The 144,179-nt window shown below is 43.5% G+C and overlaps 4 protein-coding genes across 6 annotated transcripts; all 4 read left to right on the top strand.

Annotated features, from left to right (window-relative positions):
• Positions 1-14,263: 14,263 nt before the first annotated feature.
• On the top strand, positions 14,264-24,133 carry LOC111837722 (serine/threonine-protein kinase pim-3-like). 2 transcript variants are annotated; one of them, XR_011994017.1, is made up of 14 exons: positions 14,264-14,770; positions 14,923-14,994; positions 15,565-15,717; positions 16,051-16,149; positions 18,080-18,247; positions 18,559-18,653; positions 18,820-18,867; positions 18,965-19,334; positions 19,477-19,614; positions 19,703-19,818; positions 21,391-22,112; positions 22,890-23,067; positions 23,542-23,998; positions 24,076-24,133. XR_011994017.1 is itself a non-coding variant. In XM_072718570.1 (11 exons), exons 1-10 carry the CDS (start codon positions 14,728-14,730, stop codon positions 19,795-19,797), a joined length of 1,281 nt encoding a protein of 426 aa, XP_072574671.1. In that variant the 5' UTR covers positions 14,264-14,727; the 3' UTR covers positions 19,798-19,818; positions 21,391-22,529. The 2 variants fall into 2 exon arrangements, 1 of the variants encoding a protein (XP_072574671.1); XM_072718570.1 differs by lacking the exons at positions 22,890-23,067; positions 23,542-23,998; positions 24,076-24,133 and having other exon boundaries at positions 21,391-22,529.
• Positions 24,134-30,498: 6,365 nt separating this feature from the next.
• On the top strand, positions 30,499-36,953 carry LOC140593608 (serine/threonine-protein kinase pim-3-like). Its single transcript, XM_072718571.1, has 10 exons — positions 30,499-30,517; positions 31,516-31,587; positions 32,163-32,315; positions 32,632-32,730; positions 34,689-34,856; positions 35,169-35,263; positions 35,435-35,473; positions 35,555-35,933; positions 36,077-36,232; positions 36,321-36,953. Exons 1-10 carry the CDS (start codon positions 30,502-30,504, stop codon positions 36,419-36,421), a joined length of 1,278 nt encoding a protein of 425 aa, XP_072574672.1. The 5' UTR covers positions 30,499-30,501; the 3' UTR covers positions 36,422-36,953.
• A 2,812-nt stretch (positions 36,954-39,765) lies between these two features.
• On the top strand, positions 39,766-48,320 carry rnf4 (ring finger protein 4). 2 transcript variants are annotated; one of them, XM_023800031.2, is made up of 8 exons: positions 39,766-40,156; positions 42,830-42,934; positions 44,682-44,790; positions 45,880-45,956; positions 46,305-46,317; positions 46,627-46,750; positions 46,856-46,907; positions 47,510-48,320. In XM_023800031.2, the coding sequence occupies exons 2-8, from the start codon at positions 42,926-42,928 to the stop codon at positions 47,657-47,659; spliced, it is 534 nt and encodes a 177-aa protein (XP_023655799.1). In that variant the 5' UTR covers positions 39,766-40,156; positions 42,830-42,925; the 3' UTR covers positions 47,660-48,320. The 2 variants fall into 2 exon arrangements, with proteins under 2 accessions (XP_023655799.1, XP_023655798.1); XM_023800030.2 differs by having other exon boundaries at positions 46,621-46,750.
• Positions 48,321-52,003: 3,683 nt separating this feature from the next.
• fgfrl1a (fibroblast growth factor receptor like 1a) lies at positions 52,004-126,900 on the top strand. Its single transcript, XM_023800060.2, has 7 exons — positions 52,004-52,547; positions 53,696-53,790; positions 89,145-89,417; positions 121,181-121,267; positions 121,710-121,994; positions 123,978-124,331; positions 124,633-126,900. Exons 2-7 carry the CDS (start codon positions 53,727-53,729, stop codon positions 125,046-125,048), a joined length of 1,479 nt encoding a protein of 492 aa, XP_023655828.2. The 5' UTR covers positions 52,004-52,547; positions 53,696-53,726; the 3' UTR covers positions 125,049-126,900.
• The last annotated feature ends 17,279 nt before the right edge of the window (positions 126,901-144,179 follow it).

The following is a 144,179-nucleotide window of genomic DNA, read 5'->3' as shown; positions in this document are numbered from 1 at the left end:
ATGTTGCCTGGTCTGATGAGTCTCGATTTCTGTTGAGACATTCAAATGGTAGTCAGAATTTGGTGTAAACAGAATGAGAACATGGATCCATCATGCCTTGTTACCACTGTGCAGGCTGGTGGTGGTGGTGTAATGGTGTGGGGGATGTTTTCTTGGCACACTTTAGGCCCCTTAGTGCCAATTGGGCATCGTTTAAATGCCACGGCCTACCTGAGCATTGTTTCTGACCATGTCCATCCCTTTATGACCACCATGTACCCATCCGCTGATGGCTACTTCCAGCAGGATAATGCATCATGTCACAAAGCTCGAATGATTTCAAATTGGTTTCTTGAACATGACAATGAGTTCACTGTACTACAATGGCCCCCACAGTCACCAGATCTCAACCCAATAGAGCATCTTTGGGATGTGGTGGAACGGGAGCTTCGTGCCCTGGATGTGCATCCCACAAATCTCCATCAACTGCAAAATGCTATCCTATCAATATGGGCCAACATTTCTAAAGAATGCTTTCAGCACCTTGTTGAATCAATGCCACGTAGAATTAAGGCAGTTCTGAAGGTGAAAGGGGGTCAAACACCGTATTAGTATGGTGTTCCTAATAATCCTTTAGGTGAGTGTATAATCCAATAGCAATACTGATATCACAACCTGAGAGAATTTGGTTCTTCTTGAAGTATTCACCATCTCGAAATTATTTATATTGTCCAGAGACTTTAACTGGATTTATTAGATCAATACATTCCAGGACCTCTTCTCTTTTTAAGAGTTCATGTAATAAATTTAAAAAAGGAACGTAAACAAAAGTATGGGTCCTTTCAAGTGGATTTAGAACATATTCAACAGGTTCAATAACTGTAAAGTTCTGTTTGTAGAATGATTGTCTTTTGTGTGCTGTTCCTAAAGGTCCTTTTCTTGAAAGCAGCTTCAATGGATTTGAGCTTTGTAATGCTTCAAACAAAGAATCAATTATATTCTTCTCATTGTACAGCTCTGATGTTTTAAAATATTTTCAATTGACTGCTTAGATATTTGCCCAGCTAATTCTACAATGTCATACAACTCATCTACAATTTCCTGAATTGCTGACTGTGACACATGCAAGGCTGCTTGCATCCGCAGTAACTGATGCAATTTGCCTTTGGATTGATTCATTTTCCAGCTCAGATTTTTGTCCTGACACAAACAAATCTGTAGAGGTTACATCTTCCGTCTCCCACTGCTCGTCATTCACAAAGGTTTTACCGCTGTGCTGTACAATAATCTTGGGTTTAAAATGTTCTAATGTGGAAGACTGATGGTAATTGTTACGATCGCGGGCAACGGAGCAGGACAACAGGCGATCGGAGCCAGGAAGTCGGGTACCAATGGGGTTTTATTGGTAGAACAGGACAGGGGACGTACGATGAGCAACATCAATGGTGAGTCTGGGGTACGGAGACGGAGACACGGACTAAATACACCAGACCAGGCAGACAAAACAGGAAACAGCAGGGCACAATCAGGAAACCACACGTGGAGAATGAGGGGGCGTGGCACACACTAGGAGCGGACGGAGCATGACGTAACAGTAATGACTTCTATGAGCAGTAAATGTAGAAAGTACACTTGACTTAAAAGCGCAATCTCCAAAAGGACAAAACACAGTTTCTTTATTCCTCAAATGTTTCTTTAAATGAAGAAAATACTGTATTTCTGGATGTTGGTTGGTTCTGAAAATGTGCACAATTCACAGCAAATTTTGGCAACGTAAACCTGAACTCTCTTTTCGGTGCTGTTTTAAATTACTTAAAATTTTGAGTTCCACAAAGGACTGAAAGACTGTTAAACAGTCATTGAAAATCCAAAATGTTGTGCCTGTAGACATAAAACATCATATTTAGAACATGGGTGTAGTAGTAGCTAGTAATTGTAGTAATAATAATAATAATAATGTGAAATTAAAACGTAACTTAAGATTCCGAGTTCGTTAGGATTCATTTACTGGAAGAAAGTATAAAAAATGAAATACACAAACGCTTTAAGTATGATCAAAGAAAGCCATTATGGCATGTACAGTTCAATTTGTTCAATTAGTTAGTAGTAGTTAGTACTAAAATATTCAAAATTTGCAAGCAGATTTTACATGATATTGGGGCATCTCATTCAGCTAACAGCCGAGTAAATGCACGGTAAAATACTGCGATTATGGCGGGGCAAACTGATTAATGAATCTTTTGGTGCTCGAGAAGACGTTTCACAGAATCAAATTTAACTGTATTTCAAAATTTCCTGTTCTGTGAAATCTGCTGCAACAAGAAGCCATTGTGAACCAGGACCTCGCACATCAGTATTAAAGGGCATCAGGACTGTATCGAAATTTACTGTAAAGCTCTCTGAGCTGCACAAAACTAGGCCAAAGTTTGAAAGTGCAGCCATCTGATAAATAAACGTTGGCATACACAGAACAGAGTCCAACACCTTAGCTTGACCTATGTAGCCTGTGATGGCCTACTCATTGAGCCAGGTAAAAATGGCCAATGACTTTGCTGCTTTATTGTATATAGTTATACTGTATGCAGGTTAGGTTTTGTGAAGGGTTCTTACTTATATATGTAGTATTGTAATCAGTTGATAAGTAAAAAAAGAATACAAAATTATTTATTTGCATTGCATATTACATAGGCTATAACGGTGGTCAGCTAATACAACAGAAATTTAGCGTAGCCTTTAAATAGACTGTTGAGAGATGAACCTAGAGAGTGCCTGTTGGATGACAATATTTTAAGAATTTTAAGAGTATTACAATGATAACTATAACAAATATCCCTATAAACTGATATGTCTGTTACAAAAAGCACTATGATAAAATATTACCCTAAAAGAGCCACTTAAAAGGCTGTTGGATGAATGTCAAGAATATAACTATGACAATTGTTGTAATATTCTTGTATATATGTATAATGTATATGTAATTACTATTATGTATATATAATAACTATTACAAATGGTACTAATAAAATTTTCATCTGAAGTGGCTGCAAAGAAAAGGTTGAAGTGTTTATGACCAGATATGTGTGTGACAAATTTGGTGATTATTGGTGGCTGTTTTGGTACATTAAGTTACGTTAAGCCTTTTCCTTATAATGGGCGTCAATGGAGAGGAAAACGCTTAACGTAAGATAAAGTCCATTTCCGTAGCATTTTGATTTGATTTTTTGTCAGGGGAAAGTATTTATGACCAGATATATGTCTGAGAAATTTGGTGATTATTGGTTGCTATTTTGGTACATTAACCCACATTAAGCTTTTTCACATTAAGCGTTTTAGAATGTCCCGGTCAGGGATTTGGGTCTGTCAAAAGTGTTACGTCCGTGTGTGTGTGTCCAGTCCGTCTCTCCATCAGATCCCATTCCGTCAAGCTGCTGATTCCGGTTCCGCCTTTTCCATCTCGCTACACAAGCCGTGCCAAAACTGGATGGACTGGTTATCATCGCCTCGTTCCCGTTTCCTGCCTCTACAGCCCGGATTATAAAAGACGCCTGCACACCCCATCTCCCAGCTCTTGCTCGTGATTTGTATTTGCTTTGCCTTTTGCTATTGTATTTTGGATTTACTGTTATGACCCATTTTGGCTTACGACTTTCGCGCTTTTGGTTTTCGATTTGGTCATGGTTACTCGGCTTGGATTGATTTACCCGTGTTTTGACTATTGCCTGATTATCGACTATTCTTAGGATTTCGGATTGGTTTTGGTTGCTTGTATTATATATATATAATATGCGTATAATATATGTATATATGTATGTTCTTTTTTGTATGTGTGTGTGTATGGGGATAAGGGTTGTAGGGAGTGACTGCCATTTGTTTTCTGCGTGTACGGCGTTTTTGTCCCTGTTTTGTGATTAGCGAGGGTTAGGATAGCGTTTGTCTTTTGTTTCACTTTTGTTTTGGGTTAGGGAAGTTCGTCGGTACGTGGGTAGTTAATTCACTGGATTTTGTTTATTGTTTTGGCCGGTGTCACTCCTGAAGCTCACCTTTACCCCAAATATACAGTGTTACCATCATCATCGCCTTGGGTGTTGATTATTCCCTCACCTCCTCTACCTCTCGACTCCCTGTTCCCCGTTTCCCGAACCATATCACTGTTTACGCCCCGTCCCTAGACGTAACAGAATTGGGGGCTCGTCTGGGATCATCATCGCCTAGGGTGGTGGGCTGGTATCCTACTGGTGTGGCAATGGCTGACTTTGATCTGACTCACTTTACTCTGTGTCCCACCTTGGAAGGCTTTGATGCCTGTAGGAAGATCGATCTGTTACAGATCGCTGCTTTCTTTGACGTGCCGGTGCCTCGAGCTGCTTCCAAAAAGGAGGTTAAAGCTCTGCTGTTTGATGACCTGGTATCTCGGGGTATATTGCCTGAGAGGGAGGAGGCGACGGGTGTTGCTCCTCAGATGGCACAGTCACCCGTAGCGGAGGCGTGCGGGATGACCGGTCCAGCTTTGGGCATGGATCCCGGAAGCCCGCCCCCTGCTCTCGAAGACCCTCGTCTAGCCATCCGACTAAAGGAGTTGGAGCTAGAGTTAAAGAAACAGGAGAACCAGGCACAGCTTCTACATTTGCGCGCTTTGCAGGTGGAGGCAGATAAAGAGATCGCCTTAGCACGGCTGAAAATGGAGCAGCCCACACCGGGTCTTTTGCCGCGGGGGTTGACACAACCCGGCGTCCCTCAGGGCTCCCCGTTAGGTGAAGTCCCTGGGTTTGATGTCAGTCGGCAAGTCAATCTAGTACCACTGTTTAGGGAAAATGAAGTGGATGCTTATTTTCCTATATTCGAACGTATTGCCACAACCTTAAAGTGGCCTAAGTCTCTCTGGTCATTGATGCTACAATGCAAGTTGGTAGGAAAAGCCCAGGGTGTGTGTGCAGCTTTGACTCTGGAGCAAAGCCTTGATTATGAAGTCGTTAAAACCACTATTCAGCGGGCTTATGAACTGGTGCCGGAAGCCAATCGACAGAATTTCAGGCGGCTCAGAAAAACCAACAGCCAGACGTTTCTGGAATTTGCCAGAGAAAAATCTGTGTTATTTGAAAAGTGGTGTACAGTACTTCTAGTGCGGTCTCTGAATTTGAACAGTTGAAGGAGCTTATTTTGTTGGAGGAATTTAAGAATTGTATACCTGAGAAAATCGTGATCTATTTGAATGAACAGAAGGTCACTAGTTTGTCCGAAGCCGCTACATTAGCAGACGAGTTTGCACTAACTCATAAGTTTGTTTTTGCCTCCCCTCTGTCTCGGCGAGATCCTGCTCCCAGTGTTGCTACAACCGTACCTAAGTCTGTACGTACCGGATCGCCTAAATCGGGTGTTTCTGATAAACTAGTGGAAACCCGTTCCTGCTTCTACTGCCACTTGCCAGGACATCTTATAGATGCTTGTCCAGCGCTAAAGCGCAAGATGGCCAGACAGACTGTACCGGAAAAACCTGTGCATTGTGTGAAGACTATTTGTGGCGATGTTCAGTCTTCTGTGGATTCGTCTTTTACGCCTTTTATTTTCTCTGGGTTTATTTCTTTCGGTAATGAAAGTGACGAGAAACAGCCTGTCACTATCCTGTGGGATACAGGGGCGGCTCAATCTCTTGTTTTGGACACCGTGCTTCCTTTTTCGGACTCATCTTATTGTGGCTGTGATGTTTTCATTCAGGGGATCGATATGACCGTGGTGCGTGTGCCTCTACACACGGTTTATCTACATACGGATGACTTTGCGGGATGTTATAAGGTTGCTGTTCGTTCGCAGTTACCTGTTCCTGGTGTTTCATTTGTTTTAGGGAATGATATAGCTGGGGGAAAAATAACCTCAGTGTTAGAGGTGGTTGAAAAACCCCAATGTGAAAGTCCAAGTTCAAGTATCTTTCCAGCTTGTGCAGTAACTAGAGCTCAGGCACGGAAATACCGAGACGTGATTGACTTGTCTGATTCGTTTTTATGTGATAACACTGCTGAGGGTAAGACTCGTTCGTCTTTGTTGGAAGACAGCGATCTTCGTGCAGATGCTCCCACATTGACTGATGTTACCAGAGCTGAATTAATAAAAGCTCAGAAGGCTGACCCTTCTTTGGCTTACTGTTTCCGACTATCCGAGGGTAGCGATATTAACTCTACCCAGTCACCTCTTTATTTCTTTAGGGATGAGGTCTTAACGAGGAAATGGGTTCCTCCTGCATCACCGAACTCCTGGGATGCGGTATACCAGGTGGTTGTCCCTTCTCCATTTAGACAACAAGTTCTATCGCTTGCCCATGACCATCCTTTTTCCGGTCATTTGGGGGTGCGTAAGACGCATGAGCGCATCTTACGACATTTTTTTTGGCCTGGTATTAAAGGTAATGTTATTTCGTATTGTCGCACTTGTCACAAATGTCGAGTGTCTGGTAAACCCAATCAGGTGGTTCCCCCTGCACCGCTTCGACCTACTGTATACCGGTGGTGGGTGAACCGTTCAAATACATCTTGGTTGATTGTGTGGGTCCTCTTCCGAAGTCTCGTGCAGGACATAATTACCTCTTAACTCTCATGTGTATAACAACTCGTTACCCTGAAGCGATTCCCATTCGTTCCTTGAAATCGCGGGTGATTGTTAAGGCTTTTGTTAAGTTTTTCACCACATTTGGCTTACCTAAGACGGTTCAGTCAGATCAGGGGTCTAACTTTACCTCTCGTCTGTTTAAACAGGTTCGTCAGTTACAGGTCCAACATAAACTGTCCAGTGCTTACCATCCCGAGTCACAAGGTGCACTGGAACGCTTCCATCAGTCCTTAAAAAGTATGTTACGTACATATTATCACGAGTCTGACAAGGACTGGGATGAGGGAGTCCCTTTGTTGCTTTTTGCCATCCGTAACGCTGTGCAGGAATCTACTGGTTTTAGTCCTGCTGAGTTGGTTTTTGGTCACTCTGTTCGTGGACCACTCAAGTTGCTACAGTAGCAATGGTTGTCACCTGTATCGGCTGCTCAGCCTAAACCTGTATCGACTTATGTTGAATCGATTCGTTCTAGGTTGCATTGCGGCGTGGGATTGTGCTCGAGACTCTTTGACTGCTTCCCAGAAAGAGATGAAGTCTCGCTATGATTTGAAAGCGATCGAATGCTCTTTTCAGGTTGGAGATCACGTGTTGGTTTTACTGCCTCTGCCTCGTTCCTCTCTGCAGACACGATTTTCGGGACCCTACGTGATTTCCAGGAAACTTAGTAATACAGATTATGTTTTGGACACTCCCGACCGCAAGCACAAGTCCCGGGTATGTCATGTAAACATGCTAAAGCCCTATCGCACACGTAGGTATCCCACCGCCATAGACGCTACATCTGCCCTGCCTGTTTTATCAGTCCTGATTGTCCCAGTGCCTCCTTCGGAGTATTCCCCTGAACATGATGATCTTCATCTTGGGAAATTGTGTTTTCCCTGTGCTCGCCTGCCAAATTCTGAAGCCCTCGAAAATCTAGCCGACCGTTTAACCCATCTCCCCGATTTACCTTGACAAGACATTCAGTCCCTCATAAGAAAATACCTGGATCTATTCTCAGACACCCTGTCCCGTACGAATGTCCTCTGTCATGACATCGATGTTGGTAGTCAGGTGCCTATTAAGCAACGTCCTTATCGCGTAAATCCCCAGAAGCATGCTGTGCTCCGTAAAGAAATCGCTTATCTTGAGGAAAACGGGTTAGCCATCCCCAGTGTTAGTCCGTGGTGTTCTCCATGTGTTTTGGTGCCAAAACCAGATGGCAAGTTCCGTTTTTGCACCGACTATAGAAAGGTTAATGCTAAAACAAAAGCGGATTCTTTTCCACTCCCCCGCATGGAAGATTGTATTGATCGTATCGGCTCTGCCACTTATGTGAGTAAACTGGATCTTTTAAAGGGTTATTGGCAAGTTCCTCTTTCTCCGCGTGCCTCCGATATTTCTGCTTTTGCATCTCCAGACACCTTTATGCAGAATACCGTTATGGCTTTCGGGCTGAAAAATGCACCTGCTACGTTCCAGCGGCTGATGAACAAAGTCTTGGGACATGTCTCTAACTGTGAAGTCTATTTAGACGATATCGTAGCTTATACCGATACTTGGGAAGAACACATGCGTGTGCTAGACGTTGTTTTTGGGAAGTTGCGTGAAGCTTCTTTAGTCTTGAATCTAGAGAAATGTGAATTTGGTAAGGGTATGGTTACTTATCTGGGAAAGACTGTAGGGCAAGGCATGGTTAAACCTGTTAAGGCGAAAGTAGAGGCTATAAATTTGTTCCATGCTCCTCAGAGTAAGCGTGACCTCAGGCGGTTCCTTGGTATGGCCGGTTACTATCGGGGGTTTTGTAAGAATTTCTCGGATGTGGTTTTACCTCTCACTAACCTCTTACGGAAGGACACGATTTTTGTGTGGTCCCCAGAGTGTCAACAGGCTTTTAACACGGTAAAGATGTTGCTGTGCAGTACTCCGGTGTTATCGACCCCTAACTTTAACAGACCGTTTAAACTAGAGGTGGATGCCAGCGGTATCCAACCGAATTGTTGGGTTCGAGACTGGAGGAAAGGTGTTTGCTGTCACCAGGTACAAATATTTCTGTTGGCTACTATTGGACACTCCAACGTTATGCACCTGACATTGAATACAAATAAAAATCAAGAGCAAACACTTTCAATTATGTTAAACTTAATAGTGTATGAGAAATATAAAATGCGATTAAATACGCTATTGCTGGTAAACAGTTAACTGTCTATTTCTTAGAGTTCCTACATGATGCAACAAAGCCAAAATTATATTTGTGCATACCCACCAAGTACCTGTCACAATCAGCAAAAACTTATCAGGAAGCAAAACTTTTCAAAAAAATTGTTGTACGTCTCACTAGTGCATCTGTGACCAGGGCAGCAAAGCTTTGTCATGTATTGAGAGCCACGCTATCCAGGGTAATATCAGCATACCACCATGAAGGACGGACCACATCCAACAGGAGTAACTGTGGACACAAGAGGAAGCTGTCTGAAAGGGATGTCTGGGTACTAACCTGGATTGTATCCAAAAACCATAAACCACAGCTGCCCACCTCAGTGCAAAACTAAATTCACATCACGTCTCTCCTGTTTCCACCGAAACTGTTCATCGGTAGTTCAATAAGGTAAATAATCGTGATTGGGCTGCTATAGCCAAACCTTTGGTCACTTGTGCGAATGTCAAACGTCAGTACTTGTATCTATCCATCTCAAGACAAATAATGCTGTATTGGCTGCTACAGAAGGCCCTACACAATGCTAATAAATTATTGTGGTCTAAAACCAGGTGTTACAGTTTCATTGTCTAACCCCTGTAGATATCACATTTTCTTACACATAGGAACACCTAGAGGGTACGTTATTTCATCTATTTTTGTCGCACGTACAGGGAACTGCATCTCATTTTCTTCACTAGAACAGCATCCATCAAAGATAGTTTTCCCTCCATTACAAAGGTACTTCATCATGTTTGCTCACTTGGAAGGGCACCCTAGTGGGCACTTCATGAATATTCTCCACCAGAAAGACACAGATAGGGCACCCCAAGTTTACCCAATCGTATGGGCGCCTTATATAGCACTACAACACATTGTGTCCACTAGAGTCGCATTCATTAGGACAACTCCTCACACAGGGACCGACACCCTATACAGCACTGCACCACATATGCTGCTGTAATGAACACTAGTGTCACATTAGTGCATACAAAAGGGCTGCATACACCAAAGTATGTCTTGCTTGGAGGTTAAAGGATTTTGGCGTTCCTTAATTTTATGGGAAAGGGGCAGTTGTGCCTTTCACTATGCATTAAGCTGTGTGTGTGTGTAATCAAGTTATTCAGTTTAATGTGTATAATTACACAAACTCAGTTTATTTTGAATTTCTTAATTGTTGTAATTTGCTATCGCACACCGCCTCGTGGTGTGTTAATGGAAGAGTCACACAACGCAGATAAACCGGTTACATAGACTGTATAAGAACAAGTATTCAGAGGACAACTGAAGTTTTGAAGAAAATAAAATGCTTTATTTTAATAGAGTGTGATTTAGTATGACAGCCTTTCATACAGCACGAGTGTCCCATCTTACCAAAAATAATGCCACACGCAAATGCTCGCTCTTGAGTTGTATACATCCAAAATGGCTATTCGACCCACAATACACTGCGGCTATAGCGAGTGTGATGTCAGCTGACAAAGGTAATATTTGTCCTTCAACTGAGTGATAAGCTGCAGCACTAATAAAATACATATTCATACATCAAAGGCTAACAAGATAGCTAACAGATACAGAAACTTCTAAGCCAACACAAGGTGCTAAGCTAATTCATACTTGTATCTCGTCACATTCGTGCACAGCGGTAATTGGTCTACATTCTCTGAAGGTTACAAAATCAATCTCTGCACAGTTGACATCAGCTTCTTATAGAGTCCTAATGATTACATTCTCTGTGCATTATGAAATGCTAAATAATATTCCATACTCACATAAAATTAATACTGATTTCCGCCTCATATCGGCAAGATTAATATTTTAAAAGATATTTAGCATAAACACTGCTAGAAAACCACATGAGATGAACAGGCGAGCCATAACTTAAACTAAACTAGAAGTAAAATTCATATCCCTAGCTAGTTTTGCGTTAGTCTACCATATTAACATAAATTAGCAGTGCCAGACACCGTTCATTTAACCACATATACTATCATACTATCCAGACCTACGGTTAATGTTTATGCTATCGCTTGTGTATATAAAGCTTATTCTCATATACACTCACCTAAAGGATTATTAGGAACACCATACTAATACGGTGTTTGACCCCCTTTCGCCTTCAGAACTGCCTTAATTCTACGTGGCATTGATTCAACAAGGTGCTGAAAGCATTCTTTAGAAATGTTGGCCCATATTGATAGGATAGCATCTTGCAGTTGATGGAGATTTGTGGGATGCACATCCAGGGCACGAAGCTCCCGTTCCACCACATCCCAAAGATGCTCTATTGGGTAGAGATCTGGTGACTGTGGAGGCCATTTTAGCACAGTGAACTCATTGTCATGTTCAAGAAACCAATTTGAAATGATTCGAGCTTTGTGACATGGTGCATTATCCTGCTGGAAGTAGCCATCAGAGGATGGGTACATGGTGGTCATATAGGGATGGACATGGTCAGACACAATGCTCAGGTAGGCCGTGGCATTTAAACGATACCCAATTGGCACTAAGGGGCCTAAAGTGTGCCAAGAAAACATCCCCCACACCATTACACCACCACCACCAGCCTGCACAGTGGTAACAAGGCATGATGGATCCATGTTCTCATTCTGTTTACGCCAAATTCTGACTCTACCATTTGAATGTCTCAACAGAAATTGAGACTCATCAGACCAGGCAACATTTTTCCAGTCTTCAAGTGTCCAATTTTGGTGAGCTCGTGCAAATTGTAGCCTCTTTTTCCTATTTGTAGTGGAGATGAGTGGTACCCGGTGGAGTCTTCTGCTGTTGTAGCCCATCTGCGTCAAGGTTGTGCGTGTTGTGACTTCACAAATGCTTTGCTGCATACCTCGGTTGTAACGAGTGGTTATTTCAGTCAAAGTTGCTCTTCTATCAGCTTGAATCAGTCGGCCCATTCTCCTCTGACCTCTAGCATCAACAAGGCATTTTCGCCCACAGGACTGCCGCATACTGGATGTTTTTCCCTTTGCACACCATTCTTTGTAAACCCTAGAAATGGTTGTGCGTGAAAATCTCAGTAACTGAGCAGATTGTGAAATACTCAGACCGGCCCATCTGGCACCAACAACCATGCCACGCTCAAAATTGCTTAAATCACCTTTCTTTCCCATTCTGACATTCAGTTTGGAGTTCAGGAGATTGTCTTGACCAGGACCACACCCCTAAATGCATTGAAGCAACTGCCATGTGATTGGTTGATTAGATAATTGCATTAATGAGAAATTGAACAGGTGTTCCTAATAATCCTTTAGGTGAGTGTATATGTGTGTGTGTAACCAAGTTAGTCTGTTTAAGGTGTATAGCTACACAAAATCATTTTATTTTGAATTTGTTAATTGTAATTTGCTATCGTCACACCGCCTCATGGTGTGTTAATGGAAGATTCACACAACGCAGATAAACCGGTTACATAGACCATAAGAACATGTTTTCAGATGACAACCGAAGCTTTGAAGAAAATGCTTTATTTTTATAGACTGATGCATAATCATACTGTTGACTTATCGCAGTGTTACCGGTATAATGCATATCCATATTGTGGCCCACAATCACAGCGGTACTGACTATGACACTGGTGTAGCGCGCGCCCCTTACCTAGGACAGACTGAATGCTTGGCGCGTGCGGCTTGGCGCGTGTGGCACAGAGCTGCCGCGGTTACCCACACCGCCCGCGTGGCTGCTACAGCAAGCGGCAAGCGCTAGTTTTCTATTAAAAATGGCAATCAATAATAGAATGCTTGATTTAGAAAAGTCAGAGAAGACCGTAAAGGTTTAACCAGCGAGCAGTCACGTTATTTTTGTTTGCTCTCCTTCATAGCAAGAGCGCAGATGTTAATAGAATATTAGGGGAAGCGCAGTAGTTTTCAGGTGACCTCCCTCACTCTTCTTACAATAGCCACAAAAACATACAGAGATTATTATTATAATGGTCGTTTTTCCATAATGTATCCAGTTCCCAGCCTTTATGGGGCTCACCATTATCAAAGGTAAACTCACGGTAGAAAGACAACGCTTGCAGTAGCAGCAACGCCGGCGATGTGGAGAAACGCGCGGATCCACGATGCAGCAGCCACATACACGCTACGCAGCCGTTGTGTTCGGGGCTGGGATAGGGTTGCAGGCTAGGCTTGGGCGGTATATTAGTTCGAAATTACCCTCCCCCCCAACCTTGGCTTGGCAAATTTTATCGGGTGAATAGTGGGATGGTGTTGATTTTTAAAATACCGTTAAATGCTATACATACTGTGTTATAATTTCTGGATGGCATGACGATATAAAACGACACATACGATCCCCGGGGTGTCTGGATTTGGCTAATGCTGCCGATGACATCAATAAATAAGCATACAATGTAAAAGTACAATCGATTGGTAGTTTTCAAATCGCAACACTCTCTATCCTAAAAATAACATTTTGCTTTGAAAACACGGATATGCTCTAGGCATTTTTAAATAAAGTTTTATTAAAGTTATTAATATTTTTCAAATTACTCGTACGTCATTTTTACATATTTGCAAGATTGATAGTTTAAATTTTTCGACCAATCAGCAAACGATATTTTGACAGCACATTGGGATTTTATGACGTAGGTCTAGAATTTTGCTTTGCAGTATATAAGGCATGTTGGTAATTTCCGAGTTTTCATTCAAACCTGCACAGTATTTGGCTGGGTCAATTCCGCGTGGAGCTGATTCGCAAACACTGATATTTTGGAATACTCAAAGAACAATATGGAAATGAACAAGTCTAAAGGTGAGCTAAGAATTAGGTGACATAATGTTTAAAAATAGATCCATTCTTTAAATGAGTATAAATTTTGCCCATCAGTATAGGCCACTTAAAATTAATAAATTGTTTTACATGGCCGCCCGCCTCAATTTTTTGGTGCCGCCTCAATTTTTTTAATATTTTATATTTTTCATAAAATCCGTTTTTTTCACCTCAAAGACTGTGGGTGAAAAATCTTGAATGTCAGCCTCGGATTTTTCAATTTGACGCTTCTCGGACAATGGTTTTTATCGTTTGTCAGATTGTGTGTGGGCCCACGGTATTAAAATCTATATCAATATACCGAGTAATATTACCCTTCGCGAGCTGTTTGAGAACTTTTCTAGTTTTAGTATATCTCTGTTGCCGTTCGTCTTTTCGCTAAAAATATAAAATCCCCTACTCACCAATATTTTAGAAGTTTGAGTCATGTAAAACAATTTATTAATTTTAAGTGGCCATATCTTAAAACTTCCTCAAAGAAACTTTTGATACCTAAATGTTGAATAATCTGTGTTGAATTCATCGGATGTGGTGATGTCACGATTTCTTCGTATTAACAGTGGTGTAATATAGGAAATAGCAGTCACAAGTGCTTGCATGCGCTATCTGTCCTGTACCTGGGTGGGACAGTGCTCTTATGCCTTTTGTCCTCTTCCTCCATACTGTCCACATTTGAGGTTTCTGTAGCTCTTTATACACATTCTCTGGCTGTTATGTAGTTGTCTAAGATCAGAATGACACCGTGGTGACAGTTTTTAAACGTTATTCCTGTTATTATGTTGGCTTAAAAAAGCCAGCGTACTGTTCCTTATTGGTTTATTATTTTTCTTCTCTGCCCCCTGTATTCTATATGCTTCTCCTCCTACAATTTTAGGAGTACAACCATCAAACTTTCCACATTTCTTCATCCCTTAGCGGTCGGGGTTGCTTGTGCTTTTCTAAGCTGTCCCAGATTCCATGTTACTGGGATGTCCCCTCAAACACCCCATTTTCCCCATTGGCTAATACTGGGAGGATTTTCAATCTGCCGCCACTCTCACAGCTTTACAGCTTTGAAGCTAAACTCACCAAACTTTTCATCACACAGTCATGGGGTCACACTAATGTAATTGGTGACTTTCGGTGGACGTCCTCGGACACTGGTCCTATCCTCTAGCCAATCAAATTTCACCTATTCAAAGTCAATGGCAGCTAAAACTGGCAAAATGCTCCCATTCGCATTCAAAGGTATGACATCATTTACTGGTCAGTGATGTCATCTGACAGATGTCATTTCCATTCTGTGATATCATAAAAACCTTTTCCATTCAGTGACATCACGAAAACATTATGAAGTAGGACCTTTTTAAAAGTAGCATCATTGTCACTTTTGATGGCAGGGTCGCCAAACTTTACACAGTTGGTCAATGTTACCCAAACAAAGTCCAACATGGAAATTAAGAAGCCTTCAGGTAAAGTAAGATTTAGTAGCATATTTTAAAATAGATCCTTTCTTTAAATGAGCATAAGTTTTGCCTTTCAGCATATCTTAAAACTTCCTCAAAGTTAAGAATAACCTTTAGGTACCTAAATGTTGAATAATTTGTGTTGAATTAATTATGTGGTGACATTTTCACGTTAACCAGTTAATTTGACAGAATTATTTTACCTCAATATCCAAAACCAATAATACAAAATAAAAATACAGACTTTCCCTGTGAATGCTAGCAGTTAATTCAGCAAACTATTGCCATTACTGTATAAATATCAAATGCTGTTAGCGCTCTGCAAAACCAAAGTGTATTTTTGTATATCGGCTAACTAGGAAGCTGAAACCATATAAAATGAGAATACGATATTTTATGTGGAACTTTGATGGGTCATGAAACCTGTTGAAAAATAAAATATATTTTTCTATACTGTTATTGGTTAAACATTTATCAATTCATCTTCTAACCACTTATGGTTGGGCCCATAATATTTGTCCTGAATGCCTACCTCATAAATGTATGACATTAGTGTCCTGTGATCTTTCTTTTAAGTCTTGGAGTCTAGAGTGAGAGGGATGAAGAGATCCCGCTCACCAAGTAAGGATGAGGGACGTCCTGTGAAAAGAGGGAGGAGGACCCTGAATTCACAAAGCAGAATTCGTCCCACTGCATCGACAACCAAAACCCAGAAGGGCCCCTTTAAAGGTTTGTCATGTGACAGCAAAGTTATCATTGGAGACTGGATCCAGACTCATGTCATAGGTTAACTAATAGCAAACAAAAGTAACATTTAAAGAAAATATAGAATTTTCACTATTAGTTTAAATTTTTTTTTTACTGTGAATAATAATAATAATAATAATAATAATACCTGCAATCCTGTACCCGTCTTTTACTCACGGTAAGTTCCAGGCCCCACCACGCTTACTATGAACACTTACTATGGTCGGGGGCCATAATACTGACCATGAATGTCAATCCATCTATGCACCACATCATAAGCGTATGATATTAATTTCCTGTTACCTTTCTTTGAAGTGTCTGAGTCTAGAGTGAGTGGAAAGAAAAGATCCCGCTCACCAGACGAGGATGAGGAACGCCCAGGAAAAAGGGGGAGGAGCAAAAGTCCTGCTGCAGGTGTGTATGACAGAAAAATGGCAGGTTGATGCATAGCAGCATCTACAATTTTACCTTTAAGGTCATGTTTTCAGTAGATATTAGGAATGTAATGATACCAAAAAGTCACGGTGCGATAATATCACGATAAAAGGTTTCACAATACAATAATTATCGCTATATTTAAAAAGAAAAAAACTCTTAATAATTAATCATCAACATGTTTATTTATATCAAATTAGTTCTTCCTTTTAACATAAAGGGCTTCTGCTTTTCTTCATTAGTGAAATATCCAGGTATGACCGTAAGCCTTTGCCAGAACTTAGCAGTAATTGTCCTTTGCAATGAATGACTAAACAATGCATGTAATTATAAAACAAAACCAAGTCAGTAGTTCCTTTATAAAATATTAATTACTAATGCAGCAGCTGGATCTTTTAATCAAAACACAATCTGTAATTCTGAAGTAGTGTTTTCTGCCATTTTTCCACTGGGTCTGTTCTCACCATGTGAAATATAGGCCACGCCCATACATACTAACACACAAAATGATGCGTGAAAACAGTGCACGTGTAACACTTATGAACCTATTTTGGGTCCACTTAGTAGTGCTACTGGCTAGTTCTATGTTTGATGGGAGTGGTGGGGGAAAGATAATGACACCTCAAAATTTAGGACAACAACCTTTAGTAAATATTGATTGTAGAGCATGAAGAATCATGAACACATTTATATACATTTACATTTAGATGGAAAAAACGTAAATCTACCTCTTTATAAAATATGGGTTTAGATATTGTTTGCTTTGGGTATCTGAGACCTGTGGTTAAATCAGTTATTCACAGTCTAGTAATATCTTAGCTCAGATTTGCTAATGTTTGACTGTGCACAAATCGTATTAAATAATTATTTTGTGTCTATTTATGCTTATTTAAATTCTCTATCCAGTATCTTTAGCACCTATTTATCTTTCCTTTAAATCAGTAACTTCCCACACAAATGAAACTCAAAATTAATCAAGTATAAAAGGAAAAAACAAAATCACATCGTATAACATTCAGGCACATACCGTTCAATTCAGGCATAACAATGTCCAAAGGTTATTATACAGTTCAATTCAGTCCATCATATCCTAACTGCACATGTTATAAGAAATTCAAAGTTCCCTCTACTCATCCTTCACCGTTGTTCCATGGGTCTAGCTCATCATCCTGATATGAACTTAGGTCCCTGTTCGGCGAAGCACATGCATGAATATCCGTTCCAAATCTTTGGAAGAGTTTATGTGGTTTAAAATATTTTTTCCATCTTCCTTTTCCTTTAGTTAATAAAAAAAATCTTCTTACACCATGTAAGCTATAAAATCAAGTTTAACAAGTTTTCTTTTTACCCTATTCTAAATCCTATGGTAGTCTGCTGTTAGCACTTGCTGCAACCAGCCTTAACCACTTCTGCAAATAAAAACCTGTGCTCTCCACATTATGTCCTGACATCACCTCACATTCTGCATACAATCGTCTTTTTTCTTAAAGAGATACATTATCATTTTGTCAATATACTGTAAATGTCTTTTTGTTTCTATTTGACCAATATATAAACTATTATTGTAATAGTAATAGATTTAATGACCTGTTAATGACCTACAATAGAGCACAAAGCATTCGTTAATGTAGTATGTATTTTTTGAGACAGAGCTTATACGAGCGAAATAACCACGCAATATCGTGGTTGATATCATAACAGTCTGACAATGGTTTCGAGGTATTTTTTTATCACGATACTGGGATATTATGTTTTTCGTTACATCCGTAGTAGATATGTATTTTTAGTTTGCATTTTGTCACTGAACTCCCCAAATATTTGCATGTGTCTCAGTTCAAAACTACACTCTACATCCTTATTGAATGCAGTTTATTGTTCGATTACATTGTCAATCTCTCATTGTCTGTAGTACCAAGTGGCCACAATGACTCAGCAGCTGGGAGTGGCACTGGAGATACTGGGAAGTTTCGCAGCCAACTCCTGTATGAAATTAGCCAGCAGCTGCTGCAAAGAGAAATGCCATCAGAAGCAGGCCGCTCCACTCCGAGTCCCAAACCCACCTCCAGTAATCCCAAAGGTTTATATTTGTCTCAGTCTTTTATATGATGAGGATACATTTACACAGATGATTTATTTTCAATGTGTGACTAATAACTGAACATGACATTAATTGTATAGTCATTTGCTAAACTACTACAGGCATGTGGGGTTGCATATCTGAATCAAAAGGTAAATGAAGGCCCACAAAAATATTATATTAACGCATTAAAGTTTCTTCTCTGGCTGCTTCTGGTTTTAGATAATATCTAATATTTTGTAATTCTGGATGTTACCCTGAATAGCTGCTCAGTATTGTTTTGTGTCCCACTCTTTTTCTCTGTGCTGTAGAACGACTGGAGGACCTTTACTTTAAAGGGGCACTAATCGGCAGTGGAGCGTTTGGCAACGTGTATGCCGGAATCCGGAAAAAAGACGGATTACCAGTAAGATACATCTTACATTAGGTCTCAACAAGCATATACATATGATATGTGCAGTCTTTATGGACTCCATGTTTTTAGAAGAAGTGCATTTGTATTTATGTCAGTTTTCATATCTGTTTGGTTCTGTGCAAACTCTCTCTATAAAAATAATCTTTAATCTTCCCAGGTTGCAATTAAAGAAGTGCTCAATGACAATGGGGAAGAGGTAGACATAGTAAGTAGCATGTAAGGCTCCACACTAACATTTAAAAGGGGATAAGTGTCTTTTCTGCTCCCTGCATTGCCTCTTATCTGCTTCAACAATTCCACAGCCTGCACTTGGGGGGAAGATGCCCAAGGAGGTGGCCTTAATGATGCAGCTGAGCATCCCACCAGCCTGCCCCTACATCGTGGAGTTTATTGAGTGGTTCGACGGTCCGGAAAGCCACTCAATAGTGATGGAGAGACCTGAGCCGTGTCAGGATCTCCATCACTACAGCATTGTCTGTGGTGGCTCCCTGAGTGAGGAGGTGGCACAGCTGGTGCTACTACAGCTGCTGCTGGCCCTGTGCCACTGTGAGGATCGGGGCGTCCGGCATGGTGACATCTGGAACAAAAACCTCCTCATCCAGACAGAATCGCTACGGGTTAAACTGATAGACTTTGGATGTGGGAGTTTTCGAAAAGATCCAAAATACTTGGGTTAGTGAAAAAAAGATGTTAATTATGCAGAAATATCGCTGCTTTACACTCTCTGTAAAATAGTGAGATGTAAAGTGAGTTTATCAGTGTCTGTGGCATCTTCTCTCTCTCTCTCATCTCATTCATTTTTTCTGATTTATAGGAGCAGCACAGCTGGATGTGGATGTGATGTTCACCATCAGGTGCATCAGCTCAATGCTGTTCCATCTGGTATGTGGAACGTTACCCGTTCGGAGCCGAGAAACTGGGTCTCTGGATTTCCCCAGAGCAGTTTCTGAAGGTTAGTGTCAGCAATGTCGCACTGACCATGCCTGATGAGAGAGCCTTCTCACTTTAAATAATTTCACAACTCCAATGTTTATTTTCAGAATTTAAAGATTTAATGGATCGGTGCTTCAGCCGAATCAATTATTTGACTTTGGAGGAGATTGCTTCGCATCCTTGGCTCCAGAAGAGCTGGTAGTCAGTCTTGGGCAAGACCTAGGTAATAATAAACTCTTCACTTTGTCATATGGCCAGCCTCAAAGCAAAATATACATTATAAAAGCCATTTTATTCCCCTTAACTTTGTCATATGGCCAGCCTCAAAGCAAAATATACATTATAAAAGCCATTTTATTCCCCTTAACTTTGTCATATGGCCAGCCTCAAAGCAAAATATGCATTATAAAAGCCATTTTATTCCCCTTAACTTTGTCATATGGCCAGCCTCAAAGCAAAATATGCATTATAAAAGCCATTTTATTCCCCTTAACTTTGTCATATGGCCAGCCTCAAAGCAAAATATACATTATAAAAGCCATTTTATTCCCCTTCACTTTGTCATATGGCCAGCCTCAAAGCAAAATATACATTATAAAAGCCATTTTATTCCCCTTAACTTTGTCATATGGCCAGCCTCAAAGCAAAATATACATTATAAAAGCCATTTTATTCCCCTTAATTTTGTCATATGGCCAGCCTCAAAGCAAAATATACATTATAAAAGCCATTTTATTCACCTTAATTTTGTCATATGGCCAGCCTCAAAGCAAAATATACATTATAAAAGCCATTTTATTCCCCTTAACTTTGTCATATGGCCAGCCTCAAAGCAAAATATACATTATAAAAGCCATTTTATTCCCCTTAACTTTGTCATATGGCCAGCCTCAAAGCAAAATATACATTATAAAAGCCATTTTATTCCCCTTAACTTTGTCATATGGCCAGCCTCAAAGCAAAATATACATTATAAAAGCCATTTTATTCACCTTAATTTTGTCATATGGCCAGCCTCAAAGCAAAATATACATTATAAAAGCCATTTTATTCCCCTTAATTTTGTCATATGGCCAGCCTCAAAGCAAAATATACATTATAAAAGCCATTTTATTCACCTTAATTTTGTCATATGGCCAGCCTCAAAGCAAAATATACATTATAAAAGCCATTTTATTCCCCTTAACTTTGTCATATGGCCAGCCTCAAAGCAAAATATACATTATAAAAGCCATTTTATTCCCCTTAACTTTGTCATATGGCCAGCCTCAAAGCAAAATATACATTATAAAAGCCATTTTATTCCCCTTAATTTTGTCATATGGCCAGCCTCAAAGCAAAATATACATTATAAAAGCCATTTTATTCCCCTTAACTTTGTCATATGGCCAGCCTCAAAGCAAAATATACATTATAAAAGCCATTTTATTCACCTTAATTTTGTCATATGGCCAGCCTCAAAGCAAAATATACATTATAAAAGCCATTTTATTCCCCTTAACTTTGTCATATGGCCAGCCTCAAAGCAAAATATACATTATAAAAGCCATTTTATTCCCCTTAACTTTGTCATATGGCCAGCCTCAAAGCAAAATATACATTATAAAAGCCATTTTATTCACCTTAATTTTGTCATATGGCCAGCCTCAAAGCAAAATATACATTATAAAAGCCATTTTATTCCTTCCGGTATGACGCGGCCATGTTCAGACACGTTCCTGACCGCTCCGTAAAGACTGTGCTTTTTTCGTTATTTATTCATTTATTTTACTTTCACTCGCAAATATCTCTTCAGGTTTGGTGACCTACAACAGTAGAACACTACTGGATATAGGAAATCAGATTTCGGCGCTAATTTCGACTACTTCTAAGCCTGACCAGTCGTGGCCGTCTGAGATACTATGCTACTCGGACGACAACAACAATGGACGCGACGCTAACCCACGGCGAAGAACAAAGAAGCGCCGGGGAAAACGCGCCGGCGTCCATAACAGAATGAGAGAGCAAGCTCATTGCACCCCTCTGTCGAGTATCCTGCTGGCTAAGTACAGTCTCTGGAGAATAAGCTAGACGACCTCAGAGCCAGAGTCACTTTCCAGCGAGATATAAGGGACTGTAACCTTTTATGCTTTACTGACACTACCTCCAGCTGAACGTCAGTACGACTAAGGAGCTGGTGGTGGACTTCAGAAGGAGACAACATGACTATAGACCCCTCACCATCAATGATGCTCCAGTGGAGAGGGTGAGCAGTTTTAAATACCTGGGCATCCACATCTCGGAGGACCTGACATGGACTGAGCATATCTGTGCTCAGACAAAAAGGGCAAAGCAGCGCCTGTACCACCTGAGGCAATTGAGGAAGTTTGGGGTTTCCCCTGCTGTCCTTAAGGCTTTCTACTCGGGCGCTGTTGAGAGCGTCCTCACACAGAACATCTCATCCTGGTTTGGGAATAGCTGTGTACAGGACCGGAAAGCCCTCCAGAGAGTGATCCGGGCAGCTGAACGCTGCTGCAGGTTAGCTCTCCCCTCCATGCAGAACATTTACATCAGGAGATGTAAGACCAGGGCAGCTAAGATTATCAAGGACTTGTCTCACCCCAATTACAGACTGTTCAAACTCCTGCATTCAGGCAGAAGGTTCCGTGTCATTATGGCCAAGATGGAGAGACTCAGGAGGAGTTTCTATCCTCAGGCGATTTGACTCCTCAACCAAGACATGCCACTCTCCTGGTCATAGTGTTATGGTTATTAGTTCAACCTGACACTGCTGTGCTGACACTGCACACTGCACTTTGAACTGACTATAAGCGTTTCTTGCACAGTATTTCATCCTGTAATTTGTATATACGCTCTTGTAAATTAATAGGTTATATTTTTTTCTTTCTTCTGGTTACACTTTCTAAATAAATTTACAATATATTTTACAATTTATTTTATAATCTCTGTTATTTGCACAAAGTATGAGCGGTTCAGGATACATTCCATCAACTTCCCTGTCTCCTCTATCAGTACCAATGCTGGAAAAGGGAATGGAGGGAACAGGGGTTCAAGATCTAATTTCTAATACTCAGACATCTCAGGTCCTTCACAGTACATTTTCCCCATTTACATTAGTCTACACTATATGGTCCTGCATCTGCTAAAACACTAATTTACATAGTATTTTTTTGTTCTCTGTCAATGCATCATATTTTACCTTTTATAAGTGAATGGAAGAGCAGAGCAAACGGGCACATTGCGATCCTTCCGCTTCTTCTTTTTGCATGCATTTTCGGATGGCGCTGGGGACAGTTCAGGCTGTTCTGTCAGTGGGGCATAAGGCAGCCCACAGTCCAGGACTACCCGCCTGAGCATAGCCTCGACCACCCCGCTCCTCAGCTGCAGGAGGTTTTGTCGCACATCCTCTGTGAGTTGCGGGTCTTTGGACGGGGAAATCTTTTCTAATATTTCCCTCAAAAGATCAGTGATGGTTAGTCCTGCAGTAATTTGCTATAGCCACACCGCCTCATGGTCTGTGTTGCCAGATTGGCGGTTTTCCGCCCAATTGGGCTTCTTTTGGTTATGTTGGGCTGGGAAAATTGGCATTGGGCGGGTCTAAAAAATTTGGGCTGCTTTTTAAAATATTTAGCGGGTTTTACTGTCATTATTATTATTATCATTAAAAAAATATATATTAAAAATATACTAAGAATATATTTAAAAAATCATGGTGATTATATGGAGAAACATAAAAAAATGTACGTGTCACTTAGCTGTCCAATCAGCCGTCACAATTAGTTCATTCAGAGAATCTGTCAAATATGACATGACATCATCAATCAGTGACAGTCATTGGTTAACCAAACATCACAGTGAAATTGTATTGGTCACTTGTTATAAGCGCCAAAACAACAAGTGACAGAGAGGTGACTGGGCCTTCTCTCTTAAACTTGTATTTACCTAGAGATAGCATCATGCCGAAGTGGGGAAGATACAAAAAACTTTACAGAGAGGAATGGGAGACTTATCCGGAACTAAAATGCTGGATTGCCCCTGTGCCAGAGGATGACTCCAAAGCTCATTGCAAGTATTGTAACACAGAAATTCGAGCGCAACTTAATGATTTGAAGGAACATGGTGCCACAAAAAAACACAAGTCTCGTTGTGTGCCAAGTGTTAAGTCTTTTGCTGTACCAACGGGGTCTGCTGCTGGTCAAAAGACAATACAAGATGACCAAAAACGTCGTGAACTGAGGATTGCGACGTATGTGGCTTGTCACACATCCATCAACGCAGTTGATGACTTGTCTGATATTATTCAAGATGAAGTGGGAGCATTCAAACTCATAGGACGAAGTGCACTGCAGTGATAAAGTCTGTTCTGGCGCCACATTTTAGAGAAGAGTTACGTGAGGATATTGGTGAGTCTCCATATTCACTGTATCTTGATGAGACCACCGACATATCAGTAAACAAGCTTCTGTGTATCTGTGTTAAGTACCGATCAGTGAAGCACCGTAAGTTTGTCAGCACATATCTCGGACTTGTGGAGCTCTTGGACTGTAACGCAAATGGAATATCAGACGCAGTTGTTGCTTTTCTAAGAGAGTATGGCCTGGATATCAAAAACTTGGTGGGGACAGATGGAGCGAGTGTTATGGTAGGAAAAAATCACTCTGTCTTTACACTCCTCAAGGAATTACAGCCAAGTCTACAGCTTATCCGCTGCGTATGCCATTCTTTAGGTATTGTTGCTAACAAAGCTATGCAACGTCTCCCAAGCAATCTGGAGTACATGATACGAGAAACCTATAACTGGTTTGCTCACTCAGCAAAGCGTCAGGGTGATTATAAGGCTGTTTACGAAACCCTAAATGATGGTGGCTGCCCGTTAAAGTTTATATCCCCCAGCTCCACTCGCTGGTTAGTGATCTCCTACTGTATCGAAAGAATTCTGGACCAAGAGGATGCGCTTAAAATACATTTTAGTTTGGTATCCGATGCAGAGCACTGCTATTCCGTGAGGATTTTAAAAGAAATGTACAGTGACAAAGCAAACATTCTGTATATGCACTTTCTCCGCCCCGTCTTAAAAGAAATCAAAACAGTGAATAAATACTTCCAGCTGGAAACCGGAGACACGCTGAGTGTATTTAGGGATCTTGATAGACTGTATATGCCTACACTGAGAAGGGTTGTTAAGCCCAGCATATTGCGTATGAACAATGATGTGCGACTGCGAGAGCTTGATCTTAAATCACACAGCATTTACCTCTCCCATCAGGATGCTGATCTGGATACCACATTCCAACAGCTGCTGGAGGCCAGCCCACTTGCACCTGAACAGGAGACCATCTCAGCACGATGATTGGCTTTCCTTAAAGAAGTGCTGGCTCAATATCAAATGCGCCTGCCTGCTTCAATGGAGATGCTGCGCAAACTGGAGTTGCTTTCCCCCAAAATAGAGATGTCCACTATAAACAGGTCTCGAGTCACAGACTTACCTACTGATTTTTTTTCATGTCCAGAAGACGTCTTAGAAAGCCAGTGGAGAAATGTAGGGTCAGCCGGATTCTCAAGTGAACAAGCCATCGACGCTTTTTGGCTTGAAGTTGAAGCATTCAAAGATGCTGGGGGAAATAATTGTTTTAAAGAACTTTCCCTGGGTGCAATCAGATTGCTCACTCTGCCCATCTCTAACGCTCATGTTGAGAGGGCATTTTCCCAAGTGACGCTGCAAGGATGACACGAGATATCGAATGGGTCTGCCGCTCCTCTCAAGCCTCATGGATGTGCGCTCTGGCCTGAGCAGGAACGGGTGGACATCAGCCAGTTTCAAACCTCCCCAGCAATTGTTGGGGGGATTTGATTCCTCCATGTATTAGCTTAATGGACTGTACATAGTTATTAGTGTTCAACATTCTTCAGTTCAAGAAAAGAGTAATAAACTTCGAAAAGGTAAGATCCGTTAATCTGCATGTGACTGACTAAATAGTTCTAATTTTTTGCTGACAAGGAAGCTTGTTTGTGCATTTTTCTGTTTATTTTATAAAACTGTTTATAATGCCATGCTCTTTATCAGGCTACGTCTATACTTTTACGTTCAACATAAGTTTTTTGCTAGGTGGAGATTTGGGCTGGTTTTTATTGAGGTGGGCGGGTTTTATATTGAGTTTGGCCTGGAAACTGTCGCTCAGATCTGGCAACCCTGCTCATGGTGTGTTAATGGAAGATTCACATAACGCAGATAAACCGGGGGGTATTCCATGAAACAGGGTTAAGTTCCGTTCCATCAACGTGTCTTAAATGAATCCCCGCTGAATTACCATGGTAATTTAGGCTTGCGAACAAGCCTGATCTGGACCAGACTAACCGTCTCGCTTAGTTTAGCGTTGTCTCAAAGAACGTCCGACGTGTGGGAACAGATTCCCGAAAGATCGTTCCGTCGGACGAAAATCCGCGATCTTACTATTACATGTCATATAACCTGTTGAATTATATGTCCTCATCTGACATTATATTTTACATTATCTGATTGATTTTTTTGTTAATCTGTAAGGTGTACCAAAATGACATGATTTTGTTTGAGTTAGCGGGAGAATGAGTCTTGTATATACGTATATAAAAAACAGAACCCTGTAGTCAGTGCTGTGAGTAAAAGCAAGACGAGAAAGCAGAGAATAAAAACCATCTTTTCTGAAGTAAAGCTCTGCGTGATACCTCCATAATATGGAGAACAGAGCTGAGATTGCTACGTACATAACCAATGTAATAAAGCCTATAAAATCACGTCTTAGCATTACAGTTAATTCCAAAATAATTACAGTAAAATCCCGTTATAGTGGACTCGCTTACAACGGAATATCGTTCATAACGGACAAGGTCCGTTGGTCCCGGCCGTGCGCCTTTAAGAACATGCAGAAAAAGCATTGGATATAGCGGACTCGCATATAACGGAATTTCGCTTATAATGGACAAACAAATTTGGTCCCCAGGGCCGCTTTTAGCTGTAATTCTGTTCGGCTATAACGGACATGCAGTTCCGCCTACAAGGCGTGCGGCGTGCCGGTGATATCCAGCGCAGATACGTACATATATATATAGTCGGGATTAGAGGTCGACCGATATGGGTTTTTCAATAGCCGATGCCGATGACGATATTTAGGAGTCAGGGTCAGCCGATGGCCGATATATGCTGCCGATATTTTTTGGCCGAAAATTGGACGTTTTCCCCTCTATTTGCATGATAAAATATCACATTAATAATAACAAACGATACACAAAATTTCTCAACTTAGCATTTATTGAATACTGACTTGTGTAAATTTAAATATAAACTTAAATAACAAAAACACAATACAACTTATAAACAACTTAAACTTATAAACAATAAAGATAGCAGCATCAGAATCTCTTTAGCAGCAAACTCATTCTTCAGCTCCCAAGCTCACCAGTCTGCTGCAGATATTGCACCTGGCTTTTCCTGGTGTTGGCTTTGTGAAATGCTGCCATACAGGATTAGATTTTTGTTCAGCCATCAGACAGCAATTACTAAAACAGAAGAATAAATGCAAGGTTAGAATTTTTATTATAGTACCTTCATCTTCAATTCATTCTACAATTCCAGTATTCCATGCACATTAAAACAATTACACTCTAATACATTTTGAAGAAGAAAAAAAACACTAAGTGCATCATGGTATGATGAGTAGTGTACACTAACATGTTGTTTCTGTTGTTAGCAGACAGATAGCTTAAAGCCAAATTCACAATCAGAATCTAGTGATCCCGGAAAATAAAATAAAATAAAATAACTGTCGTATTGCACAGCCTTGTATGCAAGGACAACATAAGCCCCTAGTGATTGTGACGTTGTCTACGTATAAGCCCGTATAAAGGATAGACATGTTTAATGAGGAAACTAACTGCGCAAAGTCATGCACTTTTTATCTAGACGTCTGACAAATTGTTTGAATCTCCGGTCTCAAATGAAAAAAAGTTGCACAGAAGGACCATTGTCAGCATCAGCTCAAGTAAATGGTAACCACGCTTTCGAACAAACACTTTTCTCCGCCATGCATTGTTCTTAGCAGCTCTGTGTCTCCGAGGGCGGCGCTGTCTGTGATCAGGGCAGAGTAACGCAACTCTCACACACGCTGCAGTATTTGAGAGCTGCCTGCTCCGGCCCACACACTCACAGAGTGAAACTCTCCGACACAAGAAAAAAAACATAACTGATAACATCGGGCTGATATGGTAATAATTAAAATGTTAACAATTAAAATGATTTTTAACGATTAAAAAACGTCTGTGAGCCCACCAATAAGCGCACAAAACGAACTCTATTAGAATCAATGATCCTTAATGTTACCTGTAAGCTACAGTTGGTTGAAGGCTCATTATCATTACCCCAGTTCCCAATAGCGTAATTCGCGTTTTCTTTTAAAGCAACATTTCATAGCAAACTACTTAAATAAACAGGTCATTGAAAGATCAGAATTTAAGCCTTACCGTTTTATCCCAGGACTCTTCCAAAACTTCTGGCTGTGGTCCTGCACAAGGCAGCATGGGTCACGTGTTCCACAGCAACAATAACACGGGGCTGCCCGCAGACGTGCCTGTCTGAAAATCGGCGTAGTGCACTCGGATATCGGCCGATGCCGATACATTAAAAAATGCTAAATATCGGCCCGATATATCGGCCGGCCGATATATCGGTCGACCTCTAGTCGGGATTATTAATAGTCACGCATCTGGTCAGGTAAAGTTGGATTACTACATCTACAATATAATAATCTATACCACAAGTGTGTCTGCTGAGGTGTACCATGAGTAAATGGTGTCCTGTAGTTGTGTTCTGGGCATACAGCAACTCTGGATATAAAGGACTGTTTTGCCAGGTCCCTTGAAGTCCGTTATAACGGTATTTTACTGTAAAATAAAAGCGTACGCATATTACAAAGGTGAAACATGAAATGCAATGACTGTAATTGGAAAAAAATATCCGTTAAAATAATATGGAAAGGAAAATATATTTATATTCTAGTCACTACTGTACTTTTAAAGTTTACTACTAAAATAGCAAAGACAATATAGGCCTACGCGGTTATTTGCGCTGAACATTTCACACGGATGTGATTTAAAGTATTTTACGGAGATCAAAAAATATTACACAGTAATAATGACAGGTGAAATCAAACCAGAAGGTTCCCCGTTGGCTATGGGGATCGAACCAGCAACTTTCGCATTATAAGGCGACAGCATAAATCACGGTACCACCATGCCGCTATATTAAGCACATGTGACATTTTACGTAATTTATGCATTTATTCTGTCTGCAATTCATTGCCAAGCCAACTCCCTGGATGTGTTTATGGGCACAGTATTGCCTTTTTTTTAACGATTACTGTCATGTGGAATAAAACTGTTCAGTAAACTTAAGAACCTACTGTGCATGCGTGTGACGTATGTAATGCGGGCGCGAGGCGGCGCACGGAAGTTTTACGGCGGCTGGTCAATAAAGAAGAATTGTGCATTGTTCAAGTAAAAGATTGCGCTCCCTTATTGTGTAGTTTGCGGTGGCAAACACCACAATTACATCTTTGTATTTTTCATACAGCTCCATCAGCAGCATTTATTCTGTGGCGGAAAGAAACACCGCTCTCGTTTTACAGGCTTTCGGACTCATTTGGGCGATCTATAGTTCATCCATTCATTTGGGCTTCTTAAATATCGCGGGTGTGCGCACTAAGTGAGACTTGAATGAACCTTGATTAATTAAAACTGAACTGCGTTCGTGGAAGGACGTGAGGCTAAGTTTAGAGATGGAGGTAGGTTGAGTCTGACTTTTTCGGGAAAGTCTGCCTTTTTTTTTTAAGCTACTTTCATGGAATACCCCCGGTTACATAGACTGTATAAGAACAAGTTTTCAGATGACAACCGAAGCTTTGAAGAAAATGCTTTATTTTTATAGACTGTTGCATAGTTATACTGTTGACTCATCGCGGTGTTACCGGTATATTGTGGCCTACAGTCACAGCGGTATTGACTATGACACTGGCGCGTCCCTTACCTAGGACAGACTGAATGCTTGGCGCCTGCGGCTTGGCGCGTGTGGCACGGAGCTGCCGCGGCGTATCTGCGCGGTTACCCACACCGCCGGCGTGGCTGCTACAGCAAGCTGCAAGCGCTAGTTTTCTGTTGAAAATGGCAATCAATAATAGAATGCTTGATTTAGAAAAGTCAGAGAAGACCGTAAAGGTTTAACCAGCGAGCAGTCACGTTATTTTTGTTTACCCTCCTTCATAGCAAGAGCGCAGCTGTTAATAGAATATTAGGGGGAGCGCAGTAGTTTTCAGGTGACCTCCCTCACTCTTCTTACAATGGCCACAAAAACATACAGGGATTATTATTATTATGGTCGTTTTTCCATAATGTATCCGGTTCCCAGCCTTTATTGGGCTCACCATTATCAAATGTAAACTCGTGATAGAAAGACGACGCTTGCAGTAGCAGCACCGCGGGCGATGTGGATAAACGCGCGATTCCACATTGCAGCAGCGACATGCTACGCAGCCGTTGTGTTCGGGGCTGGGATAGGGTTGCAGGTTAGGCTTGGGTGGTATATTAGTACGAAATTGCCCCCCCCCCCAACCCTAGCTTGGCAGATTTTATCGGGTAAATAGTGGGATGGTGTTGATTTTCTAAATACCGTTAAATGCTATACATACTGTGGTATAATGTCTGGATGGCATGACGATATAAAACGACACATACGACGTCTGTCTGGATTTGGCTTATGCTGCCGATGACATATCAATAAATATGCATACAATGTAAAAGTACAATCGATTGGTAGTTTTCAAATCGCAACACTACTTTCCCTATCCTAAGTATTTTGGAATACTCAAAGTACAATATGGAAATGAACAAGTCTTCAGGTGAGCTAAGATTTAGGTGATATAATGTTTAAAAATAGATCCATTCTTTAAATGAGTATAAATTTTGCCCATCAGTATATCTTAAAACTTCTTCAAAGAACCTTCTGATACCTAAATGTTGAATAATCTGTGTTGAATTCATTGGATGTGGTGTTATTTTCATGTCATGATTTCTTCGTATTAACAGTGGTGTAATATAGGAAATAGCAGTCACAAGTGCTTGCATGCGCTATCTGTCCTGTACCTGGGTGGGACAGTGCTCTTATGCCTTTTGTCCTCTTCCTCCATACTGTCCACATTTGAGGTTTCTGTAGCTCTCTATACACATTCTCTGGCTGTTATGTAGTTGTCTAAGATCAGAATGACACCGTGGTGACAGTTTTTAAACGTTATTCCTGCTATTATGTTGGCTTAAAAAAGCCAGCATACTGTTCTTTATCGGTTTATTATTTTTCTTCTCTGCCCCCTGTATTCTATATGCTTCTCCTCCTACAATTTTAGGAGTACAACCATCAAACTTTCCACATTTCTTCATCCCTTAGCGGTCGGGGTTGCTTGTGCTTTTCTAAGCTGTCCCAGATTCCATTTTACTGGGATGTCCCCTCAAACACCCCATTTTCCCCATTGGCTAATACTGGGAGGATTTTCAATCTGCCGCCACTCTTACAGCTTTGAAGCTAAACTCACCAAACTTTTCATCTCACAGTCATGGGGTGACACTAATGTAACTGGTGACATTTGGTGGACATCCTCGGACACTGGTCCTATCCTCCAGCCAATCAAATTTCACCTATTCAAAGTCAATGGCAGCTAAAACTGGCAAAATGCTCCCATTGGCATTCAAAGGTATGACATCATTTACTGGTCAGTGATGTCATCTGACAGATGTCATTTCCATTCTGTGATATCATAAAAACCTTTTCCATTCAGTGACATCACGAAAACATTATAAAGTAGGACCTTTTTAAAAGTAGCATGACTGTCACTTTTGATGGCAGGGTCGCCAAACTTTACACAGTTGGTCAATGTTACCCAAACAAAGTCCAACGTGGAAATTAAGAAGCCTTCAGGTAAAGTAAGATTTAGTAACATATTTTAAAATAGATCCTTTCTTTAAATGAGCATAAGTGTTGCCTTTCAGCATATCTTAAAACTTCCTCAAAGTTAAGAATAACCTTTAGGTACCTAAATGTTGAATTCTTTGTGTTGTTGAATTCATTGGATGTGGTGACATTTTCACGTTAACCAATTAATTTGACAGAATTATTTTACCTCAATATCCAAAACCAATAATACAAAATAAAAATACAGACTTTCCCTGTGAATGCTAGCAGTTAATTCAGCAAACTATTGCCATTACTGTATAAATATCAAATGCTGTTAGCGCTCTGCAAAACCAAAGTGTATTTTTGTATATTGGCTAACAAGGAAGCTGAAACCTTAAAAAATGAGAATACCATATTTTATGTGGAACTTTAATGGGTCATGAAACTTGTTGAAAAACAAAAGATATTGTTCTATACTGTTATTGGTTTAACATTTATCAATTAATCTTCTAACCACTTATGGTTGGGCCCATAATATTGGTCCTGAATGCCTACCTCATAAATGTATGACATTAGTGTCCTGTGATCTTTCTTTTAAGTCTCGGAGTCTAGAGTGAGAGGAAAGAAGAGATCCCGCTCACCAAGTAAGGATGAGGGACGTCCTGTGAAAAGAGGGAGGAGGACCCTGAATTCACAAGGCAGAATTCGTCCCTCTGCATCGACAACCAAAACCCAGAAGGGCCCCTTTAAAGGTTTGTCATGTGACAGCAAAGTTATCATTGGAGACTGGAACCAGACTGATGTCATAGGTTAACTGATAGCAAGCAAAAGTTAAAGAAAAGATAGATTTTTACTATTAGTTTTTGAAATTAAACTTACTGTGTATAATAATAACAATAATAATATTACCTGTACCCCAGTTTTACTCACGGTAAGCTCCAGGCCCCACCACACTTACTATGAACACTTACTATGGTCGGGGGCCATAATACTGACCATGAATGTCAATCCATCTTTGCACCACATCATAAGCGTATGATATTAATTTCCTGTTACCTTTCTTTGAAGTCTCCGAGTCTAGAGTGAGAGGAAAGAAGAGATCCCGCTCACCAGACAAGGATGAGGAACGCCCAGGAAAAAGGGGGAGGAGCAAAAGTCCTGCTGCAGGTGTGTATGACAGAAACGTGGCAGGTTGATGCATAGCAGCATCTACAATTTTACCTTTAAGGTCATGTTTTCAGTAGATATTAGGGATGTAATGATACCAAAAACTCACAGTGCGATAAAATCACGACGAAAGGTTTCACAATACAATAATTATCACTATATTTAAAAAGAAAAAAACTCAATAATTAATCATCAACATGTTTATTTATATCAAATTAGTTCTTCCTTTTAACATAAAGGGCTTCTGCTTTTCTTCATTAGTGAAATATCCAGCTATGACCTTAAGTATTTCCCAGAACTTAGCAGTAATTGTCCTTTGCAATGAATGACTAAACAATGCATGTAATTATAAAACAAAACCAAGTCAGTAGTTCCTTTATAAAATATTAATTATTAATGCAGCAGCTGGATCTTTTAATCAAAACACAATCTGTAATTCTGAAGTAGTGTTTTCTGCCATTTTTCCACTGGGTCTGTTCTCACCGTGTGAAATACAGGCCACGCCCATACATACTAACACGCAAAATGATGCGTGAAAACAGTGCACGTGTAACACTTATGAACCTATTTTGGGTCCACTTAGTAGTGCTACTGGCTAGTTCTATGTTTGATGGGAGTGGTGGGGGAAAGATAATGACACCTCAAAATTTAGGACAACAACCTTTAGTAAATATTGATTGTAGAACATGAAGAATCATGAATACATTTATATACATTTACATTTAGATGGGAAAAACGTAAATCTACCTCTTTATAACTTATGGATTTAGATATTGTTTGTTTTGGGTATCTGAGACCTGTGGTTAAATCAGTTATTCATAGTTTAAATCTAGTAATATCTTAGTTCAGTTTTGCTAATGTTTTACTGTATCGTATTAAATAAAAATTTTGTGTCTATTTATACTTATTTAAATTGTATATCCAGTATCTTTAGCACCTATTTATCTTTCCTTTAAATCAGTAACTTCCCCCCACATATGAAACTCAAAATTAAACACGTATACAAGGAAAAAACAAAATCACATCGTATACCATTCAGGCATAATAATATCCGAGGGTTATTATACAGTTCAATTCAGTCCATCATATCCTAACTGCACATGTTATAAGAAATTCAAAGTTCCCTCTACTCATCCTTCACTGTTGCTCCATGGGTCTAGCTCATCATCCTGATATGAACTCTGTTCAGTGGGTCCCTGTTCGGCGAAGCACATGCATGAATATCCGTTCCAAATCTTTGGAAGAGTCAATGTAGTGCAGAAAAAAACAATTTATCGTGGTTTAAAACATTTCTTCCATCTTCCTTTTCCTTTAGTTAGTTAAAAAAAATCTTCTTACACCACATAACTTGCTAAACTTGATTTTATAGCTTTTCTTTTTACCCTATTCTAAATCCTATGGTAGTCTGCTGTTAGCACTTGCTGCAACCAGCCTTAACCGCTTCTGCAAATAAAAACCTGTGCTCTCCACATTATGTCCTGACATCACCTCACATTCTGCATACAATCGTCTTTTTTCTTAAAGAGATAAATTATCATTTTGTCAATATACCATAAATGTGTTTTTGTTTCTATTTGACCAATATATAAATTATTATTGTAATAGTAATAGACTTAATGACCTATTGTCATGTGGGTTACAGAAGGCCAAAAGAGCACAAAGCATTCATTAATGTAGTATGTATTTTTTGAGACGGAGCTTATACGAGCGAAATAACCACATGATATCGTGGTTGATATCATAACAGTCTGACAACGGTTTCGAGGTATTTTTTTATCACGATACTGCGATATTACGTTTTTCGTTACATCCATAGTAGATATGTATTTTTAGTTTGCATTTTGTCACTGAACTCCCCAAATATTTGTATATGTCTCAGGTCAAAAGTACACTCTACATCCACATTGAATGATGCAGTTTATTGTTCGATTACATTGTCAATCTCTCATTGTCTGTAGTACCAAGTGGCCACAATGACTCAGCAGCTGGGAGTGGCACTGGAGATACTGGGAAGCTTCGTAGGGAACTCCAGTATAAAATTAGCCAGCAGCTGATGCAACGAGAAATGCCGTCAGAAGCAGGCCACTCCACTCCGAGTCCCAAACCCACCTCCAGTAATCCTAAAGGTTTATATTTGTCTCAGTCTTTTATATGATGAGGATACATTTACACAGATGATTTTTTTTTCAATGTGTGACTAATAACTGAACATGACATTAATTGTATAGTCATTTGCTAAACTACTACAGGCATGTGGGGTTGCATATCTGAATCAAAAGGTAAATGAAGGCCCACAAAAATATGATGTTAACACATTAAATTGTCTTCTCTGGCTGCTTCTGGTTTTATGTAATATCTAATATTTTGTAATTCTGGATGTTACCCTGACTAGCTGCTCAGTATTGTTTTGTGTCCCACTCTTTTTCTCTGTGCTGTAGAACGACTGGAGGACCTTTATACTAAAGGGGCACTAATCGGCAGTGGAGCGTTTGGGAATGTGTATGCCGGAATCCGGAAGAAAGACGGATTACCAGTAAGATATATCTTACATTAGGTCTCAACAAGTATATACATACTGTATGATATGTGCAGTCTTTATGGACTCCATGTTCTTAAAAGAAGTGCATTTGTATTTATGTCAGTTTTCATATCTGTTTGGTTCTGTGCAAACTCTCTCTATAAAAATAATCTTTAATCTTCCCAGGTTGCAATCAAAGAAGTGCTGAAAGACGATGGGGAAAAGGTAGACACACTAACATTTAAAAGGGGATAAGTGTCTTTCTGCTCCCTGCATTGCCTCTTATCTGCTTCAACAATTCCACAGCCTGCACTTGGGGGGAAGATGCCCAAGGAGGTGGCCTTAATGATGCAGCTGAGCATCCCACCAGCCTGCCCCTACATTGTGCAGTTTATTGAGTGGTTTGAAGGTCCGGAAAGCCACTCAATAGTGATGGAGAGACCTGAGCCGTGTCAGGATCTCCATCACTACAGCATTGACTGTGGTGGCTCCCTGAGTGAGGAGGTGGCACAGCTGGTGCTGCTACAGCTGCTGCTGGCCCTGTGCCACGGTGAGGATCGGGGCCTCCAACACGGTGACATCCAGGCTCAAAACCTCCTTATTCAGACAGAATCTCTGCAGGTTAAGCTGATAGACTTTGGATGTGGGAGTTTTCGGAAAGACAGCCCCGATCCAGAATACTTGGGTTAGTGAAAAAAGATGTTAATCTTTACAGAAATATCGCTCCTTTATACTCTGTTTGCTTTCTGTAAAATAGTGAGATGTAAAGTGAGTTTCTCATGGCATCTTCTCTCTCTCTCTTTCATTTTTTCTGATTTATTGGAGCAGTACTGCATCAGCCCCTGCAGAGTTTTCTGCTGCATATGGATGGCGTCTACACCGTTTTGGACATCAGCACAATGCTCTTCTGTCTAATGTGTGGGACGGTACCCATTTGGAACCAAGAAACTGGGTCTCTGGATTTTCTCAGAGCAGTCTCAGAAGGTTAGTGTCAGCAATGTCACACTGACCATGCCTGATGAGAGAGCCTTCTCACTTTAAATAATATCCCAACTCCAACGTCTGTTTTCAGAATTTCAAAATTTAATGGATTGGTGCTTCAACCCAAAAAGAAACAATCGTCCGACTTTGGAACAGATTGCTTCCCATCCTTGGCTCCAGAAGGGCTGGTAGTCGGTCCAAGCAGCTGCTGATGTCCTGTCGCTGCTCTGTGGAAAGCATACTCACCTGTGGCATCCTGCTATGGTATGCTACTCGTAGCTGCTCCATGGCTGACAAGAAGACCCTCCAGGGAGTCATCAAATCTGCACAAAAAAATTACCAACACCCAGCTACCTTCACTAGAGGACATATACAGACCCCGATGACTTTGATGGGCCACGAGAATCACCCATCTCACCCAGGCCACCACCTCTGCTCTCTGCTGCCCTCCGGAAGAGGTTACAGTCCTATTAAGACATGCACTTCCAGACTGCTGAAAAGCTTCTACCTGAGCACTATTAAAGTCTCACTACATTATATAATTGATGAGACACAGTCTGGGTTTATGACCGGCAGGTATATTATGAACAATATTAGGTTCATTTTAGATATTTTGCACTACGCTGATTTGGTGAGGGATGATTTAATCTTTATTCTCTTTCTGGATATCCTCAAGGAATTCAATTCTGTTGAACACCAATTTATCTATAAATCTTTGAAATTATGTGGATATGGTGAATTATTTACAAAAGGTCCTATATCACTTTCTCTCTTTTTACTGGTCATGCAGTTGTCCATCCAGTATGTAAAAAATAATATTAATGGTCTAGAATTGGCCAAACATTCATGATAGATGATTCATGATACAATCGACAACCTATTGGTTCAACAAACTTTTTGTAAACCACACCCCCTTACAAGTCAACTTCTTAAAACAGGACCCCAGATTCTGCCCCAACAACACATCTTACTCAAGTTAATACATACTCATGGGAGGCACCAGTGGGGGGGGGGGGGGGGGCAAACCAAAGGAATAAAATCATACAAAATCAAAATACCCGTGTACAAAGCGCGCGCGCGCACACACACACACACACACACACTCTGCAGCACTGCAATCTTAGCCAGGCACAGTGTGAGATCCAGAGCGCCAGCCTCCCCACAGTTCAGGCCCCCGTACCTGGTGAGAGACAAAACCGCAGGTCAGTTTAAGAAGTTAACTATACACAAACAATGAAAACACAACCAGTACAAGGCAGATCACCCTCACAGGGGAATTAACAGGACACTAATCAAATTATAGTCCCCATCGCTTCAACAGTACAATCCGGGAACTAAGGAAAGACAGTAGGATGGCACGGCAATTCTCCAAAGTGGACGATGTAATCTCCAGCCAAAGAGGCATCTGGAATGGAATGCACACCAACAACATAATGGGCAAAAATAGTGGTGATAAGTCCTGGCCACTCCAAGGCTGAAACTTAACTGAGATCACAATTATCCTGAAAAGTATACAACCCCAACATCAATACTGAATGTACCAGGTGGTGACTCGACTAAAAGAAGAAAAACTAACCCACCCCACCCCCGCTTAGAGCTATAACAATCCCCGAGTTAGAAGTTTCAAAGCAGCAGCACTCGCCGCTAAAAGCTGAACTGTGAAAAACTGTAAAACGGTCACCAGCACTACCCCACAATCTACAAGGAAATTATATGTGCAAAGTAAAATGGTATTCATAATTTATAACAGAAATCTTTTACATTTACTGTGCATGACTATAACCAAAATCAGAATGTTGTGTTAAGATCAGGTACTTTACCTGTCCCAGTGGGAAATTAATTTTCATGCAGCAGCAAAGTGCATTTAGTGTGGCAGAAAGACAAAGTGCACAGTGTTGTCACTGACAAAACGGCTGCAGAAACAGAGACACAGGAACCTCAGGGCAAGTTTAAGAAATATGGGCTGCGGCGGGTGAGGTACACTGGAGGTAGCTGTCACTTTAGGGCAGTCAATCCCCAACATTCCCTAGGAATAGTAAGTTGAATGGCACTATCAGCAGGCCCTTTGATTCCCCTCCTTACTGTCCCGGTTTCTCTCCTGCATGGACTTTACATTCTGCCAGGGACAGTTTCAGCCCCAGGCTGGGTAAATGAGGGGTTACCAGCTGTGCCCTGTTATCATCCTTAAGGGCTACAGTTAAGAATCTATGGTTATTATCGTTATGTGAGAGTTGACTGCCCCCTGGTGGGTGACGGTGAGTTTGCAGCCATCCATATCATAAATTAATGTCTTGGACTGCTGAGTGCAGCATGTGATGCTCTATGCTACTTTCACTACACTGTAGCACTTTTCAATCCCTCCTTGAGCAGCTGCCAGGATGTTATGCTGCTTCAGAGGATAGACTCCACAGCACATCTGTTTGCGAGGACTGTAGGTAACATGCAGGCCTCCTCAGACAGCTAAGGGAGTAAAGGTGCTGATGGGCCTTCTCCATAGCAGCTGCAGCGTGCTGTTCCACTTAAGGCCAGTGGCGAGGGTGACTCTGAGCAGTTTAATGCTGCTGACCCTTATACAGGTCATACCTGTCAAGTTTTTGATTTGATAATAAGGGAAATTTTCCGGCACCCACCGCGAGCCACCCCACCACCCCAACCAAGCTCCAGTATCCCTTACATTTTAAGACAGGTGTACAAGAAATCTAAAATAACCACTTGTCATCTACATTTAATTTTCATTACACATTTTCTTCTAATTTCTCATGTTCACTCATGTGGCTCTCTGGCATTCACTATAATGACTTATTATACAGATTTGTTGCAGACTTTGTATCTTTGTTGAAGTCGTCACAGAAGGTGAAAGTAACGTTGTTTTTGGCACACAGCATTGCCATTTTAACCTCCGCATTTATGACCTGGATAATGTTGTAAATGACCTGCAGACTACTGCAGGTGGCAGTTCTCGCGAGGCTACTGACAGTTTAGTTTGGAGAGGCAGAGGAATTTTTTGAAATGATATTATAATACGGGAGATTTACGGGAAAATAGTAAAATACTAATACGGAACGGTAAAATACGGTAGTTATCCAGCCAAAAACGGGAGACTTGACAGCTATGATACAGGTTCCCTAATAGTATAAATGGGAGTGTGACCTCCTGCTTACTTAATTTGATGACTCGTTTCTTTGTCTTGCTGACTGCTTGTCTTGACTTTTGCCTTAATGAATAATACGAGCAAAATACCATTCAGTTCTAAAACAGAAAGCTAAAACATTAATAATATTAACTACAGCTATTTTTAACCTTAACAGAAACTGTTCGATGAAGAATTTGTAGCCTTTGTCTAGTTCGCACCGGTTTGTTAGGGGAAATACGTCTGCAATTCTTTTAAAATCTTCTACCTGTATTCGTGACAGATGCACCAAAGACTGAGAAACTCCATGAGAAAGTATTATTCTCAACTTTGCATTTTCTACTTGATTAGTGTTGATGACCTGCTCCGAGTCAGAACGAAAGTTGGCTGACGTCAAGTGACATAGGTCCATTATTTGAAAGGTATCGAATATAATTATTTCCGGGTCACAGTGGACGCCGACAGAGTAAAAGTGGTATTTCCTGAATGTTATTTTACGAATAATCTCACAAATATAAATGACTGTCGACATACAGGGTATCACGCTAAAAACAAAACATGTTATTCTATTATGTCGATTTAATGTCAGGCGAATGTTATTGCGTCACTTTTTACTTTTTAAGCTTTTATTTTGTAAATTCATAACCGGAAGTGGGTGAAATTATCAGGAACGCCTGCCAGTAACTGTCAGTTTCTGATCGCTAAAGCTGGGAATCAGTGTACGCGATGCGAACTTGGTATAATGTACCTGTTGAATAGTAACCGGGTCTTGGTGACGAAGTATCACGGAAAATAAGGTATTTACATTGATGCGAGCGATTTGTTCAGGGTAAATAGGTGATTTAGGGTAAGAAGTACACGCACAGTTGTTACTATAATGGAAGGCTTCAGAGACGCGGTCACTTTGCATAGCTTACCGTTTACCCAATAAACTATAAGGGCAAGCGCTATTGAAAACCGAAAATGTCACTGTACCATACATAATTACATTACAGCTGAAGGAAACAGTCGAGTTTGGTGAACAGCTGACACCAATAGGCTTTTTTAACTTGATTGTCAGATGAGTGTCATTTTTAAATAAAATACGAACGATGACGCTGTATTAGAAAGGTACGTGATGGAACAGTCACGGTCAAGAACATGGGGATCGTTAACTGCTAAAAACTCCGACGTGAACTTTGTGAGGAGTCCGAACAAACCAAACACTAGAAAAGAGATCCAGAAACTTAGCGTCAGTTATGAGCTGATGTTCCCATGTCTCTAGGTATATAACTGTAAATAATGGCGGTGAAGATACAGATAGGGAATTAATGGCAGGAACGAACGATATTCTAAATTTAAATTTAAGATGTTAAATAAATAACATATTTGTATGAGCGAATCAAGCCATTTTTTGACAATGGACATTTGCCCAATAAAGAATACAACGTTAATCTCCGTTTACTTTATCGTTCTGTTTATGTACTTCTGACTGGTACATTCCGTGACTTTGTATAGTATAAAATAATTTGTATTGATACTGTGTTTTGTTGTGTGTATTAAAATTATTTGTGTTTGTGATGTAGTACCCGTGTTCCGACATTTTGGCATTCTTTATCAGAATAGCATACTGCAGAATATCAGAATATAAGTACACGTTTTGGTCTGTCGTAATTTATCAAAATACCATACCTACATATTTTAAAGAGGGTAAAATAGTATGATAAGGAAATTTTTGATGCCAAAATGAACTGTATTTTTAACCGAGGCAGCATGCCCTAATAATGAAATTTACCTAATCAGAATATAGTTTTTAATAGTGATATCACGTTCTAAGGAAATGTAAGCTATCAGAAAAATATACCTATAACAAGTACACAACTACATGTAATAAGTATACAACTACACTATAACTGCACGTAATAATGGGTCAAGAAATAGTATCAATTATTATACTGCTTTCATATACTCATAATCGATACTTTATTAATCCCTGTGAAGAAATTGTCTTTACCCCTCCCTCAACTTGCTCTTTGTAGAGTAAGCTGTCCATGAAGGATGATGGACAGCCACCTGTTGGGGTGCCCAGGGAGCTGGGGGTTAAGGGCCGTGCTCAAGGACCCACAGATGTGCTGAGGCAGGGTTTGAACCAGCGACCTTGTGATTACAGGCACACAGGCTTAGCCTGCTGAGCCACACGCTGCCCCAAAAAGATAGGTTAAGTTTTCAACCAGCAATAATCGCGCCTCGGCGGTATGCTAAATTTATGGAATAGTGGAGAATGCCACGTAATTGGCCTTCTCGTCCAACATCAGTGGCTCCCCTGGAAGAATGGTCTAAGATTCCCATAAACACACTCCTCAAGCTTGTGTACAGTCTTCCCAGAAGAGTTGAAGCTGTTACAGCTACAAAGGGTGGGGCCAACTCCATACTAAAACTTGTATTAAGAATGGGATTAAGAATCCCATTCTTAAGAATGTATTAAGAATGGGATGTCATTAAATTCAATGTGTGTGTAAAGGCAAGCGTCCCAATACTTTTGGCAATATAGTGTGTGTGTGTGTGTGTGTGTGTGTATATATATAATTTTACAGTGCTGGCTGCACGTAGACCATGGCCATTGGCACTTCATCAGTGTTTTACTGTGGTTTATCAGCACCTACAGTAGTGAACTTGCGCCACGAGTTCTAAAGAGTTCTAAATTCCTGCTGCTTACATACGTTTCACTTGATGAATAACATCACCTCAAAGCCGAAACAATCTCAAGTTTGAAGCCTATTGTTTTGTTGCTTTTGTCAGAAACTGAATCATGAACCGCCAAAGAGCACCGAATGTGGTGAAAGTATTGTTTTTATTTTCTATTACTTTCAAAATTCTTCATGCTGTTACTTTAAGTGTGATTTATATTTTGAGTTAAATAATTCTTTTTTTATGTCTTTTATGTCGAGTACATATTTCAAGTTAAGCAGTTGTGTTACTCATTGTTATTTTTGTGCTTAAAAAATTGGCCTATTTTCGGTCATCGTCACCCTCCCTCCCACTAGGGGTGCCATCTGTCCCTTATAATTATAATACGTGACAATCCTGTATTGGAATTTGCTGCGTCCTGTATTATACGGGGTGATGGTGGCAACCCTATCTCCCACCCTCTAGAAATCGGCATCGCCCACATTTGTCGACCTCTAAACCACACCGTTGTATTCTTGGTCGTTCAGATTTGGTAGTTCTTCTGTTGCACGTATAGAATGAACTATTGGTTAGAAGTGTGTAGTGTGTATGCCAGCTGTTTAATCAGTTCAAAATATTATTCTTTATGTTCCCTTGAATATTAAGATTTCCTGGCAGTTATATGATGATCATTTTTCTGAAAACATGCATCAGTGATTAACAGGCATTTGAGGATGAGGAGGTTGTTGTGCCTACATGGTTCAGAAAACCTGATGATAATGTGAAAATTTTAATCTTTCGGTTATTTCTGTTTAATTCCACAGAGATCCTCACCATTTGTCAAGAGAGTTTGTGTCACACAAAGAAACAGTGGCGTTGGGGGCTGGAGCCAGTTCTCTGCTTGTCCTCTTCCAAACAACATGAGCACTGTGAGTCCTCCTCAGGGTCTTCAGCCAACTCGGTTGTTAAGTATAGATTTATTTCTATAGCAAACACGTTTGTTGAAAGTGACTTTAAAAATAGGATCAGTAAACAGGGTAAACCAGCCGGGAGTAATTGGGATTAAGTGCCTTGGTCAATGGCCCAACAGTGATGTTCTTCTGTTTACCATGGGATTCAAACCAATGACTTTCTGGACATAGTGACAGATCCCTAACAGTCTGAGCTACACACCCCCTGTTTACAGAAGCCATGTAAAAAGCAGCCTGGATCCCAGATGTTGAAATATCTAGGGTTATATTTTGATGATCTGTGGGAATGAGGTGAATGCAAGCTAAAGCACATGTGGAATGAGAGGTGCACTACAGTTACTAAGCAAGGTTCCCTGCTTATTTGTAAAGCATTGTCTTGTTTATGGATGTTTTCTGACCCAGATAGACTTCCCATTTACTGGTTTTATTTTCTAACGCCATCAATTTTTTTTTCACCCCTAACAGCCACATCTGGTTAGTAGGTTAATCATGTGGGTGTAACATGGAGAACATTTTGATTTCTTAAAAAAAATTTACTAATATCCATCCATGAATTTATTACCCATCCATCTGTCCATCCATCCATCATTCATCCTTCCTCCAACCACTTATTCTGAGTTGTGGGAACAATAAGAATTCATAAATCTAGTTGTCTTAGTAATATAATACTTGGGGCTGTATAAAAGAACATAAGACATTTACAAGCGAGAGGAGGCCATTCGGCCCATCAAGCATTTTTGGGGAGAACTTAACTAATAGCTCAGAGTTGTTAAAATCTTATCTAGCTCTGATTTAAAGGAACTCAGGGTTTTAGCTTTCGCTACACTAGCAGAAAGACTATTCCATACTCTAACTACACGCTGTGTAAAGAAGTGCTTCCTCAAATTTGTTTTAAAATGTCCTCCTGCTAATTTCCACTTATGGCCACGAGTTCTAGTATTTAAACTAATATTAAAATAGCCATTTGGCTGAACAGCATCCAGACCCGTTAGAATCTTATAGACCTGGATCATGTCCCCCCTTAGTCTCCTTTGCTCGAGGCTGAACAGATTCAGCTCAGCTAACCTCTTATAATAAGACATTCCTCTAAGACCAGGAATCATTCTTGTAGCCGTACGTTGAACCTTTTCCAAGGCAGCAATGTCCTTTTTAAGGTATGGTGACCAAACCTGCACACAATATTCTAGGTGGGGAATTGTATAATCGTAGCATCACCTCCCTTGACTTAGTCTCCACACACCTAGAGATGTAACCCAACATCCTATTGGCCTTTTTTATTGCTGGCCCACACTGGCGAGAGTGGGACATGGAAGCTTCAACATGCACACCGAGGTCTTTCTCATAATCAGCTACCTTTATATCAGTGAAACCCATAAAATATCTATACTTTATATTTCTGCTCCCTGCATGGATTACCTTACATTTATCTACATTAAATTTCATCTGCCAGGTATCAGCCCAGTTGTTAATTAAATCAATATCCCGTTGTAGCCTCTGTGCTGCTAATTTAGTATCTGCTACACCACCCACCATGGTGTCGTCTGCAAATGTAACCAGTTTACTGTATGTATTGGTGTCAATATCATTAATGTAAATTAGGAACAATAATGGTCCTAAAATTGAACCCTGCGGTACCCCACTATCTGTTCATCTGTTCAGCCCAACATAAGACATTTACAAGCTCCCATCCATTCTCTACCCCCAGGTCCAGAGAAGGAGGCACATCAATTCTTCTGGGTCCCGGCGACCCACCAAAAGGAGTAGGGGCACCAGTATGCCCTCCCGGAGAGGCCCTGATTCTAGCAGGCACAACGGTTTGTTAACGGCCTCTATTCACAATCCACTGATCTCTACAGAAGAAATGGTTCTCACTGTTGATCCTTGTAGACTAGGGCCTCTGCATTGCTGACAGATGTTACGATATTGGACTATTTAGCTCAATGACGTGATTTAGTCACGTATTTAAATGCTCATCTATTCAGGATACATTAGAATGGTGGCCACCCAAGAGCAGGATTAGGGACCACTGCTCCTCACTCATAATACCGACATTACTGCACGAATCCCACTTTGCTACATTTTGAGGGGGGAAGTAAGGAATGCTGAGCAGTTAACCTAAAACAACCTGGGTGTCAGAGGGTGTCAGAGGGTGTCAGAGGGTGTCAGAGGTATATAGCTTGTGTCCAGAAAAAAACCCAGACCAAGATTTTGTTTCAACCAACAAACAAAATCCAAAGTCTGGATTATGACTGCCTATTTATAACATTAATCGAATAAACTATTGATTAGGCTGACGATTAATCAAGTAATCATTTATTTAATTTAAACATTGCAATTGGTGTAAGGCAGGAACTAACCGGTCATTGCAGGGTGCACACTGAGTCACACATATGCTTAGTTTAGGCATTCAGATTTACTTAAGTTGCCTGCTTTTGGACAGTGAAAGGAAACCAGAGGATCCGTTGAAAAGCCACACATACGCAGGGTGAGCATGCAAACACCATACACACAAAGCGGCGCTGTGCAGCAACAGTGCTATCTGCCGTGTCAGGTTTGCACGGTATGTGATGTTAATATCAACATGGAATTTCATGCACATGCAACTGTCACATCGCAGGGACTGCGATAGTTTGCTTGGTTCACACCATCAATAAATTGTGCTAAATATTGTAACCGTATTATGTAAGATGATGCAGCTGAGTGACAGGGCAAACATTTGTCTTGGCAGCAGATATTTTGACATAGAGGAATTGATATAAAAAGCAAAATGATATGTCAAAATGATGACAAATTATTTCCAGTCTTTTGCAAAATTGTCTGCCATCGGATGTTAAATTAAGATTTTGTGTTTGTGTATGGCCGGCTATTAATCTGACCGTGCTGCGTTTTGTGGTCGTGAGCAGGCGCAGTTGTGGTCGACCTGACCTGTGAAGCCCTCGAGCCTCCTGTGGTGGACCTGACTACCGGCGATTCGGTGGTGGTGAGTTGAAAGCGTCACCTTTTCGGTGCTCAAGGTCCCCTCGGGTCCTCGTGTGAGGGTTAAAGATGCGGGTCCAGTACGCCTTCTCAGAAGCTTTTCACCTTTGCCTGAGTTGGCGTGTTGAGTGCAGCATATTTTTTAACCTGCTGTGATGTTAAATCACTGCTTCAGGTATATTGGGGGGAAAAAGAACGAGTATAAATTTCGGCAGAACATGTTACATTAAAAGGTAACGTAACATAACGTCCAAACTGCAATGGTGACTGTTCATTCTACTAATGATGATCTTTGTTGTTTCTCTCTGAATTCCGACCATTTTGTCACCTCTGTTTGATCTCGGACCCTCAGCTTGTTGATGAACGTGAGTTTTTGTCTTGCTCCCTCCTTGTTGTTCTGCATAATTAAGAGAAATTGGGGTCTCTCTATGACTGTCTGACTCTTCTTGTCAGTCAGCCTTTTGTCTGAATGTCTGTCTGTCTGTCTGTCTGTCTGTCTGTCTGTCTGTCTGTCTGTGTCTCACTTAGATTCAGCCCTCTGTGCTTCTGTTAAGTCACTTAGCCTCAGCCGTGTGTGTCTGTCTGTCAGTCAGTCAGTCTTGGGCATTAATACAGTGTTTACCAGTAAGTCAGTCAGTCAGTCGTAGGTATGAATGTCTGTCTGTCAGGATCAGGTTCTCAGGGTGACCGTGGCGCTAGCAGCGAGAGCTATGTGCTGAGCAGTGGCGAAGAGGACGAAATGACTTTCCCCAGCAGAACTGCCTTCCTCTCAGCCCTGGAGTCCAATAGCAGAGCCAGGTCTGACTCTGACTCGACCCCGCCTCCTAAAGCTAGGAGTCCATCTTGCTAGGAGTCTTGCTATCAGGCATACAGATGGCGTGATGAGTCTGTCTCTCTCTGTAGGTCCACACCGGGAACCATCAGCTGTCCCATCTGCCTGGAAACCTACGGGGAGGTGAGAGCCTGGCTCTAGCTGTAATGTGCAGTAGCGCCCCGCCCCCCAGGTCACTGAGAGCACAACTTTGTTCTGAACATTTCCACAGGTTTACAATCATTGTGGCATGTTGAGACCCCCCTTGCTTGTTGGTGTTGGATCACTTATGCCTGAATCTCATAGGTGCTCATAGTGTCTGTCTCCTGCTCCGTGTGTCCCTGGTCTCCGTCTCCTGCTCCGTGTGTCCTTGGTCTCTGTCTCCTGCTCCGTGTGTCCCCGGTCTCCGTCTCCTGCTCCGTGTGTCCCCGGTCTCCGTTTCCTGCTCTGTGTGTCCTCGGTCTCCGTCTCCTGCTCCGTGTGTCCCTGGTCTCCGTCTCCTGCTCCGTGTGTCCCCGGTCTCCGTCTCCTGCTCCGTGTGTCCCCGGTCTCCGTCTCCTGCTCCGTGTGTCCCCGGTCTCCGTCTCCTGCTCCGTGTGACCCGGGTCTCCGTCTCCTGCTCCGTGTGACCCGGGTCTCCGTCTCCTGCTCCGTGTGACCCCGGTCTCCGTCTTCTGATCTGTGAGAGCCTCATCTCTGTCTTCTGATCTGTATAACCCTAGTCTCTGTCTCCTCCTCTGCTGTAGATCGTGGCTAATGGAAGGCTGGTGGTATCCACCAGGTGTGGTCACCTATTTTGCAGCCAGTGCCTCCGGGACTCTCTGCTCGAGTCTCACACCTGCCCCACTTGCCGGAAGCGACTGACCAACAAGCAGTACCACCCAATATACATCTGAAGCAGCAAGACCTCAGCCCCTGGGAAAGCCAGTTGGGAAGGTGCAGTTTAATGTTTGCACTTGGGTACCAACAAGCCACTTCTGCAAGGGTGCAAAGTGCCAGCACAGATCATGGTCTTGCCAATTAATTGGAATTTCAACTTGCACAACTAGGGGGGCCACCACCCCCAACTGCGGCTATGCCTGGAGAGCCTACAACACTGGCTGTGCTGATTTCTGTTTTAATCTGATTTGTCTGAGATCTTTTTCTGGACATTTTCTTTATATTGTATCATCTTTGTGACCAGTTGAAAAAGATGTATCTGTCCCTATTGCTCAGGAAGTTATACTGGGGGTATAAGGCCCAGGGTGGCACATTGCCCTCTGCTGGACAGACTGCTGTGCTGCCATAGTCTTATTTTTGTAAATATTTGTAGTTGCTTTGTAAATATGGTACCACTAAGTTAAGGATTAGTGACAATATAAAGAAACATTTTTTAAAGCTTTGGGCATATCATGACATCTTTTAGATTTCTAAAAATCCTTGGTGCCTGAAAAATATTTAATTATGCAACATACGTGAATGAGTTTTAGGTATAAATGTGAACTGTTGATTGTTTTTTTTTGGGTGAGTGTGTGTGAGTTTTGATAATAAATGACCTGCGTGTGTTGACTTTGAAAATAGTCCCATTAGTCTTTCTGTATTTAATGTTTTCATAACACAGTACAGAGGTGTAAATGGATAATTATGGATCTGTCTCATAATTCACACGTTCAATACATTTACATACATAGCAGATGCTATTTCAAACTTAAAAGCGACATTCATTTTGAAAAGGCAGGGTCGGACAATACCTGTGGCAAATGGGGGTTAAAGGCCGTGCTCAAGGGCCCAATGGTGACATCACTCTGCTGAACTGGGGATTTGAACTGGTATCCTTCTGATCACAACCACAGTGGCTTAGCCCATGGACCCAGCTGGCTAGGTGCAATTTACAAATTGCCAGTATAATTTGAAACATCTATACAGTATAAAGTTTAAATAGCTGAAGATCTGCATTTGGTAGTATTGGATGGTAGTGTTTGGTGAAGCAAGGCTTCAGGACACATAGGAGATTTTTTTTTTTTTACACTGTCAATCACTCTCCGATCCACATCCCCCTGGTTGATTTATTGGTTCCCATGATATTGAACCAGGCACTGATAAAATGATTCTATGCAGCTGGAGCTCAGACATGTGTGCTTTCTAACGTTGCAGTACGTGTGGTGCAGCATCACAGCACTGTTATAAAGGAGACATTACCCTCGCTTCTCCTCAGAGACAAGCCTGAACGAGTGAGACCTTTGTGCTCCACATTTCCACAGCTGTCTGGTCTGCTGTAAACCTCCACTGCTCAGTTTGCCTGCTGGTAGCTCTCAGGAAAAGGCTGGCCTCCTTGACAGATAAATAATGGGGCACAAGGAGATGGATTCCTTTTGTTGACCGTTCCTTTGGGAGGGTGACCGTTTTCTTGCCAGAATATATGTCTGATTTCACCCTGCATACAAAATTTTGCCTATAGATGCTCCCATTTGGTAATCGTGACATTGTGATTTTCTTATTACAAAGTGTTTGTGAATGGAATAGGCTCCCTTTCACCACGTCAAGCATGGTAAGAAGTTGCTTTGTCAACATAAAGTGCAATGAGCTTAGATGGTCGTGACAGCAAGCAGTCTGTGTAGTGATCAAGCACATAGGTTTATAACTTGATGGTTACTGGATCAAGGCCCGAAGGAACCTTCATCAGCTTCATTTTATATGCTTCATCTGAACAGCTCTGCTGTATACTATGCAAAAATAAATTGAATATATATATTCTCCACTTGAGTTGCTCTCTAACCCCTTTAGTTCCAGGTTTCTTTTGTCCTGACTGTGGAGATTATGCAAGCCTTCCTCATTAGTGTCTTGCATCTTTACAGGATAATAATACTCATATCGGTGGATACACCAGTCACCCCCACAAAAACATGATTTCATTCAAGAAGTGACTAGCTGACCTAAGGATTGTTGCTTAACGTAAACAGAATGTTACTAAATTTAAAGTTTATGAAATACAAAATATTAAAGTTGAGGGAACATCAGGAAACGTGTCATTACAGTTTCTCGGTGTGCATCCCCATCCCGCTGTAAACATTACGTAGATTTCCTCTGGCGGCCACAAGGTGGCAGTGTAATATTACGTGTGATAGTCCTAAACATCGTAAAATAGGCCTAAGTAAATGCATTAATAAATAAGCTAACAAATACTAATGCTGATGGTCTGAAGTGACGTAAACTATTTTTAAATTTCCGTTTTATGATGCAGTAACGATGTTTACAGTGCTACCATTTTTTTAAATTTAGTTGAATAATTTTTTTCAAAACAATAAATGTACATTTTTTTCTGAAAAATATATACACATTTTAGCAGGCCACTACATACATTGTATTGTTTATCAGCATCTAAAGCAATCAAATATGATGCTAGCACCATTAGCTACACACTTTAAAAACCGTAAACGTCTGAACTGATTGTAACTTTTACTGTTCCCTTTTACAAGCCTATATATGAATAAATTAATAACAATGACTCTGAGGAAAAAATATCATTATATATTGAGTTTTTAAGTATCAATTTATTTCATAAAATGTTATTTATTAATGCATAGACTGTACAATGCTCAATTTTGGTTTTCTGCTATATCCTTTGCCAAAGTAATTCATCAATGCGAACAAACACGTCAGTATAAATGTTCTTCGCACGAAGAGCGTCATTATGATAAATTGAATGCCACTGATACATATGATTTTTTGTCTAAAGTATTGCATAATACATCCTGATATACATTTATAAATGTTTTCATAAATTTATTTTAAAAATTTAAGAGTTTACCAATGCATTAAAAATACTAGAGCAAGCATGAAAGATCCATAACAATCACCCAACACATGCAACAATATGCTGTTAAAAAATAACAAAATAAATATGAAAAGCGACCACCAACTCAAGAATATTGCAATAGTTCGAAGAAAATTAGAAAACCACTTGCACAACACCAGACTTGTTTTTCCACAGAATATCCTGCAGTAATTATCTTTCGGTGAAAATGTGTGGGTTTTTTTTTAACTTAATTATAATGCTCTTTTATATCCTAAGCATCGCTCAATTCATCGGTAACAAAGGTAGGGTGAAATTCATAAACTTCGAAAAAAGTATCCTTAGTTTATTCTTTGGTCATGACATTATGTCAAAGGAGATTTACGACATACATTTGTTGAATCGCAACACGATACGTCTTTCGCATTTAACATTTATATACATTTAACTCAATTCACGCTATTTTACAAGGCAGCCTAACGCATTCATTAAAATGTCCATTAAGGACCTGTTAAAATGTGGCAAAAGACAACTGCTTCGGGACATCTGGCTGATTGTCCATGACACTCTTTGTAATCCTGTTCCGAACAGCTCGAATCCCTTTTTATTGCAGAAGTTCTCCTCGTTTCTCTTCAAATTGTGTGAAATGTGATCCTAAGTTATTTTACCCACTACAGATCTGGTACTTTTGAGCAAGGTGATCATGCGGTTCTACATATTTTACAGCCGACATTTTGTAACGTTTAGTGTTTTAAAACATCACCGACTGTATCCGCTTTTCTTCTTATAATTTTACAATTAGAGGCTATTTGGAAAATGTTTATATTAACACAACCATGATTATTATTATTATTAAGGGTCCAAAGCACGTAGTGCTATGGAACCTTATTGTTTTTATTATTATTATTATTATTATTATTATTATTATTATTATTATTATACATCCAGTGAGATTATATGGTTAAAGGAATCTCGATGACTCGACCAGTCTTACCTGGAGTACTTTGCTGCTAAATTAAAGTTATTGATTAATGAGCAGCTTTGCTCAATACCACGGAGTCAGGCGACAGTAGACTATTTTCCTTTCTTTTCTTCAAAATCTACAATGTTTGAATGTTTTGAAATATTGAGTGGAATTCATGAGTTTTTAGACCTCGGACATAAACTACTTAATTAGTCTGATTCCAGTTTCATCAGTATTTGGTCGTTTTATACCAATATTTATACAAAGACATCAACAGCAATAATAATAGTACTTCGAAACGATTATTATTCTTATGTTTTTTTTGTATGAATTTGTATTTTCCAAAAAAAAAAAATATCTTTGTAAAATAAAACAAAAATGCGTCTCCGTACGTCAATAACTTGTCAGCGCCCCGTCCAAAAAGGCGCTTTAATCCGAAGGAGTTAAACGCTGCGAGTTGCGGAGCCTTTTTCTGATTGGCCGAAAGTTGGGAGCTGGGTTGAGCCCAAGTCATCTCTATAGTGCCTCTGTATTCCTACGTCCGATACCTTGAATGCTGTTATCTAAATACGATTTTTACCCTGATTTCATCTCCTATTCACAGTTGCAAAGCGGGATACAGTCAGTTAGGCGTTTTCCTGCGAATTACGCTCCATATCCACAGACGAGGGTGGCGAGAACTTTTGCGGCTTTTGTTGGATTTATGTTCACTACGAGGACGCATACGGGACTCCGTTTCAGAAGCGATTTGTAATATTTTTACATACTTGGCTGTAGCAGATTCCCAGACAGATTTTTCGAAGATCTGCTAAAAAAATATCAGCTTTAAAACCACATCGGCTCTAGAGTGTCAACCGATCGTAGGAAGACTGAGATCACTTGCAGTACAGTGTCTGTCAAACTGTCTATGATAGACACCCCTGGACCGATAAAGCAAAGCGGATTTAATCGTATGAATTAAATCAAGAATGTTTTCACTTGGGAAACCTGCTTTCTTTTGGAAACAAGTTCGAGGATAACTTTGTGTGTTTATGTAGCCTAATTACAGGTAAATAACCGAAAAATACTTTTGGTAGCGGTTTTGTATTGATATTGCCTTGATGCATAATTCATGCACCAAGGAAACTTTTTTTCGGAAAACACACACGTGCATGTGTGGTTTATATAGATAAATTATTAGTTCAGAAAGCTGAACAAGCAAATTTCAGCTGAACAGCTTATAAAAAATTAAACTTTGTGAGAGAATGGTTGGTGTATGTATAATTTTATTTAAGAAGCCGTTTTCACGGCGCTCCATCATTTTAGCGGTCACGAAGATGCGTTAGGAAATGCGATGTCTACGTACGGGCCATAATAATGACAGGCCTAATAATAATAATAATAATAATAATAATTATTATTATTATTATTACGGTGATATAAAATTTGCATAACGTTACCCGTATACAGTCAAATAGATTTTAAATAGAAAAAAAAGAGGTTTTTGATATTTGCCGTTTCATTTCATATTAAATTTGATGCCTGCTTTTACCAACTGACGGCTAACCACAGTATCTGCAAGAATTGTACATTTTCATCTGTATGCACTTTATTACGTTGGCAGCTTAATTATAAGCATAGACTACAGGTGAACCAAAAGTCCTCGGTATTTCTCCGTAGATTTCACGTACTGCTTCAATAGCAGACGAGGGATATTTTGCAACTTTTCGTAAATGTCAATGATGTGCTGGGTGTTGGATAATAATAATTAATTTCACATTGTCGACTTAAGCAAGTTTATGATTTAAATTCCGTTGTAAATCTGCAGAAATCGATAACTACTCAGTAATTATTCCACAGGTGACAGAGAAAGAATGTTCATGTATTAAGAGATTTACTAACAAATGTATCACTTGTTACATCTGCCACTTGTGTATCTTGAGCAGAAAAAAATAACTATTTTCTTGGGTTTGTTAAATATATACTGACAATGAGAGCAGATGCCAAAATGCTAATATAGGTTTATTAGAACAATGTATTTTCTGCTGATTCTAGTTGATTCTAAATGATATTCAGTTGCAAATATTTTCAGCCCTTAATATACACATAGTGTGTTTAAGAAGATATTTAGTGTAAACCTGATTTTGTATGTTTGATTGTAGTAACTTTGCCCCAAATCACTAAAAAGTAATTTTGTTTTTTCTTTTTTTTCCATAGAATTGAAATCTAGAAGCCGTTTGTTGCCAAAATGGAACTTTTCCAGATTGTCCTGTTCCTTTTTGAGATTGTTCTGCTGTCGGACTGCGCGAGGGGTGAGTAACAGAGCTCCTAGTTTCTTAGCCGATTCTCCCAATGCATCTTGCCGAAACGCTGTCGGCCTCCTATGTACTCAGCTGTAATATTTTGTTTCCATTCTCCTGTTACGACACACACAGTTTCACAGTGTTCCAGGCGGAACGTAGAGGATGTGTCTGAGCCTTTTCCTTCTTTCATATGGGGGGGGGGTTAGAGATTCAGGGTGTGGGTTTCTGTTAGTCCCTGAATTCCCTCAGGTAGCTCCCGGCTCTGGGTGCTGACAGCCAAGATGGGGAACGGGGTTAAAAGCGAAAGAGAAAAGCCGACACCCCATCCTGGGTGGCTTAGTGACCCCCCCCCCCCCTCCCTCACCACGACCAGCACCACCTCTCCCACCCTCCAATAAGTGCTAGTGTGGTGTGCATTCCCCACAGAAAGCTAAACAAACACATCCCATCCACCCCCCCCCCCCCCCACGGAGACGCTAAACATACAAACACTGCAGGCCTCGGCCCCCACCGTGGCCAAATGCCCTTTCTACCCCTCTTCCCCAGCTTCAGATGCTTTTTCTTAATCTGAATTAAAGCTAACAGCACAAACCGAGTTCAAATAACGCCATTCTAAGAAGCTGCTCCTATGTGCTTTCTGTTAATTAAACAAAGCTACATTGCTACCACCGCACTCCATAGATGTTAAGGTCTAAAAGGCCAGAATAAGAAAACTACAGGCTTTAACGTGCACCTTAAAAGTTAAACAGTTTTGAAATCGTGAGACCCGCCTTAACGTCCTGGGCCAATGCATGGTTTTCTCAGAGTGCTACAGTAGCGTAGCGAGAACACGATACGGTATAAGGAGCAGACGGGATTCATCAATGTCAGCACAGTGCGGAGAGCTGGGTGTGAGGGTCTCTGTGCTTCACTCAGCCGGCAATGTCCATCTGTCTCCACCCCCGGCTGCGTGGTGGAGGTGGAGCCGGGGGGGCGCAGGGGTTACGCTGGGTGTGTGTGTGTGTGTGTGTGTGTGTGTGTATGTGTGGGGTGGGGGTGATTGCATCTGCAAGGCCTTGAACAATTCTGCCTTCACAGCCACAAGCCAAACCTTCATGCAGAAGCTTAACCAAAAGTAAACAAAGCAGAGACACTAACACCGTGAAACTGTCAGTTGGGCCTGCCTTCCCCGTGGAGCCGTTTTGGGCTTCTTAAACTTTTCCCAGCGTATAGAGGAAGAATTTTCTCTTGAAAATTTATTACATATAGGTAATGGTGGGTGAACATATGGTTTGATCGCTGGCTCAGGACTGAGAGAGGAAGACGTAAAAATTTGTCATCAGAAAGACTTCCTGCTGGAAGCATAGAGCCATGTAATGCTGACCCGGATGTGTGGACCTGGAGTAAATCAGAATGGCCCATTTCCTCTTCCAGCTGGGCTCTGGTTCAGCCTGCCGTGATACTGATTGTTCTCCTGGGCCTGATGCCGTCTGACAACACTTACTGAAGTGATTGAGGGTCACTGAAATTGATGTGTTTAAGAGAAATGCCCACTGCTTCCCTGAAGGAACACATGTTTGGCAGGAATGACTACATGGAGTCCGTCTACTGCAGATGACTCGTCACCATGGCTCCCGATGTCTCCCTGAGCAGATTGTCTTCAGCATTCTTGTGTCAGTGGGTCTGACTGATTCCCGTCTCCCACCCCGAGTGGAGCATGGAACGGTGTTATCCAGAGTTTTTTTTTAATTAGCAGAGATATGTGAGGTCATTAGCGCCCAACCAGGATGACGCGTGGAAGGCGATCTCGGCAGTTGGCTCGTTGTGGTCATGTGACACACATACTGGTTGCTAAGCGGAGAGCAGGAAAACTGCAGAATCTACCCAGGGAGCCGGATTCTCAGCCACCTCCCAGCGAAAGCGATTCGCGGCCCGGGGTTTGACCCTCACAGGGCGCGAGTCCGTCCGCTCTTGGCGTGGGCTGAGGGTGACGTCATATGGCAGATATTTTCCGAAACTTGCCGCGACGTTGTTTTATACAGCTGCTTAGGAGCTGCGTAAACATGGGCCTAACATATTTGGGACTGCGTCGTCAGGCCGGTGTCGTCGATAAAATGATGAAAAATCAACTTATGTGGTTTGAAAACTTCTCTGTTGTAGCTTTGTTGCTTCTGAGTGACCTCTCTGTAAAAGCATTATATCTGCAATCTGCATTCACATGAGTTATGTGATGGTTGGTCACTCCACAGCATTTTATCTTTTAACTTGTTTTTATACAAATATCCCATAATACATCAGGCTGTCAGAGCCATGGAGGTGCAATAAAACAGCTTATATATAAAAAACAGCCCTTATAACAGTGAACAAAAATACCTGCACTGTTATAAGTTTTTGAAATTGAGAGAATCCTATGTTGGTGACGGCTGTATGGATTTTCTTTGTACAAACCAAATAAAGGAGATTTTAAAGTGAATAAACCTGAAACATCGTACCAATTGTTATAGCTAAGGAACCTAAACTTAGTACAGAGAGTTACAGCTGTGAAAAATCTAAATCACATAATAGGGAGTCAAATTGTAGAGACGGATTCACACTACAGAGAAGTCATACTATGGAGATTAAGGCTGAGTGCAGGGAATACAATCTACAGCCTTGGCAAGCAGGGAATACAATCAACAGCCTTAACAAGCCGCGGCCTTCGCTGAGTGGCAGGAGCTGCTCCCCGTAACTGGACTCTTAAGAGCAAACAGGTGTGGGAGCGGCTTTGATGGCCATCTTCCTCATCCTTTTTTCATACTTCTGCTGGAATGCAAGCTGCCTGCAGTCTCGGAGGGTTGTGATGTAATGGGCATCATATGCTTCTCAGATACTAGACTGTCCTAATCGGCGATCAAGTGGGAAGACCGTGGTGCGCAGGGTGGGGGGCGTAGCCTGGGGGTGACAGCAGAAGGTCAGGGTTTGTATCAGTGATGTTTCAGAGTTTCTTCTCAAGGTGGACAAGAAGACAAGCAAGGCCCACTAGCAGCCTTAGCCCATGGGCCCTGTCTCTCATTTAATCAGTTTATGTATGTAGTTTCGCACAAGAGTATGGTCCTTAGGTTAGCAGGTATTTACACATACATTCATTATAGGTGCACAGAAGTTGTAGAAACATCTGTCAACAGATATTTGGATAAAAAAAAAGTTTAAGCCCTGTCTTTCTGTCCACCCTGCTAAGGGCGTTTACTGCTTCAGTGAGTCGACCAGTCACTAACTCCAAGTCTCTCAGGAGATCTACTAACCTTTATTAGGAGCAGACAAAACATACGACAACAACCAAACATAGTACTGGAAATGTCCAACTTCCTCGTCTGTGTAGCCCTTGGCAATGAAACGCAGCAGAACTCCGCCTTGGTGCCCTTGTGTTGTGTGATGTCATAGGGTGCAAAAACTTCTCTGGGCAGATAACTTGTTGTGAAACATCTCCCTTGGGAAGCGTGCTGAGCTTACATGGCTGCTGGGCGCGATGAGCAAGATGAAGGGAGGACGAATGCCATATGGGGTCTAGGGTGAACCTTTGGGTGTAGTGTTTTGGGTGTAGTGTTTTGGCTAGCTGTCAAATGAGATAAATGTATAATAAATAATAGAACATCCAAAAGTGAATGAGCATTGCCATTCAACTCAATTGTTTTACTGGACTATTATTACATCAAGTTCAGCATGAGCTGATGTTTATTGCTGAATGGGGTTTCATGGTGGCGCAGTGATTAGTGCTGCTGCCTTATAGCAAGAAGGTCCTGGGTTGGGTGTAGGGGCTTTCTGTGTGGAATTTGCATACCCTCCCCGTTTTTGCCGGGGGCTCCGGTTACCTCCCACCGTCCAAAAGTGTGTGTGGTAGGTTGATTGGTGACTCTGAGTTGGCCCTGTGAGTGTGTGCACCCTGCAGTATGTTGGTTCCTGCCTCTGCCTGTTGTTCCCAGGATAGGCTCCTGTGACCCTGGTTGGGATTAAGGGGTTACAGTGATGGATTGTTGAATCCCAACAAGAAATAGGTATCCAGCAACTGAGTGCCTTAAGAGAGAAAGAGCTGAATATAGTTAATCAAAATTTCACCAATGGTGATCACTTAATCATGAGTAAGACTTGGATCTAGTTGATCTAAGTACTTTATGGCACTGCATATGGAAACTCACTGCCCTGCTGAAAGTATATCACTTTATTAGTGAGGAAACCTCATTTCCCATAGGATTCACTCAGCATGAGAGGAAGTAGGTGTACGGATGGCTTTGTAAAGCGAAGGAAAATCTGCATTTTACAGGAGAATGACATCATAGTCGTATCTTTTGAAAGCATGCAACATACATACCAAATCTTAAATTACTTTTAAAGTCCCCTTCAAGTTTGCTTATGGACAGATTTTATTTTCAAAATCCTTAGTAGCACTTTTTCTACTAGATGTGTAATAGGTGCAGACTCTATGAGTAATGAATGGAAAATAAGGTACAGCTTTTGTTTATACCAAGAACAGAAACCAAGCACCTGGAAGTCTTTAAAACATGCCATGCAGATCAGGCTGGATTACTGCTGCATGGAGACCTTTTCTTTGGTTATTTTCTTCTCTCAATGCATTGTCAGCCACGTGGCAAGGGTGGTCTCAGTGTTGCTTGTAACAGTAATTTTCTGTGTTGATTTTCTGAGCGGATGTTTTCCATTCCCGAAAAAAAGGAATTATGGAGTTTGCTAGTAACTTTTAGATTGGCATGGTACTGGAAACGGACTTAGGCATTTTGGCTGAGCAGCAAATTACATGAAATTCTCAGGAGTGGGGGTTGCAGATAAGCCCTGACAGTCATATGATAAAATATTTTGTCAAACAGCTCCTTCTAAGGCTTACCCATAATGCACTTTAGTTCTTAATATGAGGTCAATTATTCAATGTATAACAATGGACATGTTGTGCATCTTTACTTTGCCCAGGTTGACTTGTACAAAGTGTTCATCGCTACAGATGGACAGAGCACTTTGTGCTGCTTTCTCATGTCTAGATGTTCAGCAGTGAATCATCCATCAGCTTTCGGTAACAGCAAACTGGCACAGATTATTGGAGATGAGGCTCAGGTATCCAGAAATTGTATAAATGATCAAGAATGGGGTTCTAGGTGTTAGAACCTTGTTTATAGGTAAATAACCAGGTCTTGGTAGGTTGTGCTGGCAGTCTGGTATTCTGCCTGGCATATGGCTTGAAAAACTAAGAATATTAAACCTCAGCGGTTCTGTATTCTGTGACTTTGGTATTTTTGACACCAGGTCAGTAATGCCAACCTTACACACTTATAACCAAGAGTATCCATGTACTTTGCTCACAATAGCATGAAGGGTCATACAATTCACCCAGGATTTGATCCTCTGCTCTACAGTTAACAGCCAGTCACCTGACATGTGTAGGCAGGTTAAACCATGATAGGAAGAACAATGGAAATATCGCCACTGGCAACCAGTAACTAAGAGCAACAGATGCCTTAGTCCCTCTCTGACATATTTGATGACAGAGAATAACCCAGGACAGGGTGCCAACACTTAGCAGACAATACTGTATATTTTCATTATGTAAAATATACAAGCAATACACAGTATACACACAAGTAGGACAGTCTGACGGTTGTAACTCCACTTATTTTACGCTTTATTTTTGATGTACCTCTGTAGCAGCAGCGCGGCGTGCCAATGCAGCACCTAGGAGAGGACAGAGAGACCACCCCCTCATTAGCATGGCGTGCCAATGCAGCACCTAGGAGAGGACAGAGAGACCACCCCCTCATTAGCATGGCGTGCCAATGCAGCACCTAGGAGAGGACAGAGAGACCACCCCCTCATTAGCATGGCGTGCCAATGCAGCACCTAGGAGAGGACAGAGAGACCACCCCCTCATTAGCATGGCGTGCCAATGCAGCACCTAGGAGAGGACAGAGAGACCACCCCCTCATTAGCATGGCGTGCCAATGCAGCACCTAGGAGAGGACAGAGAGACCACCCCCTCATTAGCATGGCGTGCCAATGCAGCACCTAGGAGAGGACAGAGAGACCACCCCCTCATTAGCATGGCGTGCCAATGCAGCACCTAGGAGAGGACAGAGAGACCACCCCCTCATTAGCATGGCGTGCCAATGCAGCACCTAGGAGAGGACAGAGAGACCACCCCCTCATTAGCATGGCGTGCCAATGCAGCACCTAGGAGAGGACAGAGAGACCACCCCCTCATTAGCATGGCGTGCCAATGCAGCACCTAGGAGAGGACAGAGAGACCACCCCCTCATTAGCATGGCGTGCCAATGCAGCACCTAGGAGAGGACAGAGAGACCACCCCCTCATTAGCATGGCGTGCCAATGCAGCACCTAGGAGAGGACAGAGAGACCACCCCCTCATTAGCATGGCGTGCCAATGCAGCACCTAGGAGAGGACAGAGAGACCACCCCCTCATTAGCATGGCGTGCCAATGCAGCACCTAGGAGAGGACAGAGAGACCACCCCCTCATTAGCATGGCGTGCCAATGCAGCACCTAGGAGAGGACAGAGAGACCACCCCCTCATTAGCATGGCGTGCCAATGCAGCACCTAGGAGAGGACAGAGAGACCACCCCCTCATTAGCATGGAGTGAAGGCTGAACATCTCCATCTAAAAGCCACACATACGTAGCTGGGGGAGACCTAGAGCATGAAACAGGAAGAGGAAACAAATGGAATATTATGGCCGAAAGAGAGCATGGACAGCGAACCTCGAGGAGCAGCTGCATCTATTTTAGGGTGTGTGGGGTGCTTGTGCAACTGGCCCAGAGCAGCTGGTATGTTTCCAGAAACAGGCGCACCCATGCTCGTACAGTAGCGCCTACTGGAGCGCTGGGTTAGAGCAGAGGGACTCATATTTCCCCAGATAGACCTTCCCACCACAGGACAGCAGTGGGTACCAGTGCCTGATTTTCGACTGTAAGGCTAACAGGGTCGGGCTCGTGGCCATGCGGCTAACAGGGCCGGGCCTGCGGGCATGAGGCTAACAGGGTCGGGCTCGTGGCCGTGCGGCTAACAGGGCCGGGCCTGCGGACATGAGGCTAACAGGGTCGGGCTCGTGGCCGTGCGGCTAACAGGGCCGGGCCTGCGGGCATGAGGCTAACAGGGTCGGGCTCGTGGCCGTGCGGCTAACAGGGCCGGGCCTGCGGGCATGAGGCTAACAGGGTCGGGCTCGTGGCTGTGCGGCTAACAGGGCCGGGCCTGCTGGTTATGGCTAACAGGGCTGGGCCAGCTGTGAGGCTAACAGGGTCAGGCCCACGGCTCTGTGGTTCCCTCTGTCCCCCAAGCAGGAACGTGCTGGCCCAGGGTCCCACATGATGGATGTAATTGCCTGTTTCCCCCTCCCTCCTCCCTTCTTTCTCCATTTCCCCCACTTTATAGCCGGCATTAGGCCAGAGGAAGTGTATTAAGTTAATTTAGTGTCGTTAAACGGAGACATGGCTGCCACCCTGCCCCCTAGCCCTAGCCCCCCCCCCCCTCGGTGTCACTGTGGGCCTGATAGCAGAGGGGGCTTTTCACAGTCTTGGGCCCATTTACAAAGAACAATGAGCCCATGATAGTGACCAGACCTTCCTAAATCTGACACAGCGGCGATCGTTAATTTTAGCCCCCCGTCCTTTTCCTAGGGCCGCCTGTACCCCCTTCGGAACATTCCCCACTCACTCCTGCGCAAAGCTTACTTAAAGCATGCTGAATACTCACCCGCAGGCACGTTACCTTCTTGCGCAGTCTGTTTTTTTTTAGGTTGTTATCACTCTGAGACGCTGTTGTGGGAATGTTGCAGGCTGTGTCTCCATAGATTCCAGGTCCTGCACCATATCTGGGAGTGTCAGGCTTATTTCTTAAGAGAAAACACAGCACACAACAGCAATTCGACCCGTTTGGCACTGTTCCTATAATTAACCAGCATATCTATATTTATTTACTTTAAGAGCATGCAGTCCATGTGGCTCAGGACTGGGGTGCTCTCAGACACTGTGAGTGAGAGTGAGAGTGAGAGTGCGAGCGCCTCACCCCTGGCCCTTGGGCGTGCTGCAGGAAGCAACCATTTACATACAGAATCGACAGTATACCTCGGCAGTGGAAAAACTGCAGTAATTGTTTAAACAGCCAATCTTTAGCTATCAGATACAATATTCATTGAATGTATTCCACACTTTTTGACACAAAGCTGGCTGATTTCGGAAACCCTTGTTCACTGTTTGTCTTATTCCTCAGAATAAACACCATAATAAAGAGCATGTGGTGGGATAATTTGTCGCCTGGTAACTTGTACGTGTTGGAATAGAGATTCACTGACCCCCCCGGTGGGTGAGCACTTGTCTAACACCTCCAGGCTTTGAATCTCACTTCTCCTGTGTGTGTGTGTTCAGTTTGAATGGTATTATGGGTTCCTCCAGCAGTCCAAAGACATGCAGTTTGGTTAACTGGCATCTTGTAGTGTAAGACTGTGTGAGTGTGCCCTGCGATGGACTGGCATCTTTTTCAGGGTGTATCCCAGTTATGCCTGTGATAGGCTGTAGGCCCCCGCTTGACTAGGCCAGGGCAAGCAGTTGGAAGATGGATGGATAGACAGCCTGCCCACTGCTTGTGAAAATGTGTTTGTGTGTGTGTGTGTGTGTGTGGGGGGGGGGGGGTGTTAGGAGGTTGTGAGGTGGGGCAGGAATGTGGCAAAACTCACTCCACCAAGGAAGCAACAAGAAGAGGCGCTGTTGCGTGGCAGGGGCAATAAAAGGGCTGTTACTGGGTCAAGTGGTGTTTACTCAAAGACAATGGGAGAGCTTCATTAGCATGGCTCTGATGTGCCTAATCACGTCCCTCTGTAATCACACATTAACAAACCCAATGCAGTGCTTCCCCAGAGTAACTGAAAGTCTAATTGACCTCATAATGGCCTTGTCAACAGACTTCACTGTATTGTCCAGATACTCATGAGCAGAATTATATGTTTTTGTCTAAGGCACGGGTTCTGTTCCTGATATTTTGAGCGCATTATTAATTACTGTGTATTTGAATAGTAAAATCTCACAGGGTTTTATGAAATTGCACATTAAACAGCGAGCATTTTGTCCACACGTTCACTTGTTAGGATACCATCCTTAACTTCCAGCTGTGACCCTTGGTGCACTCCCCCCTCAAACTCATGGGGCTTGTCTTGTTTTCAGAGGATGTGCAGTTTCTTACAGATTAGATTTGCGATCTGCGATTTCTTTTGTCGAAACTGTGCTTGATTGTAAGCTACTCTGGACCCATGGTTCAGTGGGGCTGGGGCGAGCACAGTGCCACATCCAGCTAACAGGATAAAATGGGGGGGGGGGGGGGGGCTACTAACATGCAGACGCAGCCCTGCAAATAAGCTACTTTGTAGAATGAGCTGCTTTCACAAGTATTTAAATGACAGCAGTACTATTTCTCTGCATCTGTATGACTACATAATATTTTTTAGTTTAGTCAAATTATCCAGAGATACATAAGTTATCATAGACCCAGTGTGGGACTGTCATACTGTTGTGCATGAATTAACTGGGTAATGAATTAAGAAATATATACCTAATAGTATTCATACCTATTTGATCCTTCTCAAACCCACTGAAGCAGAAAGTATTATTTTCTAGGTTTGGGGTACAAAGTAAAAATGAAGGGTAACACTTTATTTAAAACAGTCATCATAATGCATTATAGATACCTTCATAATGCATTATAATGCATTCGTAAAGTATTGTATTATAAATATGCATGTTTATTATGCATTATGAGTGCTTTAGAAAGCTCTCATCTATAATGCACCTTCATAATGCATTATAATGGTCAGTATTAGAGTTAAGGATGCCTTGTACTGCAGTATTAAGGTATTTATAGTTTTATGCCATTTATAATGTCATTTATAATGACATTTATAAATGGTTATAGCCCTGTTCATAATATTTTATGAATGCATTATAATGCATTATGAAGGTATGTATAATGCATTATACATGACTGCTTTAAGTAAAGTGTTACCTTATACATTAATATGTGAAGTATCACATATATTGTGATATATGATGCATATTTTTCTTAATAGAACAACTAAGAGAAGAAGGTAGAAACCTGCAGGCATGTGAACTGATTTTTAGGTGAAGCTCAGGACATAGAAATAAAAATTTGAATAGATTTGAACATGCAGCTGTGTAAGGAGACCTGAAAGTAACTTTACTTTTGGGAGTAACTTCTGCTCAGCTTCCAGTTTCTGTTATTTTTATTCTTGGGTTGTGTCATCGGATGGGCAACACCTTGCTGTGGTGTGATTTCCGACACTGACACAGAGGGACTGGCTACAGCCCCAGTCTGTCAGGGCACTGAAGTGTGCTCACCCCCCCCCCCCTTCTCACTCCCCACCCCCCAGCATTGTGCTACAATGGCTGATTGTTGTGAGGCTGAGGCCTGATCTGGGCTGGGCTCCAAAGCCGGGCTCGCACTGGCTGGGGGGGGGCAGCGAGGAGGCTGCAGTTTAGAGGTCGGGTCAGAGTTAGGGCCTGTCAGGACCTGCACTGGGCGCTGTACAATAACAGGGGCGCTGTCCAGCGGGGAGCGCTCTCTCTCGCCCTGCCAGGACCTGAACTGGGCGCTGTACAGTAACAGGGGCGCTGTCCACTGGGGAGCGCTCTCTCTCGCCCTGCCAGGACCTGCACTGGGCGCTGTAGAATAACAGGGGCGCTGTCCACTGGGGAGCGCTCTCTCTCGCCCTGCCAGGACCTGCACTGGGCGCTGTACAGTAACAGGGGCGCTGTCCACTGGGGAGCGCTCTCTCTCGCCCTGCCAGGACCTGCACTGGGCGCTGTAGAATAACAGGGGCGCTGTCCACTGGGGAGCGCTCTCTCTCGCCCTGCCAGGACCTGCACTGGGCGCTGTCCACTGGGGAGCGCTCTCTCTCGCCCTGCCAGGACCTGCACTGGGCGCTGTCCACTGGGGAGCGCTCTCTCTCGTCCTGCTGCGCTCGGTCTGGCCCAGCTCATTCCCTTCGTCCCAGGAGCAGCTGTCCAGTTGGTCTCGTGACAAATGAGATGTTGAAAACCCCCCCAGCCCCCTACAATTGGAGACAGTCTCCCTTGTCTTCCTGTAGATTTGGCTCGTGTGTTTGTTTTGGGCCAGCTCTACCCGGCAGCTGTGTATATGTCACATGTCAGAACCCCCCCCCCCCCTCCCCCCCACAAAAGCTTCTTCCCTCCCAACCCCCGTTTGTCCCATGGTGCTGCAAGCCACGTCCGGCCTAAGTGAAAAAGGGCACCATCGTTCCTGATGGTGGCCATCTATGCACAGTCAGTACTGATTAACTTGTGCCCCGTCCTCGTACCATGTTTTTGCCATTCAGAGTCTTACTTTGCCCTCACCTTGACTGTGGTGACCTCCAGCCTTCTGACTGCAGTGTTAAATGGGTGTTACTGGGTGTTACCCCCCCTCCACCCCCCGCACTAACTACATCAGTTAATGTTCCTTCTCAAAATCAGCCTCAGTGTCTCCAAGGCGGCTTGGCACCTCCTATCTGACATCACATCACAGGCAGGTTATGATTGAAGACGGAGCACATGTGAGATAGCAGACTGCCTGGCGCAGAGGGACCTTACCGGGCTCATGCCCTGGGCAGCCTGACCAGATCTTATTCGGGAGGGTCACCCTGAAGCCCCTGCTCTATACAATCCAGCAGGGCATCCTGACGGAGGCCTGCGACAGGAGCCGGACCTGAGCCCGATGTGGGAGAGTGTAACAGCACTGAGGGTGTCCTGTCTGCTTAGTAAACAATGCTTCACACCCCCTGTAGGAGGAAACCTTGGGCTTCTGCATGCAGTTTGGAAGTTTTTGTAAAAGGATCCCGCTATCAAAAGCCCGTAGAGGTACGATGTGCCGCATGGACGGGGAAGGCCCTGTGTCAGCGCCCCCCCCGGCTGCCGTCACCCGAGTCTGCGTCCTGTGGCTGGACAGCCCCCCTCCTGCGGCCAGACTTGTTTTAAAAGCAAACTGAGAAACAGAACCCCCCCCCCCTGACATCTGCCAGGCACCGTCCTCCCCCTGCACTTGGTGAAACCATCAGCTTCTCCCGCTCCAGCCATTTCCTGTAGAGTTGCACCCCCCAGAGACCGGCTGGCCTCTTGTTATTTTATTTCATTTTTTTTGGGGGGGCCCTGGAAGCTCCTCGGCCTGGCTGGATGGGGGTGGGGGTCCTGGAGGAGTGTGGTGGCTCCATGTGTCTGTCCGCAAGGGAAAGACGGCAGAGACCAGAGAGAGGCACATATATACAGTAGGATATGGGGCCTTTCTCTACATGTGCGGAGTGTTACAGTGATAGTGGGTGACAGTAGCGCTGCACCGGGTGCCGATGGGGCCGGGGGGGCCGGGGGGTAATGATGTAGCGGTGCTTGCTAATAACGTCCTTGCAGGTATGCATCTCGCCCGTGGTGTGCGTGCCCCCCGTGAGAGCCCTGGGGGGGAGGGGATGGAGGTTGGGGGGGCTACGACTTCCCCCTCGCGAGGGACCGTTTGGGTGCACGGCCCCAGCCTCCATTCTGCTGCATTTATAAGTCACCGCTGGGTTGGACTCAGACGCCAGTTTTGTTCTGTGCTGAAAGGTTAAGCTGAAAATAATCGTGGCAACAGTGATGGCTGGCTGGGTTTGAAGAAAACAAGGTCCAGACTGGCAGACAGAGCTCTGAAAGAGCCCCCCCTACCCCTCACCCCCTGGGCCTGCCTCCCACTCACTTTCCTTTACCTCAACACCAGACTCGGCAGCTGAAGAGCTCAGCTATTGCATGCCATCTATCCTCCTCCTCCTCCTTCACCTTTTTATTGGGAGTTCTTTTGGAGAGCTTGTATACCTTTCCTGCTGTGTTCATTGGACTGTGTATGTGTGTGTGCATGTGTAAGTGTGTGCGCTGCTCCTTTAAGTGAACTTTAATTAGCTACCTTCTTTTGATCAGCAGGTAATGAACTTTTAAAGTGGCAGGTCCCGTTTCCTTCTGCAGTGCCCCGTTGTTACGTGCAGATTAATGGAGCGTATGGTTATACTCACTCCATACAAAATGTGTGCCCTGGTGCAGCTGCCTGTCAGTCCGGGATTTTCGTCTCATTAGGTAAATTTGAAAATAACAGTGAGAGCTGAGTGTGAATTACATTGTGCTATAAATGATAATTTGCACGTTTCAGCGTGGCTTACGCGCACAGTATACGGTCCCTTACTTTTGACACAGGGTAACACTTCACTTGACAGGACACTAATACTTAGTAACAACTGAGTTACTACTGAAGTACAAAACATGAACAACAACTTGAAAGATGCATCACGATTCATTAATGATGAACAAACGAGATCAGTAATTCATTTGTGTTATTCATTACTTGTTCCTTAAGTAGTTCATTAGTAGCTCCTTCAGTAGTTCCTTAGTAGTTCACAAAGGTTTACAAGATTGACATATAGCAACAAATATAGTAACTGCTTGCAATGAAATATGAATTATGATTCAATGATAATTATGAGAATTATTGAACTTGTGTTATTGATTACTTGTTCCTTCAGTAGTTCACAAAGGTTTACAGAATTAACCGATACAATAAGAAATATAGTAACTACTTCAGATAAAAAATGCATCATGATTCATTATGATGAATTAACATGAGATTGGTATGTAACTAAGACCTAATTTGTGTTTAATTAATACATTAATAAAACTCTAGTACTATTTTATTTCTGCCCTGTTAAGTGTTACCATTACAAGAATATAGAAGCTACACTATGATGACTGTGCTCTTTCTAGTGGAGATCCACAGGGATCGCTGTGTTTGTGGGTGGAATAGCCTGGACTGTTTGACACTGGAAACACTGACATGTGCATGAATCACCCCATGGAAGAGTGTTCTCCTGCTAACCACTGACCATCAGATCACTGGCAGAGTGCTCTGCTGGATAGAATCAGTGTGTTTTTTGGGCACCATTTGTCTCATCACTGCTGCCGTGTCACCATGGCTGGTATTTTATACTCTGAGTACATTATTCCTTATGGGCTCTGGTCTTCAAGAATTTTGAGTGTATTTCTGGCTTTTTTATAGGTGTCCTCAGTCCCAGGATTCAATTTGGCACAACTGGAGACATTTGTTCCAGCAAAACTGACTGCTGGCCTGTGGTTCTGCGGGGGTTGGGGGGGGGTTAGGGTGCCAACACACTCACTGGCTCTATTAGGCCAGCTGTCGCTCGGAATCCTCACTGCAGCAGGAATGTGTGATGTGTGTGAGAGTGGATGGATGGGGGAGGGGCAACGGTATGCTGGTCGCTGAGAGATTAACCTTTCTGTGTGGACAGGAGTTTCCATCTGTCACTTAGGTGGATCTTGTTATGGTGTAGCTGAACTACCAGATTTACTATGGAACAGCAAAGCCAGTACTAGAATCAGCCCAGTTGGAATTAGTGTTAGGGTGAGTCCTACCAGGAAAAACAGAACTTATTTTGAGATCAGCCCAAACAGAATCTGTACTAGGATAAGTCCTACTGTAGAGAAACAGAACAAGTACTGAGATCAGCCCTACCGGAGTCCTACTGTGGAAAAACAAAACCCGTACTGAGGTCAGTTCTACCGGAACCCATATGAGGATGAATCTGTATGAGGATGAGTCCTACTGTAGAGAAACAGAACCCGTACTGAGGTCAGCCCTACCGGAATCCGTATGAGGATGAGTCCTACTGTGGAGAAACAGAACCTGTACTGAGGTCAGTTCTACCGGAACCCATATGAGGATGAGTTCTACCGTGGAGAAACAGAACCTGTACTGAGGTCAGTTCTACCGGAATCCGTATGAGGATGAGTCCTACTGTGGAGAAACAGAACCTGTACTGAGGTCAGTTCTACCGGAATCCGTATGAGGATGAGTCCTACTGTGGAGAAACAGAACCTGTACTGAGGTCAGTTCTACCGGAATCCGTATGAGGATGAGTCCTACTGTGGGGCAGCAGAAGGAGTGTTATGAGGAAAACTTGGCATTCTGTCCACTTGGAAGCTACATACTGAAGAAGGCAACTTAGTGCCAAGGACTGCCTAGGGTTCTCAGTGTTGGTGATTGATGACGAAAGAACAGCTGCTATACAGAACTGGAGTAAGCTGGGTTATATTTTGAACCGAAGAGCGCTCACCCATAGTACGTGCTGACATGTGAGATATTGGGACTGGGTGTGGATCTGTATTTTATACCTCTCACCCTCCTAACTACACAATCATACTTTGTGCACATTTTTCATATTTTTAGTTTCCGTATAGAATGTTCTGACTCTGCTGTGTCAGACGTCGTTCGAAGTAGGTCACATAAAGCATTTAAATAAAATACAGAATACAATGGGTATATCAAAACTGAATTTGTTCCGCTATGCTAATTATTAAGTACATATGCATTACAAATTTTGCTTGCATATGTTTATGTGGTGTGAAATCCGTGAGGACTGTTATCTTTCATTTGCAGACTCCAGGAATTCACACCAGGCATTCTTGTCATCGTCTAGACAATGATCTCCATTTTCATAGCACCTGTGATTCATGGGAATGTGATATAGTAATGCTGTCTTAATAAGACTGACCCAAGTAATAACCTAAGCAATAACACTTAATAACACTGATTAGCAGAAGAACATGGGAATGATGTCTTATCTTTATAAAAACCCTGAATTATTAGATATAACTGAATCATCCAAAGTTTCTATCTATCCATCCTAATGCTCATCTTTGTCAGGGTTACAGTGGGACCTGGCACCTATTCTAGGTGGCAGAGGGCCCAAGGCACCCTGGATGGGATGCCAGTCCATCGCAGGGCACGTGCATGCAGACACAAAGAAACTGTATTAGTTCATTTCCTCTCGCTTGGTATTTGGGATATTACAGCTCCCTCTGAGCTCCCTGCCAGGCAGTCCACATTTTTGCTCCCTCTGAGCTCCCTGCCAGGCAGTCCACATTTTTACTCCCTCTGAGCTCCCTGCCAGGCAGTCCACATTTTTGCTCCCTCTGAGCTCCCTGCCAGGCAGTCCACATTTTTGCTCCCTCTGAGCTCCCTGCCGGGCAGTCTACATTTTTGCTCCCTCTGAGCTCCCTGCCGGGCAGTCCACATTTTTGCTCCCTCTGAGCTCCCTGCCGGGCAGTCCACATTTTTGCTCCCTCTGAGCTCCCTGCCAGGCAGTCCACATTTTTTTAAAAACTTGGACAGTCTGTGGGTCCCCGAGGAACGGTACCATTTAGATATCCAGTTTTACAAAATAAACCTAAAAATTACAGAATAGCTCTTCCCTTTTCACAGTGTTTGAATGTGGTCGTATAGGTGTGACACAGTATTCTGGGACCTCAACAGGCTTGTAAGTGTAGTAATTTAAGCTATGTCTGTTATGTCCGACCAAACTATTTTTCTTGACAATACATTTTACCTGCTCCATGTCAACCAGTGTTACGACTCCTGTGGATAAGTAGAACATTGGTGAAGAATCACAACATGCTTTGAATGTGTTTACTTCTAGACATTCAAAGTCCAGATAACCAGCTGTTTTTTTATCAGATTAAATGATCATAGTATTTACTGATCGTGGTATTGACTTTCCATACCAAGTTACTAAATGCTTATATTCAGCTTTCTTGGTCAGATCACACAGTGGAACAAGCACATTCAAGGCTGACATACATTAAAGACAAGGCTGGTGATGCACATTGTCTCACCCAGACACATATTGAGATGGAGGAGTATCACATGGTGAAATAGGCCTTAATATTTTTTGAGTGTCTTGTTTCTTTTCTCAGCTTAGGTCTGAAGGAACTCAAATCGGCAGATTGCAAAAACTGATATGAGTGGAAACCTAACCAGAAAGGCTCTTTCTGAGACTGGCTGTCTCAGTGCAGATGTGTACATGTCCGGTTTGCCACAAGTGGCGTTACCTCGAGTAGCTATTCCATCTACCAGTATCAACGGAGCCTCATCTTTCATGAAGTCTTTTCAGAAAGTCGTCGTTTTTTTCTGTAACACATAGTCATCACAAAAGGCTATGGTGCTGAATTTTGTTGCTGAATTATGATTTCTTTTTCTTAAAAATAAAATAACTAAATAACAGAAAATCAGGCAATTGCAAATCTCAGCCTTGTGTCAAATAGATAAATGGCTTATAGTGGCTGAAAGAACCATCCTCGGTTTGGACCAAATTGGACATGGCAATGCTTCGAGTGTGGAAAAGGCGTGGAGTGCAAGATGAGAAGCGAGAATGGGAAAGACTCAGAATCTAAAGTATGTGAAGGCTTCATATGTGGGCCTTGCCAATTCCAGGCCTGAATTAAAAAGCATGCAATGAAACTGATTCGATTTCCTTATGCACTGATGGGGTCCCTGAGACCTTGGCTGTGCGTGAGTCTCTGTCTGTGTGTTTGTGCTCTAGCAACCAAAACCAAAAGGGTCTCAGTTACAGCAGGGGCTTACTGGCTGAAACTGTTTGCTAAGCAACAACAAAAAGAACAACAACAATAGTAATAGTAATAATAATAATAGTAGCAATATTAATAGTAGCATAGGTATCTGACACAAGACAGAAGCGTTTGTTTTGTAATCACTGTGTGTCTTGCTTTTATGTTGCTTTGAACAAAAGTGTTAAACAAATGCAAACATACTGTAAATGTTTTGCAGAAAATAAGTTTGGGAAGTCCAGGATTATATGGAGGATACGCATGTAGCAATTATCTTTTTGAATGTTCAGTGTGATGTGGCTGTGGTCAGCCGGCAGAGGCAGAGCAGGAAGGGCAGAGGCAGCAGAGGCAGCAGAGGCAGCAGAGGCAGCAGAGGCAGTGATCACCGGCCGAGCAGCGAGACAGTCTGTCAGTCGCAGCCGTGAGCGGCGTCACGTAATGACAGGTACACGGCTGCCGCGCTGACAGATGCATTTCACGCCACTTGCTGAATTTGTCTGCACGGGGACCCGCTTGGGGGCATGTGCTGTGCACTGGAAATAAACAGTAGCCCCCAAACTGGCCTAATAAGACATTTATGTGTGTATGTGTGCGTGTGTGGTGGAGGGCATCAGGAACTAAAAAAATACCCCCTGTCTTTACATAGATCGGACTGGTGAATATATTGATAGAACCTGAATACAGCACCATGAATAAAGCATGACGTTTTGTGAAGTGCATTGTTCCTGAGTTTTATTTGCATTTTTTGTGTAGTGGGTGCTTATTAAGCAGCTTGAACTATTGATTACTTTGATTTTTACTGTGACCCTAATCTCATATCATGATGGATGGATGGATGGATGAAGTGACTGTAATTTTCCCCATTTTTTCTACATCCTTGAATTATTGTAAGGAGTCAGGAGATCAGCTGTAGGTGGTTATGGTGGTTACATTAGGTGATTATGGAAGACAGTGTTGCTATGCAGTTTTCAGTGTGAGTAAGAGCAGAGTTGAGTCCAGCTTATTTGTGGTTTCATATTTTTGTGGTCCTATCCCATCTGTGGTTCAGTCCCATATGTGGTTCTGTTCCATCTGTGGTTCAGTCCCATATGTGGTTCTGTTCCATCTGTGGTTCAGTTCCATGTGTGGTTCTCTTCCATCTGTGGTTCTGTCCCATATGTGGTTCTGTCCTGTCTGTGGTTCTGTGCTGGGGAGGAGGCTGTGTGACCACAGCTGCTGTTATCCTCCAGCTGTGGAGCCTTGCAATGTGACACGCCGACGGCGCAGAGCCGCCCCCCCCCTGCCCCGGGGGCAGGATGACGGGCAGGCTGGGGTGCAGCGGCTGCCTGAGTGTGGTGTTATGCATTGTGTTGTGGCAGGTTGTTTAAGCACTGTTTTTTTACAAGGGAATGGAAGGGGGGGGGGGGGGGGATTTGCTATGGACTTTGGGGGCTTATTAGGGCTAATCAATTGACTACAGAGATTTCGGGTGAAAACTCTTGTGACGAGGACCTTTGCAGAACAAATTGAGTTAGTCACGCCTGAGACCCAGGCCTGGAATGTGAGAGGGGCACCCCTGTGTGCGAGGGGCTGGAGAGGGTAGGGCCCCGGGAGAGCAGGCGGCACTGCCAATCACAGAGCTCAGAAACAGCCAAAGTCCACCTCCCACCTACAGGCCGACACGGTTTGTGCAGTACTATTCACAAGGACTTAGCCATTGTCATCATGCAAGTAGCTCTCGGTGTCACAAAATTACTTTTTTTCTTACAGTTCTAGGTTGCATTAATCTGTAAATAGTATTTGTATTTGGGATGTATAACATGTTTTTCTTATTCAATATTTGGTACCACTTTACTATAAGGCTTTATAAAGGGTTTATGAATGGTTTATAATCTAGTTATTAATTAGGTTTAATAGTTTGTAAATCATTAATAGACAATAGTTATGACACAGTTTTCTTTTTATTACGGTAAAATGGTACCCAAAATTTTTGTATCAATATTTTGAAACTCTTTTTGTGATACGTCCAAAATAAATGACTTTATGTATAGTAAGCACATCATGTGATGTGTCATGTGGCCATGCATCATGTGACCAGTGTGCGACTGTGCTGGTTGTAGACGCTGCCCTTTTGGTGCCTGATCCCCGTCTGTTTGGGCGATTGCACAAACCATTGTCAAATATTGACGCGTGATTAGGAGCTGTGGTGCTGGCGGCTGATTTGTGCTGGTGGGGGGGGGGGGCACCCTTCAGCAGACAGATAAGAGGGGCTCTGAGGGCGAGCTGGCAAGCCTGTGCTTATCAGTTACACATTAACCCCTCTGCCCAAAATGGGACACATGTCGCGTTCGTGTTCTTGTGACACCTCCGCCTGCCAGGATCACGAGAACGAAGAGGCCCTTTAAATAACTGCCGTAGCGTCCGCTTCGCTTTTCAGTTCCTCCTGCCTTTCGCTGCTCGAGGTCCGGGGGAGGTTGTTGGGGAGCCACAACTGCTCAGCAAGCCAATCTGGGCTGTAAACCGGCACCGCCTCATCTACTGGGGGAGTCGTGTATCACCCACGCCTGCGGAGCTGGCTGCTGGAAGCCCCTGTGTCTTTCCTTCAGGCTCTGGCTTGGTCTTTAGGCCCCTCATAGCAACAGTGACTCCGTCACTTTCTTCGAAGGAGGATCTTTGAGTTCTTGCCTGGCAGCAGACAGGACACAACTGTCATGATCAGAAATATGGCGTCCCGGTTGAATGTAACATGATCCAATAGTCGCTGTGTGTCAAATTAATACTAAACAAATGGAAAGCAATTATGTGTGGTCAGGATCATAGAGGTGGTGGATGGTCTTTGACCTGGAGCCTTTAAATGGTGTTTGTAAATGTGTCTGAGGGGGACTGAGATGTTTGCAAAGGGAAACTCTGAAAGCGTACAGCCAAAGTACACCTCTGTAGGTGGCTCCGGCTGTTTGCCTTCCTGTTTCCTGCCCGATAGTCCCTGACCTACTGATAGTATGTGATGGATGTGGCGAGACCCAGATAGCGGCTTCTCACTGTCTCCCCCTCTGGAGCCCGGCGCCTGTGTCACGTGAGCAGGAGGTAGGTCCCCACAAAGGACGAGGACTCGACCTGCCACCTGTGGTAGGAATGTCCTGCTTTGGGACGGACAGAAGAGAAGCTCTACTGCAACTAGACAGTCCTCCTTCACATGGCATTAAAGAAGCTGTGCTCATGTCTGTAGTGACCTGGCACTAATGTGGCCTGAGGTCTATATTTATTATTACATTCATTCATTCAGCAGATGCTTCATCCAAAGAGGCCTACAATGAAGAAAGTAGGGTCAGCAATTGGTGTTAAGGGCCTTATTCAGGGGCCCAATCATGACGTCACTCTGCAGACCCTAGAATTTGACCCAGCAATGTTACACGCAGCCTAACTCATTGAGCCTCACATGCTGCTTAATGTAGTTTTAATGTTATTCGTGTTTAATGATATTTGCAGCATGTGCATGATCTGGTAAATGATCCCCCCTCATTCATTCATTAAAGTTCTCCTAGTGTGTGAGCAGATGACTGTGTGAGGGCAGCAGGCCGTGTGTGAGATTGCTGACAGACTTTGCGTGTCTCCTGGGTGTCTGTGTGTGTCTCTATCACCGCCCCCCCCTGGGTGAATGCTATGCATACCCTCCTAGCCGGCGCAATGATAAGACTTACGATAAGCAGGCGTGTAAGTCGATTAGTGAAAAAGGCTGACATAGCATATGCTCTCAGTCCCCTCCCCCCCCCCTTGTACGACCTACAAAGACAGGGGGAGGGGGCTCTGTTTATTGGGACCTGAGTGTTTTCAGCAGAGGCACGTTCTGCTCCTTTGGATTTTGTGCCACTCTGCCTAAGCGTCACCAGACTTTGCTGGTTTTCCCACCTTTGATTTTGGTCCCAGTATGGACTGAATGTTAGTGGTTTCACAGCTGGGACTGTAGCAGATGTTACTGGTCTACCAGTATGCCCCCAACCTTACCTACCTGCTTGTACCTTGTTTCACGGAGTAAATATAATAAGGGGTAAAATCCTGGCTGTTCTTCATGTACCAAATTCGGTGATTCTTAAAGGCAGACCTTCTAACCAAACACGGACACTGGATGGTATCTGCACGCCTTCCACACAGACGCCTCCCTCGCTTGACCAAGATCATCGTTCCTCCCGCTGACCGGCCCTTCAGATGAGCACAATCACGCACCGTTGGCCATTTATTAATGAGGCCGGACAAAGGCTAGAGAGAGGAAACCATGCAAGGTCAGCACCCATTCAGATAGCCGGCACTCAGGGTCAGGACACTGGTATGTATGAGTGTTGGCACCTCCTAGCTCTCTGCTGCCTCCTTCTCCTGTGGCTGGATGAGGAACCTCACTGTAAATCTGGCGCCTTTGGAGAAAGTCACAGACAGTGGAGTGAAAGTTCAAGGTTTGCCTGTTTGGGGTGGAGTGATGAACACAGGCAGCGTAATGCAGAGCTGCTAAGGGAAAGCCTTACAGTGTCAGCGGCGGTTTGACAGCACAACACAGGGTGCAAAGGCATCACGCAGTCAATGGCTGCTTCCTCAAAGCCCAGCCCCAGTTTCATTGTTTGTAGTCGCAAGATACCTACGAAAATATATTAAACATGCTCGCTACCGATATAACCATCAAATGAAGAGAACACTTTCTGCAGTAGCAAAAATGTTGGCTTTTTAGCCGCTCTTAGCAGCCACGGTTGATCATACGGCTTCCATATGTGACTAATACACCTTTCAGTGGGTTGAAAATAAATAATAAAAAAGCCACGCTAAAAATATATCTGCTGTATAGTCTGGAAACCGTTTATTGCTAGATGTCCTACAAACTAATGGGGGGAAGTGTTTAGCAGAAAAGCTAAACTTAATGCCGTTCTGTCCATTTCAAAGGGAAAAGAAATGAAACAGCCCTCAAGTATATTGCTGAAACCTTTCCGACTGTCCTGAACACACCTTGGTTCATTATTCCATGTACTGCACAAAAGATGAAAAGATAAAAAGATGTTTTTTTTTGACAAGAAGATGTAACGGGGGCGTGGCGGCTAGGGAGCGGAATCTGGCCCAGCTGTGCCGATTCAATGCAAATCCGAGAATGCAAATAGGCGAGTGTGACACGACGGCGGCTCGCGCTTTCAGCCGCATCGCCCGCAGCTGCCGTCAGCCCCAAATCCGCTTGATCTGTGGATCCAGACCTGCCGCTGAATGGAGGGAACATGTCAGGGCGCACTCTTACGCCGCACATCGCGTGTGGAGCGGCGGGGCCGGTGGGGGGCTCTGCCTCCTGGGATTTGGATGCACAAACACTGTACGCTAGGATGCATTTTATTTCAGTCTTTCGAGTAGGAGCAGGACTTCAAGGCTGACACCGCGTGCGTCGGAGGCACCGCGGCCTAGCTTGAGCGGCTAGCTAAACGCGAGAGCTTAGCCGCTGGCTGCGTGTCTCGGGACCCTTCCAGAGCGGAATTCCGCGGGATCACTGGAGAGCGGGTTTAGCGGGTTTAGCGGGCGTCCGGTGACTCCCGGCACGGTCCCTCCTCCGGCTTCACGGTGCACCAGCAAACCTCTTAGCGCTCCGCAACTTATCCTCTGAGCATTGAAGTATTTCCTGCTATTTGTTTTTGCTATGAGATTACCCCTCCCCCTCCCCTGTCCCCCCACCCCCAACTGGCTAGCCAGCTCCATCAGGCTCTGCGTCATGGGTCTGTGCTATCATAAAGGAGAGTTTCTCAGTTTCCCAGAAAAACAGTTCGGAAAACCTCCACTGAGCCAGGCTCTCTCTCTCTCTCTCTCTCTCTCTCTCTCTCTCTCTCCGTATCTCTTTGTCTCTGCCTCTGACTCTCTCTTGACTGGTGGACAGCTTGAGGATGTCAGCTCTGGTTCCGCTGAATCCGCTGATGTGAAGACAACAGTTAATGAAACTGCTTTGTATTCTGCGCCTTGGTGTTAAATCTTGCCCGATAAACTGACGGTAAAAGTTCTTTCCAAGGCGATTTCCCTTGAATCTCCTTGCAGAACTCGAGGGCCACGTATTCATTGCACATTTTAAGTAGGCTAAACCTCTTTAATTAACATCAACGTAATCAGTAACTCAAATTCAAATGGATGACTGAAGGATGTTAATGACTGCGCTGCCACATGTTTTAGGTAAAGCTAAATCGTTACTTCAAGGTTCTAGGAAAAAAGACTGACATCGGGCCAAGGTCTTGATTTGAGGGCTGCTGGCATGGCTCCGTTCTGCCTGTTGTCACGGTGATTGCGACAAGCATCTGTGTAACTGCGGCCCAAACATGCCTCTCCGCGCAATTTTGTCTCTCACCGTCTGCTGTAAAGAGTCAGCAGGGTACGATTCCAGGAGCCAATTAGCAGGTACAAAGCGCACATGTGCGTCGGCCGCGGCCCATCGGAACAGGCCCGGCGATACACTTCCGCCAGCTCTTTGAACTTCTGTTTTCTCACCAGCTGTGTTTATTGGTCTGTTGTCTGGGCCAGATCTGGTCCAGCAGTGGGGTGTCAGCCCGACGATGTCCTTTCTCCTGGGGAGAAAGGGTCGACAACAAAAGCGCTGTTGGGTTGGGGCAGCCGGGAGCGAGCCTGATGAGAGCCCAGACGCTGGGGAAGCCTGCTGCCGTATCCATCCACACAGAACCAAGTCTATCACCATCTACATTAATGAATTAGGTTAAAATCATTCATTCATTCATTCATTCATTCATTCATTCATTCAGTCAGTCATTTTCTGTACCATGGGGATCCAAATCCCAGAAACATGCGGCAAACCACACGACAGGACATAACCCAAGATGGGATGCCAACCCATTGCATCTTTAAAATAATTAGATTAAGTAATTTTGGATTTTAAAAGTCCTGGACTAGAGATCTAAAAATATTGTATAACAAACGATGTAACAGATGATGTGGGATCTGTAGGCATATCTGAGGTGGTGCACCTCCTCATCTCCACCTCCTCAACTCCTCCTGCCCTCCTAGGTACCTTCACACTCTGAATTATAAAAGGTACAATGAATCCAAAATAGCCCCCCCCACCCAGAACACACCCCCCAGTTGTCCCCATAGGGCAGCTCACAGCGCACGCCAGGGGATGCTTTTGCGGGCAGAACGCGAGGTACGAGGCGAGAACGTTTGCGCTGAAAGGCTCTCTCAGCACCTGCTATGACCCACCCCCCCCTCCCGGGCCCCCCACAGAGCCCGCTGCAGTGGTTCTTAGTTCACGCTCAGGAGGGCTGCCATATGAGTGGGTCTCTGACTTCGCTGTAGTACTGTCAGCTAACAGGCCTGCTGTGGCCAGTGGCTCACCAGGCCTGCCTCTCCCAGCTAGAAAAGGGGCCACCGTATGAGTGGGTCTCTGACTTCGCTGTAGTACTGTCAGCTGACAGGCCTGCTGTGGCCAGTGGCTCACCAGGCCTGCCTCTCCCAGCTAGAAAAGGGGCCACCGTATGAGTGGGTCTCTGACTTCGCTGTAGTACTGTCAGCTGACAGGCCTGCTGTGGCCAGTGGCTCACCAGGCCTGCCTCTCCCAGCTAGAAAAGGGGCCACCGTATGAATGGGTCTCTGATTTCGCTGTAGTACTGTCAGCTAACAGGCCTGCTGTGGCCTGTGGCTCACCAGGCCTGCCTCTCCCAGCTAGAAAAGGGGCCTTGTTACTCCCCCTAACCCCTCCAAAGCTACATTTTTGTATTTTACTTTAGTTAAAATCTGCTCTCCCAGTGGCCGATGTACCCCATGGCTGTCAGGGCTTCCTCTGGCCTCTTGTGAATAATTTATCCCTCATGTAGACACTCGTATTAAGGGAACCTTGCTGTTAGAAAAGAACAACATCTCCTACTGCATATACAGTGTACAGAATGCGCTGAAACAACCTTAAACGACACAGTATGCTGCTGCTGGGGTGTATATAGCAATTGGTAATGGGCATCGTTAGACATACCTAAATGTACACTTCCTAATATGTGCAGTGTATGAGGTGTGTAAGAGCGTAAACATTATAGGCATTTAAATAGAGGCCGCAGGGTTTATAAGCCTGTGAGAGGCCCTATGGTGTCAGGTCACTGGCGGTTATGGTGTAGATGAGCAGACAGACATGTTATCTAGAGAAATAATACAGGATTGCTAGAGATGTGCTAGAGAGGAGGGCCAGGGCTCTGTGGTGAGGGCTGTGTGAGCAGCTTAGGGAACGTGGGCATGAGGTGCCAGATCCTTAGGCCACCAGGGCTTAAATGGGACACAGATTATCACTGGAATCCAGTGGATGCCTTTTGGAAATTTGTATTCTGCCGCACCTGTGGAAGCTGAATGAAGAGAGCAGGAAGCCGGCCGGAGAAGTGCCTTTCCAAGAGCAACACGGGCCGGAAGTGCTGTTGGTGAGAAGGCAGGGCAGTAGCGGCCACATCCAGCCTTCGGCGGACGAGCCCCTTTTGTAGGGCACAGACAAAGGGAGCGGGGAAGTGCCCCCGGTTTGTTGTCTTAACAGATCCCGTCTTCTGCCTGCTGTCGGCCGCGCTGAGCCACAGGTGTTCTCTATTCGAGCACTTGTCAGTGCCAAAGCAGCTTTTTAATGATGTATTTGTGCCGAATTGTAAGGGCGAATCGTTCTTGTGTGAACACACCCCCCATTTGCAGTTTTACCGCTGCGCAGGTGTTTTGTGGGGAAAAAAGGAGAGAGAGAAACACCGGGCAGGTTTTTGTTTAGTTTAGCTTCCCAGTCGTTCACACGCATGGTATGTCTCGATCGCCTCCGAAACAGTGATCTGGACTCGCGGGAATTTGCCAGCAGGCCCATGTGACCATATGAGACATTCTATAGCCCCACCCATTTCCCAAAGAGAGTATGTGATTGGTCAGGCTTGAGAGCACACTTTACTCATGGTCATTGGAGCAGAAGATAAGGAGAAAGCTGTGAAGGTTGATTGCTCTGCTTGACTTACTACTATGCCACCATATTTATTGTGCCTATAATATTAATATCACTCAGACACTGGAAAAGTCAAAGACGATGGGCCTCTAAAAATCACATGACAGGAACGAAAAATGAATTATTGACCCAGAAATTCAGCTGATGTAAAGACTCAAAACGTAAAAGTCTTGCATCCTGTAGGTTGCCTTGGGGTCAGGTGTCTGATATATGGCTGGTCACACTGCAGTAATGCTGCTGTGTCCTGCCGTGTTTCAGCTGGGGAGCCGTTTCGGGGGGGAGAGCGAGGCCGTGTGACGGTGGCTCCGGTTCAGGCAGACATACCCCGGGGCTGAGGACAGTCACAACTGCCATGCTTCACTAATGTAAGCAATTGACCTAATGACACTGAGAATAGGTCTGCTGTCTGGCTGAAGGGCATCTGAGTGTGTGTGTGTGTGTGTGTGTCTGTCCATCTGCCCCCCACAATGTAATAAAACCTGTTATTTCGATGTTGTGGGGGACCATTTTTCAGGTCCCCGCAAAGATCTGTGAGTGCATTCAAAAACTAAAAATGCCAAAAGTCTTGTATTTTGTTTGGTTACTTATGGTAAAGGCTGGGTAGGGGTTTTGGTTGTCATTTTTGGGATTAGGGTTTTGTCCATAGAAATGAATGGAGAGTCCCCACAAAGATATGAATACAAACGTATATGTGTGCGTGTCTGAGTGTGTGTCTGCCATTGTGTGTGAAAGTGGAGAGGATTCATGTCTTGCAGTAAGGGGGGGAGCGGGGGGCTAAATGTCAGGAACATGTTCTGTGCACCTGTGCGAATATGTGCATTTCATATTTTAAGACTAATATTTATTTACCTCTCACAATAATAGGTAGTCAAGCATTCGTAGAATATTCATAAGCAGCATGTAAGTATACCTTAATATCCAAACATACCTTATCACTTTTATTATACATTAATAACATACATTATGTTTGTTATTATCATATAATTTTGTTTTAAATGTATGTCAAAGCTGTTCAGTTAGGATGTTAAGGTATACTTACATGCTGCTTATGAATGTTCTATGAATACATAATGAAGGTGCAGTGAATGTTCTATGAATACATTATGAAGGTGCAGTGAATGTTCTATGAATCCATTATGAAGGTGCAGTGAATGTTCTATGAATCCATTATGAAGGTGCAGTGAATGTTCTATGAATCCATTATGAAGGTGCAGTTAATGTACAGCATTACCCAGTAATGGCACAGACATGTTTTTAGTTTTAAATTAAATATTGGAACGTTACTCTGCAGGTTATCTGCCATAGATACATCTCTATACTATAGTGCTCTAGAGGTTAGTAGGATCACAGCTGTCTGTTAATAAGCACCTCAAGGTCACAGTGGTCTGTTAGTGGGACAGTGAGATTACAGTAGTTTCCTAATGGAACTTTGGAATCATAGTGGTCTGTTAGTGGCACGATGAAACCATATTTGTCTGTTAATAAGTACCTTAAGGTTATAGTGGTTTGTTGGTGGGACACTGAGACCTTGCTGGTCAGTGTCAGGAATTAAAAATCCTTTGAAGTTCGTCATGATTGGCCTTTGGAGACTTTGGAGGCATGTCAGGAATACCCATCAGCCCCTTCTATCACCCTATATACCGGGGAAGCCCCTCAGCAAGCGTGCAAATTTGTAGGTGGCTATGCGATTGCCCACTAATGCTAGGTTATGCTCTGCGTTTGGTAGATGCAAATAAATGGTTTAGACTATTTGGGGCTTCCAGGACCAGCCAAGGAATCTATAAATCACACATTGTTGTGACTGATTTCTGCATCTGACTTTGGATTGCTCAATCAGTGCCCACTTTCCACAGAACGTCATCCTCTTGCCAGTGTTTAGAGAGTGCATGTATTTTTGGCAGCTGAGAATGTGCTTGCCATGGCTCAGGAGAAGCAGTCGGAGAATCTCCAAGGTTGGACCAAAAGCCTGGGGCAGCCAAAGTTAGCATGAGCATGAGCAGCATTCCAGATCCCAAGCCCCAACTGACACATACATCATGCAAAGTGGAAGAAGCAACAATAAAGAATGATATATAACTAATAATCAAGAAAATCTTATGTCGTCTTGGTCCTTCAGTTATCCGTATGCATTTAGGAAGGTAGCTGAGCAGTCAGGAAGCAGTTACATTAGCAAAGAATTTTCTTAAATCAACTTGAGCGTTTTCTGCTCATTTTGCGTAGATTTTATTGCCCATTGTTTCTACTTTGGTTCTTTGTTGTGTTTAATCATCTAGCGGAGCTTAGAATGCCAGGGAATGAGACCAGAAAGCTTCTCTAGATCCAAAAGACAGCTCATTGGTTCTCATTTGGTACTGGAACGCTGCAGCCGCTGTGCCGTGGAGCAGATTCAAGGCTGGAGCTTTAATCCTTGAGCAGAGGGAGTGGGTGACATGTAATATAGGGAAGGGGAGCCTCCCAGACATTCTTTGGTCATCTGACCTTGGCTCTGGTTTTGATGCCTCTTCAACACTTCTCGCTTTCAAGGCAGTTAAGAGCATTAGCAGGGTGAAGGGAGAGCGTCTTGTTCCTCCTTCATCTGACATATCATGCTGACCACGTTCACCCGCGGCGCTGATACCTCATTTAAGTTTCTGATGACCTGGCCCTTTGATTTTCTAGAGCGCCTTGATTCTGATTGTGTGGAAGTCACTACCACTCCCTCAAGTAAAATAAGACTCATTTTGAGATAAAAATTTATTCTTTGGCCCAAGCTTTTTAATCTCCCTAAGGACAGGATGTAGAGGAGTGAAGGTGGGTTGGAAAAGGAATTTGTGACCTGATGGCTGTTTTATGCTAGAAGTGAAAACTGTAGAAATAGGTGAGCACATAGAGATCGTTGGAGACTTGCATAGATCTATCAATCAGTAAGGGAAGTTAAAACAAGTTCTTTTATAACAATCCAGGAATGAGTTTAGTTGTGTTGAAACTGTAGCACAGTTACAGGCAGGTCAGATTTCCTTTCTTACAGGCTTTCCTACCTCTTCAGCCAGATCTGTTAGAGTCAGTCATCTCCATCTCTTTGTGTTGGAGTGTCCTCAGCTGGGTTTCTAAGAGAGCAGTTTCCATGGACGGAGCTTCCAGGAGGTTGACGTTCACTCTGATCTGTGCTCATGCCCCATCGTGCTCACTGTGGCCCCCTTAAGGGCCCCGAAAATGCTGGCACCAAAATACTGTAGCTAAGCCCTACTTAAGAGTTCATAATCAAAAGCATTCCATTGCTCTTAAGTGCCCTTTGTGGCCAGAAATGTGCCAGTACAAATGTTGTGCATCAAGCTATTTTAATACTGAAAGGTCGTGATCTGATTGGAGTTTGGTAACAGATTTCGTCCCCGGGTAAGGAACTGGTCTTTGGATATATGCACAGAGCCAAGAAACACTCAGGAAATGGAAGCAGTTTGACCTCACTGGCAGCATTAGGCATGCGGGGTGGTGGTCACAGCAAGGGGGAAAGTGTGGGGAGGAATGTTACTCGAGGTCTGGGCTGGAATCTGGGCGCTTTATGAGGTTCCCCCCTTGGTGGTAGACATTCCAGACCTGTATGTTTGCTGCCCTGAGGGTGACTCTCTTAAAGGCAGAGCAAAAGGCTACGTAGAGCATGGCTCCTGCTGCCCACAGAAACACACTGCTAGACATGGAAAGCTGCTTAGAAAAAGCTCGTACATTTTTGTCAGTGTACAATTCACCCTGTACAATATATGGATCAATCCACCGAATGTACATATTAATATTATTGAGCAAGATGGAAATTTTGTGATTGTGCATGTTAAATAGAAAAGTAATTGTGGTTATTAGGAATGAGGCCTGCAGAGGTGATTGAATGTCTACCCATTGGTTATGGGCCAGGTTACTTCCTGGACATATTCCATGGAATTACATGCTGTCCTTCCCTTAAAATGAGCACTGGTGCTGTCTACGTTGGGTTTCAATTATCTAGACGTTTCCTTCACTTCGACCATCCGAAGACACAAGTTTTCCATAAACTAGCAATTCTCAAGCACCTGTAAAAGCGGCCCACAGAAGAGCAAAAGCTCACGATGATGCACTAGCATTCTGTCACAGATGTTCCCTGCCTTACGACCCAAGCTTCGTAGGCTCTGTCGTCATGCAGCTTGCTTTCTGCATTAGCTAGGAAAATCCATAGAACAACAAGTGGCCCTGTTTCACGGCACAGTCCTAAATTATCCTGTGTGTCTATGGGGAATATTTGAGGCTGTTATTGGATTTAAGGTTCAGAGTGCCTGGTAGACTTTGAGATAACACATTGTGGGAGTGGGAACAGCCAGGATTCAGAATTTTTAGCAGCTACAGAAGGTAATACATTTAAGTTTAATGGCTAAAACACATTTAACGTTAATGTTTCCTGTGGCTACTGGTTTCTCCTGCACACACATTGACAAATATTTAACAAACCTCCTAAGAAAACACTTCTGGTAACCTGAAAAAACACAAAGAAAGCAGCTAACAGGAACCTGAAAATCCACAGGATACCTTGTTCATCAAGCTTTTGCACTTGGTAAAATAAACATTTTTACGTTTTCTTAGATGTGAGTTTCGTATATTTTTTTTGCGAAAATGTGGGCGACTTATTACATTTTCATTGCACCATGGATTCACCAGAAACAAAGAATTAGGAACCATATGGAGGATATTCTCATCTTAAACAGATTAAATATGGAAACAAACATTTGTTTAAACTGAATGCACTGATGGACATATGGAATATTTGTGTTGGGTGACTGTTTTTTCTGAATAGGCATTCAGAAATAAATGAAAAAGAACAGGGTGAATAATCTACCAGTATTCTGTTTAGTTTTCTGTTTCTGTTCATGTACTGTGATTTCTTGTGGACACATAGGATATTGTCTGGTCATAAACAATATTAATATTCCCTTTGAAGGAAGCTGTCTCATTCTACCATCTGTTGACTTTGTCCTTTGTGTGCAAAGATAAAAAAATGAAACAAAACTATAAAGTATATTATGAAAGGTCTATGTTTTGATCCCCTGGCTCGAGAACTCAAGCATGTTTCAAACCTGAACTACTGTCAGCTGCTTGGTCCCTAACTGAGCTGCGGTGAGCCCAAGGGTCTTTCCAGAAATGGGCCCGCGGAAGGATTTGAGGGAGAGAAAGAGAGTGCCGTAAATCACCAGCAGGAGCCTGTCTGCTCTTACTTGCAGCCTGAGATTTCAATCTGTGCGAAGGTCTGGCACGAAGCTTAGACTGGCTCTCCCACGAGAGGGCCGACATATGTGGAGAGTGGCTCCAGCAAATTCCTGCTTGTGACTAATTTGTTTTTCACACCTTCGCTCTACAGTAGGTGATACGCTGGGCAGGAACTGCAGGCCAGCAGCCCGTTCACTGGAGAATGACAAAAGCTTGAGCACACGACTGCATGCTGGGATATGACTTTGTTCCACTTGTAATTGCCATTTCGTTTATCTGGTTTCCACTTGTTATGAAAAAATATAGACTCTTTAAATCCTGTTAACTTTAACTTATAAGTGGTGGAAATTTCATCGACAGACTATCTCAGCTGAAGATTCCCCAGTGGCCAGTCACGTTTTAATGTTTGTACCAGCACCTATAGAAAAAAACTGGGCCTAACTGGGCCATATTGGTTAGCAGTATCTGTGATCTCACTTTTGATGCCATGTAGCGTACTGATGCAAAACTTTATTTATTTCCGATATATATCATTAACACTCGGCCCTGTTTGTTTTATGCAAACCTACTCAACGACCTACCCAATATCTATGAGACTAGAGTGTATTAAACCTGAAATTACCCCTTTAATAACAGCAGCATGCTTTTAGCACATTGGTCTAATGCAGAGAGGAATATTTACAAGCTCTGCCCTTTTCAGCCCTGGAAGAGCCATCGACAAGGCAAAACAAGGCAGAGGCCATGAAATGGTTCAGCTGCAGTCGAGCCGGAGAGACGTGGCTGACTGACAAGCGCCGCGGTTGCACTTTCCCCGCAGACATAAACAATGACACGTATAATTTCCTGCCTGAGCTGGAATGGCACGGCCCCGTCTGCTGGGGCAGCCGAGAAGCTCGCGGCGGCCCGGGGGTGACTGCCTGGGGGCGGCGGCCCGGGGGCGGCCTGGGAGATCCTTCCGGCAGGGCAGGCCAACCCCGTGCTGTGAGCGGTGCAGGGGCATATGGCCGAAATGAGACAGTGACGACTTCCACTAGCCGCCTCCTGGTTAAATGGCACTGTGTGACTCCAGTTATCGAATAAGAAACCTTCTAGAACATTCTGCCACATTTCACAGGCTTACTGCGTTTTTCTGCCTCTCTCTAGTACAGTACAAAGCATTTATCAGGCATCGTCGGCTATGATGCAGTTATTTATTCTTGAGTTTGAGGTAAATATTATACACACTTGTCAAAACAGTAATTCAAAAAAAAAAAATAAAGATGTTGTCTTAATGGTTGATGGAGAATTTGCTCAGTGCTTTTGTTAAATGGCATAAACAGGATCTACAAAAATTTTGTTCAATTTAGAATGGAAAATCTTGGTAAAGCATGTATTATATAACCAGTGCAGGATTCTTATAAAGCCTTTCAAGAAGAATTGTTGAGCTCCACAAATAGTGGGAATACAGAGCTTATTTCTAAGGTTGAACTGAACACGATAAATATTGTAACATGAGAGCATGACTGAAAGAACACAAGTACTTTATTTAGAGTGAAAGAATCACTTTTGGGCTTTGTACTTGAAGATCTGAAAGTTTTTGTGAATAAATACATTGTACGTTATCTTCTTTTCCAAATACATGGTCTGGGCCATTTGACCTTCCTGTGGAATTTCCTTTAGCTAATTGTATTTAACATGTTAATAAAATTCTCTTTGAAGTGTATTAGTGAAGAAGTCTTCAAGGTTCGGGAATAGTGTGGGGTGTGTTGGCCATATGTTCACTAAAAACATTGCAGCTCTCTGGCCCAAAAAGTTCTGGCCTTGAAATACCGTACTGTATGTGTACATAATTGCTAAGAAACTGCCACTGTTCTGACAATTTTGACATATTGAAGCTATTCATCAAGGTGGAAGAAGTACATCATTAGAGTGAATTGTGTTGCTTTGTCATTTTCACCCTTATATTCACTCCTGTCCCCTTTCCTGAGTCATTCTGTCTCCTCTTGTTCTCCCTATTTCCTTCACTATCTCCTGTTTCATTCTTTTCTGGCATTTTACTTCCTGCTCACTACTGTTCCCACTCCATGCTGCACAATATGCATAGAGTCATAATTGCAATACGCACAACATTAAAACATGACGTCCTAGCTGGGAATAGAACCCCTAGTCTCATGCGTTCCATTTACCAACTGCTGTAATATTAACTTAGCTTCCTCCCACATGCTAGGGTAGTAGAGGCATGTTGAGATAAGCCAGTATGAACGTTTCTAATTAACAGCAAAGAGCCTTGCTTCATGGTGGCTGGCTTCTCCCTTTTGATCTTATATGTAGTGTAAAACTAGGGAAAGTAATTATATTCTACGTTGTTTTGCATTTTCTGGATGAGGTGCTGCCCCAATTATTTCAATCTGGTTTCAGCATCTCTGGGGAATTGAACATTAGGTTCATTAATTGAATATTTTCTCCCTAATCAGAGGCCAACTGAGTTGAACTGTAATTCTGCCCTGCAATGCTGATCATGAGGTCAGCATCACCTACCACACTGAAATTTTCAATCAGCACCGAATCTCAAAACACATCTAGTCTCCAGGCCCTTGTCTTCCAAGAGGACCTCATGTCTACATGTCTACATAAACCATTCCATTTTGTAGACTAATACTGACCACACAGGCAGACTGAAGGTAATGGCTTCTCAGTAATATTTAAAATGCCTAAAAAAAATGAATAGAACCTTCTTCCAAAGGAATAATAAAAAGGTATATCTAAACTCAACATAAAAGTCATATAGATACATAAATCCCATGACATAGATGCTGCAGAAGAATAAACTTTAAGAGCTAAACACCACTAACTTTTGCCTTACACTTTGAGATTTAATGTTCTCCACTAGAAAAGTACCCTGCCTTTCCTTGAATTGGGGTATGTTCTGGTGTCTCTTGGGCTGGCCAGCTCCACACCCCTTTATGAGGGGGGAGGGGTGGGGGTGGGGAAGAGGGCGGTCTAATGAGAACTCATTAAACCAGGGGCATGGCAAAGAGGGCCTGGAATTATAAGGATCCAGATGGTCTGCATCATCGAGACTCAAGAGGAATAATTACTGCTGCTTTTTTCCTGGCTCATGGAGATCTTTGTCCAACAGGAACTGCTTGCAGAACTACTATCCATCTCAAAGGTTGACTAGTCTGCTGGGCTGGGCCATGGCTGCCTGATCTCAAATATACTCCCATCAGTGATTTTCATATACCCATTGTTCTATAATACCTGATAGAGATGACCTGTTTGTACAATTCACTATGTTGCATGGAGGAATTCCAGAACTCTGGAAGAGGACTTTCACAAAAAACGTCCCAAACTGGGATTCAAAACTCAGCTTGAGTACTTCATGCAGTCAGAATGTCCTTACGTACTTATGTCTGCTCCTACTATGTACTCCATAGCCCCCCCTAATGGTTTTGTAGGATGTATATATATTTATTTTTATATGGGATCTCATTAACCTGAGCAACACTGGACTGACCAGATTAACAACCAGTGGAACTAGTCTTTCGCTCTCAAAGCTGTTAGTGCTTCAGATCAGTGTTTCCCAGTCCAGTCCTTGGGGATCCACAGACAGTCCATGTTTATGCTCCCTCCCAGCTCCCAGTAAAAATGTCTGATGGGCAGCTTGGAGGGAGCAAAAACATGGACTGGCTGTATGTTCCCAAGGACTGGACTGGAAAACGCTGCTTTAGATCTGCACTGCGTGAGTTTGTAAAAGCTGCTCCTGATTCTTCCCAAGGTCCTCCCCGCGTGTCGGAGCAGGTGGCCCACCGGCAGACGGTGAGGATCGGCCGCACCATGAAGCTGCCGTGCCCTGTGGAAGGGGACCCCCCTCCCCTCATAATGTGGACAAAAGATGGCCGCAACATCCACAGTGGCTGGACGCGCTTCCGTGTGCTGCGCCAGGGCCTGAAGATCAAAGAGGTGGAGGCCGAGGATGCGGGGACCTTCGTCTGTAAGGCCACCAACGGCTTTGGCAGCGTCAACATCAACTACACGCTCATCGTCATTGGTGAGTCCCCCCCTTTGCTGGGGGGCAGGGCCGCCTTTCTGGTTTTCCATGGCTGAGCATGGAGTTCCTTTCAATAACATGGCATTGATGTAGCAGTGCTGGTCCTGTTCTCCTCTGAGCTGGAGTAGGTCTTCCTGCACATGTGCAAGTCAAAGCCTAATAACAGCTTAGGCCGCAAACAGAGCCAAAGCAAATGGCTTTGTTTAGTCTGGCCCTTAAGTGCACTTCTCAGGTGTTTGTAACTTTTACTGTGGTACCCTTTCTGCCATCCATTCACAGGTAGACCAATTTTGATTTCTACACATGCTAAGTTTAACCCGTGATTATGAACAAAATCGGTACAACTTTATAATAAAACTCCCTTTTGCCACTTATAAATGGTAGTGACACATTAATAAAACCTTGTTGGTAAGCTTGTTGGTAATAAAAGCTTGTTTGTAAACAAGTCATCATTATGCATTATAGATACCTTCATAATTCATTATAATGCATTCATAAAGTACTATAAACACAGCTATAAGTATTTATAAAAAGGCATAACACGTTATAACCATGTTTATTTTGCATTATGAATACTCTATGAAGCTCTTATCTATAATGCACAATAGATACCTTTATCTGCATTGTAACACTGCATTATAATGGTTGGTATAAGAATTAAGGATGCTTTGTACTGCATTATGAAGGTACACTATATTGCCAAAAGTGTTGGGACACCTTCCTTTACACACACGTAAACTTTAATGACATCCCATTCTTAATACATAGGTTTTAATATGGAGTCGGCTCACCCTTTGCAGCTACAACAGCTTCAACTCTTCTGGGAAGGCTGTCCACAAAGTTTAGGAGTGTGTTTATGGGAATTTTTGAAAATTGTTCCAGGAGAGTATTTGTGAGGTCAGGCACTGATGTTGGATGAGAAGGCCTGGCTCACAGTCTCCACTCTCATCCCAAAGGTGTTCTATTGGGTTGAGGTCAGGGCTCTGTGCAGGCCAGTCAAGTTCCTCCACACCAGACTCACTCATCCATGTCCTTATGGACCTTGCTTTGTGTGCTGGTGTGCAGTCATGTTGGAACAGGAAGGGGCCATCCCCAAACCGTTCCCAACCATTCCCAAAGTCGGGAGCATGAAATTGTCTAAAATGGCTTTGAATGCTGCAGTAACTACAGTTTTTAAATCTGAGTAAAGAGTCCTATATATTTGCTGTAGAGACAGATGGACATTGGGGAATCTTTGCCACTGTGCATGTTCTAGGATCACACACTACTCCAGCATTTGCAACAGTGCTGTTATGTAGTAATGTTTTGTATGTTCTGGAAAAGTTACACAAGCTCCATCTTTCTGATATGGTAATATTTGTATGCTGTCATCTGCCACACGCTCTTCATTTAGATCTTTGTACTGTTTCACCTTCCATGACCAGTTTTTTGGAGGTTCCTTCATTAGTCAGAACCATTCCATCCATTTTGACTTTTCATTTGAGGTTAACTCATGAGAGAATTGGAGAAAAGAGCAGGATGATTCAGTGTAGCTGCAATCAAAGTAGGAGCTTTTATGGTCACGCTGGGCCGGCTGTCTCAGTTCTGGGTTACGAAGCAAAAGAATGACTAATGGCAGGAGCTGAAGCTGGGGTGAGGAGCAGAGTCTTTAGGGGATCTCCTCATCCTTTAATCTTCCATCGGTGCTTCCAAGGTCAACAACCACCAGGCATTCAGTTTCATCCTTTATGATCCGGTGGCAACCTGGGCCAAGGTGACGGACATCCGCCAAGGATGAGATACTGCCATGCTCTAATAAGACATTGCTGTGTTTATTTTGGGCTGCTTGTGGGGTTCTCCATAGAACACTGGGATCAGGATGTATCAGCATGAAGCTCAAATCCATAACTGGACATGGTTCCACTGGAAATCCAGCTGTGTAAATACGCCTTGGAAAGCATGTGAATTCAAATTATTTGTAGCTTAGCTTGGATATCAGAGCCGGCATCCCTATTGCATCACAGAGATGCCCTCAAAACATTACTGCGAAACAGAGAACCGACGTGAACAGAGAATAGGCTTCTCAAGATGGATTGGTAATAATATTGAGGTTATTGGTGCATTTTAAATAACCTGTCATGCGGCGGCGTGTCTCACGATAGTCTTTACGGTGCCGTGCTTGTACACTAAGGGAGAGGGGGACAGGGAAACTGCCCTAGCGCTGGCGGGAGTTCCTGATTGTCTCATTTACCATGGTTCTCCAGGGTCTGGAATGGCCTGAGGCCACCTAGGATGGAGCACCAGTCCTTCGGTTCTGTAATTTGAGCAGTATGCGTAGTAATCGCTGCAGAACAGAGTAACTCATTAAGAGGAAAAAAAAATGCATCAGTTCCTGCATCAGTAAAATTGAATCCGGAGGCCGTTTAAATATTACAGATGGATTAGCCTGGATAAATGTAAAAATATTCACTAAGGATCTTATCTCCTGCAGAATTACTTCAAGCTTCAGCCTTTGCATTCCGAGGTGCCTTTCTACGTGGCACAGTTGTACTGATCCGTTGTTTTTACTTTATATTAGCTTTGAAAGACCTGGTCATTCTCACCCACAGACCTGCCGTTGACTGGACGTTTCTTGTATATTGCACCAGTCTCTATAAGGTTCCAGGAGGGTGCAGCTTCAGGCTCCCCCATGACTGTAGTGCATGAATGGTTAGACTGGTGTATGATCAGTAAAAAAAATGGAAAGACACTCTTCATAGAGGTAACATAAGAATGAAGAATTTTCCGTGCAATTTAACAAATTTAAATGAGCAGGATCGATTCGTAACTTTCTTCGTAAGTGGACCTGTGTGCTTCATTTTAGTCATTTCCCGCAAGTCTGAAAGTGAACTGGCGCAGTTGTCAGGCCAGTTGCAGCTCTCACTCTCCTCAAATGGGTAAACGTGAGCCAGGACGTTTCTGCGAGTACGGGAGAGAAGCCTTTGGGGACACGGCGGGGTCACTCCGGAGCCAGTCTGGGGACGGACGGAGTGAATCTGTCATCTCTTCAGCTAAGTGGGAAACCCGGATGAACCGTGAGCAGCCACACAGCGCCGGCTTGTTTGAATCGTGGCGCATTCAAAGTGATATGTTTAATAGGACTTCTCAAAATCCAGTTACTAACAACAAAGGGTAAAATCAACAGTAGCACTGGGAACTCTGCTTGGTTTGGAATCGCGCCAGACTGCCTATTAGGGTTCAATTCATCTTTTGTCAACAAAGGGTGGTTTCAGTCTGGTTCCAAAGAGCAGTCTGGTTACCATATTGACGTAAGACTGGCGACGAGGAAGCAAGGTGGGGTGCCCCGTAACGCTGAGGCCAAGCCCAGGCCAGCGTCCAAGCCCGGCAGAGGGTAAGGGGAGTCCCTGTGTGGAACGCTGCTGTGCCAAACACAGATTAGCTTGGCTAAGTTGATGTCTTTCACCTCGCTCCCAGATACTGCTGTCAGCTCTGATGGCGAGGACAAAGCGGCGTAACTGAGGCGCGGAGAGGCCGGCCCTGCCATGAATGGACACTTTGTGTAACACCACTGGTCTCTTTCAGCTCTGGCCGGGCTCTGGTATTCAGGGTCTGGAGGCCTGTGACGGCTTTCATGATTTGTTGCCATTTCCACAGTTTTTACCGACTGTAGTGAGGGAAACATCATTTATTGGAAGTCAAGTCTGAATTCGAGTCAGAAGAAGGTTACAGTCTGCAAGCCAATGTGAAATTTCCACAGGTGCGATTATCTAAATTCCAGTGTCAATACCAGATTTAACAATAATTATTATATCAAATAGCTGAATATTTTCATGAACTTTTTTTTTCTTTGAGGGTAGAAATAAGTTTTTCTGTAGCAGAGTGTGTAAAAATTTACCGAAGGTGGGTTTAATTTTTTTTTAGTCTGGAAATTGACATGAAATTCCAAAGGCTGTTTCTGTACTTAGCTAACTTAGTAATGAATCCTGTAAATGTTTCACCGTCAGTCTGATGGAATTCCCAAAGAGCTGCTTCATCTCTGCTCCTCCAGCAGTTCCATTGCTTGACTGAGGAAGAACAGGTTGAAGTTAGGGGACGATCCCAGTACACAGGATAGTATAAGGAAAGCATGATTAGCTCAAAAAGGGGGGAGAAGCCATCTCATGATTAAGGAGGCATTTGCCATCTTCTGTGATTTACCTCCAGTCCACATAAACCCAGAGTCACCTGATTATCCTGAGCCTTGGAGCCAGGTAACTGTAGGCCTGAACCTTTCCTACCAGCAGCTGCTGCATGTCTGGGGCTATAAGGGGGCTGCAGCACCAGCATGACCTTCTGGGGGAGCCAGGTCTGGGTTGCTGCTAGATATATTTACTGTGGTATTTGTTATACTGTAGTACTGAGCCTCTTAAGGCAAGCGGTACAGGCCACTGGCATATGCTTGTTAAGGGAAGCATTTCAGAATGCCAAGCCAGATACTGGGCCTCAGATTCTACACATTGTAAAAAAATGTGATTTTTCTATCTGGCAAGTCCCAAGCAAAGGGATTAATGTCATTTTTTTTGTGAATTTCCTTCTGGCCCAGTAATATTTTGATATGTCCATATGTGGTTCATATAGTGAGAGGTACATAGCGGGTAGAGTCAGACGTGTCAGTTCTGTACAGGGGAAACGTTGACACCTTTTCCCCATTAAAGGCACCCCACACCCGCCATTGCTCCATCTCAGCCCACAGTTAGTTTGGGTAAATATTTTCGCAGTTTCACTTTTCCTCTCTATTATATCTGAGCAAACAAAAGGTCTACTGTGATGTGAGCGATGCCACAGAAGCGGGTCTGATGTGACAACACCTGGTCACAATTTGGGGGAAATGAAAAAGATTTCTCGGCCTTTTTCCCACCATCACATGTAGAGATGGGGAGTAAGAACTTAAAAATGTCTAATGGAGTCAAAAATGGCCTGCTTTTGGACTAACGGTTTAGTGCTGGTCTTCAGTCAGTCTGTGTTTCATCTATGTTTGAATTTTACATACATCCAGTAATGTTTTTCAGTAAACACTCCATCTGATCATAACACTGAAGCTCCATACAACTTGCTCTCTCTATTTTACATGCAGATGCTGCCCCTAGACATTTGCATTCTGGCTGCCAAGTTGCGGTGGCAATATAAACAGCCAGTCAGTGGATCTCACTGCTCAGTCTTGAGTGTGTATAAGATAAAGTCTTTACCTGGTCACGCGGATAGGCAGCACAGAGCTTTACCTGGTCACGTGGATAGGCAGCACAGAGCTTTGCCTGGCCACGTGGATAGGCAGCACAGAGCTTTGCCTGGTCACGTGGATAGGCAGCACAGAGCTTTGCCTGGCCACGTGGATAGGCAGCACAGAGCTTTGCCTGGTCACGTGGATAGGCAGCACAGAGCTTTGCCTGGCCACGTGGATAGGCAGCACAGAGCTTTGCCTGGCCACGTGGATAGGCAGCACAGAGCTTTGCCTGGCCACGTGGATAGGCAGCACAGAGCTTTGCCTGGTCACGCGGATAGGCAGCACAGAGCTTTGCCTGGCCACGTGGATAGGCAGCACAGAGCTTTGCCTGGTCACGTGGATAGGCAGCACAGAGCTTTGCCTGGTCACGTGGATAGGCAGCACAGAGCTTTGCCTGGCCACGTGGATAGGCAGCACAGAGCTTTGCCTGGTCACGTGGATAGGCAGCACAGAGCTTTACCTGGCCATGTGGATAGGCAGCACAGAGCTTTACCTGGCCATGTGGATAGGCAGCACAGAGCTTTGCCTGGTCACGTGGATAGGCAGCACAGAGCTTTGCCTGGTCACGCGGATAGGCAGCACAGAGCTTTGCCTGGTTACATGGATAGGCAGCACAGAGCTTTGCCTGGCCACATGGATAGGCAGCACAGAGCTTTGCCTGGCCACGTGGATAGGCAGCACAGAGCTTTACCTGGCCACGTGGATAGGCAGCACAGAGCTTTGCTTGGTCACGTGGATAGGCAGCACAGAGCTTTGCTTGGTCATGTGGATAGGCAGCACAGAGCTTTGCTTATTCCAATGTTCCTCGTTCGTTCCTGTCCTATTCTGTGGCTACATTAGTTTGTTGGTCCTGGTTTCCCATATTTCTGTGAGTTTCAGTTTCACTTTTGTCTGAAATGCTCAGTTACCTTTTGTTCTCACCCTGCAAACGTGAGTCACCCTGCAAATCTGGGCCCATCTCTGAGCATCTCAATTTGGGGGGGCCCCTGTCTGTCAGCACCAGGTAGCCAAATACCCCATGGCCTGGGGCATGCGCTTGTTAACTAGTTAACTTGGTAACTTGGTAACTTGGTAGTGTTATTTCTCTATTCACACTTTGACTTTGGCATCTTTTTTAGGGTAATAACCTACTCAGAGATTTTTGGCCAGTCTTACCTTGCGTCTCTGTGTGTCCAAACCAGGCGTCACTGAAGCTACCTGTTCCTCATCCAAATAGAGCTTTTAAATACTGTTCTGAAGTCTGCAATCATGCACTTTTGCAGTTTAACTACAAGGAAAAGTTTGCTACTAAAGTTATTGTTGGACATAGGTCATGTTAAGTAATCCGCTTCGTGACGTATACTTAACAGATTTTTTTTCATAACTGCTCAACCTGAAATAATTTTGTCTTTAGAAGAAACTTTGTGACTTCTGCGTTTTTTTGTTTGTTTTTTTTGCCTTAGTATAGTTCGTCTGCATCTTCAAAGGGGGGCGTTGCTTTAAAAGCAGGGTACACAATGATTTTCTGCTTCTCCTGCCAATCCAGCTGCTTTCCTTACAAACTACCAGTTGCTTTTGTTTTGTCTTCTAAGAGTCATATATTTTCCGAGCCTCTTTGTCTATGATACGCTCACTGTGCCAAACAGAACAACCAATCCTGTGGGTTTCCTGTAAAACAGTAGTTAACCATTTTAATTGATACCACCGCCTTTGTATTCAAAGACACGTGCTGACGTGGTGGCAGCTGACGGACGGTGAGCGGAATATGGAGCTGCTTTGGTGGTGTGAGGACAGTTTGGCTCTGACGCGCATATGCACCCAGACAGCGGTTCGCTCATGCTGACACGTGTTTCCCAGGAAGCACTGGGGCAGTAGGGAGACAGTGAAGCAGGCAGGAGGGGGCAGCGATGGCCTCCCTGGAGCCACGTTCCCAGCAGGAGGGGGCAACCGGACGCTAATGAGCGGAGTCAGATGAAAACTCAGGAGCTGAAAAACTACCCTTGCTCTGGTGCCCCACGCCTGGTAAAGACATTACCCTCGGCCCATTAGCCACGGCTCTGGGAGAAGCCCAGTCTGCTCTCCGCTTCCTGGCCACCTCCCCCGACACGCAGCCCTTGCTGGTCTTCTCGACGCCCCCCTGAACACACCCCTGCCTCTTCTTGTTTTTTCCCCAAACCCGCCTGGACGCTGAGTTTCATTGAACCATCAAAGCCACACTATTTGCCCACTATAAAGAGAGACCTGCAGTGCTTTGTTTTCACATGTAATTACCCCAGTAGGGGGTGAAGTGTGTATGTGTCCATGTTGCTTAGCTACTGCCCTAAGGAGCTTATAGTTTTATTCAGGTTTATCCCGCTGGATATTTTACTGGAGTAATTCAGGTTAAGTAGCCTGCTTGGGCTTACTACATCAAGGTCCCTTCTGTGAACTGAATCCCCAGCCCTTTTGCCAGTTTATGTCCATAACCTGATGCCCACTGTAGTAAAATGTTTACTGTTTAATCTTGATCCCATGCAGCCTACAGCCCCGAACTGTGGACTTTATGGCGAGGCTCCAGCAATCAGCTTAGAGTCCAGTGCTTTGGCTTCCAGTGTGAAGGCCCAGTGATGATCCCAGAGCTCAGCGCTGTGGCCGCTGTTGTGTGGGTCCATCGAACAGCCCCGTGGGTCTATGCAGTGGCTGAGAGTACAGCCCCGTGGGTCTATGCAGTGGCTGAGACTACAGCCCTATGGGTCTATGCAGTGGCTGAGAGTACAGCCCTATGGGTCTATGCAGTGGCTGAGACTACAGCCCTATGGGTCTATGCAGTGGCTGAGACTACAGCCCTATGGGTCTATGCAGTGGCTGAGAGTACAGCCCTATGGGTCTATGCAGTGGCTGAGACTACAGCCCTATGGGTCTATGCAGTGGCTTAGACTACAGCCCTATGGGTCTATGCAGTGGCTGAGAGTACAGCCCTATGGGTTCCACTGTGAGGTTCCGTCAGCCAGCCTACTCCACAGCCATCCCAAAAATCTGGCGCACTTGCGCTGCGGCGCCTGCCCGATCCTCCCCGGCCGGCTGTTCGGACTCTGTCTGGAGCCCTGTCCCGACACCTGCCGGGCCTGACAGCGCAGGCCCCCTGTCCAATAGGCTGTGGGGTACCGGGTCTCTCACGCAGCCCCGCGACGCAGCCGTTTAAAGTTCCGGTGCCAGCTATTATTATATTGTCATGTTGCGATTATTCATAGCCGTCCGTGTAAACAGGGTGAGTTTGTGTCCTCTGGTTGTGGCCTGGGCTTTCCCGCTCTGCCGCAGCCCTGCCGGCACTTTGGGGGGGGGGGGCTCAACACGTGGCCACCTGTCTCCCACACTATGGGGAGAGGTCAGCACCAGGATACGAAAACAACCCACAGTTAGGCGGCTGGAGCCCCAGTCAGGGAGTTTTATTGTTAAATCTCAGGAGTCGTGACGTTGTTGACGTGGTCTGAAGTGGAGCAGACTGGATACGTAATGTAAGGTGTCGGGGTGCGAAGGAATGATTTATAGAGCGATAACCTATAGGGTCCAGCATCTGGAGCATGTAACAGACAGGCACCCCCAAAGACACAGGGGGAGGGTCCTTAAATCACACAGAAGGGATCGGAGGGAATGGAGCTGGTGTAAAAGACCTTAAAATCGGTGTAAAGGCTTTACGTCCGAAAATATGACTTTAACTTAAAGTAGTGCCCCAGAATGCTTCCTAACTTTGTCCTTCCAGTTATAATTAGTTCAGTTCATGTCTGTTTAGAAATTATTCAAATAATTTCCACCATACAAGATTAATCACTGCTAAACAGAAACAGTACAACACTGTTAAGAATTTCTTGAGGCACGACATGCTAACACGCCTACATAAATGTAACACTCTTATGTAAACACTCTTTGAGCTTCCAGCTGTCTTGACACAAACCATGTAACTGCTTCATCGTGAATATTATTGACCTAAAAAGCTGAAAGAGTTTGTTCTCTGTAGAGAGTCGCAGTAATGAATGTCATTCATTGAGAAAAAACATCCAGATCTGAAGTATCTAGCCACATTCTTCAAGATATCTCTTTGCAATCGTTAGATTTAGATTAGACTAGGTTAACTTTTTCTTTTAAGCAAACTTTTCGTATTCATTTAAAATCTCTTCAGAGATTTGAAACCTAGCCTTAGACACGGCTTAGTTGTAGTTTTATTAAATTATGAAGGCATTTAAAATGCTGCTTCTTTTAGCACCTGACTGTAAATCTGTAAATGAGGAGGTGCCCCCAGAGGACACCTGTGCACACTGATGGTTTTACCGAGCATTTTTGTAGCCAGAGTCCCCACAACACGGATCACCCATAAAAATGCCACCTTATAATTCACCGTTCTGTAATTCTTTGCAGCTCAGCTCCTCTCTTTCTTTGCCTCCTTGCTTCTCGAGTCAAATCCCTCCAGAGCCACGGTCCATTTCCTCGGCAGATAATACTTTCGCTCGAATGAGAAGACGCGACAGCTGTACGTCTGTGTTTCTAGAGCCCTGAGCTGAGCGGGATTTGGAAAGAAATGTCCGGAATCGTGGAGCAGTGTTTGAGTTGGGAGACGGGGAAGCAGTAAGGAATGCATGGCCTGGAAGCTGCAGGAGAATGTTCCTCCCAGTAGTATCTTTTTTTTTTTAACGAAGGGTTATTATAGTTGGCCCACAACCTCTTGAAATAACGTTGACGTCATGCTTTGGCCTGCTGCTGGAAGGATTGACAAAGAAGGTTTTGTGATTAGAGACGAAAGGGGCCAAATGGTATTGTGGTGGCTCCAGCAGATCTGGCTGCACCTGGCTTGTACCTGGGCCTCCTGTGGTCTTTGCTCAGCTCGGCCAGGATGGACGCTGGTGTCCCACTGGCCTGTTCCCACTGCAGCTCCCGAAGGAGCTGAAGACCAGTGAAGTTCCACAGATCGTTCCGCAAATTCCACAACGCTGCCACTATGTCCATTGTGAAGGGTAACCATGAAGTGGCCTTTCGAATGGAGGTGGAAACTGCGCTGTACCTGGGTCTCAGAGTAGATTACGGAGATGGACAACAGTGCCATAGACCTTCTCTCTCGATGAGCCTCATGTACTGGGCTCTTAAATATTAGCAAGTTGCCAGAACTTCGAGCCTTGGTGTTCAACTAGCATTTTTTCTTGAAGCGTAAGACAAATTGTTCATATTGTTTATATTAAAGTGTCTATATGCTTAACACATGGACCTTGTTCCAAAATAATTGCATGAAATGAGTTTACCCCAGAATACTGCCAGTGAATGTGAAATGTAAACACTGCAATTATAACACTGTAGATCATCCAAGTAATTTGTTCTTGTTAATTCTGAATCTTTGAAAAGGGCAAAACTCTAGCAGTGTTTGGGGCAGCAGTATTTTGAAAATGTCTGGGTTGAAATTTTAAAACATTTCAACAAGTTTATTAGAAAAGGTTTTCGTTCTAAAGGAACAGGAGCAGAGAGTGAAGTTGGTGATTACGTTGTGATGAAAGGATACATACAGATAAACAGACTGTAAAATTCTCAGATCCATCCATCAACCATTTGTCCAGTACTGGATCACAGACAGCTTCTAAAACCTACCAATAAAATGTTTGGGTTGTCTTGTGAAAGAATCATCCAGGACAGAAATGCCAAATTTCCGGGGATCCTTGTCGAGTGTTTTTGATAGCAAAGCAGCCCATGGCTGTTTCACTGCCTGCGGTGGCTGTGGTTTGGCGCAGGTGGATCCAGGCAGCCCTGCGTGCAGAGACGCAGTCGCTGGAGTCTGCGCAGCGTGACGCTGGGGCTTGCAGCCACAGCTGCACTAGTGTCAGGCCTAAGAATGCTGATCCTGTTACTCCCGAAGTCAGGCAGCGAGGGATCCCTGCAGTGTCCCATTAACTGAGTAATACCTCTCGCTGGGCTTGGAGGTGTTTATCCGTGCTTCTCGGGTTTGTTTACATAAATCAGGAGGCTCGGTATGGAGATGAAAGACTTTGAAGAGGACTTAGACCCACTAGGGTCTATGACTTCATTTCTGACATTTATGCCACGGTGTGCTGTGCGTAAATGTGCAAAGAAAATATCGCTGTTCTGTGCTCATTACCATACAATGGTGCAGGATCACTTTGGTTTAATGCGTCCTGAAATCTTTCTGTATTTTTCCTGCGTACGATCAGCTTGCTCACAAATTTTGATTTTCACAAAAAATAATGTACATTAAATGTAATGAATGTATCAATTCATCAGTCAAATCACTATATTTAATGCTTAATTTAATGGTTTTGTAATCAGAAGAACTTTTAATGTTGGGGAGTAAATAAGACAGTAATATATAAATCATCAGTAACACATCATAATAAAAAATATTTTATGGTTAATAGTAAATGGATTGCATTTATATAGCGCATTTTCTACTCCTACGAGCACTCAAATCGCTTTCCAGTTATGCCTCACAGTCACCCATCCATACCACACATTCACACCAGTGGCGAAGGCTGCCATGCAAGGAGCCAACCTGCTCACCAGGAGCAATTCGGGGTTCAGTGTCTTGCTCAAGAACACTTCCATGAAGGGTGGAGGAACCAGGGCTACAAACAGGATAACAAACATTACACTCGTATAATTGTTTATTGTATGTTACTAATGTATATTGAAGCTGTTAAAGTATGTTAGGACATTATGGTACTTACATGCTGCTCATGAATGATCTATGAATGCATTATGAAGGTTCATTGAATTTTCTATGAATGTATGATGAATGCATTATGAAGGTGCACTGAATGTTCTATGAATGCATGATGAATGCATTATGAAGGTGCACTGAATGTTCTATGAATGCATGATGAATGCATTATGAAGGTGCACTGAATGTTCTATGAATGCATGATGAATGCATTATGAAGGTGCACTGAATGTTCTATGAATGCATGATGAATGCATTATGAAGGTGCACTGAATGTTCTATGAATGCATGATGAATGCATTATGAAGGTGCACTGAATGTTCTATGAATGCATGATGAATGCATTATGAAGGTGCACTGAATGTTCTATGAATGCATGATGAATGCATTATGAAGGTGCAGTTAATGTAAAGCTTTACCAAATATCAAGTATCCTTCTAAAGTGATCCAAGGAGCATCTCAGCCCGTCATACTCTGCTCTGCTAAGATATGTGAACTTAGCCAGCTCCCTGGTACTCCGGATTCATACCCATGGGACGTCCATAATGGCGACACGATTATCCTGACGTCCCTGGGAGAAACTGAGCAGTGCAGACAAATGGAGGCCATACCCAGCCAAGTGAAACTAAGAGCCTGGCGTATGCTGCAAAGCAGGCCATATTAATGCAAATGGGGCTGGTCATCTCCAACCCCCCCTGGGTACAGTGGCGCATCAGTGTGGGCTTGTTAACCTCTGGAGGGCACAGCCGACATACATGTCGGGGATAGAGGCAGGGCGTGTTTGTTCCCTGAAAGGGAGAACCTTCCACTGAGGGGAGGGCCCGTGCTGGAGAAACAGGCACCGGGTGTCTCAAAAAATGTTCTTCCAGCCTATCCCAGCATGGACGCTGTGTCTGTCTTGAATGTAATTGGTGGCTACGCCCAACCATGGTCTGCATCTGAATGTTGGATGCATACAGGTTAAGACGGTTGTGGCTGGGGGGGGTCATTGTTAAAGCAATTCCACAATCCAATCCCTCTAACTAGGCTTTTACAATGGAGCTGAGTAGGAGGGGGGGGGGGGCTGAGGACAAGGCCTGTTTGGGGCAGAGAGAGATGGAATGCGTCAAGTCGCTTGTCTGATGTGGACCTTCCCCCACTGGCCCCCTCGGGGGGGTGGCTTTCATGTGCTAACTGGGGCATTATTGGGCTCAGCTTGGCAAATTTGTCTTTATTTGTACTCCAGTGACCCTCAATAGGACCATGTCCACAGGCCCACGGTGTGGGATTGGGGGGGGGGGGGGGGGGGGGTAGGGCTTTGTGAGTTAGGATCTTCAAGGAGGCTGGTAGCACTGGGGGAGGGGCCCATTACCGAAAAGGAGGACAGAGACCAGTAAATTGGCTGATCCCAGCATTCAGGAGAGCTGGCCGCTATGGCTCATTCAGCGAGTCCTGTAATTAAACTCTGCCCTTCACTGTGCAGATGTTCCTCAAATGCTGCTCACTGTTCTTTTCATTCCCTTATCAGTAATATAGTGCAGAAAAAGCAAGTGTTAAGCCACGATTTTGATCAGGCTTGTCTGTTTTCGGAGCCAACGCTGTTCGTGTCTGGCCAGCACGCATGACTAAGCGGACTTCTTTTTGGCTACAGTAATGCAGTGGAAGAAATCTGTTGCTACTTTATTGAAAGATAAAATAGAAAACAAAATTGGACAAACAGTATATTAAACCTGACTTTTATTGTGAGCAGTAAAAAACCTGACCATAGTAAAATGATTCTGCACCAACTTTTTCATACATTGAGAAGAGTTTTCCTGGTCGTGTTTTTACAATTCATCTGTTTGCCATGCTTTGTCATGAAGTCTATAATTTAAATAGTAATGTCTTGTGTCCTTCATATAGTGTCCGTCCACCCACCCATCCATCCATCATTCCATTTTCTGGAACTGCTTATCCTATTCAGGATTGCGGGGGTCTGGAGCCTGTCCTGGAGGCTATGGGTGCAAGTTAGAGAACAGCCCAGGATGAGGCTCCAAGCCATTGCAGGGCACACCAATACACAGAATAGGGTGTCATCACTGGCAAAAGCCTCAGTTCTTCACACTACCCATCACACCTGTCAAGGTCAGCACAGTCAATCAGCACAGCACAGGATGGCGTTTCATCCAACACAAAGGGCCCTTTCCCACCGCAGGAACTTTTTTCATGACCCAGGAACTTTTTAGGAACTCTGCAACTTCTGTCACTGTCCTACCACCCAAACTCGGCATGAGTGTAGTTCCTCATCATTTATTTAATCTCTACTCTGGGGTAGGTACTTTTTGTTTAACCAGGAACTACTGGATTGGGGCTTATAGGAATAAACTTTACTGATTCACCACAAACTCCCGTGCAACCTACATCAAAATATATGTTATTATGTCTCCATATTTCTGCCTTGGAAGATTTTATCATTTCAATTCGATGTAAAAGTCGTCTTCTTTTTTATGCTCTGACTTTAAGAACATAAGAACATAAGAACTATACAAACGAGAGGAGGCCATTCGGCCCATCGAGCTCGCTTGGGGAGAACTTAACTAATAGCTCAGAGTTGTTAAAATCTTATCTAGCTCTAGCTATCTTTGCTGTTGTTTTATTTCTAGTCATATATGTCTTTAAGCTGAAGAAACCTACATATCATGGCTAAAAATACAGAACAGTAATTAACAAACTGACTTGTATATCCTCCATTGTTTTGGGCTTTGTTTTGTCGCGTATGAAATTACTTATGAAGTGGTGCACTAATTTGGAAATTTTGACCAGTACCGATAACTGATTAACTGATATTTGGACCACCCGATTGATCCCCAATATCGGTCAGGTACTTGGCGGGGGGGGGAGGGGTCCTTTGTTTCTTCAGATTGAAGGTGGCAACCATACTTCTACGTGGTGAATAAGCCAACGAAAACCCTCGTCCGCCACTACAGAAAATGAGCACCCAATGCAATCATCTCCATTATTTTAGTAGCTGTGTCTACTGTCTGTCATTCCTCCTATTGTTGTACTCTGTATACCCATTCCTTCTACTGTCGATCTCTGTATACCCATTCCTCCTACTGTCGATCTCTGTATACCCATTCCTCCTACTGTCGATCTCTGTATACCCATTCCTACTACTGTCGATCTCTGTATACCCATTCCTACTACTGTCGATCTCTGTATACCCATTCCTCCTACTGTCGATCTCTGTATACCCATTCCTCCTATTGTCAGTCTCTCTATACCCATTCCTCCAATGGTAGGCCTCTCTGTACCCCTATCTGCTACCACAGACTGCTCTATAGCCAATCTGCAATATGCTGTAATGCCTCTGGCTGACTTAGGCATCTGGTGACCCTTCTCCCCCCTGGCTTGCCAGCACTCTTGTCTATTTATAAACTCGATTTAATGCCGGCCTCTGACCCACACAGCTCATGTGTCCTCAAATATGTGTGTTTGTTAACCTCGTGACTAGCGATTGTTCATCATGCTTGGCCACCACACTCGGGTAGCATCGTACATACCCACCATCTGACTTTCCAGAAGAGTTTTAGGGCTTAAACCTAATGCACCAACACCAGTCTACTGAATATCTCCTGTGGGAACCAAGAGTGACTGGAACTCAATAGTCAGCACTGACTTCTCACAAGCTCAGACTCCAAAGATGATTAAGGACCCCTGACGGTGTTAGTTTGTGTAACAGATGCTGTCACCTTATCCGTCAGGCGGTGATTTACTTGATGACACAGCAGCCAGTCACTTCTAATTAAACCAGGGCCCCGCCTGCATCATCACAGGGAGTTTTCAGGGCAGGAAATTGCAACAAATGTTACTCTTCCAGCTATTTTTCATGTGCTGTTCACACAAATGTTGCAGTCCAAGTCATCAAATTTATGTGAATTCTCCATTCACGTGCTGCTTACTCTTTCTAAACTTACCTCGAGACAAACATCTGGCCCCCTACAAACTTCAGCGCAGAAAAGAAATTCTCATAAAATTGGGACGTGCACGCATCTAACCGTAGGGTGTTGGATGATTTTCGGTACCAGCTTGTAACTGGTTACAGACAGGCATTACCTGCGGAGCACCCCTGACATTCCACCTCTGTGGACTGCTGTCCTTCTGGAATTTTCGCCCCTCTGATGCAGTGTTCTGTTCAAACAGGCCCCTGTTGCACATTCCCAGCTCAAGGAGATCTGTGTGCACTGCATCTGTATCCAATATGGCGCCATCAGATTATAAATTATCACCACTCAGTCGTTCATTTCCTTAAAAGGCTCACATCTCAAACAGATTTGAGTTGACAATGCTAACAATATACATACATTTCCGCAGAAGCATTTTATCATTGTATAATGAAATATTTACAGTAATTGTAATGGTTAGTAATAGTCTTGTCCTGGCTGCACTGTCACACAATGAAAATAGCAATTTCACGTCAGAAAGAAGTGTCACTAATGTGGCAATAGTAATGGGAAAATGTTAGATGGCGCGCAAATAGAATTCTCATTATAAGTATTGTAGACTGTTACTCAGCTGTGATGTTGAGAGATGGGACCATGCTGCTCGCTCTCGGGCACCTCTGACTGGAAGCCACCAATAGAATGAACACAGACGGCTTTGACGCATGTTGCTAATGGTTACTCAGACTGGCTGAAAGTGAAATAAAAGCAAAACAAACCAGATCCTGAGATGGTGAGGCCCAGGTCTGGCCTGGAATTACATTATGCGCTTGGCTGTCCATGAAAGGATGGGAAGAGGAGTCACTGGGATGCTCCAAGGATGCTCTGTCACGGTTACGCTCCCTTTCACGCCCTGAACGGAGGAGGGGTAATGGGAAGAATGAGGAGGGACAGACGAGGAGCCAGGAGGAATCCATTCTGTAGGGCAGTTTACATGCTTGTCAGGGCCACTGCAGGATTCCGCTGCTGGAGCTCGTGACGTTCCAGCGGGACCCGCTTTAGAAAGACAGTCAAAAACAACTCATTGAGGTAGCAGCAAAGGAAGAAATCATCATGAATATCTGCGGGCCTCCAGTCACGCAGGACTTTGCCGGAATCAAATCCGTTTTCACAAAAGTTTGACTGAAAGACCAACAACTCAACAGTGTTTTTTGGATGTGATGTACATATCAGTCATCGCCTTGATTTAAATTTGGCAGTTCCTTTATGTATTAATGGTTCATAACATATTTAAATCCTGATTTTTACTCATAATTGCTAGTAATGTTTCTTCTAATTCTAGAAGTATAATGTTTTCTTGGTCTACCCACAACATCTGATCAATCTCGCCACTTAATCTGTGAGCCGTCAAGTATTGGTGCACATAGGGAGTTTTATGGAAATAAAATGATATCGTTTTACCTCTGTGATGGGCACAGAGTCACACTGCATTTAAGTAAGCGTGGTCCCACCTGCATGTATGTACATGAATGTAGCCAAACACTGTTCAAAGCTAATAGCTGAAATTATTATCATTGTCAGTATTTACATTTGAAATGTCATTCTAAAACAGAGTAATAGCTTGATTCAAAGCATGGCCGTTTCTCGCTAAGCGGCAGACAGCACTGTGTTAGTGAGTCCGGCGTGTGCTATAGGAAGCCGGCCAGCTGTGATTTATTGTCTGCGTGGACGCTATGCCTGTAGATTTATACCCTGCCTCAAACCCAACTGCCAACACATCTGCCCGAACAAACCTGTTTGTTATTACGAACAAAAGTGTAACATAAAGTTGTGTGATTCTCATTGCGTGTTTGAATTACATCTACACAAAACATGTCATCGCCTTTTGGACATAAAAAATAAATCTTTGTTAACAAGTTATCTATCAAAAAAATCCTTATTATTTCCACCCTGGGTGGCACCTCACCTGTGGGAATTAAGGGTCAGTGCATAATCCAAGGAACTATCAAGAAAACCTCCAGTGTGTCATTGTATCACTTGTGTTTTTGGCCTCCAGACCACTGATGCTCTGTGCTGTAAATGACACTCTGTTCTATCCACAAGAATTCTGGTATAATATTTGGTAAATTACAGTGAAGGGTCATCCATGTGTTTTCTTGGTGTAAGACATCAATAAAGCAAAAATGATCAATGAAAAAAAGAACTTATCTGATCGGGGTGATAAAGTCTGAGTGGTACTTTAGCATGTGCTCTACCAGCTTTCACACGCTACCACTGGCATTGTTGAAATCTGTGAAACAAAGAAATACATCCCAATAACACATGCGTTTTATTGTGTAATGTTTTCAATCACCTTAGGATTCAAGGAGTTTTATTGTCATATGGGCACATTACAGTGTACAGAGTACAATGAAATTCTTAAAAGAATGCCTTCCTCAAAGATTAGGCGATTAACAAAGCAGTGCAACATTAATAATTAACATTAAATAAACAACGGACAATGGACAACTAACAATGAATAATGTGTACTACTGACAAAGTGACCATGAGTGACCACTTCATTTTTTTTAACTTTCAGATAATTAAGGGAGACACTGAGAATAAAGTCAAAGGAGACGCTGAAATCACATTATTATGGGGACTGAGCTGGTAGAGCGCACACTAAAGTGGCACGTCATCACAAGACTTAATGATAGGAAGAACAGTTTTAATCATTCCGCCCCTCAAACTTAATTCACCTCCATGTTATGAAGAGGAAAACAGCCGCACTCTATATGAGAGCTGAGTCTGCTTTTATTATCTCAGATCCAGGCTGTTTTCGACGTCAAAATGCCTTATTATGAACTTGTCGATTACTGTGTGTTTTTAGCCATCTGGTAGCTGATTGTCCAGCTTATGGAATTTTTGGGGCTGAAGAATATCAGCAGTCTGACGTTTAGACACTGAGAGCCAACGCCTTGCCCTCCCCCCACCCGGCTGTGGTACCTCTCCTCCAAGGTGATCACTCTTACTCTTCTGAAGCTTTCGCCGTCTGCTCTCTGCCAGACCATTCCAGAGGCAGCTCTGAATGCTGAGAAGGTGCTGCGTGATTTTTACTGGGAGCACAAACAAAGAAAATGCCTAGAATTCATTTTTAAAAGTTTGCCCTTTTGGTTATGTTTAGGTAATAGTGAAATTGCCTGGCATGGCCTTATACACCATGCTGCCTTGGATAGAGTCCAGCCCCCCCCCACCCTACCCACACCCAATTCTGACCAGATTAAGTGGTTAGAAGATAAATGGATAGAAAACCGTCTTGCAGATTTTGCTCAGCAAATTAACAGAGGTGCCAAATGATGTTTAAAGATGCAAAGCTGAGGTTTTCGCTGCCATTTCCTGAGGGTTTTTTGTAGCCAAGATGAACCTGCTTATTCCATTACTGGTTGTCATGTGGCCCGATGGCAGTGAAGGTTCCAGCACTTAGCCTGCATTCAGTATTGTCACAGCAGATGTGGCCTGGCCGCCTATGACGTGCTCGTAAAGCAAACCGCACGGCACCTGCTTACGTCAGTGACGCCTCCAGCCGGAGACATAAAGCAGCCCTCGCCCAGATGGAGCCCACTGAGGGGACACCTAGCACTGACTTTCACTGGAAGCAGCCCTCGCCCAGATGGAGCCCACTGAGGGGACACCTAGCACTGACTGTCACTGGATGCAGCTCTCACTAAGATGGAGTCCACTGAGGGGACACCTAGCACTGACTGTCACTGGAAGCAGCTCTCGCTCAGATGGAGTCCACTGAGGGGACACCTAGCACTGACTTTCACTGGAAGCAGCCCTCGCCCAGATTGAGCCCACTGAGGGGACACCTAGCACTGACTTTCACTGGAAGCAGCTCTCGCCCAGATGGAGCCCACTGAGGGGACACCTAGCACTGACTTTCACTGGAAGCAGCCCTCGCCCAGATGGAGCCCACTGAGGGGACACCTAGCACTGACTTTCACTGGAAGCAGCCCTCGCCCAGATGGAGCCCACTGAGGGGACACCTAGCACTGACTTTCACTGGAAGCAGCCCTCGCCCAGATGGAGCCCACTGAGGGGACACCTAGCACTGACTTTCACTGGAAGCAGCCCTCGCCCAGATGGAGCCCACTGAGGGGACAGCTAGCACTGACTGTCACTGGATGCAGCCCTCGCCCAGATGGAGCCCACTGAGGGGACACCTAGCACTGACTTTCACTGGAAGCAGCTCTCGTCCAGATGGAGCCCACTGAGGGGAAACGTAGCACTGACTTTTACTTGTAGCAGCTCTCGTCCAGATGGAGCACACTGAGGGGACACCTAGCACTGACTTTCACTGGAAGCAGCTCTCGCCCAGATGGAGCCCACTGAGGGGACCCCTAGCACTGACTTTCACTGGAAGCAGCTCTCGTCCAGATGGAACCCATTGAGGGGACACCTAGCACTGACTTTCACTGGAAGCAGCTCTCGTCCAGATGGAGCCCACTGAGGGGACACCTAGCACTGACTTTCACTGGAAGCAGCTCTCGCCCAGATGGAGCCCACTGAGGGGACACCTAGCACTGACTTTCACTGGAAGCAGCTCTCGCCGAGATGGAGCCCACTGAGGGGACACCTAGCACTGACTTTCACTGGCTGCTTGTGGTAACCAAAACACTGAATCATAGCAGGTAGGAACCTCCTAGATCAGCTAGTCTAGCTGTTGCTTCAGACCGCTGGTATTCCTCGCCGGCCTGCTTAGAAGCGTCGGACGGACACGGCTTTTCAATCAGCCCCTGCATTCACGGGGCCTGAAACCCTTCAGATAGATAGAGAGGAGAAAGATTGTAGGCCCTGGAATGAGGTTTTAACAGCCTGAATGGCACAGGAGCATTTCACTAGGATTAGGGGGCTAGGAGGGGGGGGGGGGCTTTTGTTTGCATGAAAAGAAAGCTTGTAGCTCATTAAGCGCTGTGGAGGATTAAGCCTGTCCACCATTGTTGGCTGAGAAGGTAGCAGACTTCACTCACAGAAGGTGGGTCGTCCTCTCTGAAGCGGAGCCCCCATCGATCCCCCGCCCATACTCCCTTTCCTTAAGAAGATCTCCTCCGCGGCCTCCACACGGTCACTAGGTTGTAAAGTGGATGAATCCTCTCATTAGGGGATTTCTCTTTTCTTTTTCTGTCCTGCACGTCCTTCTTTGTGCTCCTGCCAGTTCATTACGTGCCCATTTTTATGGCATACCTTTTGGGGGGGGGGGGGGGGGGGGCAGAGGACTGGGGGAGAGGGATGTGGGCCTAGGTCAGGAAAATGGGCAAACCAATTAGTTTGAGCGTATTTAAAGAGAGAATGCAGGGCCTTCTAAGTGCTTCATTTGGAATCCACAAAATATCCTGTGCTGTCCATTCTGCTGAGGCAGGAGAATGTTAGGTTGAAGGTCTGTGTTTTTGGTGCGTCGCGACAATTCTGCATACAATGGGACTTTGATCCATAATAGAGACAAGCATTCCCTTAAAAAAAACAACTTTCAGGCAAAATTCCTTATGTTTTGGATTTACATCTACGCTACACTACACTTCTCTTCAAGCATACTTTCACATCGGATTAGATGACAACTCAAAGGCTAAAGAGTAGCAGTGGTTGCAGTATAATTTGTAAGAAAACTTCTACTATGATTAATAAACAACCTGAAAAATGGAAAACAATGTTCATTACTTAAAAAAATATATAACGTAGGTAAGGTCACTTTAAGACGACGTTTTGTGTGTGAGAAGGACAAAGGTAGCTCTCCTCCCGCTTACATGTTAGCACACATTGCTGCGTAAACTGTGTAATCACTAAAGATTAGGGTTTGTTGTACCATAGGGTATGGATAATAGAGCTCTGAGTGTTTTCCGCTAAACCACAAACTCATGTTTCACATTAGTAACTGCGTACAAGTGTCTGCTTACAAATTCCGCCCTCTATACGGCGGGTATTATGGAATTAAACAGCATAAGACAGTTTGGAGATTTGGTTCGCTGTGATTGGCTGTCAGCTGCTTATGACAAAATATGCTGTTTGTTCTTGACCTAATAAAAGCAGTAGAGCGGCATCCAGCAGGATAAATCTGCAGGACGTCTCAGGGTTGTGCTTCTAGATGTGGACACAGACAATCACAGCAAAAGCTCAGCATGCATAAAAGACGAAAGACGGACAGGCATGTCGTTCTGCACAGTGTGCTGAGCGGCTGCTGTTTGCTCAGACTCAGCACAGCGATAAACCTGGGGCTGTCGTTTGTGCTTACTGAAAATGTAAACCCCTCACGTTTCATTGTTTTCTAAATTCTTATTTTCGTTTTGGATTTTGAAACACATCTTGTTTCGGTACCAGCCTCAGCAGGCTCCTGCGAATTGCTGCACAAACATCAACATGCCGCCCACCTCCTGTGGATTTAGGCACTGGCTACTTGTCGTGCATTATGTGTGAAAGCGATGGGGGGGGGGGATGGGGGTCCGGATTTTAGCACAGAAGGCGGCACTTTCAGCACAGCCCTCATGCTGAGTGAGCCCACTGGGTTTGTGCTCAAAAAGCGTTTGGGCCAAAGTGTGGTTCCCACCACTGGTGATGTTTGCCTGGCCTTGAACCTGCTGATGGACACCTGCAGGGCCAAGACAGGACACCCACAGTTATATCGCAGTTATTATTATTTTCTAAGCAGTGATGTCACAGAATTCTGTGATCATTTGTTTTCTAGCTGGGCCCTGGCTGCATTGATACATTTTTGATACATTTTTACATGCAAAATGGTTTGATAATGTAACACTATATGGATTTTTAAAATGTATTTATCGTAAATGTAGACAATATGGTTTGCTGTAAAATGGCAGGACGAACAGATCGGCCAGTGCCAGAAAAAGTAACGCAGTCAGAGCTCAGCTAGTGCCAGAAAACGTAACATGGTGTGCACATGCTCAAAGATGCTGTCTATGAGCAATTTGGGCAGGTGGTACAGAGGAGGCAGTGACAGATACCACCACAAAGCCCCGCCCACCCACAAAAATAGGCCAGATAGTGAAACGCAAAGCAAAATACATCACAAAGGGACAGAAGTATTGCAAAGTGCCACACATGTACTGTAAAGAAAAATTAGTGCCAAACAAGCAAAATGTAAAGAAACAGGAACTATCACAAAACATGCATATATTCAAAAAATTTCGCAAAGAAATAAATCTCTTAATATATTGATTTTGTTTGTAATATATATGTGCTTCTGTTTATGGTACATACATTTGTTTGAAGCTCTGTGTGGCTGTAATTAGACTCCATACATTTAACTTTTGAATAACTTAGTTGTTAAATATTTTTGTTTGTATTTTTACATTTCAGGCACTTGTATTAAGTCAGTTTAAAAGTCTTTATTTGGTTCCTGTGAAACAGTTCAACAGAGGAACAAAACAGCACAGAAAAAATATTATATAAGGTCTTACTTTGAATATAAGCAATTAACTGAAGAATCTAATTGTTAAATACTTGAAATATTCATTTACATTTCAGGCACTTGGATATTTAGTCAATCTATATTTTTTCTAAGAATTCAGTTTCTTTCATCTCATGTGATATTTTTATGTTCAGCGGAAATGCACTTTTTATGTTTTCCAGTTAACCCATAATTTGTTCTCACTTAAAGAAAAAAAAGTAATATTATTGATATATATATATATTGCATATCGATACTGTGACCTAAAATGTGGAGATATTGTTTTACAGCAATATCATCCAGCCCTAATAATAATAATAATAATAATAATAATAATAATAATAATAATAATAATAATAATAATGGAAGTTTCCCAGCCTGGCTGTGGGATGCTGCCTTTTGGGGTTTCTGTCCTGGGCAATAGAAAAGAGTCTCCGGCTGCCCAACCCCCCCCAGGGTTTAGGTCAAAATAAGACAAACTCATTTACTCTTTTAGAAGCTGCTTAGCAGAACGTGACACCCTAACCTGGGCAGTTTAGTGTCTTTTCCTGAGTATTTTTTTATTTTTTAGTGAATGCTGCTGGGATGCTGGCTGTGGCGCTGAGGGCCAGTGACTCGCGGGCCTTTGCACTGCACACTGCGCACTGCGCACTGTCCGCCTCCCCAGAGCTGTTTCGTGCGAGAAACAGTCAGAATAGCCGTTGCTGTAATGCCCCCGGCAGGGGTTCCATGTCAAAGGGGCAGGCCGGGCAGTGGCCTCTGCGGTGGGGGGGGGGTACAGATTCCTCATCAGTGGGATCCATTGTTACGCTGCAGGCCAGAAGACCCCCCCGGCGCCTACTGTGCACCTGTCCAGGATGCCGGCAGGGAGGGGGGGGCTTCCTACCAGCGCTGGTGCTGCATTACATCGCCGGACTGTGCATGCCTGGATACCTCTGCACACGGCCAGAGACCGGGGGGGGATGGGGGGGTTGGGCGGCCGGAGACTCTTTTCTATTGCCCAGGACAGAAACCCCAAACCTTGCTCCCTTTATCGGGCTCCTACATTTTAAAGAGGGGAGGGCGGCGCTGGAAGGGGCTCAGAGCGCAGGCCCGGCTGGGTGTGTGTTTCAAAGGCACCGCGTGCGAGCAGTCACTATGTCAGATATGTTAATTCGGCGAAGCCGCGTTCTGCCATCCCCCCCCTTGATGTTTGCTAGAGTTACATTAAGACAGCTGTGGCGTTAAATGGGACACACGGGGGGGGGGGACAGACCTCTTCTTCCCGGCCCTCTGTTCAGCAGGCCCCCTTGTCCGTGCACCTTTCAGAGGCTTTTAGGGAAATGAGTCTTTTATCTAGCAGAGGAGCAGCTTTGGGGAGAGAATCTCACCACCATCTTCTGCTCAGCAAATGCGGGCTGCGTCTGGGTGAGATGGAGGGAAGCGGAAGGGCATCGGTTTCCCCTAAAAGCATCGATAGCCCCCCCCCCCTCCCCACAGAGTGCCCCAGCAAATGGTCCTGCTGTTGTTGCCGGGCACCCCCTGCATTCCCTGCAGCTAGGCATGGAGCCAGGGCTCTCCCCGCGTGGGAACGTGCGGTTCTCTAGTCAGGTGACAACTACGGTCCTGGGGGTCGTAACCTCGCTTTTAGCACCCCGGGCTCCTCACCCGCAGGCAAGTCGATGACCGTGGGTGTGGCCCGACCCCGCGGTTTGACACTCTGAGAGTGCTAGCCCACCCATACACCAGCCCGAGTTCCAGCCACAAGACCCACAAGGTGCTAGATAACCTGGAACTGCAGGAATTTGCCACTCGAGAGTTCTGTCCTGAAGCAAAAGACTATGGACTGTCGAGGAGGTGTACAGACAGGAAGCGAGAGTAAAACGTAAAGAACTGAGGAATAATATGTGCTTTTCAGCACCTGATGTAACCCAATACCCTAGCGGTTTATGTGTTCACAAATGGACATTTTCTGGTCACTTGTTGGTTGAATTACTGTTGACATTCAGTAGTAGTGCTACATGTTTTCACTGCGTAATCACTGTCATCACGATCCATTTTGATTCCCCTGGAGGCTCCATCATCTTTGTTACAGTATATAGAAAAGGGATTTGACTCTATTCATTCAGTGTTTAACTTCTTTTACATGCTCATGGGGGCATTACCCCTGCCATCTGAACACACATGCCTGTAGTAACATTGTAGGGCTGTTTTAGGGCTGAGTAATAAAATTACATAGTCTGTTACAAAGTGAGCATATAGCCATGTATACTTTTATTTAATGAATCTGCAGAGCCCACTCTGAATGTAACTGTGTTAGCAGAAGGAGTGATTCATTTACTGTAAAAAGAGAAAATTAGGACTTCTTTCCCAATTGATGGTGATTGACTCATAATGTGACCAATGGCATGACTCTAAAAAGGAGGAAACCTGTGTTCAAAATGGAGGACTAAAGCATAAAGTGGAGGACTAAGGCACAAAACAGAGGACTAAGGCACAAAACAGAGGACATCCCATGAAATGCTGTTGGGGAGGGGGGTCTATACCATACACATACTACAGAAGCCAAGACCAGTATATCTTCTGTAGTATGTGTGTGTGTGGGTGTCTCACATTATTTGTATGATTGAGGTTTGAAGAAAGTAGTCCTTGTTTTTGACGGGGAGGTGGGTGGGGAGAGGGAAAAAGAAGGACAAGGGTACTAAAAGGAGGACATTCTACAGAAGTCCAGATAGGTGGCTGGAATCCTGGACTGTCAGTGGCCAACTGGGCTTCTCAGCCTGCACTGACCCCTACTGGCCATATGGTGCTCTCTGTCTCAGCCTTCCTGTAGGCCAATGAGAATAACCCTGTCCAATACCTGTAACACTGCCGGTACCTTACAGGGGGGGAAAGCATTCTTCATCCCACCACTGTCATCCTCCTTCCTTCTCTTGATGGCTACCCTGATATAGTGCTAACAGGTGATATGATAACACAGGATATACCGGGAATTCCAGTCTAGTGCAGCTCCCCCTTAACCCCCCGCATCTGCCAAAGAGATACCTTTTTTTGCCTTTTTCCTAATTACAATCAAGGACAGGGAGCACAAAGCAGACGGCTGCAGCTTGAACAAACAAACTTGCTTCTACCTCCCGGCTGCCTCCACTGAAACCCTTTATTCTGTGGGACACACAGCATGAAGCACAGCAAGGCCACGTCCTCACAGGTGGCTGTGATTAGGGCCCCGGGCCCAGCGACAGCTCGACCACATCCCCACAAAACTCCACTCACAGCCTCGGGCACCAAAAACCCACCTTAATTTGGTGTCATGTGATGTTGCTAAATCCTTAAATCCTTATGATTTCTGTGTTTAATGTTGTTCTTTTTTTTGATATGGCAGATGTTTACTTTTTAAAATTAACTCAGAATATAGGAAATATGGCCGAAGCAAGCACAGTATTCCTGTCAAGAGGCAGAAATTAGTTCTGAGTTGACTGCATCATTTCTTGACGCCACTTTACATGCCTTTAAAGTTTTAGAAAAAAAGGATTGAAAAACTCATGCACATGTGTACAGGAGATGAAGTAGCTTCTTATCATCTATGAAGTCACTTAAGTGTTACCTGTAATCACATGCAGATTTCGTACAAACATATGCATGTCTCTACCAGAGTTTATGGTTGTGTGTGTTGCTGCAATAACACAAAGGCTTAGGCTCAAATCAGTAAGGACTATGAAAATTATAAAAAATGTATCGTAGTGACAAGTAGGTACTAGGTAGTAGGAGCTGTCATTAGCAGACTATCAAATAATGATGAAGGTATGTTCAACCCCTGGATTGGAAGAGTTCTACTCTGCTAGCTATACAATTGTGTAGCCTTACAATTTAGTCTGCTGTGTCCCATAAAGATAGACCAGTGTTGATATTGTAGCTGTGGTAAGTGTAAAAGGGGATGGTAGTCCTGAAAGTGAAAACTTCAGAGACCACGTATAGCAAAGAAACTGCAGTGGACCTAGGACTGAGCCTTAGTGCACTTTGTGGCTAAGTGGCTAAGGTCTTGAGCCATTACTTGTGGAGAGGAGAAGATGATATGTAGCATGAAAAATGTTTAAATTAACCAGATTTACAAAATGCATGCAAGTCATGAAACTTGGATGAATCTGTCTAACTGACTTATATGGTCTTCCAGGATGCTTTTCTAGCACACTCAATAAAGTTGGCGATGTTGTAGGTGCTTTCTGTGGGCTCTGCCAAAGTACTTGATGGATAGAAGACACATGTTGCACATCATGTCAAAGCAAAGTTCTGCTGAGGATATGCACTAAGTTGCCTGATGACGAGACCTTTCATTTTAACTATCTACAATCCAACATTTCTCCTTCTCTGAGGCTGTGTTTCTGTTCTTTTTCTTTCATCTTTCCCTTCCGTATTCTGGAGCTTTTCTCCTTCCATGAGACTCCCACTCTGCCATCAAGGCTCTTCTGTCCTAAAAGTAATCCAGAGATATAAAAGGAAGTATTTAAAGTAGGGTCAACTCTGAGTTCCACAAAGCAAGACTTAGATTCAAGGAGAGATGGAGCGGATTTAGTGGGCTGGAGCTCAAATGTGCTGGATGCCTGATGGGCCAGATCCAAGCACAGGACACTGCAGAACATGTGTGTGTCACTTTATGTGCCTGATAAGTTATACTCAGAGTTATTGATCTACCCTCTCACTATGATTTTAATTTCTCCAGCACTGCCTGATATCCTGTGTGCAGAGTTTGCTTAAACAATTTGAAATACTAGATCAATACACTTTCTGAACATGGCCCGCACTTTTGAGTTGACCATGAACTTCTTCCTTCCACTTCTCATTACAACTTTTCTGTCTACAGCCTCTTGTCTCTCCATCTGTGTTTTGTCTGCTGACCATCCTCTCATGTTCTCTAACTACTGTTTTTCTCTCCTCTCCGCTTCCTCTTGGTCCTTCATCCATCTGCTCAGGCACTTCTCTAATGAGGCATGCTGATCGCATCACCTTCCCCAGGACTTTGAACTTCTCTGGGGTGTCGTGTTACGGGATTGATGGCCACCATGTTTATTTATGTGAAACTAGCATGTAATCCTGGGAGCATCGAACGGTCTGGTTTGGTGCAGAAGGCTGTAGGCAGGACCACGCTGCCCTGGCCGCCTCCTACAGACAAATTTCAGCAAATTTTTACTTCCATGCTAATGCTATTTTAGCTTCTACCTTCAGAGAAGATGGATGTTTTATGCTAGGACTAGATCCCACTGGTAACACTTAAAGCTGTCATCTATAATGCATTGTCGATACCTTCATAATGAATTATAATGGTCAGTATAAGAGTTAATAAAGCATTACAGCATCTTCTATTGACAGTCATAGGGCATTATAGTGTTGATTTTTAATACTTCATAAACTCTAATGAAGCTCTTATCCATAATGTACTATAGATACCTTCATAATGCATTATAATAGTTGGTATAAAAATTAAGGATGCTTTATACTGTGTTATGAAGGTATCTATAGTGAGAGCATAAAGCATTCAAAATGCATAATAAACATGGCTATAATATGTTATGCATTTTTATAAATAAAGCCAAATGTATAATGCTTTATGAATGCATTATAATGTGTTATGAATGTGTTCATAGATTGTTACAGACATGGCATTCATAGAAAGTGTTACCATCCCACTGTATGTAGAGGGAGGCAATAGTCTTCAGAATGAGGGGTCTGGGTTACTGTAAGGCAACATTGTGTAGAAAAATCATCAAAAACCAAGCACTAGAAGCTTCCCAAAGAAGCTCACTCTGTGTAGAGATCTGCTCATAAGCAATTGAGGAATGGAGACACAGGACTTAAATTGGCTACCTCGAGGTGGGGCTAATTGTTACCTCATTGTTGACGCCACCATCACTGCTCCATAGTAACAAACTGTGTCTCAATTAAGGGGCTGCATTCTTCAAAAGACATGGTCAGTGTAGCCTTTGTAAATTGCATCCTTCTTAAAATCCACACAATGAATCTTGGGATAAATAGAGCCATGAAGGATCTATCGGGTGGATCCTTCCTTGGCAGGAAGTAACAGGACAACCTTGAAGCATTTGGTCCTTAAATGCAGCCTTAAAAGGCTACAGGCCCTGAAATGGGACATAGCTATGGTTCGGTGTGGACCTCTCCAGCCAAACAGATTACTAATTGCAGCCTGTCTCACCAAAGACTCCCATCCTGTCGACACGCATATTTTTCCTCGCTTGTTAAAGCTGTTAACTACATGGTAAATTTGCTGAGGTTCCATATGATATATTTAAGACTTAAGTATGACATTTTAAGTGACGTCTTTCAAATACATATATTATAGTATTTGTATGTCAAAACAATTTGTATTTGGTGCAGAAGACATGGGCAGTTAAAAATATCTCTTCACGGTAAATTGGTTAGTGGTACCAGTAAATTATGCAGGAGTTCAACTGCAATTTCATTAATTCATTTAAAGTATGTTTCATGCCTTTATAGAAAATAATGATTGGAAATCCTGGTCACAGTGAGGGCAATAAAGTGTGGTTTGACTAAAGGTTTAGTACGTTCACAAGCTGGATGGGAGTTGTTTGGGTGGGAAGGGGTTCATTAAGGATCGATCCAAACTCTTAGTTACTTTTTAAAAGCAACTTGAAGAATAAAGTCTCCATGTATGGAAAAAATAAATCACCCTTTAGTCCAAGACTTAGTTGGGCAGCTTAACACCCCACATGTCCCGTGGGTTTGCAGCTGAGAAACATCACTCCAAGACATCAACATGTAACCTAATACCCATTTGAAAATATTCATTCAAAAAACTTTTGAAAGACATGTTTGTGGAGTTGGCTCTAAATGTGCTCCACAGGCAATGAACCTGTCAATCTTTTGGGCTCGATTCATTACTAATGTAACAATGTCTCGGTTCGGAAGGTGGCCCATAACTTTAGGGAGCATAGACCTGGCAGCCTGGTGCTAGAGCCAGCTCCGCCCTTCGCGTCTGCTCTCACATGCCGGGGTTCGGTAAATCAGCCCAGGGGCCACTGCACTGTATTGTCTAACCATGAGACGCCCACTCATTTCTCTGCTGAGTGCATGTTTTCTCAGGGTAATGCTGACTCTCACATTTTACTGCCAGAGTCTACACACGCACAGAAGGATAAAGATGATTTAATACAACGGAAGAAGGCAGCTTTGTTTGGAACCCAGTTGTTAGAAGGTAGCTTTCTCAAAGTCGTAAACCTGTAGAGATGCCTTGTTCAAGTACATAAACAAAGCAGGTAGATGTTGGTTTAAGTTGTGTAGTATTGGTTAGAATTGTGACTCAACAGTGTGTGAACCGCCAGCTTCAAAAGTTACCCGCCCCAGCAAATTAATAATGACCAGGTGGAGGATTTAATTCTCTTCTCACCGGTCAGCACTGTTCACACTCCCAGTCAGTATTATTTAAGATCTAAAGTATTGAAAATCAGGAGCTGTTTGGAGATAAGACGGAAACCCCAGGACTCCAATTTCCAAATGGAAAGTGTTGCACTCTCGCGGTGATCTAGGCTTGCAGACCGCAGAGATGTGAAAGAAAGTCCGTGTAAGGGTTATACAAATAATGTTGTCATGCTGGAGCCAAGCAGATTTGCTGACTCAGTTTCTCCTCCAGAACCTGTAGTATATGTGTGAAATATGGCCTGTGGGCGGCTCATGTTCCTTCTGATAGAGACGGCAACAGGAGCTTGTTTTGTTGGGAAATCTGACTACCCTTGTCTGCTGTGCCTTTGTTTTTATTCCAGGGTGCAGCTATTGTTTTAGTGCATTTTGCACAGGGGGTAAGAGTAGGACCAGTGAAGGAAAAACAGAATGACTGCGATGAGATGGAGAACATTGAGCTTAATGGTAATAAAGCTCAATGAGGCTGCCGCCCATGTCATCGAAATTTTAAACTGTATATCTGAAGTTCACCCCGCCTCCCCCAGGCGGCAACTTCAAAGTGCCGTTCTCTGTGAAACTGCCGACCGCCTAGCAGACAGCCGCCACATTGAAACCCGAGGAAAACTGGACATGGCTCACGGTCAGCAAGCTGGCACACTGGCCCCGGAGCTCAGCATCAGGGCCGAGCCACACGCTGTCTGTTCATTAAGGAGCAGACTGTCAGCAACATCCATGTTCATCCTTCAATCCTTTCATGCTCAAAGATTACGAAAGGGAAGAAACCTAAGAATCATTCATTTTTACATACTCAGTGTTCGCTTGAGGGTCTGTGAGTGCAGAAACTTGCATCTGCAACCTGTTTAACGCAGCAGTGATTATGTACTCAAAAAAGCAGTAATTTGTCATCCTGCTCTCATTTAATTTGTCTATATATATATACTATATGCTGGCAAAAATTGTGTCACTCTTAGTAGACATTTTTGGTTCAGTGGCCAGTGGCTGTATCTGTTTTCATAGCGGAGTTCAACTCTTAAGCTCATTCTAACTGGATTGAAGCTTGCCTCCCTCTGTGGAGCACAATGGCACTAACTCTCCGACCCTCTTCCTCTGCAGAAGACTCCAGCTCTGGGAGGGACGGAGCAGCGACCCCCAATGGGGCTAACACAGAATACGCCACCGACGACCTTTCAGCTAAACTGGGTGAGTTAATATACTACCTTGAAACCCTGTAGTATTTATCTTAGGACCCCTGAATGAGTCATGTTTTGGAGCATTCCTTTGACATGCAGCATGGCAGTCTATTTAAACAGAATGAAATAGATCCCATTCCTCACAAAACATAATGTATGCCAAGGAATATGACTGAACATTAGCTTGCCCGATGGAATCGTTTTGGCCTTGACAATGAAGGAACGGATGTGGTCATCACTGGTAGATTTTCAGTCTTCTGCATATATTTTATATGTAAATAACACAAATCGTTAAATCATCACTAGAATGAAATTCAGTGTGTCCATTGGTATTTATTTGGACTGGCGTATAACAACGTACAAGGTTAGTTGGTACAACTGATATAGTCTGCTTAATTTGGCAGGGAGTCTCGTATTAAGTTACCCCTCCTAATTACTCTGTTGTACAATAGTGAGGCCTCGGTTCACCCAACCCGCCAAGATGCGCAAGCGGGTGATCGCCCGGCCTGTGGGCAGCTCCATTCGCCTCAAGTGCGCCGCCAGCGGGAACCCACGGCCTGACATCACCTGGCTGAAGGACAGCAAGCCGCTGTCTCCGCAGGAGGTGGGCGAGGGTCGCAAGAAGAAGTGGACCTTGAGCCTGAAGAACCTGACGCCGGAGCACAGCGGGAAGTACACCTGCCGCGTCTACAACAGGGCCGGCGAGATCAACGCGACCTACAAAGTCGAAGTGATCCGTAAGTAACAGTTCTGCTTTATCAGCCCATAGACAGCATATCTCCTGCACAGACAAAATGGAGAGGAGACTCCTGCTGAATGTAACTGTCTTCTCAAAACCCAACCAAAAATCGCATCTTCCCAAAAATCGTGGCATTTCGTGAAATGACATAAAAGCTAAATGTCCCCCTAGCCCCTAGTAGATTTTTATTGACTTTGCAACATGATGTAATATCAACATGGTGTCATTTTTGGAAGATCTCCTCAAAAAGATTTAGCTGGCGATCACTGTGGACAGCAGTGTTTCAGATCCTTCCACAAATTGTCAGTGGAAACTGCGTCAAGTCACAGAGCACGTCGGGATTAATTTAGGGATTTAGGGCAGCTAAAGGGATGTCCATGTTCTCGAAGGCGTTCGGCGTGTGTGGCAGTGAGCAAAGTGAATTAGTCATTGGAATGAGGAGCATATTATGGAGGTTGGGTGGTTTGGGAGGTGTGGGGGAATTGGCCTGTGTTCTGAGGAGAAATCTTCATCCATCCTGCTGACCATCTGCTGCTGGTTACAATGCAGCTGTGCGGCGGACTCAGCAACACATGTTGATACTAAATCCAGAAGCAGAGAAGGGGAAGTGAATCGAACATCATCCTTGTCTTAGATGTGACATTTTCTGCTCAATCTAAACCAGACATGGAAGGATGCTACCCATGTATACGCACTCACTCGCACAAATGGAGATGTTAACATTCATACATTGAAATGCATGTACTGTTCCATTAATCCATTCACACACCTTAATAGTCATACATAAAAATACATTAAAAAATACATCCTTTCATGCATATTATCCTTCCACCACCTCTCTTGGTGAGGACTGCATTCCCTTCTTATATGTACAGTACTCTCTCTGGGTGATAAGTTCCAGGTTCTACTGCGGATGGCTGAAGCCACTGATAACAGCGAACAATCCATGGACCTCATATGTACATATAGAAAAGCTTATTCGATAAATTACGCACAGTAAGACATTACCAACATTAAATACAGTAGTAATAAAGTACATTGGATCGAATGAAAGGCATTCTCATGTTTTAGACTGATTAAGAACATAAGAAATTCACAAACGAGAGGAGGCCATTCGGCCCATCAAGCTCATTTGGGGAGAACTTAACTAATAGCTCAGAGTTGTTAAGTTGTTAAGGGTTTTAGCTTACGCTACACTAACAGGCCACGAGTATTTAAACTAATATTGAAGTAGCCATTTTCAGGAGACAATAGAGCAATGAAAAAATATCACTTATTAAGGGATGATGGAGCAATAAAAATGCTTTCTATACCCCTTAAAGGGTCAAGGAACAATGGAAAAACATATTGTTACACATTTTACAATGAAGAATATTGTATTATTTATCTGTAGATAACCTGTAATGGCGCCCTGGCGGATTTCAGTATGTAACAGGCTGTACTCATTTGGCACGTGGTTTGAAACTTATAAACTGTTTATTTCTGGAATTTTCCAATTTTCTTTTCAGACTGCGGTAAACCGCGGATAACTGAAATGGCGGTCACTGAAACTGGGGATGCGGGGGTCTCTCTGTATAGACACCAAATAGTAATTGAACCAAATTCAATAGATTTTTGAGATCTAGAGATCCGCACCAACATTCATTCACACACCATTTTGGATGGGAAAGGATGGTACGGTGGATTACTCAGTGCTACTGCACACGACTGGTCATGTGGATCTATAACCGCTTCCTAAGCAATGTGCCTCCATGAACACATAACCGGATTTATCTGTATAATAATCTAATTGTGGGCTGACATGTGGTCACCAGGTTCCTGATGCTATTCTCATTGCTATTGCATGCCATACTTGTTTGTTCAAATGAGTGCAGGCATTCACCACTCAGTTTGCCTCTAGTAGTGATGACTGGATCTATTATCTCACTTTTTCGTTCTTGTATTCGCCATTGATGTTATTTTCCTTTTGACTCCATTGTAGAACGTACCAACTCCAAGCCCATCTTGACTGGCACCCATCCGCTGAACACCACGGTGGACTACGGAGGGACGACATCATTTCAGTGCAAAGTTCGCAGTGATGTCAAACCCGTCATCCAGTGGCTGAAGCGAGTGGAGCCGGGGGACGAAAGCAAGTACAACTCCACCATTGAGGTGGGCGACCACCGGTTTGTGGTGCTGCCCATGGGTGAAGTGTTGTCGCGGCCAGACGGCTCCTACCTTAACAAGCTGCTCATCAGCCGCGCCAAGGAGGAGAACGCTGGCATGTATATCTGTCTGGGCGCCAACACCATGGGCTACAGCTTCCGCAGTGCCTTCCTTACAGTCCTGCCAGGTAGGGATGACCCTCATTGCTCCGTCAACCACACGTGCCTCAGTAGGGGGTTCTGGCCATGTGCCATAACAAACAGTGAGTTTGACATGGCCCAAGGCAGCTGGCAATGAGCCAGCCCATTCAATACATAATTTCCTTAATCTTCCTGAATTTATTTATTTTTTCTGCACTTTTGTAAAACCTCAATATAGTTTTCGTTTAAGATGTGACATTTGGTGAGATATGAAAAAATGCCTTTATCCTCAGGGCTCAAGGGCTAAACCTTACACTTCTCCTGTGCTCTGCCCCTTTGTTCTTCTAGACCCCAAACCTCCAACAATCCCAGTATCCATCCCGACATCACACAGCCTGCCCTGGCCAGTCATCATCGGGATACCGGCGGGGGTGGTCTTCATCGTCGGGACTATCTTGTTGTGGCTCTGCCAGTCTAAGAAGCACTGCTCCTCAGGTGGTGCGGTGACCGCTCCCTCTGGCCAGGCGCCCCACCGCCAGCTGCCCCGGGACATGGTCGGCCTTCCTGTTGCTGACAAGGACTGCATGGGATCCCTCAGCTACGACGAGTACCTGGCCCAGCAGCAGCAGCTTCTCTTGACCCAGGGGGGCACTTCTCTGGCTCCTAAAATGTACCCAAAGATCTACACCGATATCCATACGCACACCCACTCACACGTGGACGGGAAGGTGCACCAGCATCAGCACATTCACTATCAGTGTTAGCCTTCAAGCTCTGGCTTCATCTCCCCATCCGACCTGGATACCCGCCCTCTCTGCACTGTGTCCCTGGACCTCTGTCCTAAAATGAGGTACCACGGAGGACCTTCCTCACTGCCATGCCCATACCTTTCACATCCTGAGGTAAATCATGGGAGGGGACAGACTTTGTGGGATCCACAAATGCAACAGACAAATCTATGAGCTCTTCCTTCTGGAGGAGAGCAAAGAAGATAACTTAGCTGGGACAAAATCAGCATGGTTATGTTGCTTCTGTGAGATTCCCTTTGCTTGGTTTGGGTTTCAACTTTGTTTTTCATGCCAGTTTTCTTGGGCTCGTACTGTGATCTTGGTGAAAGGCTGCACAAAACAGACACGGACTTCAAGCTGTGGCACGGTCCAACAAACACAGTTGGAGATTACTGGTAACAGAGGAAGAATGGATGCATTATGGGCCAGTCATTTCTGTGTTCTTATGGACTAACCTGAATTAAGAAAACCAGCTGAAAAGTGATGATTATTCTGCACTTAAAGGGCTTCTCTGGGTATAAATCAAAAGAGCAGAAATGGACTTTGTTACGGGGATCGCTTTAGGAGTTGCTTTCTGAAACCTGATTAGTTCTAATCATCATTAGAGGAACTTGAAAATGCTGTTTAATAATAGCGGGAAATGGAATGCTATGAAAAATGCAGAACAGTGCCTCACGAAAGCGAGCAGGGATTAATAAGGCTCATATTCATGTCACCTGACTGCACGACCCCCACTTTGCACTTACTGTCAAAGTAGGAGTGTGGCCTCAAAAAGCCAAGTTTGGGGAGGGGGCATGCTCCTGAACATGGGCAGCCTTTCTTCATTTTGGCTTGGACTGCTTCCCTTTCGGTTTCCTCCACTGCTCCTGTCCTGTCGGCCTTTCTGAGATGGCAGGCTGGTGTTAGAAATACCACAAAAGGGCAGGTTTAGCTCTTGTATACTCAGGTGTCCCTGACTATTCACAGTTTTTGTTTTTGTGTCTTTTTGTTTGTGTTTTTGAACATGTGTATGTTTCCCTGACCACTATTGCTGCCAACCGAAAACTGCATTATTGCTGCCTCAGGCTGCCGCCTCTCTGCCCGCCTCTTGTCGGCTTAGGGAACGAGCAGCGTGTGCAGCTTGCTAGATAAGTTGTGGTGGGACCTGCCGACATCCAAATGCCTGGGGTTGCCACTTCGTAGGGGGTTTGTCTGTGAAACGTGCAAAGGGGCAGAGACCGAAAGTCATCAGATCCCAGTGTCACGGTCATCCTGTGTTTACATCTGAAGTCATGCATCAGCGCTGAGTGGACCTGCCAAATCAAATATCCACCAGTTAAAAAAACACACTTGGATTCACTATACAGTTAAGAAAATGCCTATAACACTATTTAATTACCATAAACTCTTACTATCCTTGAGGCAATAATGGACCTTGACAATGCCTATTTGGACTAGAGTCAAATTTAACCACAAAATATAAAGCTTTAGTAATTCTATATAGATTTTAAACAGAAGTCATGTATATTTAATTTATTTTGTTAAGCAAGAAATTATGTATAATTTTTTTCATCAGATCAGGCATTTCTATACATATTTTGATCCAAAATATAAACAATCGATGCCATTTTGTTCTTATAGTTTAATGTAAGCTATGTAGCATCTAAGTATGTTGTCATCGAGTTATTTGTACGTGCTGTTTGAAAATACAAAAAATGTTATTAGTAATCTTTGTATTGACAATCTTGTACAGTTTGCCCTCTTTGTAAGCTGGAATTGTAACTGTAAAGTTATTCATTGGGAGACATTTTAATCAATTTATCAAAGTTATTAAAAGCAGAAAATTCTGTTTTGCGTCATGGCATCTAATCTTGCCTGCCTGGTCATGCCGTGTTCCTCTATGTCTTTAAGAAAAAAACAGAGTGATTCTATGTGGCAGTGTTGAGAATTTGCACGTAGGATCTGTTCCATTGTAGGAGAGGTTCCTTGTCTGGTCTAAAAGTTCTTCATGATTGACCCGCATGCATGAGAATTGAGCAGCAGAGCTATTTCAGTAATCTTCTGAATGTAATCCAGAACGTTCCTCTACATTCTGTGAAAGGTGGGACCTTGAAAGTTCTGACCGCCAGAGTTATGACTATTCAGATGCCATCCGTGGTCTCATACATTCCACACCGTCTTCTCATAAATCAAACATGTATCACCCATTACATTTGGGCACGCACAGCAGAGATCAAGACATGAGTGAGTAACTTTTGATCCAGTTTCTGACCTGTCCTGCAAAGGCCAAAACGGAGGACCAAGCACAGAGAGCAGCACGTCTCCAGGCATGCATACGTGTATCTGACAACGGCAAGGAACATAACAGAGATAAACAGACAACGGCAGATGTGGGTGAATCATAACCATGCAAGTGTGGCTACACAACCATGCTGACTATCAACACTGATTTGAACAGGATTGCAGTTTTAATCAGTGAGACAGTAGCATGCTGAGCAGTGGAACTGAAAAATAAACTATGGGAATGTGTGTGAGTTTTAGGGAGAGTTAAACAGGTTTGGCTGCAGGTGTGACATCGGCTGGCGGCGTCAGACAAGCAACCACAAACAGCTAGAACACAAATATAAATGCCCCGATTGAAGGGTCAGTTTCACCCAATAAAATATTGCAATGATACATACACACACCTCACACGTTTGTAATTATATCTTTGTGGGGACTCTCCATTCATTTCTATGGGGAAAACTCGAATCCCAACATGGTGATCTTAAGCCCTACCCAGCCCTAACCTTAACCATAAGTAACCAAACAAAATACGAGACTTTTGGCATTTTTACTTTTGATTTCATTCACAGGTCTTTGTGGGGACCTGAAAAATGGTCTCCACAACGTCAAATAACAGGTTTTTATTACATTGTGGGACACACAGACACACAAATCCCGTAATAAACAATATTTCCAGGAAGAGAATATTTCGCCCACATTCTATGTGGTTAAAATTAATTGAAATAACAGAGAATAGCTGTTTCAGTATAAGTTTATTTTTGTGGCAGTAACAGCAGACAGACTGCTGTGGGTGAAATATGCCAACATAATGAATATTTCCCAGGGAGTTTCTGGAGCCTTCAGTAATGCCAGGCAACAAGAAAGAATTACAGTATTAAAGGAACTAGCAAAATAATATCTGCTATTATTATTATTATTATTATTATTATAATAATTATTATTATTATTAGCGGTAAAAATGACAATAAGGGACATCGTGGTGGTGCAGTGGTTAGCACTGTTACCTCACACCTCTGGGACCCGGGTTCGAGTCTCTGCCTGGGTTACATGTGTGTGGAGGTTGCATGTTCTCTCAATGTCGTCATGGGGTTTCCTCCGGGTGCTCCAGTTTCCCCTCACAGTCCAAAAACACACCAAAGCTAGTTGGAGTTATTTAGTTGCCCATAGATGTGTGAGTGTGTGTGCCCTGTGACAGGTTGGCCCCCCATCCTGGGTTGTTCTCCGTGTTGCACCTGCAGCTTCTGGGATAGGCTCTGGACTCCCCTGTTACCCTGCAAATACAGAAAATGGATGAATAACAATGTAGGTGTGCTTTTGTATATTTCTACATTTCATTGAAAGCTATTGTTGCATCTAGGACCATTTCAGAGTAATTTGTAAGAATAATTTCAGAGAGTACATGCCCATGTGGATTGCTATACAGTTTTTTAAGGCAAAGATCTTAATGACAGCACTTCTCCTTCATACCACCAACATGTGCTGTCCAACTGGAATTCAGAAACTTTGCCAAGACCTTGCCGTAAAAAACATAATCAAAATCATTTTACTACATTAAAAACATTACATCTGTATTACTTAAAATAACATGTTATTAGTATGTAGTCTTAGAGAATGATGGAAGTCAACTGAGATCAAACAAGCAACAAGCACAGTTTTAATAATGGGTCAGATTCAGATGTGAATGCACATACATTAATACAGAAAACAATAATAAATATGTGTGATCATAAGTAAACACACTTCTGCTTCTGAAACTCATAAAAGAAGGAATGTGTGTGTTACCCAAAAACTGCAGATTCTAACTGATATTAAAACCATTCAATAATCACAGGGAAAATTGTAAAATACTGTAGCTTCCTTGTCCACAGAGGGCAATTGTTGGCTTTGTGTAAGATACCACTGCTGGATACTACTGCACAAAATTCCCGAATATGATGAGACTTAAAGCAGGTAGAAAACCGGACCATGGAAAAAAGTGCACTTTTAGCATCATTTTGTGCAGGTTGGAAAGCTGCAGACTAACATGTGAGGCCTATTTGTACAGAGACTGGAATCTAGGCAAGTACAGTTCAGATGTGGACACTGCAGTTCTGCCTGAAGTTGTGCACAGGACCATGGCACTATTGGCAGCTAATGTTAGCACCACAGTGTTAGCAGCACGGTGCTGTCTACACATGCTACTCTCTGCTAAACTATACACAGCATACACCGGTTATATCAGATGGATGCGAGACATGCCCTTGTCTGGGATTTCATGTCTCACTTATACAGCACGGTCTATAGCAGTGTTTCCCAATTCACATTTTTCCCAGCAGCTAGGAGGGAGCAAAAATGTGGACGGACTATGTTAGACAAATGCATTACTTTGGACAGCATCAGGAAATTGCAGTTGCTGAAAGAAACTGCTGCAAAAACAAAGGGAACCTGTTGTTGACCCAACTGAGCCGGCGTCCTGCCCTTCTGTGCAACAGCTGCTGATAAATGGTGAGAGTGCAGATTGCGCGTCCAGCCTGAAAGCGATTCCCGAAACACGCTGTGTTTTGCCCGTTAACTGCACAGATCCCTGTAACTTCATGCTCTGGTGTCAGGACGCAGTCTGTAATTCAATGTAAAAATAAATTATAGAGTAAAAATACATATTACCTAAAAATAAGCAGCAAACGTATATTTTGTGTATTATTTTAGCATTTAAATATGTCCACTTGTTCCTTTACTCCTTTTGTTTTATGGAGTAATTGCTTTAACAGTAACATGCCCCCCCCCCGCTAACATCTGGCTGTTTTACGTCAGCCTGTTTCCACAATTACTGCCATTTGCTCTTTGAAATGCTCCGATAGCATTTCCACACTCAGCTTGAGGATGTTTCTCATCTTTCAGGTGGATCTGCTCTAATTTCCGAGCATCATCAGTAATTTGTTCTGAGTATCCTCTCTCTTAAAATGAATAATGTTTATTACTTTCAAAGGCTATAGCATTAACATTCAGCCTTTTCATGACCATATGATGATGACAAACAGATCAGCATTTTTTTTTTAACCGTTTACAGGACTGACTGGTTTTTACTGGAGCAAATAAAGATCAAGTACATCACACGTTTGAAGATCCAGAAAGAAAACTGGACTTTCCTCATATCTTCTCCAGATATCTCCTCCACAGTCCATTTAAACATCTTCAAATCTGGAAGGAAAACAAACACAGTGCAAGTGCGACCATGCATGCTTTTTGAAGTTTCATATGGGGCATTACAAAAAACAGGATGATATTTTTTGTGTCGACCATAAGGCATTACATGGAATTAGATTTCAAACCAGGTGTAAAGTCTCCAACATACAGAGACCGTGAAAACCTTTTTTTTTCTTTCAAAAGACTTTTGTTGTCACTCTGATTTCCTGTACATGTCAGGAAATACAGGTAGACCTCCACTCTCCTGCATTTCGCTGATTTCAAAGAGACAGTGCGTTGCATAATAGCATGGCTCCGGAGATAAGGCACACCCATATCAGCTTATCAGAAAGGAAAGGGGTCCGTTTGGCAGTGTTGATAACTATCTGAGATGGAAAGATCTGATGAAAAACAACAGGGATGTTTAAGGCTAAGTTGGGTGTGAGCTTACATACAAACTGTATATCAAAGAAGTCTGTCTTTTTGAAAAATAAATGTAAAAAAAAAAAAACAAGCATAGATGCAGGACATAGGACAACCACAACAAACCCTTATGAGAAGGGCGTCTGCATACCAGTCAGAAATGGAGAAATCATCAGATTAGTGTCCAAAGGCGCCATCTTGTTTATCACTAGATTACAAAGGTGCGGAAGTTTTTCATTTAGTTTACTCTGAATGATTTACAAATAAAAGAGAATAAAGTATGAAAATGTTGTCCATGGAAAGTTTATTGTTTTATGACAAATATATGCTCAATTTGAATCTGAGGCCAGCAACACGTTTTAAAAAAAATGGGACAGGAGCATGTTTACCACTGTGTTGCATCTCCTCTTCTTTTAACAACACTCTGTACATGTTTGGGAACTGAGGAGATCAGTTGCTGAAGTTTTACCTTCTCTGAAAAGACGTTTTCTGGATGGCAGCATATGTTGCTCCAAAACCTGTATATATCGTTCAGCATTAATGGTGCCTTCCCAGATGTGCAAGCTACCCAAGCCATGGGCACTAATGCACCCCCATACCGTCATGGATGCTGGCTTTTCAACTGTCCAGTGGTGACAAGCCTGGTGGTCCCTCTACTCATTAGCCCAGTGGACAAGGCGTCCATGATTTCCAAAAAGAATTTGAAATGTAGATTTTTCAGACCACCGGACAGTTTTCTATGTTCCCTCAACCCATTCTAAACGGCCCAGAGATGTCGGCAGTGTTTCTGGATCACGTTTAGATATGGTTTCTTCTTTGTATGGTAGAGTTTCTTCCTGCATTTCTGGATGCAGTGACAAACTGTGTTAACAGAAAATGGTTTTCGGAAGTGTTCCTGAGTCCATGCAGTGATTTCCGCTATAGAATCATGTCTGTTTTTAATGCAGTGCTGCCTGAGGACCTGAAGATCATGGCTATCCAACATTTGTTTTTAGCCTTGTCCCTTGTGTAGAGGTTTATCCCGCTTCTGTGAATCTCTTAGTGATATTATGTCCTGTAGATGATGAAATTCCAAAACTCTTTACAATATTACATCGATGAGCATTATTCTTAAATAGTTGCACTATTAGCCCATGCAGTCTTTCTCAGTTTCAACATTTGATATGTCGTCTTTGTTCTTTTTTCAAATTAATATGGGTTTATATGGTTTGCAAATCATTGCTTTCTGTTTTTTTTTTTACCATGTCCCAACTTTTTTGGAATGGGGATTGTACATATTTAAGGGCCCATGTTGAGTGCTGGACCCCTTGAATCTGCCCAGGTATCCATGCCACTCCGATGCCCCTGGATTCTTGTATAAGATAGATCATGTATGAGATAAGAACAGACATATATTGTGGGCTTTTTTGTAAACGACTGTAGCCACCCTGTTGCTATGGGGCTACAGTTTTCTGAGTAGGATTCCAGCGGGTGAATAGTGGATGTTGTCTAATTGCTTGCATACACTTATTTCCTTATCTTTCTGGTGCTTGTGGAAATGTAGCACACAAGTGGTGGTGGGGTTTGTACCGACTGCTGGTGTGCAGGATGCACAAACGTGTGTGCCCCATGATACCCTGGCATCCCATTCAGGCTGTCTCCTGCATTTCTTCGCCGTTTGTATTTGCACTCCCTACTCATTGAGTGGAATGACATTGCTTCCTCATACAGCTGAAGCTGATGTGGTTTATTACGTCAGCATCTCGCTGCAGTACGAGCTAAGATTAGCTGGTATTATAATTTTACTATATGGAAAAATGTGACGCCTTCCCCCAGCCACCCACTTGGGCTCATGCTACGTACTCTTCAGAAACTGCTTATTGTGTTTAACCAGTGATTTTAATGTTTTTGGCAACTTGATTTACTCAGTATTTTATTATCCAAGTGCACAAGTCTGAGTAGGTGAATAAAAGCAGAATTTTTTAACTTTTTGCGATTTTACAGTTTTAACGCTTCCCTGAAATACACTCTAGAAAGCTTAAATATCTGCCGCAGTAAGTGCCAGCTTAATCTGCAGTACGACACTGATCCCTCTCAGTCTGGCATTTGTGTTCTTGGTGACTTCCAACATGCAGGCTATAGTGATGTCATCAGGGCATTGTGACATCATCAGAGCAACCAAGACCTAGACTGTTGTTGTGCTATCTCAGCTGGAGCTCTTTTGACTGTTCTGTGTAAAACTGTTATTCTTAATTTTGATTTTTAATTGTTACTTTTATTTAGGTCTCTACACAGACAGTATTCTAAGGACACAATACCATATCCATCTAGTATCCTACTGTAGTAACTTCTTTATTCCGAATAAACAGCTGACATAAACTTAATTACTCATATACTTGCTGCTATGACCTTCTGATCCCTGTACTATGCCAGCATTCAGAGTGGCTGACTGCAGTTTTGCAGTAATAAACTTTCCATTTTGTTATTTAAGAACATAAGAAATTTACAAACGAGAGGAGGCCATTTGGCCCATCAAGCTCGTTTGGGGAGAACTTAACTAATAGCTCAACATACTTACTGAATTTAAGCTGATACCTAATTATTACTTCATTAGTGGATCCCTCAGTGCTGTGTGAAAGTGGATTGTAGGGCAACCATTACAGTCATTGCTTATGTGAGGAAAAAAAATTGAATTTAATTCTCAGGAAAGGCTTGTGCCTTGGACAGCTGAAACTGGAAGACCTGTGCAATGGAGTCTTTCCAGACAACTTTTTTTAGCTGATAATTTGTGAATTCTTTATACTGTTTTGTCAAATTGTGCTGTTTTTTTTTATCTGTCCAGGTTTTTAAGTAGGTTGGAAATCACACAAAATGGTTTTTTTTTATGTGAATGAACAGAATTAATGTTTGTGACAGTATTATGAAAACCATTAAAATTACACAATCCCATCATTTAGTAATACAGAATTATAAATGTGTTTTGTGAATGGAGATGATCTGAACTGTATGTTCACGTGAAAACGTACCTCCTGCCCGGTGCTGTGCTGGGATATGATGTGGGAGGGGCTTATTAAAGCTGGATGTAACCGGTTAAAACTTAAGCTCAAAAGAATACATTTTCCATAGGATTGCTTCATCTACAGCTAAACTGCTGAACATTGATGTGTCTAATGTTGATACTATCAGTATGCCATGTGACCCTCAGCCACGCCCCCCCCCCCCCCCTTCGTTCTGTGTCTCACTAACTGAGAGATATATGATGATCCTGTCGTGTGGATCTAAGCTCTTGGGAGTGAACTGTGTGGCACAGCTGCAGCGAGGTGACATCGTGAGGTTTCCTGGCCCTGCAGCGGCTTCCCATTTTCCACAGCCTCGGCCCGGCATTCAAGCTCAGGGTCAGCAGCTGTCCTGCCAGGGCTAATTACTGCTGAGTGTTAGCAGGGGATGGGGACCGGCGGGAAATTAAAGCCTGGGATCCAGGAAGGGCCTCAAGTTGGGGAGGAACCTTGAAACTCAGCTGCTGTTTCTCTGAACACGTACGGCTGCAGGATGCATGGAACAGCTTCTACAAACCACTCTGAGACCACAGGACAGTCCAGCAGCTATGGCCTGGCACCGCGTGTAACTTCCTCGTTTTTAGTTGAACACTAAAGGATGAAAGAGAGAGAGTGTCCATTTTTACATTTAGCAAACACTTCTATCCTGAGAAGGCTGGGTCAGACGGTCCTGGGGGGGGGCAATTGGGGGTTAGGGGGCTTGTTCAGGGCCTCCATGGTGCCATCATTCTGCCAACCCTGGGATTTGATCCAACAATCTTCTGTTGACGGACACAGCATTGTAAACTGCTGCACCCCACAGCACCCCATGGGTACGGGTTTACTTTTCAATTAGTTCATGGGAACAGTCAAAGCCTGAAAAAGTATAATTGACTTTCAACAAATCCAGCACTGGAAGTACCGTGAAAACACCACGTCAAACACAACTGTTTACCTGTCTGCTGGTGAAGGTTAGCTTACACTTCCATCTATCTATGACATCTGTCTCTACCACCCTATTCCCTATTACTCTACCTCAGTAATATTAGGGTAGTAAAATTAAGGTAGTAAGGTAGTAGGTAGCAAAACTAAGCTGAACAGTTTGTATAAAACTAATTTTAAGAAATGTCGCTCCTCCTAGATTGACTCATGCCTGATTGGGGAATCTGATGCTCCATTAGTCATTCTTTCCGAGGGAGAAGCTCATAGCATTAGCATTAGCATTAGCACACACCTGCTTTACATTACAGGAGGGATCCGGAGCAGAGCCGGCCTTGATACCCCCAGCTAGGACTGGTTATACTTTCGAGCAGTCCTGCAGCTTAAAAGTGTCCGTGGCCACATCCCAAAACCAGAGAACTGTGTCCATGCTGGTCTCACCCTGTCCCCTTGGGGGCAGGAAATGCACGACTGCCAGCAATTTGTAGATGGTTTTGACCCCTGGCCTCTGCAGCAGCCCTTTAGAAGTGCTTGGCCCAGATGGCTTCCCTCGCGGTTTTTTTTTTTACGTCGCTCGCCCGTCACCCGTATGCGTTTCAGCGACATAAAACAGCCAGCAGTAAAAATAAAATAAAAATCCTGCACCACCCATTTCTCCATTGCTCACACATATGTGTAGGAAATTGCCTGCTGAGTTAACATCCAGCTTGGCTGTTGGAGAAGTGACAGAGTTATAAAACGGGCGACTCCGCTCTTTACAAATTGCCTTCTACAACCTTCCACCCCTTACAAAATCCATGTCTGTCATCAGCCTCGCTGTGGTTAGGCAGACATGGGCCTTTTAAATAACACAAATCAAACATAACAAATGAAATGTGTTTATTGGCAGTACACTTCCATTTTTCCAAATCAAAATGTAATAAAGTTATGATCGAAAAATTTTAAGCATAAAATGAGGATGTATAATATTTCTTGAACTTGAGATTTTCTCTTTTTAATTTTGTGAGAAATGTATCTGCAGTTGAATAATACTCACATTATTTAGTCAGAACTGACTTTTTATATCCACTGCTTGTCTTATTTTAACGTTCTTTAGATGGTCCTAGTTACATAGACCACATGAAAATGTAATAGATGTAAATACTACCTACAGGTCAGGAGAGTACTAACATTATCAGTGAAACAAACTGCAACAAGCACCCTAACATCTTTAGACCTTGTGGAAAACACTGAATGACAGTGCAGGAGAAATGAGGGCCCACTGTAGAGCTGCCCTACTGGAAGGCAGCCTTTGAACAGTTTGCTTGTGCCTACTCATGTGTTCCAGCATTTACTAACATGCCAGCTAAAACTTCAGTGATGCTGCATAACCCACATCAATGATAAGCCTTCTGAAGAGATTGTGCCTGTGCTTGTTCATTACTAGGTATTTAGGCCTGATCTGAGAGCAGGGCGGGGTCCTGGGATTATGTATACATAAAGCGGCAAACAATGAAATCCCATGAAGTGAGCCACTCTGCACGGCTTGTCTTTGCTGTCACGATATCCGGTTATACAGCACATTACGCTGGTTTCTCTCTCTCTTCATTCCTAATCCCGACTCATGTCTCCCATGCTTGTTTCCATAATTCTTTGTTTACTGACAAGATAAAGGGGACGAAGGATACTGACAAGTAAACTCCACTTTAAGACCAACTCTCAAAGCGACACAGAAGAATTGTGAATGCTTGCAATATATGAAAAATGACACGAATTTGCATTTATATATCTTTTAACCTTGTTAACAGATCTATTGATCCTTGAATTAAAAGACATTTAAATAATTTGCAACAGCTTTTTTAGTAATATGAAAGTAGCAAAATTAAAAAGGCCACAGCATATTTGTTGCTATTTTATAAATATGACTAAGCAATAAGTTTTCAGGGTTAAATTTGCCACATTTCCACAAGATGACCTAATGAATAACATAACAAAGAAAGAAAATGCTTTTTGTATTCATAATACTAGGCTAGATATGGGTGGATCTGCTAAAGACTATGAAGTAGTCCCTGCATCAAAACCTTTAATGGGGGGTAATTGTATTATAAAGGGCTGTGACTAAGGAGAAGACTAATGATGAGTCCTTTAAAGTGCAGTGAAAGTACTTAATTATGTACTTTCACTTTCATGCACAGATTAAACTTTAAACAAGCAGGAAACAGAAAGTCAATTTTATCTTTTTTTATATATATATATTTTTGCCACAATTAATACTCAGTTAATCAGTTGGTCTTGAGTGTGATCTTCCATTCTGATTAATACATTACACATCGTTCTTATTTCCTGCGTGGCATTTGCACCTCTCGGGACGTGTTAGCTATATTTTTGCTTCACATCACGCCTTTTCCCTGTAGAGAACATCCCAGCAGGACTGAGAACGGCAGCTTTAACATGGGGGCTGTGCTGACCCACAGCAAAGGAACAGTGTCAGTCAGACCCCTTTATCTGTCTTCTGAGAGCTCTGCGGTGGAGTTAAATTATCCAGCAGCTGTTTTTTATATGACTGCGGCTGGTGGCATCTAGTCTGTGGTTCCTATATTTTGACAGATTAAAGGCACTAACAACTGATTACTTTTTTTTAAATCCCCAAGTGACACAAATTGTTTCTAGTAAAGTAATGACACAGTACAATACATGATGACAGTTCTGATTGGCTACAGAACACATGAGGTCCGGAATGCCCAGACAGAAGAGTATTTCAGACAGTCCAGTGTGGCTAGTTAGCGTGGTATCTTGTAATGCCATAACAGACAAATTACAAATAGAGGACTGATACATTACTGGGTATGAGTGTGTATATGTGTATTTAGAGATGCAATAAAAACAATTACAATCTGAGGAACAATATTATCATTGAGTGTTTATTTTGGTTTTGTTCTGTTTATATGACTAATTTTAAATTTTGAGCGCAGAGTATTATGTAGCTTGCTGGCTATTCAGCTATGGTGACCTGCTACATGTCAAGGCGTTTGCCAGAAGTGTTCAAGACCCATGCTGCAGAGCCAGATGGCAGTGGGGTGACAGCTTGCTTTTTTAAGACCATGACATATATGTTATAACAAATGAAATACTTGACACTTTGGGTTCTGGTTGGGTGATAGAAGTAAACAATGTCCCTAACATATTCTAGAAGGGCAGATGACATTTAGCATGTATATAATTCTGGGATAAGTGACGGTGTTTATTGTCCCTGTCAAATAAACCATAATTCAGCCATCCCTCCATCTTCCAGCTCCTTATTTAGTATGGGCACATGGAGAGCTTGGAGTATGCAAAAATAACATTTTTGGGCTGTGGAAGGAGGAAGGAAACCGGTGTATGCAGATATAATGCTATAGCCTCACATCCACACAGCAGTGTTTCTAAACCTAGTCATTGGGGACCCAATGACTAGGGGAGCTGAGAGGGAACGAAAACGCGGGCCGTCTGTGGTCCTTGAGGACCGGGTCGAGAAACACTGTGTCCTCTGCCACATTACCTGACCTGCTATCAGGTCTATGATCAACTGATGACTTTGCACTGGACAAGCAGTTATGGAAAATCGATGCAACTGAATGATTTCTTCATAGCCTCAGGGGGTGCACTTTCACTTCTTTTTTTCCCTTTTTTTGGTAATGACCATCACTCTTGTATTCTTGCTGTTTTGTTGAGCTGGAAAACCTCCCCATCCAAAGTGGCTGACGAAGTGTATCACAGCGCCATCGTGCTGACAAAGTATGTCTCCTTTCTGCGGAGTGTGTGCTGTCGTTTCTGAATGATTCACATGCTTACTAGAAAACATTTTAATATAATTCTGCTAGATATTGCTCATAGTGTGTAGCTAAGGATGAAAACAGCATTGGGCATCAAGTATGACATCAGGAGAAAACTAACTGTAATGCTTTTACAAGCAGTTCCCATCCGGCAAATGGGCAGCGGTGAGTCGGCTCAGGATACACTGCAGGACTGTATGCAGTTACCTATTACTGCATTATTATGACCATTATTATGAACTGTATTATTATTATTATTATTCTAACTTACCCACAAATTCGATTTAAAGACAGACTTAGGGAAGAGATCTCGTTCATAACCTTGGGACTACATGTACTTATTGAGCAGATCCTTTTATCCAAAGCAACACACATTTCAGAAAGCAGGATGAGACACTCCCTGCAGTCATTGAAAATAAGGGGATTGCTCTGGGGCCCAAAAGCCCACCACTCTGCCAGGCATAGGATTCGAACCCGAGACCTGCTGATCATGGACACCACAGCCTAACCTGCTGTACCACACAGCAGGTTAGGCTGTGGTGAATTGAGTGTTTTCAATCCCCCCCCCCCTCCCTTGAATGACTGGCGTTTTTCTTTCAGATACTGACTGACCCACCCTATTCAAGGCTAACAGGGGTCCAGAGCCTTTCCTGGTTGACAGGGAGAACATGCTAACTCCACACACACACACACACACACACACACACACACACATACACACACACACACACATACACACACAAAACCCTGACTGAGATTTGAACCCATATCAAGGAGGTGTTAGGGAACAGTGCTAACCCTTTTTTGGACATTTAGATTTATATTCAGGAAACAGCACTGGCCATTATGGACACAAGTACACTATAAACACATACTACTGTCTCGTCAGTGGACCACAAACTCCTCTAAAACTCTATAAGATGATTACATTTCACAATGAAGTTGCAATCAATAGCATTCAGAAATGAAACCAAAACTGACTGGCTGATTATAAGCCATTGTCTTCAAAACTTCTGATATAATGACACTATTATGTTTTCTGCTCATTTTGCCTTCTCCATCTGCACACAATGCCTCAATGCACCCAGACAACAAACATTTCAAAATAAATGCCTTCCATATGCTCTGAATTGTCGTCCATTAAGTTGGCTTAGTGTGGATAAAGACCCACACAATGGGATCTCTCATTGTTCAGTGCCTTGGGTTGTACTGTAATGTCTCATCTTCTTTTTGCTGTATTTCGGGAAAACATTCCAATGCCCAGCTTTGCAGAAGCATCATATTTGCTCAGAGCATGTGATATGCGTTAGGGCCTCAAATGGCCTAATTAAATCTTTAGTGATTTAGCATATTATTGTAAACCTAATCAGCTGAAACCCACAGTCTCACCTCTCTGTCTATTTGCATTAAGAAAGCATTTTTCCATTTTACCTTGAGATGTGATGATTGGCCCAGAATTCTTGATAAAAGCTCTTCACATGGCTTGGACTTGCCAAACTAAAGTTCCAAACCAATACTCCTGATATCCTGGAATTCAATATTCATCAGAAGCTGAAAAATTACTTTTAATTGGATGATTTATCCAGCTTGGAATGTGCCCCAAGACATGACAGACTTGTGACTTCCTTCAGTAAATAGGGGAAACTGGACTTGCCTGGTCCAGCCAGACCTCTACCATATAGAACCAAATATGTAACATAAGTATTTCCTCTGCTCCATTCTTTGCCAATCGTGAGCATCATCCATTAATCATCTCGCGGTTGAGTTGGACATGCGCCAGGGCGGAACAATCGACTTATTGGGTAGCTCTGGTTTACAGAATTAAATGCTCCATATTTTATTAATATTTTTTGGTGAGGGGTGGCAACTAGGGTATCCGTGTATTTACTGGGGGGGGGTGGGGGGGATGGCATGAGCACTCCTGGCCATCTGTTAGATCTACCCCTGGACATTTGTTTTGGCGTAAAAAAACAAACAAACAAACAGCTCTATAGTGAAGTGTTATTCATGTGTAATTACGATGCTTTTTATATAACATTGTGGTGCTCAGATGAAAATACATCTACTATGGATTTACAAAATCCCCGCATACTTATTGCTTACAAATTGTGAACATGTGAACATATGCTTTAAGGAATGTTTGTTGTTTTAGCCCATGGAGGATACAATGCCGACTTCATTCAGAGAGACAGCCCCTCCTGTATTTACAGTCTCTTTGGAACTTATCTTTAAGTGTCTCCACAGGCTCTGTTAAAATGTGACTTTTCGTAGCGGATTATTTGCTTAACCTCTGGGTAGTTTTCCAAGCAGGGATTTTTCAGTCTTCCATTTTTTGGGTAAGTAGGGAAAAGTATAACCAAAAGTTGTTGAAATAGTTTTGTTTTGAAGATGTTCTGTCCTTATAGAAAATAAAATGTTGCGTAAGATTCATTGTGTTGCAGGTCAGATTGCTGGAACTGTCAGTGACCTGTGATGATTAGCAAAGTGGCAGTGTTTGCCTTCCACAGGGGGAACCCAGTCCTGGGTTTGGAGTCTGGATAAGAAGAAAAATCGTACCACTGTTTTTTCTCAGATTCTTCTCTGGGGCTACTCTGGTTTCTGCAGATATATTTTCTCTAGCTGTGTAAATGAGTTTAACATAATGTTAGTGTGCTACTGTTTTCTAAACCACTTCTTTAGTTCCACTGCAGGAGAACAAGATCGTTGCTGTTTTGTGTCAGTCCATTTTAGGTATCGTTTGGCAACATGACAGAACTACAACTCTGTAGGTATAATTATCGTCTTTTAAAGAAACATTGTCCAATTAAAATCATGAAATGAAACAGTAAACAAGGCAGATAGTTTCACCATTTTAGGGAGTTTTTCCTTGCCACCGTTGCCTTTGGCTTACTCACTGGGGGGTCCTTACGAGGCAGAAATGTAAAGCACATTGAGACAATGTAATGTTGTGATAATGCGCTATATAAATAAAATTGAATTGAATTGAATTTTCATGGTAATGTGTGGCAAACTGCTTTTCATCAAATACATACAGTCTATTCATAACATCACTAAAGCTACTGTAAAAATTGTATATTTCAAACTAGGGATGCAAATTATCGAGTAATTCATTAATCAATAGTTGTTTCATCTTATCGATCGATGATCGATTAATTGCTAAGCGGCAATTTTTCTGAGAAGCTGAATTTCCCTCTGAATAGGTTCCATCTACTGTATACGTAACATAGAATGCTATCTTCTATATGATATGAAGAAAAAATGCAAATCATATTCCTTAATCAAAGGTTTATTCTGAGCTCACTTGAGGGCAGGGAATAACATTTGGTAGCATTTCAAACATATTTTGAATAGAAAATATCAAAATATAAGAAAGACTACTTAAAACGAAAACAAGTGCGCCCCACGAGGACTGGCAAGGAATTATGGGTTCAAAATACAATTAATTGCAATTAATTAATTTTAATCGAGTAATTTCTTATCGACAATTAATTGATAATGGATTAATTGCTTACATCCCTATTTCAAACTGATGTCTCCTGATCTTAATATAATATGTAATCTAAATCTCAGAATTTCATACACTGGAATTTGTGCTATTAACAATAGGCACATATTAGTAGTCTTAAGTTAACTTGTGATACATTTTTAGTAGTGTAGTGTTCCAAGTAACAGAAACTTATAAATATACCAGGGCTACTAATACACTGATGTTTCACTAAATGTCAGAGTGACGTCTCTGAAAACAGATGGAGAATTTAAATTTATCTGTATAAATACAGCATGGAAGTTGCTTAAGAGAACATGTTGTGAAAGGCACACTGCAGTCAAAGGATTAAATTACATATTTTACTACCGGTTAAGATAATAACAACAGGCTGTTATGTTACAAAAAAAGCCACTTAAAAAGGTGTTTGTGCTCCATATGGTATTCTCATTTCCGCGACACTAATGCCATCACAGCGCTAAGGCTGTTAATGGTGTGCAGCTAAGAGGAAGCAGGTAGCGGCGGTGTTTTCAGGGAGAGGGAAGCCCTCGGCGCAGGTAGCTGCGGTGTTTTCAGTGAGAGGGAAGCCCTCGGCGCAGGTAGCTGCGGTGTTTTCAGTGAGAGGGAAGCCCTCGGCGCAGGTAGCGGCGGTGTTTTCAGGGAGAGGGAAGCCCTCGGCGCAGGTAGCTGCGGTGTTTTCAGGGAGAGGGAAGCCCTCGGCGCAGGTAGCTGCGGTGTTTTCAGTGAGAGGGAAGCCCTCGGCGCAGGTAGCGGCGGTGTTTTCAGGGAGAGGGAAGCCCTCGGCGCAGGTAGCTGCGGTGTTTTCAGGGAGAGGGAAGCCCTCGGCGCAGGTAGCTGCGGTGTTTTCAGTGAGAGGGAAGCCCTCGGCGCAGGTAGCGGCGGTGTTTTCAGGGAGAGGGAAGCCCTCGGCGCAGGTAGCTGCGGTGTTTTCAGGGAGAGGGAAGCCCTCGGCGCAGGTAGCTGCGGTGTTTTCAGTGAGAGGGAAGCCCTCGGCGCAGGTAGCGGCGGTGTTTTCAGGGAGAGGGAAGCCCTCGGCGCAGGTAGCTGCGGTGTTTTCAGGGAGAGGGAAGCCCTCGGCGCAGGTAGCTGCGGTGTTTTCAGGGAGAGGGAAGCCCTCGGCGCAGGTAGCTGCGGTGTTTTCAGGGAGAGGGAAGCCCTCGGCGCAGGTAGCTGCGGTGTTTTCAGGGAGAGGGAAGCCCTCGGCGCAGGTAGCGGCGGTGTTTTCAGGGAGAGGGAAGCCCTCGGCGCAGGTAGCTGCGGTGTTTTCAGGGAGAGGGAAGCCCTCGGCGCAGGTAGCTCCGGTGTTTTCAGTGAGAGGGAAGCCCTCGGCGCAGGTAGCGGCGGTGTTTTCAGGGAGAGGGAAGCCCTCGGCGCAGGTAGCTGCGGTGTTTTCAGGGAGAGGGAAGCCCTCGGCGCAGGTAGCTGCGGTGTTTTCAGGGAGAGGGAAGCCCTCGGCGCAGGTAGCTGCGGTGTTTTCAGGGAGAGGGAAGCCCTCGGCGCAGGTAGCTGCGGTGTTTTCAGGGAGAGGGAAACCCAAGTGGCAGGTGGCGTCTCCGCTAATCCCCAGCTATGTAGCTTTATAACAGCTCCCTCACCCGTGTCTTCAAAGGCTTTTTGCTGTAAGGCCATGATTATTCGATTAGCACGCTTAGGTGCACAAATATGCCTCGTACAGCAGCGGCTGCTATGAGGCAGTTGAGCCCCCCCCGTGGCGGGAAGCCCCCGGCCTTTGAGCCTCATTCAGCCCCTTTCACGGTCGGTTCCTTTGGTCCGAGTGACAGGCTTTGCTGGGACCCTGCCAGCCACACTATGGAGCGAGTTAATTACCGAGTCCCCACCAGGAGGACACTCGCATAGGAGCGCGGGGGGGTTACATGCGGATTGTGGCGAGATGAATGCGCTCAATTGCAAACAGATTCCTCCCTGACTTCAAAGGCTGGGCTTGAGTGTAGGCCAGCAGTGGAGTGTGCTCGGTTCATGGTCACTAATGGGAAAAGCATCACTTCAA

The sequence above is a fragment of the Paramormyrops kingsleyae genome, chromosome 12 (assembly GCF_048594095.1).
Source record: "Paramormyrops kingsleyae isolate MSU_618 chromosome 12, PKINGS_0.4, whole genome shotgun sequence".
Lineage (NCBI taxonomy): Eukaryota > Metazoa > Chordata > Actinopteri > Osteoglossiformes > Mormyridae > Paramormyrops > Paramormyrops kingsleyae.
Note: the sequence above shows the minus strand (reverse complement) of the source record. Positions and strands in the feature narration are given on the sequence as shown.

What these genes read in the sequence shown, in the direction of transcription:
- rnf4 (XM_023800030.2), top strand. An exon ending in GAGTCCAATAGCAGAGCCAG is followed by an intron (nt 46,751 to 46,855) that starts GTCTGACTCTGA and finishes CTCTCTCTGTAG; the next exon opens with GTCCACACCGGGAACCATCA. An exon ending in GCCTGGAAACCTACGGGGAG is followed by an intron (nt 46,908 to 47,509) that starts GTGAGAGCCTGG and finishes CCTCTGCTGTAG; the next exon opens with ATCGTGGCTAATGGAAGGCT.
- LOC111837722 (XM_072718570.1), top strand. Translation starts at nt 14,728, where the DNA reads ATGGCAGCTAAAACTGGCAAAATGCTCCCATTCGCATTCAAAG. An exon ending in GCTCCCATTCGCATTCAAAG is followed by an intron (nt 14,771 to 14,922) that starts GTATGACATCAT and finishes TTTTGATGGCAG; the next exon opens with GGTCGCCAAACTTTACACAG. An exon ending in GAGCAAAAGTCCTGCTGCAG is followed by an intron (nt 16,150 to 18,079) that starts GTGTGTATGACA and finishes CATTGTCTGTAG; the next exon opens with TACCAAGTGGCCACAATGAC.
- LOC140593608 (XM_072718571.1), top strand. An exon ending in CCAGAAGGGCCCCTTTAAAG is followed by an intron (nt 32,316 to 32,631) that starts GTTTGTCATGTG and finishes CTTTCTTTGAAG; the next exon opens with TCTCCGAGTCTAGAGTGAGA. An exon ending in TCTCAGAGCAGTCTCAGAAG is followed by an intron (nt 36,233 to 36,320) that starts GTTAGTGTCAGC and finishes GTCTGTTTTCAG; the next exon opens with AATTTCAAAATTTAATGGAT.
- fgfrl1a (XM_023800060.2), top strand. Translation starts at nt 53,727, where the DNA reads ATGGAACTTTTCCAGATTGTCCTGTTCCTTTTTGAGATTGTTCTGCTG. An exon ending in CTACAAAGTCGAAGTGATCC is followed by an intron (nt 121,995 to 123,977) that starts GTAAGTAACAGT and finishes ACTCCATTGTAG; the next exon opens with AACGTACCAACTCCAAGCCC. An exon ending in CTTCCTTACAGTCCTGCCAG is followed by an intron (nt 124,332 to 124,632) that starts GTAGGGATGACC and finishes TTGTTCTTCTAG; the next exon opens with ACCCCAAACCTCCAACAATC.